This window comes from Python bivittatus, unplaced genomic scaffold, assembly GCF_059951505.1.
Source record: "Python bivittatus isolate LINGU-HERP-01145 unplaced genomic scaffold, Pbiv_v1 ctg000480_np1212, whole genome shotgun sequence".
Classification (NCBI taxonomy): Eukaryota; Metazoa; Chordata; class Lepidosauria; order Squamata; family Pythonidae; genus Python; species Python bivittatus.
Genome location: NW_028277075.1, coordinates 83,988,080 through 84,132,258, shown reverse-complemented (window position 1 = coordinate 84,132,258; position 144,179 = coordinate 83,988,080). Strand labels below are relative to the sequence as shown.

The following is a 144,179-nucleotide window of genomic DNA, read 5'->3' as shown; positions in this document are numbered from 1 at the left end:
GTCTTCCAGAAGATCTCCAAACTCAGAAGGTTATTTATTTATTTATTTATTTATTCATTCATTCATTCATTCATTCATTCATTCAAATTTATATGCTGCCCATGTCACTTTATAAGTGATGCTAGGTGGCTTACAAGTAAAAAATATTCCAACCTTAAAATTGGTAAGCTATGGAATGCCAATAGAAGATAGTAACTCATTCAAAGATCAAACAAAAATGGAAGGAGATGTACTGTACTGAAATTCTGTACAGTAGGTTCGTCAACATCCAAGATACCTTACAAAATATTCCATATTTACAAAAACCTTTAGTACTAGAAGTCAAAGTTAGATCACCACTCCGGTCACAACCAGCTTCAAAGGCTACAGGATTTGATGGAATATTTACAGAAATATGGCAAGCAACAGAAGAAGAATCAGTAAAAGTTCTAATCAAACTATGCCAGCAAATATGGAAATGATACAGGGGCTAACAGATTGGAAAAGATCAGTGTACATACTAATACATAAGGAAAGGATGTACATTAATTCCACATGCTAGCAAAATCATGGTTAGTATTATCTAACACAGATTAGAGACCTACATGGAAAGGGAGATCCCAGATATTCAAGCTGCTTTTTAAAAAGGCCGAGAAAAAAGAGACATTGCTGATGCACATTGAATAACTGAGAAAACCAGAGAATACCAAAAAGAAGTCCATTTGTGCTTCATTGATTATAGGAAGGCCTTTGATTATGTCGACCATTTCATGCTGTGGAAAATCCTTAGGAAAATGGGAGTCCCAGACCATTTCATTGTCCTCGTATGAAACCTATGCACTCACAGTTTGGATGGAATATGAATATGGCAAAACAGAGTGGCTCCAGGTTGGTAGTGGAGTGAGACAGAGTTGTATACCCTTTCCTTATCTATTCAATCTAAATGCTGGATTGAGGGAAACTGGATTAGACAATGACCATGGTTTTAAAATTGGAGGAAGAAATATCAAGAATCTGCATTATACTGATGACACTACAATGATAGCTGAAAATGCAAATGATCTGCAAGCTCTAGTGATGAAATTTAAGGACCACTGTGAAAAAATAGGATGATTAAACATAAAGAAGACCAAATTAATGACAACAGGTACAACAACTAACCTTAGAACTGACAATGAAGATATTGAATACTGGATACATTCTGCCTCTTACGACTGACCATCAACAGTAAAGGAACTACAGTCAAGAAATACACCACAGACTAGCACTTGGTAGAGTTGTAATGAATGCCTTAGAAAAGATCTTAAGATGCCATAAGATATCTATACTATTGTTAGGTATGTCAGAATGCTGCAAGCAGTGGTTTCCCTGTGACACTCTATGGAAGCAAAAGTTGGACTTTGAAGAAGCAGGATAGAAAATGTATTGACATTTTTGAACTTTGCTGTTAGAGAAGAGTCCTGAGAATATCATGGATAGCCAAGAAAACAAATGGATCATCACTGAACAAATAACCCAGAGTTCTCACTTGAGGCACAAATGACCAGGTTCAAATAATCATATTCTGGACACATTATATAAAGACATAAGTCTTTTAAGAAATCTATAATGCTTGAAAAGGTGGAAGGAAAGAGAAGAGGATGGCCAGTAATATGATGAAGGGACTGTATTACACCAGGGGTGGGTGCACTGTTGGAAGGCCTGAAGGGTCGGGTTTGGAACAGATCATCCTAGAGAAGGTCTATCTATGTAGTTGGTACGAGTCAATATTGACTTGATAGTACATAATCAAATCAAATCCTATCTTAATTATTTTTACATGGTCTTTGTCACATAAGTATATGCAGTGCACTTCTATGCATGTTTTACTATGTAAAACCTATAGACATTCTCATACCAACCTGTAGAAATTTTTACACCAGAGCAGGGCACCTGTCTGTTTCTGTGCTCTTTAGCAATCACCCCCCAAGCTGATGCTTTCCTAATGCATGGAGTTTCTACTCTCATACTCCCCAGCCTTACCATACCGATCAGGCAGAAGCAATGCATTTGGTGGTTATGAAAACAGAAATCACTAGACAACCCGTGACATCGTTTCAGAGATATTTCTTTCCTAAACAGAGAAACAGAATGACCAAGGACAAAAAAGCAGAGGGAGTGGGAGTGACTTGCGACTTGCTGCCAGCTTCCCCATTGATTCTGCTTGTGGGAAGCTGGCAGGGAGTGTCAGACATCTTCCTTCCTTCCTTCCTTCCTCCCTCCCTCCCTTCCTCCCTCTCTCCCTTCCTCCTCCTTCCTTCCTTCTTCCTTCCTTCCCTCCCTCCTTTCCTCCCCCTTCTACCTTCCTTCCTTCCTTTCCTCCCCCTCCTTCCTTCCTTCCTTCCTTCCTTCCTTCCTTCCTTCCTTCCTTCCTTCCTTCCTTCCTTCCTTCCTTCCTTCCTTCCTTTCCACATATAATATAGGCTTGTGACATTTGCCCTCCCCTCACGACCCTCAGGAGAGCTTCCTCCTCTTTGACTGACCTGTGGAACTGCCTGCCACTTTGCTGGGGGGAGGTGGAACAAAGGGAGCTGTGGACTGCGAGGAAAACTGCACCCCTGCTCCTCATTCTGGCGCATCCCCAAGGGTCCCCTCCTTCGAGGAAGAGTGCTCACCTGTTGACTGCCGTGCCCCCCAGCCAGCCCTACCTTGCCAGCAAGCATGCAAGTCACTCCCTCATCCTTCCCTCAATGCCCATAGCCGTTAAGAGATTTCAAATTTCGGCCTCATTTCCAAAGCAGCCAATTGCCGCACACCCATCAGGCCTTGCCACCAGCCAACTGAGCACAGGGGACAGAGGGAGGCAAGAAAGAGATTGGGGATACACTCATGGCAAGAGATCAGGGATACACCCATGACCTGGGCTGACAACGGCAGTGTAGCAGCACAGCGGTGCTGAAGCAGCCACAGATTTCCCAAAATTAAATCCCACAGGAGTCATGGGTCCTGGATTTTGGGCGCATTCTGTAAGTTAGCCCATTTGAGGTACCTTGGTTCAAAACATGTTGCCCTAAGATGCATCGTTTCGCCCAGTTGAAGGTTACAGATATGAGAGTTTTAGTAGTATATAGATAAGCCCTCTGTCTGGTATCTCTTACTAATGTTGCACTGAGCATTAATTGTATAACCTTAGTAATTATCTGGCAATCTATAGATAACTTTTTTGAAAATATATCTTTGTTTTCTATTTTTTTTTTAAAAAAAGGGAATTTGTGTTACTTTAAATATGTGAATAAACCTAACTATGGCCTGAATTTTTGTGGGTCAAAGCACACAGAAAAAAAAATAAGAAATCTTACAGCTATGTCTCTATGTTAATCTATGAGATGTCAAACAATATGCAGAACTGTTTCTTCACCTGGTTATTGACACATTTGCTCTCTCATATCCTTTTCTCTGGAAAAATAATATCTCGCACTTTATCACCAGATTAGGGCCAGCCCTTGCTCTCCCCTCTCCCTAGACAGCTCTCAGCTGCCACACCCTCAACTCCTCCAGCTGTTAGCTTTCACATCAAAGCCTCAGTGTTACCCATAGCAACCTAGTAGGCCTCAAGTCCTCCTTTTCTGTTTGGGCTTCAAGTGTAAAATTAGTTCACTGAATCACTTATAGCCATGCTCAAAGGTGAATCAATGAACTGTGTAACGCCAAACAAAACATCAATAATATTTGTAATGGCAGACACCTAAAGCTGGAAAGAAGTATTTTCTATCCTTTTTATCTAAAAAAGAAGAATTTCCGCAACAATTTTCACTACTGCCTATTTTATGGGGCAGCCCTCAAGGGTCTGAAGCAGAGACCCTTCTCTTCTGCTGGCAGATTCTTCCTCTTATTAAGACTTGAACATAAGGTTAAAAGGAATCATAGTGATGCTCTACTCAAAGCACAGGATCTGCAATGTAAGATATCCCTGGGGCAAATATGGGCCCCAAAGGGACCGTGCAGTGAAGTGAGAAAGGTGATTCAAAATGTACCTGGTTGCACTCAGAGCACTGTCAGTACATCCATAAATCAAAAGTGTGAGCCTAGGAAAAGATGCAAATTATTTACAAAGTTGCCAACAGGCGCTATATGAGCAGCTGTTCACACTCCTTCAGGCTGCTGCACAGTCCTAATATCCAACACATATTTTGATATCATATAAACAAGTGAATCATGGGAAATATTGTCAAATTCTTTGCTATACTCATAATATATTATGCTGATGTGTTCCCACTAACTACCACATTAATAACTATTAAGAAATCTTATGTGTTTATTTGTTTATTTATATTACAATATTTGTAACCTGTCACAATCCAAAAACTCTGGACAGCTTACAGCAAAGTATACATATTATTATTATTATTATTATTATTATTATTATTATTATTATTATTTATTGGATTTCTCCCCCGCCCATCTCCCTCACAATTAGGGGGCTCTGGGCGACTTACAGAAAACATTAAAACTATAAATATATCTAAAACACATAATACATCCAAAATTTAAAACAATACTAAAAAAAGGAAGATCCAAGAAGATGGAAAATCAGGCTGCGGAGAGCTGGCCACTATGGGGCTAGCCATCCCCCTGCTTGAAGTGTTCCCTCCCCGCCCCAGGCCAAGTGGCAGAACCAGGTCTTCAAGGCCCTTCAGAAGGCCAGGAGTGAGGGGGCCAATCACACCTCCGGGGGCAGAATGTTCCAAAGAGTGGGGGTAAATATGCATTTGTTTGGCTTGATTTAATTTTGACAAAGACATGTTTGTTCAGTATTATTGCTTGACAAGATTCAGGGCAGAGAAGAGGACCATAACTGATAAGGTCAATGGATAGGACCAAAGAAATGCCTAGAACATCCTTGCAGTCAAACCTGCCTCAATGGCACCTGACTTACTCACTGACAGATAACTCAATCATCTGCTCTAGTACTAACCTCAAGCTAGCTAATCTGCTTTTTTTTTTAAATCTACCTGTCTGCTTTTTTTTTTAATATGGGAACATCTGGCAGTCTCCTATCTCCTGGCACCTCACCCATTCTTCAACATTTCTTCAAGATTACAGACAATGGCTCTGACATAAATGTCCACAAATTCCTTCAGCACTCTGGGATGTAATTAATTTGATACTGGAGACTTGAAATCTATTAAAGTTGGTGTTCTCTAGTGATCTCCTTATTTACATTGGACTGCATACAAAACTCAGCCTCCATTTATTTCATGGTTGGAAAAACAAACATAGAGCACAACACAACTCCATCCTTTTGCTCACCTTCATAAAATAGATTATGTATTTAACTTTTAACATCAGTTTTATATTAATGCAACATAACCAAAATAGCTCAGTTTCTTGAACACAGCTTGTGTAACAGAATGGAAAAATCAGATGCCATAATTTTAGTAATCAACCAACACAGAAATAAATAAACCAAGAAACCTGACCATAACAGTAACTGAATAAACTGTGCATGTTTTCAATGTGATACCATTGGAAGAAAAACTTAGGAAACTTGCAGTGACTCCCATCTTTAAAGCATTAATTGTTCTAAATATGACTGACACTTCTTTAGTGCTAATTCAGAAAAAAATAATAAATGAGAAAGGTACAGAGTAAGTGGAAACAATTTTCTATTTTCAGCTGCATGTTATTAAAACTCTGTGTGTGTGTGTGTGTGTGTGTGTGTGTGTGTTTCATCAAGTCTTGGAATCAGTGTTCAGAGTTCTGGATTATGTTTCCCCCATGCTTCTAACATAAGTTTCTCTTTTCTATAAAGTATGGTTCTGTAGCACGGATGCCATCTTACCAAAAAGATCTGGGGAAGGCTGCCCTAACAATATAATGTAAAAGAGGACCTGGAAAGTATTTTAAAAAGTAAATAAATAAAAATTCAGCAAGGAAGAAACTGATCTTTCCTATCCCATTCTTCTATCTTATTCTGGAAAGAGATAGGACAATGTGAAAGAATTTCTGCATATTTTATTCCCTCATCACACACTAAAGATGGGAACAAGAAACAAAAGGAGAATCTCTTTCCTCCTTCTGCCCCAACTATGGCTTATCAAGTTTGCAGAAGACCAAGCTCTTCAACAGATTAAGACATTTAGGATTTCTGTTCCACAAGTCAATCAGTATCTTGGCTTAGAACGAGGGAAAGAAGCCACAGAGTTAACCCTTTGATCAAGATGATTTGTCATAGATCATTTGATGAGATGATTAGCTGCCCAGTCAACCTATAGAATGGGAGGGGAACAGACTGACCAGTGTGCCTATCCCAAAAGTAATGATTTGCTCATGCAACAATCTCCAGGAATGGCAGATTCAGTTCTAAGGAACATTTGGATAGTGAGTTCTCAATAAGGACCCTTTCCTGAGAGATCCCAATTCTTCATCACTTGTACTACTGATCGTTGTTTGCCCCTCCTTCAGAAGCCTAATCCTCACTCCTGCCCATGAGAGGGCTGTAGTGGCAGCTACTCCTCCTCGTCTTTGCCTGCTTGTAGAGAGCAGGAACTGCAAAGAGGAGTAGCCTCTGGAAGTTCCCTGCTTGTGCCTGTCCTAGTGATAGGCATCAGCAAGGACTCGATGGTGATGATCCTTGATATTGGCCTTAGACTAAGCTTTAAGCAGTTGCAAGACTACAGAAGAGACTAGATAGTAAGGAGTGCAGTAATTCACAGAGTGCAGCATTCGCCTTTCCCTATTTAGCTTGAAATACAGACTTTCATCTTTCTAACAGACTCCAAGACAGTGCAGACTGTTCTAAAAGAAGAGATGAGTCTGCCTGCAGGCTGTATTCTCAGGCAACAAGTAACACTGTGAACAGTACAGAGTAAACATCCTTGCACTGTAATTTTCATAATTTACCTCCAAAATAACCAATCCATTGTCAGGACTATTTATATATAACATAGTGGTGAGCATTGAAAAAGCCTTTGCCTGGGGAAAGGACATACAGCAAAAGGCATCACTTTTCAGCCAAACATCTTCATTACTCCGTTATTAGATTAACTGAAGTGTTCCATTTATACCAACTCAACACTGCAGAGACTTGTACAGGGCACTGGGTAATTTAATTTGAAGAATAATTCTGATCAGCCTTTTGAAGGATATGGGAAATCACCACTTCAGCTCTTATCTTGTGTTTGTTTCTATAAGATGTAATAGAAAGTGGGTGCCCAATTATTTATGCCACTACTCTTTGCATAGTTAACTTTAAAAGGAAGTATTTCAACATTAACTTCACAGTAAGATCTCTAAATTCCAAATGTGTGTTAAATCATGCACCTTGCCAGAGATAAATGTACTGTATGATCTTAATCCCTTCACAAAACTATAGAAAACACTGCACATACGTATACTGTACATTTTTTATCATATGTCATAATATCCCAAGTGTACCTCAACATTCTTTCTCATTTTTTTTAATAAACATATCACAACATCATTTTTAACTGAACTGGGTTGACTGACTGGATCTCTAAACAGGAGCATGCTTTTTGAAAAGGAATAATATCCAGGTCATTTTGTTGCAAATTCCAGCTGCAGCTTACAGTTGAGCCAAGGCCACAAACATTCAACTGGACTCAGCAGTGCTATTTTAGGTATGTCTTTATAAAAGCTTTGAGAGAAGTAAGAGATGAACTTGCCTGCCACCCAAAATCCTTCATCCATCAAGAAAGCACATGGATTCCTTCTTAGTTCTGCTCTGGATGTTGTTTAGAGACTAATTATAAATGAATTCCCACATGATATGGGCATAGTGCCTTATTTGCCTAACTAGAGTCTAAAGTGGCCTCACTGGGAATCTACCTTCAACTGATATTCCATCAGGCTACGGTAGAAAATGTGGAAAGCAATGTTTTGCTTTCACAGCACACACATACACGCATACAGCCATCGCTTGGCAGCAGCCATTCCATTGGCCCATGGCAGACTGAGACTATCAATTCAGTTTACAGACCCATCAACAATTTTGGCTTTTCTTGTCCTTGAATTCATTTCTGCTGGCCATTACAATAATTTTGCAATTAAGATCTATTGCCTAGTTCCCCCCCCCTTCTTCTTCCCCATCATTTTTCTTTTTATATCTTTATACAGAGTCACCCATTGGGGGAGATGGGCGGCATACAAGTCTGCAAATAAATAAATAAATAAATAAATAAATGGGCGGCATACAAGTCTGCAAATAAATAAATAAATAAATAAATGGGCGGCATACAAGCCTATAAATAAATAAATAAATAAATAAATAAATAAATAAATATCTAGATAATAAGCCTGAAATGCAGGGATTGCCTGGTTATGGATATTTGTAAGCCACTCTTATTGCCAAAAGAGTAGACTAAAATCTTTATTCAGTTTATGATAACAAATGATCACATTCCAATTTTGCTCAATGCGCAAGTTGTAGAACTGGCACTTGATCTCAAGAACTTTTCAGAATGCTCACTGGAGTTCTGGAAATCTATTTTTTCCCATATGAGAAAGACTCATTTCTGCAACAAATTATATAATGAAAAAGGAATGACTTTGAGAATATACTTTTTATAGCTAAATAAATAGGGAATTATTTTCATTACTTTGCAAAGTAGTTTGTGTTGCCCAGATCAATTCAGATCCCTTACTAACAAGGTGCAAGGTTTTTTTGCAAATAGAGATAAACTCTGCTACATATGAGCCCAGATCCAAACTGGAGAAGTGTAGCTCCGATTTGTGAATAAGTTACAAATCTACTGCTAACTCTTGAAATAATCAAAATAAGCAGTGGAAGCATCTTAAATGTTTTTGCTTTTAGCTTAATATATGCACATTATAAGGCTTTCTTGTAGTGTTTCTTGCATCATAGATTAGCTGGATTCACACATTACAGTAAGACATAATTTAGCTTATTTTATTTTGTCATAGCACATTATGTGAACTCATCCACTATAGATTGTAAAGCATGGTTTATGGCTGAGTGAGTTGTGCAATCACAGCCTGCTGTGCTTTTTCCAATTAACTATGGTCATGCAAACCATGTCTTATCACAGTGTGTGAAGCCTATAATTAAGAAGTGAGGATGAAACGGATAATGGAAAATCAAGACCAGAAGATAGAAACTAAGTGTTAAAAGGTAGCAAGTAGAGAAACAAGCCTTGGCAATTCCCACTTAGAAATCTTCTGTACTCTTTTCCACATTTGTTAATGATAATTAATATATTTGCCCAGCTTTGGTATTCAGCGGGATTAAATAATAAAGAAACCTATTCATAGTCAGTCCTATATCACAAATTAAAAGGGGGGATTAATCTCTGTGCATGATTAGAAAACAAAAACCATTGCCCTAAACAGAAATTGCCACTAAATGATTGTATTCTAAGTAATTACTATGTTTAAAGTTCCTGGTTTTCTATCATCATCAAAATCTATTCATACTTATTTTAATAAATAGCTCTGCTACATTTTACAATGCTCTTTCCAACACAAAACATAATCAGGAAAAATTAGGAAAAAAGGAGGGACCATAAACAAAGGATCAGAAGACAACCATCACTGGTTGACCATTAACAGATTATATCTGTATATATAAACACAATATTATGTTCTGGTTTTAAATCCTCTGTCAACTGACATATGGAATACAAAGAAGACAAGTATTTTCAAAACCAAAAAGTATGCCGTACCCATCTTGCATGGCAAACCAAGAAACTAAATTCCCACACTGTACTTCAACAGTGTATCCTTGACAGAAAGTTCAAGTATACTTTAAGGAGGAGCATCTGCCTTCAAAAACAAATGTGTTTGTTCTTTAATTTTATCCCATAAAATTAAAGTGAGAATCTTCATTGTTCTTTTCATTTTGTTTTCTGAAATGAAAGAGATGAAAGAGAGAGACTACATGGATTTGGAGGAAATCCATTTCAACATACTTGCACTTCAGCTAGAAGCCTCAAACAGCTGGTTCCAAAAGACTTTTTATAAAAGGAAATTGCTACTCTGAGCAAAGTCGAGGAGAATCTTCCTGGGCAATCAAAGATTGTATCAGTGGGATTTGGTGTTGGCTTTCCACATGCAATGCCAAAAGTGAAGCCTGAGTAAAAGCAGCCTGCGCTCAAATGATGGAAGAAAGAAAAACAATCAGGTTTGACTGCGAAACTAGAAAAGCAATATAAAGGAAAATTAAATATTTATTTAAAATAGGGAGATGCCAAAGAAATAGTATCAGAGAAGACCTGGCTTTAAAGAATGGTGAAAAGAATTTTAAAAAGTGTTATTACCATTGATGGGAACCTGAATCACAGTATTACTATTAGAGACATTATGATGTATCCAGTTGCTAAGGATTAAAAAGTCAAACACAAATGTGTTGCTAAAATGTTTGAGATACCAAGAAGCCATGATAGACGTTCAGTCAGTTTCTCTTCCCTGAGGAAAAAAGGTAATACTCAGTTGAGGAGACGCTTAACGAAAATCCTGAACATATTTTCAAGTAGGACTAGTAATGGGAACAGGAGTCAAGGTAAGCCATTTAGTGCTGGTTCAAAACATTTTACCATCCCTAATCAGCAATTAGGCAAAGATCCTATTTAGTGGATGTATTCCCCACACACAAAAAAATCACATTAAAAAGCTGTTTAAGATCTAATATATCTGTTTTATATATATATACGTTTTGCTGTTCTTTAGGAACTAAGGCCCCATAATTAAAATTCTAAAGTTAGGATGATGCTATACTTACATTACTGAATTAATAAAACATTTCTGCAAGCAACAATTCTCAAGAAGGAAATGATTATTTTCCTCAAATAATTACTGACAGAGTAAATGAAGAACCTAATTCTACAGTAGAAGGTTTGATTGTAATGCTTACTAAACAATAAAAAAGAACCTGAAACAAAATCTGGAATAGTACTATTCAGATTCCAACCCCACTCCTCCAATAATCAGCCAAACTTCTGTGTCCTTTGAACTTGCTCAGTTGTTCCTGCATTATGTGGAAAAGGAAAAAAATGAGTGGCTGTTTTAATGAGTTGAGTCATGTATCAACAGCAAAGTGTTTGCTCTATGGACTATGCAATAAAGAATGGTGGATGCCATTTACTTGTGTTAGTTTCAACTTATTTCATGGCAAACTGGATTCTTTGGGAAAAAGTGTAGAGGTACCAAAACTTTTGGCCATGTCTGTATTACATGACAGTAATGACAGCAACTATGCATTCTGCACAGATGAAGTTTTTGGGTGGTCTTCAAGGACAGCTTGTCAGCCCTTCAAGGTAGACCAGATTAGGAAACCAAAGTCCTGAATGCTAATGCTACTTTTATTATAAGGATATAATAACAGAACCTTGCAAGTTTGAATGCGCTTCCCCACTCCCTCCCTCCCTCCCTCCCTCCCTCCATCTTCATGAGAACTAGGGAGAGTCTTGTCTGAAACGCTTACTCAGATTACAGTTCTGCCCCAGACTCAGATATCTTTTATCTGACCATTGTCTTAGTACAGGTATTCCTCACTTAACAACCACAATTAGGACCAGAATTTATTTTATTTATTTATTAAACTTATCCCTGCCCATCTCCCCCGAATTTAGGTCACTAACCAATGCGGTCATTAAGCGAATCACGTAATCTGATTTTACCATTTTTTTGGAGTGGTCATTAAGTGAATCATGTGGTCTTTAAGTGAATTATGTGATTGTTAAGTTAATCATGCCGTTCCCCATTGATTTTGCTTAGCGGAAGCCAGCTGGGAAGGTCACAAATGGTGATTGTGTGACCCTGGGACACTGCAACCATCGTAAGCGCAAGCTAGTTGCCAAGCACCTGGATTGCAATCACATGACCATGGGGGCACTGCAATGGTGGTAACTTTGGGCACCAGTTATAAGTCACTTTTTTAGTGCTGTTGTAATTTCAAATGGTTGCTAAACAAATGGTCATTAAGCAAAGACTACCTGTAGCAGCTCTTCCTCCTGTTCTTCAAGGTTATTCCTTCTTCCCATTACACAGCCCCATGTACATCATACAGAAAATGACCAAGAGTAAGTGACCATCTTCACCCTCTATTTTAAGTACAGCCACAATCAGTGCACCAGCCAAAGCTAGGCACAAACTCTCCTGGCCACAGCTTCCACCTATATTTCCAGCAGGAACCACGTGTCCAGGAGGACCCCAAACTGCAACCTGCTCTCTGCTGTTGTTGTTGTTCAGTCGTTAAGTCGTGTCTGACTCTTCATGACCCCATGAACCATATCACGCCAGGCTCTCTGCAGGGAAGCATAAACTGATCAAGTATCAAAGATGGTATAGTCCCAGAATCAGAAAGCTTCTGAATGAAGAGCCACTTCATCTTGCTTGAGTTGTGTCTGAGCTGGTTGCTCCCTATCCAGACTCGGACAACCTCCAGACACTGGATTTCTACTACGCTTCCCATTCAGCCCAGGGCACAGTTACACAATTGACTTTTATCTGCATCCCAAAAACCTCATCCCAAACCAGCAGATGATAGATGATATGCTGGATGGGGAAGAGGACTGAACCCTGGCCAGCACCTGAAGGCCTGCCTTTTCTCTTCCTGTGAAAACTGACTGGACTGTTCCAGGAAGGAGCAGAACCACCATAAAACAATTCCGCCAACTCCTCTCCCTCATGGGCTGACCAGAAGGATACTATGATCAACAACAGCAAAAGCTGTTGAGAGGTCCCGCTTCCTCTATCCAAGTTCCACCATAAATCATCTATGACCAATGTGGTTTCAGTCCACTACCCAGGCCTGAATCCTGATGTCAAGGATCCAAGTATTCTGCTTCTTCCAGGACTCTCTATACGTGTTACTCCACAACTTTCTCCACAACCTTTCCACTAAGGGAAGATTGAATATGGGCAACAGTTGTCTAATAATAATATGAGATCCAGGGTTGGCCTCTTTCAAGGCTGCTGGCATTTCCCCTCCCACCAAGAGGGCTTGACTATTGTCAGGATTCATTTCCTGACCCTCCACCTGCTTTCACTCACCAGCAGAGGCCGAAGTCAAATCCACAAGTGGCAGAGCTACAATCACAGAGCCTTGCCCATTTTCTCAAGTTCAGAACTACCCAGATGACTTCAGAAGAGACTCTCTGTCATCTTGTCGGATTCTGTCCACCAAACTTCCAACTCAATCCAGTACAAGATATTTCATTTGCAAAATAATCAGCCTGTAAGGGAATGTAAAGATAATCCTGATGAAGGAATGTATGAGCTGTTAAGGGAGGAAAAATGACCATCAGTGCTGAGAAAGTGCAATGGATGAAAAAGAAACTCAGAATAACCTCAACTTGATTCTGTTTGGTGTAAGATGGGGCAGAGAGAAGTTCTGCTTTCAAGAATCTGTTAATGTACCCTGCAACAATAAAGTAGCGTTCCTGGAATCCTTCCAGGTGTCTATTTCTTTACCTGGCCTACCTTGAAAGGCTGACACATCCATACAGTCACAGCTTGCACTAAACAGATCTTCCAGGCACATGCACACACAAAAACTTATTCCTGTGAATTTACAAAACAGCATGTAATGAAACAGTTGATGAATTTCAGACTTTGATATAGCAGATCTCTAGCAGTTCCACTTTTATACTCCTCACTCTTTCAGCTATGATTAAGAGTATATTTGCCCATATTTATTAATAAGTTTAAGCTATGAACCTCTCCAATTTGCTATGGATGATGGGTGGGCAGGCAGCCAAATGCACTGGGCTCATAGGGTTTTGTGGTCCCTTCTTTTGGCATCTGCCAGGCTCTCTATCTCACCTGCCTTTATTTCCAAGATTATTTAATTTTCTAAAAATAGGTAGCTGGTATGCTGTAAGTCAAATCACAACTTCCAGGAATGTCTTTATTTCTAAGAATATCTCCAGGTTCCTATTTAAGCTGCAGAGACATTCTTAGGAAATAATAACAATAGGTAACTGCAGCTGAGTGTTTTGTTTGGAAAGGTGCCTACTTCACTTGCCTCAGGGAAAAAAATAGGCAAAGGTAAGTTATAATGAGTAGGGAGCCATCCCATCACTTTGCTTCAAGTAAATGGATGTTTTCTGACTGACCACATCCACCTTGGCAGCCATTTTGCAACCCTGCAACACCCCCGCCCCCACCCCCGGCCATATTGCGAATGCATCATTTGAGCTGAATATAACTAATTTATGGAAAGAACATATACAGTCTATTAAAATGTCGTTAGAGCTCCTTTCAGCACTTCTTTCCACTTAATGATTGAAATAATCAGCACTGGTTTATTACTCACAGACTAAGTAGAAGTTTGTAATAAAGGCTGCAATATGAATTCCATTTCAGGAGTGGCCAGCTGGGAGAGGCTGAGGCTGGCTGGTGAAAACAAACACCAAAAGCAAATCTTTGATGCCTTGATTAAAGTCAGCACTTCTCTGAATGGAGCCAAGGTGGTTACCCATTGCCCACCCCATCTCCCCAAATCCACCCTTCTACCCATATGGCTTTGAAAGCAGGGGGAAGGAAGAAAAGGAACATAAAGATATCCCTATTTTTGCTAAGGCTTCAACTCTGTGCCAACAGCAGGAAGAAAATGTTAACCTTATGTTAACCATTTTGTTCCAATTTGGATGACCTGGCTGATGGTGGCATGTTAGCTAGCCTTGGATTTGTTTGGCGTTAAAAACCAAACCCCTCTCACCCCAGTGCTGAGTTTAGCTGTTAGCATAACACAGTCTATGTGCTGACCTTGTTAAGCCTATTGTACAAGAACAACCAAAGAGTGGGAATAAGTGGGTATATTTGAATGATCCCGCTATCGTTCAGATGTAATTTAGCCACTAACGTATCTAGCGACTCCTCCTCTGCAAATGGTGCAGTTGCAAATTACCAGTCCCTGATTTATTTTCTAGAGCTGTATCATGTGAACCTGGCAGAATGATCCTATGTCTCCAATAAAAAAGAATTAATCATCAGCCTTACAAGAAACCACAGGCTGATATGTAGTTGCAGCTTAATCATCCGGCTAACTGCAAAAGTTCTGAAGTGACCATATATACATTACCTGAGAATGATTTATTTTTCTGGGGCTCCTAGAACTGTATGGTAACCTACCTATTTCCAGCAGAAAACTAAAGTAAAGTGTATAAGCTGTAAGAAGGGCTTAAAACGCTTAAAAATCTGAAACCCAGGAAACTATGTTCCTAAAAAGCTGAGCCCTATTCATTTGCCCAGTATCCCTAGATCATCTCCTAAACCAACACAGTCCCTCTCCAGCCACTGAAACGTTGCCACCCTGCTCAGCTCAGACTGGCTCTGGGTTTCAAAACCTTAGAGAAGCAGGAGTCTCCCTCAGCCCCAAACTGCATACTGTGTATTCAGACCTGTTATGCAGAAAGCATATGCCCACTCCAATGGGTGGCTAGGGGCCCCTTCCCTTAATGCATAACCAGTTCTCAGTCTGCGACAAACACAAAACTGCCCTTCCTGATTTACAATCAGATGCTCTTACTTTACTTCATCACACATGCACCTACATACATATGTACAGACACAAACACACATACTTGGGATAAGGGAGCTATTACTACACATATGCACAAAGCACTTTGTCCTCCAAGAAGTTCGTAGGTATATTACTCATTGCCTGATACATGGTGATGAGCTCAGAGAAGCATGATCTTAATCATGAATTTTAGCTCCTACTTGGAAATGTGGAAATGTCTTCATTACTACCACACAGTGTGGAATTGGGCACTATTCCTGAGATGTATAGGTAAGTAGGTAGGTATGTGTGCATGTATATATGTCTGTGAGTGTGTGTTTGTGTATGTGCATCCTAAGCTGTCTCCATCAGCTTTCCAAATCAACCATTAGTTCCAAACATATTTCTCCAAATGTTGTCTTCAGAGTGATGGGTTAGCTACCACTGGGTTCATCCACGTGAAAAAGGTAATCCACTTTCCTCCCATCTTTCAGGATGTGTATAAAAAGTATATAAAAAGACAAAGCACTGCCCAAAGCCTATCTTTACTGTGCTTCAGCTACAAAGATGGTAAAGTCCATGTGCCCAAAGAAAGCAACCCAGGTTACTTCTAGAGCAGCAGTTGGTGGGTTTGTAGTCTGTCTTTTTCTTCCTACTAAGTGTTACCTACCAGTAGCAAAACCAATCCCAACCACTATCCTGAACATGTGTTGGAGTAGGGTTTGCAGTTCCCCAACATCTCTTTGCATATGGTTAGTTTCAATACTATGAGGATCAATACTATTAGCATCATTGCTAGCGATTCTTGTACCTCTCCATTAAATGTAAATGGAAACCACCTGTTTCCCCTTCCCCTCCTCTCTTTCCCACAGCGTGTCTCCCTCAGAAACACTTTCTTCAAGCTACTGCCCCTTTCTTTAGGACGAGAAACACAAAATTCTGCCCGCCCACCCCCCGAGGCCAGGTCAACAACCGTTCATCTGTTGATTCAGTAGAGTTGGAGCCCTTCGACCAAAATCCCTCTTATGCTCTGGACAGTCAGCTGCAACATTTCCAGAGAGGGTTTTTTATTGTTGCTTTCGCACAGCACAGGGCCTAGATTTCTTTCTGCCCTGCTCCAGGCACACTTGGTGCTTTGCTGAAGGAGCTGCTCTGAACCTCTCTGGAAGCCATTTGCAGCAAGCCTCACATTTCACACAATGCTGGAGACTGCAGCCCTTTAATCCTGAGCCAGGGACTGCAAAGTATGGTTTTTAAAAGCAATAGCCATACAAATATTGACATGTTGTTAGTCCTAAGGATAGAACTTTTAACAAACCAATACCGTGATTGCAGTCCCCAGAAGAAGAAGGGAAATGCCATAAGGAAAGTCAGCATATGTGGATGATAGAAGAGAAAGACTGGCACATCAATCTTGTAGAGCATTATTTTGTATAACTGTAATGATATCCTGGAAGACCTGCATACCATGAAATTTCTATTTCCAAGTCTAAACTACAAAAAAAGAGAATAGGCTGCATCACAAACAGCCATAGAGAGAGAGATCCTAACAGCCAGATGGGGGAGGACAGTTCCATAGCAGACCTGCTGGCCCATTTAGAGCCCAGCTGATGCATCCTCCATATGCCCTAGAGATCTTCTGTCATGCATGGAAGCTTTTCTGCCATAACAACAGGAAAAACACTATTTCATGCTGTTACACCTTAGACAGGCCTTAGTCTGCCTCAGCAGAAGGCTGCTGGTGAGACGGAGATGGAGACTAAGTTGTGACCATATGACCTCAAGAAACAGTTAAGAGAACATTTTGTGCCACATCAAGCAGAATGTGTAGATCAGCCCCCAGACTGATCTTTGCATATTCTCTCTCTCTTAGCCAGTACATCCAGAGATATGTTGCAAGGAAATAGAAACAATGAGAAAATGTTTGAATGTCTTACCTTTCTTTGGGTAGGACATGCAAATCATACATACAGTATATGCTGCAACAACAATAGAGGACATGCCAGTTTATTCTTCTGATATCTCCACTTGCTTGCACCATGCAAGTATGACTGTCTTTCTGGCAAACCTGGGAGATATTTGTCTTCTATCTGTCTGGGATGCTTTAATTTCTGAGGCTGAGCAGGGCACTGGCTTTAATAGCCCCTTCCAACCTTGATTCTCTGAGCCAACTTGTACCCCTGAATTCTTGAGCCATATAGAAAACCAGCCTTTGCAAAGCGTAGGAATTGTTAGAGTGATCTGTTTGAAAGAAGTGAGGTGCTATGTCTCTACACTCCGAACTGAGGGGTCAAAACAGGCTGCTTGGCTTTTGCCAATCATTTCTTGGCCAAAGGGCTTTGGGAGTTTTCAGCTGAGAATGACATCATCCCAGCGTAGTGAAAGCTGATAGCAAAGAGCAAGCTGCCAGGGTGCTGACAGTCATCATGGGTGGAGTGCAGTCATTACTGGCCCTAGATACAAAGACATCTCAGGCTTCACACTGCTACTGTTTGGTGAAGTGAACCAACTGGTGTTGCTAAAAATCTCTAGATGGACACCCATCAGGGATGTTTAGTACGACTCCCAAGCTACAGCCCTTCTTTTTAATCTTAATCCAAGCTGGGGTGTTTTTGTTGTTAAATCTATTTGTCTTCCTGATGCACATTTTTGGTACATGATTTCATATCTAGCACTAGAGAAATGTAAAAATTAAAATGAATCACCTGTGGCTTAGATGATCACAGATTAATGATACCATGCCCTGGAGAATCCTAGCAGAGTATTATGGATACTCACATACTAAAACAGCCTTCCCAACCCCAGGTCCTCCAGGTCATAACCTTCTACAATCACTTCCCTTAGCTGAGATAACAGAATTATGGGGGATAACAGAATTACGGGAAAGAATCAGATTTGGGGATGGCACTTGTATAACTTTGTCAAACAGCAAATATCTGAATATAACTTCTGCAATCTACTTATCTCAGTATAAATCAGGGGTGCGCATTTGAAGCTTGAGCGGCATTCCAGGGGCCATACTCCAAAAACAAGACAGGTCCAAGACAAAATTAATTTAATGAATAAGAACAAATATATGCTAGGTTAATGAAAGATGGGGAGGGAGGGAGGGAGGGAGGGAGGGAGGGAGGAAGGAAGGAAGGAAGGAAGGAAGGAAGGAAGGAAGGAAGGAAGGAAGGAAGGAAGGAAGGAAGGAAGGAAGGAAGGAAGGAAGGAAGGAAGGAAGGAAGATGGATGTTGATTGTGAGGGGGATGAGGGATGCTCTAAAGGATTTCCTTTACAATTACAATTTAAGCAACTGAAAGCTTAGACATAACCTTTTCTTTTCTCTGCCTGCTATATGGGGAATTGATTCATGCTAGCAGAAGTATTAAAGTAGGTTTGAAAATCCCAATATCTTTGGTAGTAATAAAGTCGCAGTGTCCTTTCACAAATTGCTGTTTTAAGAGAGCTGTTCTATGTGGCATTTCCTCAAAGCACAATAACTTCTGGATAAGCCACCTTGATGAAGTACTACCTTCAGCCCTATCCACTGAAATCCCACAGAGGCACTTTCATTTAGACTGCTTTGTATTACTGTTTTGATTCTAAGTCACTTGTTTTTCTCACCTTTCCCCTGCAATATAGCTTCTTACTTCTTATTACATTTTTATTAGTCTCAAGAAGCTCAAGGTGGCTTATGTAATTCTTCTCCCAACCATATTTTATCCTCCCAAGAACCCTGAGAGGTAAATTGGGCTGAGAAACAGTGATTGGCCAAACCAGCCAGTGAGATTCATAGCAGAGGGCAGGCTTTCCAAAAGGAGTCTCCCCAGCTATGATCTAACACTTAAGGCACTGGGCTAGAAACCAGGAGACTGTAAGTTCTAGTCTTGCCTTAGCCATGAAAGCTGACTGGGTGACTTTGAGCCAGTCACTCCCTCTCTCAGCCCAGCCCACCTCACAGGGTTGTTGTGGGGAAAGTAGGAGGAGGAAAGAGTATTAGGGCATGTTCGCCGCCTTGAGTTATTTATAAAAACAATAAAGGTGGGATAAAAAAAATCTAAAAAAAAAATCCACATTTTTCTGAGCAGATTCAACCTGGAAGTCACGTCAATTTCTAAGTGCCATGTACTTTTGCAGAATTGGCAGAGCTAAATCTGAGCCGGCCTCATCTATTTCCAACAACACAGCTTAATCACAGAACTTAAAAAGCATGTCCAGAGGAAGAGGCTTCTCAGCAGGTACAAAGTGCATTCGCCTCACCAACAAGGACTCCGTATGAACCCAACACAACGAAAGAGATTTCAGAACAACATTTGATAGAATTTATACAGGCTAAATTAAATTGCTCCAAAAGGCATACAAAATGTTGTAGAGCTGGAAATTTTTGTTCACTTCTTTATAGAGTTCAAAGAACGTGCCTGAGCTACCCATTTTACTATAGTACATTAACACATGGGTTCTGATTAAAATTCACCCTTGGGTCTTTCACCACCTCACTAGATTGTTACCTCACACAGATATACCGTGGGATGGAAGGAGAGACAACATCATATATACAGCATTTGAACTCCTTGGAAAAAGAGTGGGATATAAATGTAATAAATAATATATATGATTTCAAAAAGTATACACATTATTGTACTAAACTTATGGCTAATATTTTAATCAGCTACAGTGATAAAGATCAGAATGAATCTGAAGTTGTCTGCAATTGCACTGCAAATGAATCATAAATTAGCCAACCACATTTTAAGCCCAGAGCATTGTGCCAATCCAGAAAATTGGGTTAATTGAGTAAATTATAGTTTAATTAATAATAGGGTAGAAATGTGTTGTACAACCACAGCCATGATGTACTTCAACCCTCTAGAGAAAAGGAAAGCAAAGCACCCTCTACAACACCATCTTTAAATCCAGACCACTGGAACCCATTATATTGCTCTGGGCAATCTTAAGGGGAAGAGCATTATAAATAACACCAAAAACCATCTGTATAATAGTATAGATCTGGGTGCAGAGTGGTTGAATCCCAAACTTGTATGTGATAGTTTTCTGGTTGTGATAAACCACAATGTGTAGCTGCCATAGCATACATAGCTGCAGGGCTATACAGTACATGCACCTTGGTTTCAAGCCTCTGATGTTCCCTTAAGACTAAATTCAGGGCATTTGCCCATGGTACCATTTGCACTGCCTCATTCCTTCAAGATGTCCAACCATCTTCACCACTGGGATCCTGGAATGCAGAGAACAGACAAGGAATATTACATGCCCATTATTACACTCCCTCCAGCTGACCAATAGGAGAGTACAAAATAAAGCATTCCATCCATGCCTCACTCTAAGCTACTCTCAATTCTGGAACAGCAAAAATTCTTTTGAACACATACTCCAGTCCATACATAAATGCACACACCAACATTAATGGCTAATTTTCTCTCCCTATTCATGTTTTCAGAACATGTAATGTAAAAGGATAGCAGGTGGGCCAGGCACTATGGGTGTATACTATGATTAATGATTTAGTATATTGTGTAATCCCAACCAATTAATAGATTATGGTTACATATACCAAATCTTAATGCAATATGCAAACCCTGCGATAATCTAAGGCAGGGGTAGGCCACATTTAAAGAGTTGGGGCTGCAGCTCTGCCTCCTGAACCTCTAGAGCAGGCCTGCACAACATACAGCCCACAAGTGTTTTCTAAAGATGGAAAGATCCACCACCCCATCCTGAAAGACATGCCACGAAACACCTCCAACACCTCCAGGCCTCACCAACATTGCCAGCTCCATCACTGCCAGTGCTCCACTAGCCACCAAACAGCTGACTGGCATGTCATTGGCCCACAATTATTTTTAATTTATCAAATTCTGGAAAAAAATAGAAACAGGAAAATTTGTACTGCTGAAAATTGGTCAAGGTTCTGGAGGGGTACAAAGGGGGAGCTATAGATTGTACGTCACCTATAAGTCACAAGATGCCCAACCTGTGGTCTTTGGCACCTTCACATAAAGTCTTTCCACTGATTCTTAACCAGTTTCAGACATCCATCCTTATACAACATACACATCTTGCATGACAAAGTCATTTAATTTTTTGCCTCTGAATCAGCACAAAGAAACATGGAAAAACACTTGATTTTCAAGGAGCATAGCTACTGAGCATTCCAGCAGAGACATGTTCAGAACAGCAGATCTTGTATTCCTCCTTTTTTCTTACAGCATCTGTGCATGCAGCCTGTGCAATACACACTGCCTTCTCCCTGCCCTAACAAACATGAGAGACAAATGGGAGGAACCTATCTTTACCCTATATCAGCAGAGTATGTTGGAAAAGGAAAGAAATTCTACAACTCTATGATACTTGAGGGAAGAGAAGATTCAGATCTTGCTGGGCAGTGACCCCAAAGTGTCTCCTCTGCTGGTCATATGTTGGCGTTTCCCATTAGAAATTGCCAAGTTGAGCTACCTGCTGTTTTGGCTCTGGCAGCTTCCCCCCTCCCTCCCCCTTCGCTATTTCTACTGTTTTAAAGTTTGCAAAGGCTGATGTGAGGAATGGAAAAAAGGAAGGGGGAGGAAAGAAACTTCCGTAGAATCTCCAGCCCACATCTCCACCCAGCTACCATTAACTTCATAAGGAAGTGCATTATGTATTTAGAATTATGTATGCATTTATTTATTTATTAAATGTATATCTTGTTTTTCATTCAGGAGCTCAAGACACTGTACAAAGCACTCCCTCCTCCCTTTTTTTGCCTCAATGACCCTATGAAGTAGATTGAACTAAGAAAGAATGACGGGGCCAGAGACACTCCAGTGATCTTCCACAGCTGCTCTCAGTCTAAAGCCTTCACCACTACTGTACACCACAGTGGCTGTTTCTCTAAATCATAAATTGGTAGATTTCAGACTTCCTGGCAAGGAATTTTCAAGGCTGTAATCCCAACACATAGAGTGCCAGAGAGCACCATTTATTAGCATCCCATATTCAAGATGGGTTTTAATATTAAACTGCTCCCACTCTCACATCTTGCCTCTGCCTACTGAATAGAACAATAATAGAAATCAGGAGTAAACTGCCCAGAGGGGACTGACTTAAACGTTGCTACTGCAGCCTTATTTGGTAAGAAAGTTCAGCTCTATTCTTCTTGTGTTTCACATCATGCCTACTTCTGCTTGCACAGAATGGGGCAAGCAGCCTAAAACTGAACACTTTTACATGGAAACAAACCCAGGCATCTCAGACTGGAAACTACCGGCATTAAAAGTGCCCTTCAGCTAGATCTATAAATGTAGAATTTACCATGACTGCTAATTTGTATGATCTTATGATGACATATTAATATTTGAACAAGCTTTTAGACAGGTCAGAAAGAAGGAGGGCATTATGCAAGGGAATATTTTATGATTGGTTTGCCTTTAATGAGAACAGTAGCAAAGAAGTGGGACAGGCAGAAAAAAGCAGATACTGTTACACTGGAACAATACACACACACACACATAGTACTGTGCAAAGGTTTTAGGCACATGTGAAAAAATGCTGTAAAGTAAGGATGCTTTCAAAAATATATGTTGTAATTGTTTATGTTTATCAATTTACAAAATGCAAAGTGAGCAAACAGAAGAAAAACCTAAATCAAATCAATATTTGGTGTAACTACCCTTTGGCTTCAAAACAGCATCAATTCATACACTTGCACAAAGTCAGGGATCTTGTAGGATTAGAGTCAGGTGTATGATTAACCAATTATACCAAGCAGATACTAATGATCATCAATTTCATATGTAGGTTGAAATACTGTCATTAACTGAAATGGAAACAGCTGTGTAGGAGGCTTAAAACTGGGTGAGGAACAGCCAAACTCTGCTACTAAGGTGAGGTTGTGGAAGACAGTTTCATGTCACAGGCCATACACCATGGCAAGACTGAGCACAGCAACAAGACACAAAGTAGTTCTACTGCATCAGCAAGGTCCCTCCCAGGCAAAAATGTCAAAGCAGGCTGGGGTTTCAAGATGTGCTCCTTCAAGCTCTTTTGGAGAAGCACAAAGAAATGGGCAATGTTGAGGACTGTAGACACAGTGGTCAACCAAGGAAACTTAATGCAGCAAATAAAAGACACATCATGCTTACTTCCCTTTGACATTGGAAGATGTCCAGCAGTGTCATCAGCACAGAACTGGCAGAAACCAGTGGGGCCCTGGTACACCCATCTCCTGTCCAGTGAAGTCTGGCCAGAAGTGATCTTCATGGAAGAATTGCGGCCAAAAAGCCATATCTCCGACGTGGAAACAAGGCTAAGCAACTTGCATGAAAACATAAGAACTGGGGTGCAGAAAAATGGCAGCAAGTTCTCTGGACTGATGAGTCAAAATCTGAAATATTTGGCTGTAGCAGGAGGCAGTTTGTTTGCCAAAGGGTTGGAGAACGGTACAATAATGAGTGTCTGCAGGCAACAGTGAAGCATGGTGGAGGTTCCTTGCAAGTTTGGGGCTGCATTTCTGCAAATGGAGTTGGAGATTTGGTCAGGATCAATGGTGTCCTCAATGCTGAGAAATATAGGCAGATACTTATCCCTCATGCCATACCATCAGGGAGGCATGTGATTGGCCCCAAATTTATTCTGCAGCAGGACAATGGCCCCAAATATACAGCCAATGTCATTAAGAACTATCTTCAGCGTAAAGAAGAACAAGGAGTCCTGGAAGTGATGGTTTGGCCCCCACAGAGCCCTGATCTCAACATCATCAAGTTTGTCTGGAATTACATGAAGAGACAGAAGGATCTGAGGCAGCCTACATCCACAGGAGATCTGTGGTTAGTTCTCCAAGATGTTTGGAACAACGTACCTGCCAAGTTCCTTCAAAAACTGTGTGCAAGTGTACCTAGAAGAATTGATGCTGTTTTGAAGGCAAAGGGTCACACCAAATATTGATTTGATTTGGATTTCTCTTCTGTTTGCTCACTTTGCATTTTGTAAACTGATAAACATAAACAATTACAATATATATTTTTGAAAGCATTCTTACTTTACAGCATTTTTTCACATCTGCCTAAAACTTTTGCACAGTACTGTATATATATATATTTGCCTGTTAAGCCCTGTTGTAACCCCAGATGAAAAATTAAAACACAAATGCAAGCAGACTGTAGTGATCTCTAAGGAGAAACATCAACTAAATAACACATTAACGTTCACAAAAAACAGAATAAAGTTATTTACTCCAGGCACACTCACAACTCTTACTCTTGGAAAACAGTAAGCAATTATTGGAAGCCAAAAACTTAGCATCACTGTGAAGGATCAGCAACTATGTGTTTTCAGTGATGACAATTTTCAAAATCAGAACAAACAAAGAAAAACTCCCCAAGATGATATTCAATCCCCATGAGATGCAGGGAATTTGATTGGCCTGTCTTTAAGGAAGAGGTTTAGCCATCTCATTGGAGATCCTCATCAAATGAGTATATGTCAGCCCTTTGGGTTAGACCAGATTAGGAAACAGACTCCACAGAAAGACTAAAACTACATTTTATTGAGATAGGCTATAATAACAGAATTTTGCAAGCCTGATTGTGCCTTACCTCCCCTCCCTCTTATATCCTAGTGAATCAAGGAGGAGCCTGACTGAGTCTCTTCAGAATACTATCTTATTTCTGAGGTCTTAAGGAATGTTTTAGCCCAATTATTGCCTATTATTGCCCTCAAGGTCATCTCCCTGATGGCCTTTGTCAAAAACCCTAGGATAAGAAATACATACAATCCATCATAACATAAGATCTATAGATTGGGGAACCTTCCTCTAGGCTGCTTTGACAAGTTCACAAGACATTTTACTGAGAAAGTCACTCTGATTTGCTTGTAACTGGACATCACATTGACAGAACCAGAAGAGATAACTGGGATACTGTCTTCTGGTGCTTCTTGGGATACTTCCAATCTTTTGGACTCTGAGGTTGCAGATGGTCTGCTTGACAGCTTGAGTCCTGTCACCTGAGAGCTGGACACCTGCCTCTCCTGATACTTTTGGGTACCAAGCTGAGAGTAAAGGAGTGAGTCTGGGAGATGATAAAGGTCTCTTTGAAAAAAGGAGTGGTGCCTGACTCCTTGAAGGAGGTGCCGATATTGAAGACGTAATCTCTTAACCCTATAGTATTAGGATAGAGACTTCTGCCTAATCTGCAATTTTCCCTTTTAGGGAAGATTTTAGAGAATGCAGCGCAGCTTCCATTGCAAAGGATCCTGGATGAAGCTCATTGAATCTCTTTCAGACAAGTGTCGACTGGAAATGGCACTGATTGCTCTTGTGGATGATCTCTATTGGACTTTGGAAGATGCAAGTGTACCTCTCCATTTTTGTGGATCTTTCAGCTGCTTTTGATATCAATCATGGTATCCTCTGGAACTGCTTATGAAAGAAGTTGGGAGTTAGGGGCATTATTTCACAATTGTTCCATTCTTTTCTGAATGGGCAGTGCCGATCCATATTCATGAAGGGTGAGCAGTCAAATCTATAGTCCCTTTTATATGAAGAGCCTCTTGGCTTATCTGCTCCCCCATGCAATTTAACATTGATATGAAGCTACTGAGGAAAATCATTAATTTGGGGTGAGGTTTCATCAATTTTCTGATGATGTCCAATTATACATTTTCATCCAGGAGATTCTGTGGAGATGTTTACCCAATATCTGGAGGCTGTAAGGGCCTGGATGAGACAAAACAAATTAAGGCTGCACCCTAGCAAGATGGAGTAATTGTTTTCCTGCAATCATGTGGTGGCTCTCCTGCCACCTCTGGAGGGGGTCACATTTTTCCTGAAACAACAGGTCCACAACTTAGGGATACTCCCAGATTTACAGAATCAACAAGTGGAAACTGTGGCCAGGGGTGGCTTTTGCCCTGCTTCAGCTGGTGCACCAGTTGTAGCTTGCTGTAGCTTGTTTTAGAGTGGATAAATAAAATGTTTTTAAAAAGTGAAAGAGCATTTGAAACATCCATTAGGTTATCCATTTTCTTTTGAAAGCCAAGTTTTGGACGGCAAGCCTTTTTCCTGCAAAGCATTATTAAAATTGATTTCTAAAAATTAAAATAAATGAAACTCACTTGGAACTGAAATAAAACCCAAAGGCATAAAGTCATGTGATGAAACTCATCCTCTTAAAGTTACTAGATTAAAACTTTTACAGCCATGGGGTTGTAACAACATGATCTTGACAGAGACATGCAAACTCCACTCCCAAGATGACAAGGGATAAAACATTTTTTAAGTTCAGAACATCCAGATAACATTTGGAAGCGACTCAGTCAGATACCTCCCTAATTCACTGAACTGTAAGGAGGAGGAAGTGCAATACAATCAGACTTGCAGGATTCTGTTATTATAGAAAATCTCAATAAAAATAGTTCTAGCCTTCCTGTGGAGTTGATTGCTTGGTCTGGTATGCACACATATACACATATGCCTGGTTCACACATCACACCACAATCACAAATATTGCTTTTCATATAGTGTGATGTGCAAGCCCAGCATTGTGCTTTTTAACTCACTATTAGGGCTTCATGATATATGTGAACCAGGCCACTATAATTTCTTCAACAAAACAGGATAAGAGCAAACCTATGCCTCTGTATAATATATGAATCCAAGACACACTGGCCAGGCTTGTTTGTAATTTATTGCAACATAGGCCCTTTCCTATTTCCTTCTAACTATGGTACAAATGCCCCCTGACAAAATCTTCACTCTGCCACATCCTCATCTCAGTTTCAGCCCATGCATGAGATAGCTGTACTAGAGTGAAAGTGGTGTTTTCCCCTTAAGCCAAGAGTGATCCGTGGCAGTTTCAGGGTGTTTCAAATCAAGGTGTGTCAGATTTGTCACTCATGCTGAGTAGCTGTTTTGCACACCTATGCAGGTGATCAGTTTTAAAAGTACACTCTCTTGAGAGCAAAATGAAGAGACTGTAAGTGTCTAGGTGTCTTTCAAAACCTGAGGTAATTGATCCCCTTATGTTTTGTACATTCATGGGATTTGTGCATGGTTGTGTAACTCAGCTTTTTTCATGAAATATCCCTTTCATTTCTCTTCCTTATCCCACCTAGCCTTCACTTGTCAAAAGCAAGGGTCCCTGCATCAATGGTATCAGAGTTCAGATGTCAAACCCCACCTGTTCTTGCTGCACTTCTGTCATTGGCAGGTAATCTCCCACTCTCTGATGGCATTCAGAAAGGGGAAGGGCAGAAATGCCAGAAGGTTTAACCAATCACTTTGCTTAACACACTTTGCATACATGAAATCAGGATGCCCCCATTTGGCAGCAAGCCATTAAAAATGCAAGACAGGGATAGGCAATGGGAACAGGAAAATTTATCTCAGGATAGTTTTCTGCTGACTCAAGGACAGGTGAGTAGCACTTTAATTGAGCAGTAGGCAAAGCCCCACTGCTTTGTTACAGTATATGTAAATTTTCATGGCTTCAGGTAAATTCATCAAATGATGATGAAATTTACTAAATAATTTAGCTGAGCCTGTCCCCATTATACATGAAATCACAATACACTGAGCTCACCTCCTTCCCTAGGTCAGCATTTTTCCCCCTTCCAAAACACATAGAAACTTAGTGAACACCAATGTTCTACCACCATCAAACTTTGATCAGGATTGTACCAACAAAGTAGTTTTAATAGATCAAATATTGAAGGATCTGTTTCCTGCAGTATTTCTTCCCCTTTCTTCTTTCTCAATAAGCACTCATATGATATTAAACTTGTTCTACCCTCTGCAATGCAAGAATCAGACCCTACAGATGTCATTTCACTTCTGAGACATAATTAGCCCTGAACTTTGCACTTTGGACCAAGGCAGAAATAAAAGGTCACCTTACCTAAGACACACATACACACCTACCCACACGCACCCCGCAATCTGACATGACAGACTGCAGCCTTGTAATCCAAGACCCCATGTATCTGTCTTATTTCACCATAAATTTCTACTTAGTGAGATTAGGACAGCTCTGCCATGAACAGGCCTGTTTGCTATGCTAGAAACGCTCTGGAAGGGTTCAAATTGAAGCCAGGCTACATTTTAGATTGCAAAGGGCATGGATGATGATGATGATGATGATGATGATGATGATGATGATGATGATGATATAGGGAACACAACCCTAGCACAGTTTAATCACTGGGTATAATTAAGCCAGCCTTAATTCAATTATAAAAACTACAAAACAAATAAGATAATTTTTAGGTCTCATCATGTAATGTTTCCTCCTATCCTGGTCAAGGAACGTTATCTAAGTATAGCTAGCTGGGAAGCTGACCACAGGTACAGCTCTGCAGCAATTATTTCTCTTTTTCCATTATAAGACTGCTGTACGCAGTTATATTTTTAGAACATCTATTCCCGTTGAATGACGTCCAGATATTTTAGGATTTGAATTTTTGCCTCATATAGAAAGGAAGAGGGAGCAGAGTTTTGAAAATTAGATTCACTCACTTCTTCCAAATTGGCTGTGTGACTCATCCTGTTGAAATGCCAAAAGGATCCACTACCAGTGACTGCTCAAAATTTGGTGTCCACATTGTAGCACTGTCAAAATGTCTCACTGATTACTTTTCTGAAACCCTGAATCAGTTTAGCACTTGGCTATTGTCCCAATCAAGTGTCAAAAAATCAATCTGCATTCAGTTCAGAACATAACACAACTGATCAATTATAGACTTCACAAAAAGATTTTCCAGAAGGTATCATGTACACAGTTGGCATCTACATTGGCTCTGCATGCTGAAATCTGGTGACTTGCTTTGAAGGCAAAGGGGTTTAGAATTCAGTATTAGAACACACATTTAGCAGATAGAAAGGCTGGTCCTTTAGCATTCTCCCTTGAAATAAGGAAACATATTAAACATATTAACTGTAAAAACACTGCCACAAAAGTTTAGGAACTATTAGGCATTACATGTTCCCAGAGACCCCTATAACTATATAGCTATGTGCCCCCCCTGTTAAAAATGGCATGTAACGATATAGTTCCTTTCCACTGTAGGATAGCACTAACAAGGTACAAGCAGTATGGGCCTGATCTCTGGGTTTGCAACAGAGGGTTATCATATTCATGGCAACAAACATGCATGTGTATAATTTAAACAACTATTGATTTCTCCCACCCATGCATGAATAATGCATGCTGACAAAATCATTCCACTTAAATCATTTTCCTTCTTTTGGTAAATGGAGGACAATTTTTTAACCAGCATATGGAAGGGCAAAAATCATTTGGTGCTACATATGAAGAGCAAATAAGATAATGCAGCTGGTGACCCAGAAAACTATACTGCAGTTCCTAGGTCGGTCTGCTACATGTCTGTGTCAAGAGAGCTAAAGGTTGTGTACTCAAGATATGCACGGCTCACTCATCCTTTCTCCTAACTGGTATTGTTTTGTGTACCAGCAGCACAGTACACAGAACTGGGTCTATTAATACAAAGCATGCTAGAAGCTTTTCATTTCCTTCCCAACTTTCTTATTTCCCTCTCCCCCTCGAGAGTAGGGATAGTAGAAATCCTTGGCGGCATGATTAGGATCACTTTCCCTCATTTTCATTCGTCCTTTTTAACATATTATCTCAGGGGATATCTGGATAGCCAGTTTGGTCCAGTTGAGAGGCAGGAGAAAGTATACTAGGCTAAATTTGCTCTCTCTTCACAGCCAGTCTCTACACTGCCTCAGAAAAGAAGCCAGCAGGTGGTATTGCCGTAGCCATTTATCGAAGCAAGTTAAGGTGCACTGACTGATGGATTTTGCTGCCAGTAGGAAGAGTACCCACCAATTGTTCCCCCCATCACAGGCTGAGTCTGGGGGAGGAGGCAAGTTTTGACAGATGGCTAGAATGTCAGGTTTAGCCATCTGTCAGAAGCTTTACAGTTCACTTTAGAGAGATCCTTGAGATGGACTCAAAGACACAAAAAACAAAGACAGAGAGAAGCCCTACCCTACTGCTTTGTCTAGCAAACTTGGTGCAGCTATTGTTCATGCAGCAAGATAAGACTAGTACTTTTTCTAGTGGCATATAAGGGTCCTGGTCTGTCACTAACTCTGCTAACATCTTCAGCACGAACAATGAATGGCCATCCCAGAATCTGCACACGTTAGATGGGTAATCATGTCTTGTAAACAGTGATTGCAAACAATAAGCATGGTTTTGGGTCACACGCTTAGTATGATCAACCCATACATTCCTACTCCAATGTATAGGATGTTGGGACTCAGCCAAGGGCTCCACAGTAATTTTGTTTTTTGTGCCTTCGAGTCAGTGTTGACTGCCTGATTGCAGCCCTCATAATAAGGTATTAGGCCTTCCTTTTCAGATTCATGAGTAACATGTCATCAGTAAAAAGTACTTTTTGGCTACTCATTTAAATGTGACTATAATCCTGAAGTCTATTAAACTGGATGGGAATCTTCATGTGCGGCAGAATGCAGTCTAAACTCTCTCCTTTTTGTTATGCACACAACATGGAGTAACAGAATAATTTAAGGCACGTTCTATGCAATTAACACCCTTTGTCCTTTGGGCACTATGATGTCTAGGGTTTTTCCTTTCCCTGGCTTAGTACAATCACCCATCAAACTGCGACATTGTAGACAACAGCATAATATACAAGTAAAAGTTGACTTCGAGGAAAGAAAAGAACGTGGACTGATGACCAGAACCTAAACTAAATCATGATTCATGGGGAATTTTGAAGCCTTAATCAGCCCTTAACCCATCAAGGTAGAATACAAAATTTCAACCTAATAGAAAAAGTATGAAAAATTACACAAGGGTTTTTTTTGGGGGGGGTCTTTTGTTTTGTTTTCCAGTGAACAGAATTTTAACAGCACATGCAGTTGCTGGGCCTGGGGAATCAAAAAGCTAGTCAGCAATTGTGCTTGCATGACATCCCCAGTTTGTTGCTGCCTCAGGGTAAATACTTACACCAGTGAACCAGTGAGAGATAATGTGAGATGCCCCAGTCAAATGGGTAGCAGCCAACCTGGATGAACTCACAGTTGCCCCCGAGTCACTTCCAATTGTTTTCAGTAAAAAAAAAAAAGACTTTTTTGGGAAAATCCATAGTTTGGTGCCTCATGGGCAGAATTGGAAGAGGAGGTCCTATCTGTTTCCGTCTTGCTTCTACCAGAGGCTGAAAAGTACAGTGACAAAAGATATGGAACCCACATTTTGAGGACTAACTCTAGGACTTCATATCTATGTCTCTTCCTTTTTTACCAATACAATTAGGAATGAGATGGGAGATCAGCTTAAACCAAAACAACACTGGGTTCTTGAGGCTAAATGAATCCTCCCATAATCCCAGGGTTGATTAGGTTATGGCATTTGCAGAACATGCTAATTTCACCCATGGCTCTGTTAAATGTGTCATAACAACTTTAAAGAACTGATTATGATTTTGTCCTATTACCAAATCACATCCCAGAGCCACTTCAGAAATAACTAATTTCTTTCACCTCTAGCCAGCAACTAAAAGCAAACATAGATGCTAATCATGCAATTTGCCATTGTGTAATTAGCCTTTTAAAAGTAAATTGCAGGAGCAGGTGCCTGAATTCAGATTAGGAACATCTAATATTTTCCCCACTCTGCAGTAGTCACAATCCAAACTGGAGAATAAGGCTTTCAAGCTGCCTTGGAAAAAATTACAGGAGTGCTTCTGAATTTCAGTGGGAGCTTTTTTCCTAGTGCAAATTCAAAGTGCCATGTCTTTGCTCTGAATTAAATCACAATGGGTGGGAAAGAGTTAACACCTTGCAATTCCTATTCCAAGTTTCAAATCAGTTTGGAGCTACCAGGCTTGCAATTCACTGACACTGATCATGAAATTGCTAATGCTAAAAATCAGGATTTTTAACTCACTCTGTCCTAATTTTTCTAGAGATCCCCATTGAAAAATAATCCACCCTCAAACTGGCCCTGCAGCAGATCTTCTGGATATAGCTATCACTTTGTCCCTACCACTGTTTCACTTCTAGTTTAGCAATTAACAACCATAGGTCTGGGTTTTGAAGCCACGTGTTCCCTTCCCACCTGCCAATTTTCAGAACTGTAAATGAACTTGTGGTCCTATAAATATGAATAAACACACAATTCAAATTAACTTTTCCTTTCTATTTTTAGGTTATTGAGTTGAGGGCACACTGCCCAGGTTATGTGTGTGCAAAAGCAACCCACAAGTCTAATGAGATCAAGGATAGCATTTCACTACCCAGAGGCTATTCCCTCAATCATCTTGTAAATGGGCCATAAGAATCTCTACAGCCTAACAACATTTTTGTTTTGAGTATCTGTACTTATTGCTCTGGATGATTGTTGACTTAAGAAGCTTGTCTACTGTATTTCACATTTGCTTCTTAAGATTTAAAAAATAAAACTTGTAGCAGTTTATTTTTGAGTTTGGTGCATTCAAACCAGAAGCCAGTTTTCTTCCCAATATAGTTAAAAGCTCACTTTTGGGAATGAACATGGATTTATTTATTAGATCACTTAATCAGTTTTAAAGGCTGCCCATTCATCAACAATATTGGACAGATTACATAGGTAGTGAGTGTCCTATAGGCAGATATAAAATATATTGTGTGAATTTCCAGCCCCAGAATAACAGAAATGGTGACTGCTTCCATCCTCTGTTTCCCAGCAATCACATTATTTGCTATGACTTTGCTCAGTCCAGCATCATTCAGTGCACCATAGCAGAGCCATGCAGAATTGTCCTAAATCTAACAAAAATATATGGATAGCCCTCTTGCTGCCTCCTATTGTACAAGCAAGCAATGAAGTCCACTAATATTTTATTAACATGCTTGACAAATAGCAAGATGATGTAGAAAATAGTCTTGAGTGTCTAGTATTTGGCTGAAAGATGATTCAGGCGTTGCCAGGAGATGAAAACTCATGAGCCTAACACTGCATATTTCCTGAATGCAGCTAGAAGCCAAGTAGTGAATATAACATTTTCTACAAATTCAGAGCTACAAATATTCCCAGCCACTCCTGCTCCAGTAAGTCCGAACTATCCAGTCAAACCAGGTTAAAAAAAAAAAATCCACGTTCCCAAAATAGTGTGGAAAAAAATAGATGAGCTGGAAAAAGGCTTCAGGCTGCTGTATATGATCTGCTATAAAAGGAATATCCATATTCCACTTTCCAGAAAAAAGTGGCAGGCTAAATAACTTGTCCTGCAGAGTGGTAGTGTACAAGATATACTTTTCAAAATTATTATCCCAATTTTTGACTCAGCTGTCTGTTAGAATATTTTTTATGGATGTTCTTTGACCACACAAACTGCTGGACCAATTAGCAGAAAAGTCCAATTGTAAATTTGAGCCATTGAAAAGAGGTATCTCTTTTGCAAGGCAAATCATACTTGGAGATTCAGAAACATGGAAATACTTGCTTACCATTTCCACGGCACAGTCACTCAGATTTGTTTATTTGTACTTCAAAAGGCTTCATATTACAATCCAAAAGCCTAGTATTACAATCCATATGCATACCCATATGGAGATGGTGCACATTAAGCTGATTAAAATTTATACAAACTGAAATCAAATATATTAAAAGCAAAAACAAATACAATATTCCAAGTCTCCCTGATAGGGCACCATAGTCTTTTTTACATTAATTTCCACTAACATCAATTGCTGGGGACAGAAAATACATAGTCCTTGCAACAGTTACATTAAGAGATTTAAGCCATGGCAACTGGGAAATCTAAGAACAGTAGGCTTCCAGTTGGAAAAGACCATGTTGGGGAAGGCTATTTTGTATTAACTGAAAGAAGCTGAAAGAAACTGGACCTTCCCCCACTCCCCCTTTGCATCAAATCGTGGAACAAACATACCCTGGTAACTTTCTTTCCTGCCAGAACTCCATGAAGTTGCCTTGTTTTGTTCCCAACATGTACATGAGACAGCTTTAACAAGCAGTTTTCACCATAAGCTGGCAGTAAACTGCAGCATTTTCAAGGTGTGTGAAGGTATGTAAGGTGTGTTGCACTTTGCCAACAGTTCTGTCAAATGAACTGTATGGAATGGAACTGGCACTCAACTGGACATTTCAGGCACGCCACCTTCTCCAAATCTCAGGCACTCTCCTGCACTGCCAAACCATGCAGAATTCTGAAAACAAACTAATCCCATGCTCTCCAGGAGAAAGTGGATCGAGCTGCCTTTCAAAACTCACTACTGCAACAACCCCACTGAAAAACTGTTTAGCAGGTTTGCAAAGTGTGGGCATCCACAAGGGAGCAAGAGGGACAAATGATCATATATGGGTGAAGACGTCATCTTGCAAATGCCACGACTTTCATACTGGCATCAGATGGTGGGATGCAAGAACACAATGAAGGCACTTGTGTGATAATGCTATTGCATGCCCTGTCATCATTTTGGTGTCACTGTGCAGTGTGTTGTGGACACTACTTCTGTAGAAGTGCGTTATTCAGAAAAAGCACTAATCCTGTGCTCTAAGGATCTTTTAAAACTCACCTTCACATGCCTGCTGAACACAGAGGCAGCTCCATATCTGTGTCTGCTCTTTCAATAAGGAGTTTAACCATCTCTCAGAACTTTAAGAATTAATCTATATGCTTTGTACATTCATGGAGCTACAGTATATGATGCTTGCAGCATCAACTGCCTTGATGATCCCATTCAGTTCTCTTCACAATTCGCCTTCTTCACTTAAATTTGTAGATCTCAGCTAGTTTTCACATGTTAGCATGAAGGATGCTTGGCATCAAAGAAGTCAGACTTCATACATCAATCCCCCACCCCCAGATCTGCACCATTGTGACTGGCAGATGATTTCTGCCAACTGGTGGCATTAACAAAAGGGGAATGCAGCAAAGTCAGAGGGTTTAACCAATCACTTTACTTAGTATGCCATGCAGACACAACATCAGAACACAGTATGGGCAGCAAGACAAAGCCAGCAATAGTTTCAGGAAAGGGATCAACAGTGGCACAGCAAAATTTTATAGTGTTATTTTTTCTAGAGAAGGATGAGTAGATAGCACTTTCTTCCAGATAGACAGCTCATAGCCTTCTCAGTCAAAGACATGCTGCAGCTATTCCATCTTCCCCTCCTGAATTGAGCTTCTCTGAGGAAGGCAACAGATGGGGAAAGGGGAGAGAAAACATGGTTACAAATGATAGATGACATCACCTGAAACTGTCCCGCAAATAAGGCAGGATAACTGCACCATAAAACTATAGCTGGAAGCATCCATTGGCCAAAGAACCAAACATTGGAATCATGTGGGAGTAACAATGGAGGCAACATTGCTAAATCTTAGCTTGGGCTCAACAAAGCAATGTTTTCTCACAACATCCCTGAACTGTGTGGAAAGAGAAGAGATCCTTACTGTATGCTAAATATTTAATCTATTGTTGAGAAGACAAGGAAAACCAGATATGAATAATCAGTAAGAGCACTCTGCATCACTAGCCAGAGAATAGCTCTCTCTGTTTGAAGAATAGGTACAGATTTAATTTGGTCACTAATTTGTGTTATTTGACTAGTATGCTGTCTTCCTCACAAAGAAAATGCCTAGATCAAGTTACCTACATTTCTAAATGAAAAATGGCTTCATCTGTTCTAGAAATCCCAAGGTCAAAGTGATTGCAAAAGTGATGTAATTGTAGTGATTCCAGTGTGAAACACTTTCCCATGAGTAAATCAATCTCTGATTCTTAAGCAAAGGTAGAAGTTTGTTTTGTTTTTAAATTCCTCTAGACTGTGAGTCAGAGACTTCTTTTAAAAGCTGATTTTACTATTCTGTTGCTGCTGTTACAATACATTTTAAGTTATTGGGATTTTAATGGGTTTTTCTTTTAGGGGAATGCTTATGATAGCTAGCAGCTTTGGGAACTCCTTGCTAGCCCCTAAAGAAATATAATCAATTAATTAATCAGTCAGTCCCTAGACAGCCTCAAGAAAATGAAAAAGTCATCAACATACTACTAGCAAAGGAACAGCAACATTCCCCACAACACGTGATTATGAATGGCTTATGTGGTATGACACCTGAGATCTTAGCACACTTTTAGATGAAATCTATCATTAATATCATAAACAATATCTTCTGAGATAATACTTAAGATATAATTTTTATCTCATTCTTCAGAATAATGAGGAAGCACAGGGCTTGACTATGAGAACAATTGCTATTTGTTCTTATCTCTCTGGCCCGTGAAATTTAACATCATTGCCAAGAATGCTACAGAGGAAGCGGGAACCTTGGAGTTTCAGCTTAAATCACAACACTTGATGGTAATTCTAACAGTACAGTAGTCCTCACTTAATGACTACAATTGGGACCAGCAACTCTGTCGCTAAGTGACATGATCATTAAGCAGTCACATGACCACACTGCACTTATGACATCAGTTCTGCTGCAGTCATTAAGCAAATCACCCATGGTCATTAAGTGAGACATCATGTGACCATGACTTGCAATTTTACTATCGGCTTCTCCATTGATTTTGCTTGTTGGAAACCAGCTGTGAAGCTTGCAGATGGTGATCCCATGACTGTGACCCTGCAATAGTTGTAAATGCATGCTGGTTGCAAAGTGCCTGAATCACAATCATGTCACCATGGGGACACTGCGATGGTAGTAAGTTTGAGGAGCAGCTGTAAAGTTACTTTTTCAGTACCATTGTAACATCAAACAGTTGCTAAACAGGGCAGTCCTTAACCAAGGACTACCTGTACACATAATACAACCATCCTCACCAAAATAGTCTTGTTGCTATACAACAGGAAGAGAATCTGTGGCACTGCTCTGGACTCCTTTTTTTGCAGCCCTTTGAGATTGCATTACTAAAATTCAGCAGCAAGTTCCAATGTCAATGCAACTGACAGAAAGTGATCAGTCAAACAGTGTCTGGTCCTGGCCATCAAAGTGCAAAATTGTTAGGCTTGGCATGCTTATTCAAACTGAATTTATCCAGATGTTCAGATGGACTCTATTAGTATCACTGCCTGCTCCTCTTCTGGGGTCGAAGCAAGTGTTTTAAATTGTCATGAAGGCAATGGGAAATAGTTCCAAACAGACAGCTGCTTCATTATATATTTCTTTGAATGGGAAGCAATAAGTATAAATCAGATATAAATTAGATATGGCACAGTTCCTTCCATTTTTTTCCAATTATTGAACCAAACTGCAAGACACATTTTTAAGCAACAAGCAATTTAGTGAAGATTTAAACACTGCATGATACTTAAGTTCCATAAAGTTTTGCATGGGGGTTGAGGGCTTCTGCCAACTTTTTACCTGTTGGAACATTTACTGTTAAGACTCTGTAATCTTAAACCAATGAAGTTGGGACACATTCCTCTTACTAATATACCATACCAGAAAAAAAAAAGGTTATTTTCCACTGGGTCTCTCTACACTGCTCCAGTCTACTTGTATGTTTCTGCTGCATTAGCAGCCCATAAATAAGTTCAAGTCAGCTCCCAGCTTCTTACCAAGCAACTAGTTAAGTGGATATTTGTGGTCCTTGAATACCATGATTACACCTGGGATCGGAAGTATGATGTTCACCAAAAAGACAAAGTAATTTTTAACAGGTATGCACTGACAATAATGCCCCTAGTTGGCAATGGGGTACCCTGCAGCTCCATAAAATAAAATAAAATTCCAGTTACTGAGCCCTCATATTACAATCCTGAAATCTCACAAGTCTGTGAGATTGTGGAATGGTGCCTGTGATGAAAAATGTTGCCAACTCCTAAGTTACAGTACATTAACAATGAATCCTTCCTGCAGCTAAAGGGAAATGTGTTAAGCAACACAGAACATTATTGCAAAATTGTTCCCAAACATGGTGAATCCATAATCTTTAACCTTTGAAAACTTCTTCAATATTCAAAATATATATCATTGCTTTTGCATGACCCTATAAGTCTTCCTTACTGCCATATGAAAATCAAAGTGACTGCTTCTTTTTTGAGACAAGAAGGATTTATATGAATCTCTTGGCATCAAGATTCAAAGAACCTGTATCTTTTAGAGTTAAGAAATTCAGGATTTATGCTGACAATTCATTACTTCAAATAAATTTACATTTAGCAAATAGCAAATGGTTCTGGTTCTTTCAGAAGTATTCCCAAAATCTTGATAATCTGAAGCCAAGGAATGGATGAATATAAGGGATGGTTTCATGCAGCCTTGCTTGATTTCATCCTTTTTGTCCTTTAGGAACATAATTTGTTTTGCCCAGAGAAGAAATATCCAAATTCTCCACAACATTCAAGTCTGGTCTCAATGAAATAGCCAATGCAAAATCAGTTTTCCAACTATACTTCCTTTGGGATATTTCCTTGACAAGTGTATGATCTGCCAATTTTACTAAGGGCTGAACTGGCATCTCTGGGGACTATGTTGCCATACCTTTTCATCCAGTAACAGGATTTGTTTGCAGCTAATGAAATAGGCTTTTACACTGACAACACCCTTTTCTGGATGACATCTGGTCAAGCAGCAACAACCTTCCCCCCGACCCCCCCAAAAAGTTAATGTCTACTGAGTTGAGAGAGAATTTCCTCCTTTTCTTTAACACATTGGTACAGAAGTTGATAATCCCCAAAGACTTCAGTATTTCTACTTCCTCTCGTCCCATTTCTTAGTTGCCCGAGCCACGGTGGTTTATCATGTCCAATTAGCCATCTGCCACGCTGATATCATCATACAAAAGATATGCTCAGCCTTCCACCATAACCCATCAGCAGGCCCTTTGTTCAAGCTGACAAATCGGAATCAGACCCCATTGTTCTCATCTGAAGCTGTTGTCCGCATGTAGGCTGCTAGTTCTGATTAAAACAGCAGGAGTGCCACAGGGCCCTCCAGGACTCAGGGTCTGTGCCAGGAACACAACACAATATCACAAAACTTCTACTTAGCTGTATGTAGTTGATTAACAGACCATATTAGGTTCAATTCTCTTCAGAGTGTGCCCATTGCAAGACATGCAAAGATCTTTGGTGTTACTATTTGATTAGCAACTAATGTAACATATCTGGAATGTATAAGGAGTAGCATCACACCAAGACTGATCTGAACATATTGTTTCCAAAAAACCCCTTCCTAGAAAGACAGACAGAACAGGGTACTTCTACCAGACTACTACTCATAATGCCACAAGTCCATTCTGTAGTACAGGTAGTCCTCGGGTTACAACGGCAATTGGGACCAGAATTTCCATTGCTAAGTGATGTGGTTGTAAAGCACCACATCACTTGACTGCATCACTTAGCAACAGCAGTCCCGGAAGTCCTCATAACCCCAGGATCGTGCAGGTTGTTAAGCAGGAAGAGTCAGGAGTCCCAGGCAAGTAGGCAGGTGGGTATGGGAGAACTGTGGGAGGCAGGGGGGGTGGGGTGCCACAGTGTCAGCTCTCCCAGGTAAACCAAACAGGAAACACAACCAGATGAGCTACTTCTACTTTATTGTTAGGCTATATTAACAGAACCTTCCAAGTCTGAAAGTACAAATCTCCCACCATCCCTATTTACTGCCTGGTTAGTTAGGGCAGGTCCTTTCTAAGTTTCTAAGTTTCTTTCTCTATCTGTTACTCAGTTGTGGGCTCCTCCACCTTTTATCTGATCGTTCTCCAGGCAGCATCCCTTCCCCCTGTGTTCCAAGGTCATTTTCACATTCCATTACACATGGCAGGCACTAAAGAGCATGAGCAGGTGTATGGGTGCCTGCAGGGAGTGCTGTGGGCAGGCACTACAGAGTGCAGGTAGGCAAAAAAGCAGCAGGAGCAGGAGTGACTTCCTGCCAGCTTCCCCATTGATTTTGCTTGTGGAAAGCCAGCAGGGAATGTTGGATATCACAATCATATGACCACAGGGACACTGTGACGGTGAGAACTCCAAGGACCAGTCATAAGTCCTCCTTGTTCAGCATTGTTGTAACTTTGAACATTTGCTGAATGAGTGGTCGTAACTCAAGGACTACCTGTATATCAGATATACTGGCATGGCCTGTGCTACACAGAAAATACTACATATAAACCATCTGGAAAGAGGTACCTGCCCTCAGGAACAAGGTTCCCCCGAGATCCAAATGGCCACCACCGTACTATTGTTCAGAAGAGCCGTGAAAACCTGGCTCTTCACTCAGGCCTTTAGTGAGGGAGAGCAAGACCCCTCACTTCATTGTGCTTACCATCTTTTATCTTTATTTTTTATTGATTTGATTGTTATTTATTTGATTGTGGTGAGCTGCCCAGAGTTGTTGAAAGTTGGGTGGCATACAAGTTTAATAAATCATCATCATCTATGCAATCTGAACTACAGCTATCTATGATTATTGATTCCACATCTCACTCTACCACAAATGGTGGATGGCATGATTGAAGACATAACCTTTGGCCGAAACAAAGGCATGCTACTAGGAGTCACAGATCACTGCTTGAGAAATGTTTGATAGCCCTCCTATCATAGCAACCCAACAGAATAAAAGTTGCCACTTGAGAAAGACCACAGACAACTGTCAGTCAAATAATTTACCTATTCTGTGGAAAGAGAATAGGCAATTTCCACTTATCAAATCTACTCACTAACAGCACTTAGATAACTTTAGCTGGGTTTGATGTGATCACAAAGGCACATTGTGATTTTATTTTTTCAATCATTGGAAGCAAACAATGGAAACACAGGGTAAAACAAAACTTAAAGAAATTTTTAATATATGAAGTCATTGGGTGAGAACATCTGTTAGCACAGAGTCAGGTATCATCAGTACACAAACAATACTCAGTTGTGTATCTCAAGGGGGCTTAAGAAGCAAAGGAAGGAGAAGGAGGAGGAAGGATGGAGGTAGAAGCATCTTGGATGGTGGAAGATACTAATATGCACTACAATTTCTTCCTGGCTCTTTCAATAAAGAGAACTATCACATCACTTTGTATCTATACCCCCATGATCTTAAAGAGCTACAGATTATTGTTTTCCACACACTAATTCCTTTTGCTCATATAAGCAGAGAAGTGTTGCTGGAAAACATAATATTGGCCATCTCTGTTAGGTAATTTCTGATGCCTCCAATTTGGAAAGGTCGCCCCTTGTTCTGAAACGTTAAAGTCCAATCTAATACACTAGCTGACTCTATTTCAGAAGCCTATAAGCTCCTGAGTGGCATAGATTTTCATTAACACTGGTGAAACTCCCACCCTAAACCAAGAATTGCCAGCCCTTTATTCATCTTGAACTGCTAGACAAAGTTAAATGTGGGAATATCCTGCTGATCTTCATATTACAGGAATAATCATTGCCTCCCACTGAGAAGCAAAGCTTGCTTCTCCCTACTCAGGACATATGACACCCCCTCCCCAAAAAAACAATTTCTATTATGGAAATGACCATGATCCTCCAACCTACCAATTGCTACTATTAAAATGAAGACGATTCCTTTTCATTATCCTCAGTGAAGCATAATGTGATCTTGGTGTAAAAAAGCTCCGTGTACCTAATTACAGTAGTTTCGTTCCACTAACAAAATAAAAGCCAAAGATCATACCTATCATAAAGGATGCTAAGAGAGAATATGAGGCTGATTTTCATGTTTCACCATAGAGGCGGTTTCTTATCTGTAAATTTTAGAACCAGAAATGGAAGAAACAAGCATTGCAGGGGGAACGTGTTGTCCCCCCTGAGCCAAAGTTAGACCCAAGCTAACTCAACTGAATCTCCAGAGCTCACTGAAAGGGCAATGAATACAACCTCCTTCTTACCTGGAGATAAACACTTATCTATCCATTGACAAAACTGTGGACAGGTCTTAGTCTGAATTAAGATTTTGTCAGCAGTAAGAGTCTTTTCTGAAAAATTACCAGAAAACTATCCCTGATTCCTGAGTAGAAAATGTGGCCCTCCATATGTTGTTAGACAACAATACCAATCCGTCACGATAAAACCTGCTAGTTAGAGCTAGATATAGTCTTGCCACACAGATGAATCCTAAATGTCTCCAGTTTGAACTTGAGTACTTTCAAGATAAGCCATTATGTCTCTCAATAAGCTTACCTATGTTTAACCTGTTCAACCACTAACCAAGTCACAACTCCTTATTAGAGGTTCTATCAACATTCAGTTGCAGGAACTATGGATGGTTGCCATTTTAAGCAATCCAGTCCCCACCTACTTCCTCCTGGAGGTATCTAATATCCTATGAGCTCTTGTGTCAAGAGAGGATGGGATTTATAAGCCGCCTAGAGTCACTTATATAGTGGGATGGGTGGTGTATACATTTGATAAATAAATAAATAAATAAATAAATAAATAAATAAATAAGGCTTCATTGTATCACTAGCTTCTTTCTCATTGGCTGGCTGTCAGACCAAAGGGGGTTTGGTTGAGTGTTGTAGCTCATTAGTGCTAAGGTGGCATAGACATTGCTGCCAGGACTCTGTCAGTGAATTCTGCAGTAGACAGTCTTGCTTTTCCAGCCACTCTCTGTTTCCTTCTCCTTTTCCTGGAGGGCTAATTAGATGGGGCTTTAGAAGTGCTCCGCTTTCGAATAGGTTATAGTTGAGGTTCCCAGACTTTCTCAGTTCACGGCACTCTTAGAATCTAGTAATTTTTTAACAGCACCCCTAAACTAGTATCACTGTGTTTCCCTTGAAAATTTAAAATTCCTGCAGTTCCCCCAAGAGTGCACTGCAGTGCCTCAGGGATGTTAGATTATGGTACTCATGCATGGCTGGTGGGATGACCCTCCCCAAAAACCTCAATGATTAAAACTAACCTGTTTCTATTACAATACAGACTGGGCTATCGTGTTTGCACAAAACATTTATTCTGCTATTAATTAAGTTAATACAGACCTAATTGCCTTCAGAGGCTTGGCTGGTTACTGGCAAGATACAAAGATAGATTCTTTGGAAGTAAGAAACAATGAAACTTCTGCCTGAAAAGATTAGGCATCTTTCTCAGTAACTATGTTCACACAACATGGGTGATAAAATTGGTTGTTTCTCCATGATAAAGAGTTATCCCTTTCTGCCAGCAGCACATTATCATCATCTTAATTAACAGGACAACAGCCATTTTAAAATCCTCCAGCCACTGCAAAAGAGGCTGGCCGGTCAAGGTGTATGTATGTGTGTCATTTAACGATATAGTACCCACACTTTTCTTTCCACCCTCCCCTCCACCCACAGATGAAGAAAAGATCACAGAATTCCTGGAGAAGTTCCATTTCTCTGTTTCATTTATTCAAGAGGGAATTAAAGCTTTCTTAACCATTTGAATTGTATTTGAACAATATGACTGGCTGAAATAGTTAGCTTAGCCCCATTTAGCCCTGGAGTTGTTTGGAGTTAAAACTAATCCCCTCTACCCTGTAGAGGATTGGGTTAGGGTGTTCATATAACACACAAGCTTTCCTTGACCCAGTTAAACATATGAGAACAAGGCTGGTGTCTGTGTTCTTTTGGTGTTTTGAAGACATGTCTTCTTTTGTCTGTTTTTAAAGTATTTGACTTGATTGTCAATTAATTGTGTTGACTGATTGCTCATTTCAGTTTTTTAATGCTTTTGGCTTTGCTGTGTTTTGTGAATTATTGTAAAAGTCAGTGATGTAGTAGCTAGATTGTTGGATTAGGATTGAAGAGTCCCAGGTTCAAGCCCCCACTCTACCACAGAACATTGGGTCGGTCACTCTCTTTCCATCCAGCCTACCTCACAGGATTGTTGTTGTGAGAATAAAATGAGGGGAGCTCTCTGTATAAGCTGTCTTCAGTTCATGGAGGAAAGGCAGGATCTACATCTAATAAATAAGGTAAATAAATAATAGATAGTTGTTTTTTTAATTCTGTGAAGGAAAAGGAGCAGGTTACTTATTTAAAGGGAAAAGTAGGGTATAAATGGCATAATAAAGGACTTTGACATATAAGGGGCTACTAAAGTAGAGTTCTTTCTTCATTGCACCTTCATGTGCTCTTCCTGTTCTGTGCTCAGGCCTGTTTTGCAATATTCTAATTCTGCTCTCAAAATCCATTTCATAAAGTCCTGGATCCTATGCAATTTAGTCCAGGACTGGTATTCTAGGTATAGAAATTATTAAATGCAGGACCTCCCTCCAAAGAATATAGGAGAGCAAATGCCTCTTACTTGATCTTCAGACAAGCTGATGCTTCAAATAATAAATTACAGGGAAATTAGGGTTAATAAAGCCTAACCCTTATAAATACTTACAGTTACAATACAAGGATATGTCACGGTGTGTTACTAAAATGGCAGGTTTTTTCATCTATACTAAAGCTTACTTGCAAGGCCAAACAGCTGAAGCAACAAACTACTTCATGTTGGCTCCTAATGTCCCAAACACATCTGTCCCAAAGAGAATGTCTCCAGTGAAGGCTTCTCCTTGAAAGAATTGCAATTATTTATTTTACTTCTTGTTAAGCCACTATGATACTCAGAGCCTTTCCTCTGCATAGGACTGAAACACCAATGATAGATATGCACTTTGGATCAATTTAACTAATTCTAACATATTATACTGGAAATGTAAAAGCTGAGAAATCAAGGCTGCATGAATCTCTCAAAACAGACTCCCCAAGGATCTAAAATTACACTTTATAAGTTAACATAAAAAAAAAATGACTGGACAGTAATCACATTTGTTTTTAGGTGAACTTTCTGTACATATGCAATGAAATCAAGTTTAGTTCTGGAGTGGAGTCTCATTAGTTTTGGGGCCACCAAGTACCAGACTCAAAGCTCAAGTTGTGCCCATTCTCACATTCCCCATTGCCCTCCTCATGAACCCCAATGAAAAGGATTCATTGCCCATCCCCTTCTGTAATAGCCATCACAAGAATGGAAGAGAAGGAAACGTGGTCCTGGAATGGGAGATGGGAGGAGAAGGGGGCTGGATTCTGAGCTAGGAAGGGCAAGATCCTAGACTGGGGATAGGAGTGTAAAAAACTGGATGTTGAGCTAGTGGCCCTAATTAGATATGAGAAGAGTGGCAGGAAAGCAGATGGACAGCAAGATATTGGAGAAGCATGTGATGGGTGGGCACAGGCAAAGGAGAGTGGTGGACCAAAGGAAGAAGAAAGAAAAGTTAGAGAACACCAGGGACAGGAGTGGGAAGTGAAGAACTGGGAGAATATAGGACAAAGAAGCAGATTCTAGATGGACACAGAAGGAGAAGGAAATAAGTTTGGGGATATGGATGAGGGAAAGCTATTCAGTGGCTGCTCCTGCCTACTTAAAAACAAGAAAGCTATGCTATACATTTTAGCTTTCTTAGATTCCTGGGCAAACAGTTATTCAGAGTTGAATAACCAGACATATCTAAGACTTAAATAACCAGACATATCTAAGAAATGTCAGATGTATAACCCAATCACGCTTTTTCTTTCCTAATAATAAGTCCCTCTTGTTCCATATTTAAGATGATGCCAGTATGCAGAGACCCTCGATGAAATGTAATAGAGATTCCATATTTTTACCATTTCAACAGCTGTCTGCTTCTTCCAGTCAAAATTTGAGAAAGGTGATACATAATCAAAATAACTACATGTAGGACTGCAAAATAGCCTCAGAAAGAATTTGCCTGTGCTGGATTTGCAGCAAAGGCAAAGATAAAACTGAATTTAGAAGCTAAAAAGAGCTTGTATGACTTGCATTTGCAGAGGGAAAACACACAGGAGAAGAAGCCAATAGGCAATCCGCTGATTGCCTATCTGTGCAGAGAATTCCTCCACAGAATTAGGAATCATGTTTTTTCCAGGCTCCCCAATCATATACAGAGTGCACTGTTTGCTTTTGTACACATGTCTCACAAGTAACCAGGGAACACATGTGTGCTGGAGAAGAATCTTCCATTGAGATCCTTTCACAATTATTGTGACAATTATTTTACTTGAAGAATGCATGCTAACAGAGCTTCACAGGTAGAGGGGGAAGAACATTTGATGTATGGCCCTCTGTACTCACCCTCCATGACTGCTTTCTAACATGCTAACAGACAAGGAAGCATAGCCATGTCTGCATGGCCTTTAATTCAGCAGAGATTTGGCCAGGCTGTACTAAGTTCTATGCCCAACTGACAGCAAACAAACCATCTGAAACTTTCAACTCTATTCATCAATGTACTCCATGCATCTGCGTCTGCTTTGCAATGCAGGCAGAGAAGATTGCAACAATGTTAAAGTTGACAGAGGGATTCATAGCCAAAATATTACTGTCTCTTCTGGATCTCAGACTCATTGATTAATGCATATCATGAAAGCTGACCTGATCAATTACGAAGTCTGAAAGCATAAAAATCAAGACATTTTGAAATGCAGAGTCCACCACCAGAGACAAACAGATTGAATCAACATCTATGACTTATTAAGAGCTTCAGAGTTCTTCAGCCTCAAGGAATCCTTCTCAACAGACATAATTTCAAGAAGCTCTATTGATCAAATCGCTCACCCACTGCCAATCATTCTTTTCCAACTTATTTAGTAATAGAACTGCCAGTCACTTGTCCATATATGAATAATATCAGAAAAACAATAACCCTGACACATCAATGAATGGTAACAAGAAATGAAAGAAAGAAGGGGAAAACAGCCCACAAAGAGAATAATTTATGGCTTTATAAAAAAGAGAATGTTTCCCATTTTGTCATTCAAAATAATGCCTGGGCATATAACTTCCTACAGCCAACACCCAACTTCAGCTACATAACAATAATCTGAGAAATAAAAGACATCTTACACTGTACTGATGGAATAATTCCTTTTTCTTGGCATTTGTGCGCTTGTATTGTGTTGTTCTGGCATTTCTCTGTTATAAATATTGAACTTAGACTAAATATTCTTCTGTTTTAAAGAAAATCTAGTTAAGAAATTGCTGAAATACCCAGTACCAATTTTCCTACAAATCTCTTATTGCAGTGAAAACAATATTGATATTAAGTATTAAAGACCCTCTCTCTTTTGAAGATATATGTAACTTTTTTTGTTACATTCAACAAAATCATTTAGATTTTACCTCGCATGTACAGTAGGAATCTATGTATAGCCCTATTTATCAAAGTAGCCCAAAGAACATCCAAAACATTTGAATAATCTTAGGCTCACACAAAGGTACTCTAAGAGCTCAAATGAATAAACTTGCATCTAAAATATTATTTTTAAAGAATTAACAACTGATTAAAAATGAAAGTGACATGCTCAGGTTTAATCAGTTATTTTTAAAATATCTACATGCAGACTTAAAAAGCCATAATGTGGCTGGTTCAAATCTGGTTAGTAACTCTGGTTTGTAAAGCATGACTTTTGGCTTCACAATCTATTAATCAGGCAATTTGATCAACAAATCATAGTTAAATCAAACCCTGACTCAGTGTAGCCAGATACAATAATGAAGTCAGCATAGAATCCAACCTGACAGAAATGAAGAAGACAAAGCAAAACTTATTGTGCAGATACACTGGCTGTGTGAAAGAGGTTCTTCACAATGTATGAGAGGGCATACAAAGGAAATCATTAGAGAAGCCACCTCTTTTTCCAGACTTGGACAGCTGCTTCATAAGCTGCTTCTGGCTGTCTCTGCATGTGTGTCCATCAGAGTCACCATGCTTCAGAAGCACACACACAGAGAGAAGACATCTCAAAGCAACTTAGAAGCAGTCATACAAGCCAGGAATAAAAAGTTTCTCCATTACAGACCTAAAGAGAGGTGCTTTGTACACACTCTGGTATCCTGAAAAGTACTTACTTCACAAGATTTCAGAGCCCCAGTAGATACGTAGAGAAGTCAGGTATAAGAGATAAGTTGTGATCTCTACATAAATGAATCATTACTAAGATTTTATTTAATTTGTTCATTCATTTAGTCATTCCATCAATCAACCTGTATGCCACCTTAATCATGAAGGCAGTTATGCATGCCAGTCATTCGGCACATGCGACATCTCTGCTCCTCAAGCTGCATTGGCTACCAGTATGCTTCTGGGTGCAATTCAAAATGCTGGTAATTACCTTTAAAGCCCTTCATGGCTTGGGGCCAGGTTACTTATGGGACCATCTCTCCCCAGTGGTGTCTATCCATCCTGTTAGATCTGGCAGGAGAGGCCTGTTCCAGGTCTCCCATCTGTGAGAGAGCACCATCTGTTGGGACCCAGGAAGAGAGCCTTTTCTGTGGTGGCGCCCATCCACCGGAACATCATCCCTCCAGAAATTGCTGGCCTTTCACAGGGCACTAAAAATCTGGCTTTGCCATTGAGCCTGGGGTCCTGATAGCATGAGTGAGCCTATGTCAAGGCTTGTTTAAATGATTTATAAGTCTTCTATGCTGCTATTTTTATGTTATTTTTGTTGTTTTTAACTCTGGTTATCTTTTACTGTTTTTATTCTGTTTTAATTGTGAGCCACCCAGAGTCATATAGATGGGATGGGGGGGGGCTATAATTTTTTTTTTTTTAATCTGTTCAGTTGTGTCCAATTCTTGGACACTGCCTGGACCATCCCTGAAGTTTTCTTGGCAAGGTTTTTCAGAAGTGGTTTGCCCTTGCCTCCTTCCTAGGATTGAGAGAGAGGGACTGGCCCAAGGTCACCCAGCTGGCTTTATGCCTAAGGAAGGACTAGCATTCACAGTCTCCCATTTTCTAGCCTGATGCCTTAATTACTACACCAAACTGTCTCTCCCTATAAACTTATGAAATAAATAAATAAATAAATTCTAAGCGACTCCTACTCTACCATATTGTACTGTACTGTAAATATTACTACTATGGTATTCATGGCCTAATAACATGATCATTCAGTGCTAATTTATCATCTAGTACTGTTAGGTCTTTCTTAACTATCTAGGCATTTGACAGCATATTAGTCTCAAGGTAATAGCAGCCTGCCTGTATGGTATATTTGTTTTTGTTCTACAGCTGCTGCCAAGGCATTTGGGTGTTTGTGTTACCAATGTCATCTGCTCTTCCACCAATGTTCTTCTGCCTTAAATATGCTTATGCTTCCCTTTGGCTATACCTAGCTGAGCCCATGACATGGTGTGGCATAGCATTTTAAGGGAAGGGAGTTTATAGAGCACATCTGCTTTGCATCCAGAAAATCTCTGATACCTCTTTTTAAGAGAAGCGTCAAATAGCAGATGATGGGAAAAGCTTCTGCCTGACACCTTGTAGAACTAATTCAGTGACAGAAAACATGTTCTGCATGCAAAGAGTCCCAGCATCATTAGCTGGTATCACTCATTAAAAGGTTCAAGGAGCAGGAAATGGGACTCCATAGTTCTGTCAGAGTCAGAAATTAACATAGGCAGAATAACATATCAGCAAGTTGTCATGTATATTTCAGTTTTTATCACCTGAGGAGTTGACAAACCATAAAACAGCCATAGCTGCTCCTTCAGTTTGGTTCTCAGATACTGTTAGTGCTTCCTTGAAGAATGATGACCTCTCTTAAAGATGGGATCACATGAACCATAAATATTCACTAGTGAATATACCAGTTATAATACTGGCAAAAGATACTAGAAAAGCCAGTAACACATCAACTCCATATACTAAATGATAATTATAATTGGATCTACTTCAGTCCAATTTCAGTCCTACTCATGAGAGGAAAACTATCTTGGCCACTGTAGTGGAGGACCTCTACTGGATATAAAGAGGCACAATACAACTCTTTCAGAAATCTTTATTGCAGGACATATTACATACTGAAAGCAAGTTTGGTATAGTGGTTAAGGCACCAGGTAGAAACTGGGAGACCATGAGCTCTAGTCCTGCCCTTTTTAGGCCCAAAGCCAGCTGGGTGACTTTGGGCCATCACTCTCTCTCTCAGTCCTTGGAAGGAAGCAATGGCAAGCCACTTCTGAAAAACCTTGCCAGGAAAACTCCAGGGACTAATCCAGCAGGCACCAGGAGTACACACTGACCCAAATACACACATACACACACAAAACCCATATTACAGTACCATATTAATAGAGTAGGACCAAGGTAAGATAAACAAATCTTCTGCAAGTAGTCAGAAGGAGTTTGGTAGCACCTTTTGCCAAGTAACAACTTTTATTAAAAGGCATACACTTTTAGATACATGGAGTATCTAGATCTAGCCACTCTAGTTACTCTATCCCTACAGAGTGCAGTCCCTGCACTCTAGCCATTCTTTGCATCTGATTTTTCAGATTTTTTGTCATATAGCACTCCTCCTACAACTTCTGCAAGTTGGACAATCAAAATTATGCTTCTCTTCATGCCGAAAGCTACGGCCACCTCCTTTTTCCCTTGCCCCAAAAACTTACCTTGCAGCAAGAGAATGCTCCAGGAAATGTATGAACGTATTTATTTATTTATTTATTTATAAATCTAATTTCTACGCCAGCCAACTCATAGCAACTCTGGGTAATGTACAAGATAAAAGCAAGATAATACAAACAAAAGAAGATAACGCAGAGAATAACATACCTAGCACGTTTATAAAATTTTCACAGCAGCCCAAACTTCCTAACCTAATGGCTGGGGGCGGGGGGGAGGCAAAAAAAGATACTGCCTAGGCCCCATTAGATGATACTTTTTAAAGATGGAATCTAGAACATGTTTTCTGTGTCAGATCTTGCCGGATGTTGTGGTAGGCACTCCGAGAGTGCTTCTTATTTTGTATGAACTGAGACTGAGGCTACAAATCCTAGACTCCCTAGCATGAAAAAGTATTTTGCTGGGCCTTTGGATACTTGCCATCCTCAGCCTTTCTTCTCTGAGGTGAATTTCCGGGCCTTGGAGCTGAGACAAGGAGAAGCAGAAGCGATGGTTCTAACTTCACGGACATGCTTGGCAAGTGTTCACTTGGAATATTTACAATGGTTTGAGCCCATTCAGGAAAGGAAAATCCACAGCATCTTTAGAGCAACTTACCCTTCCAGCACTCCGACCACTGTCAGGTAAATTAGGTTTCTCCAAGTGTGAGAAGGCTGACTTCACACATGACACTGAACTAGAAATTTAAAACCGCTGTTTATTAAACAAAAAGGTGGCCTAGTTTGCATGGAATAGGGCATAATGGGTATATTCACATAGCAAGCTAATCCAAATAAGAAACCATATTATGGCTTAATGTAATGTGTGAACTCAGCCTGTGACTAAAAAAGTTCTAAGAAGGCCTCAGAATCAAAGCTCGATATTATAGACTGAAGGCCCCCAGTTCTTTCTATTAATGTGTTCTTATTTATTTATTTATTTATTTATTTATTTAAATAACATTTCTATTGGTAGCAGTGAACCTTGCTGTTAGTTATTATTCTTTCTTTTAACTAGGGCTTGTAGTTGCTTGTAAAGTTTTCTGGACTACAGTAATTTCTTTGACCAAGCTACTGACTGCTCTGTGCTCTTCTACCTCATCCCCTTTCCTAGATCCTATCAGTACTGACAATAACAATTCTAAATATGTTGAACACCTATATATACAACTAAGAAAAAGTTGTACAAACTGAAAGAGAAACTTCTCTAGGCAAATGACTTTTCCAGTAATAGTTAATGTGACTTTGTCAATTTCAAGCCCAAGGCCAGAATCAAGCCTCACTGACTCACTGACAATCTCTCTCTCACTGACCACTGTTCCTGTTAATTTAAAACCCTACCTTACCTGATCACTACAAATGAATGGTATTTGGGGGGTTTATAAATTAATAGTAAATTCCTGTATGGAACACAATCACTATTTCTACACAGCATGCCCAAAAGTTTCTTTGAATGAATCTGAACGCCAAAACCATACATATACACACATACCAAATCCACAGGACTCCTAATCTGAATTATAAACAAGATTATTTTGGCACAGAATTTGTAGTTGGGCCCAAAATGTCTGATCAGATTATTACTTCAAAAAAGAATTCAGAAATTCCCTTTCAATGTAAACAGTCAGTGAAAGAATTAAAGATACTGAATTTGGTAAGATTTGTAAAAAATTCTTAAAAGGTATCTTTTAAACCATACATAGCCCAAGGGCACTTGTACTCCAGAAAGCCATGAGAAATCTACAATTAGTTTGCTAGTCACCCTGTTAAGGTTTCAATAAGTAAATATCATTCAACTCCAAGCAGCTCATGAGATACAAACACAGTCATGTCTTATTATACTTATCCTCTGAGATCAAAGCATATTCACATAAGTGGGGTGTAACCTTCTGTGGATGGCAGTGGGGGGTGGGGAGGGGGGAAGCCTATCATTGGACCAACAAGAATAAACTTCTTGAAAATTTGTGGGGATAATGTGAAGGTCTGATGTGGCTGGAGGAACCTTGGATGGGACAGATGATCAGGGCTGAATTTAAGAAGAAAAGAAAAGCAGCTGGAAAAGCAAAGCAGCCTGTCACTGTAGGAGCAAAAAACAACAGCCGTGTAGGAAGGTCAAGCCTCCATCTAAAGAAACTAATGAATACCTTGCAGTCCTTAATGACAACTGCCTGGAATACTTCCCTACTTTTGGGAAAATTCTGTCAGTGGGTCAGGGGGACACTGAAGGAAGAACAACATTTCTTGTACATTTGTTAGGACTAAGGACATCATTTGAAAACAAGCTCCCTCTTGCATATACAGGCATAGTTCACAAGCCCTCTCCTCCTGTGCACTTTCAGAGAAATGAAGCTACTTGCACTCACACTTCTACTGCGGGTGTCAGAACTAAGGAGCAAACACCAATTCCCCTGCTATGTCCTTTATGATGACCTTCTCAAAGACCTGACGGTGAAGTTCATAACAAGAAAAGCCTTCTCTTTCAAGCAAACATTCATAAATTGTTAAAGCCCCACTGAGTTCTACCAGAGCTCTGGTGGGCTAACCAAGTGCCTAAGTCATACCTGAAAACATGGAGGCTATTTAAAAACATCATCAGTATCATCATCATACACAGAACAGTCAGATATGCTGAAAAAGAGGATGCAACAGTGCATTTACAATTATGTCAACTACTGAGGTCTGAGAGCATAGAGTAAATGCCCTCTCTATTTCACACTAGTAAATCGTGGTTGTTGAAGATATTCTTCCCCGCCCACAATTCTTATTCCTTTTACAAACCCGGTAAGGTAACATGTCATATTGTAGCAGCAGCTTAAAGATGGCTAATATCTAAGCCTCTGGCTCCATCACCAGACCTGATCTATACATCAGCTTAGAAGATGTGATCAGAAAGCCAGGGCACTGCCTTCTCCAGAAACGCAAAAGACAACACAGCATCCTTGCATCCCTCACTTGGGGCTTTTACGCCCAAAAGTCTGGAGGCTGAATAGGCTGCACTGATGTTTCAAACTGTAGCAGGGAATCCTGGAGAGAGTAAGCAACCCAGCCTTCTCTTGGTTGTGCAAAAGTGATCGAAGATCGCTCGCTCCGAGTGAAAAGCAGAATCCTCTTTAAATTAATTAATTAATTGATAACAGTACTAGTGCTCCAATAGCCACGAAACCCAGGAACACACACACCCACACACCCCTAAACGGAACCCAACACGAAATAAGAAATTGAAGCGAGCACAGCATCCGTCCGCTTCGTCTTGCCTTCTGCAACTGATTGACAGCCAACAGTTTGTCCCCCCCCCCCCCCGCGCAGAGCCCCCATCCTCCGTCGTAGAAACACACCGAAGCCTAGCACACAAAAAGCACCGTTTGTCAGGGAGACGTTTTGCGTAGTACCAGAGTAGGGGGAGAAAATACGAAGTTGCGGTTTTTTTGTTTTTTGCTCGTAACGACAAGGAAAACAATACAGGGCGGGAGATGAGACAGAGGATCGGAGGGAGGCGGGAGTCAAGAAGAAGGATCCCCAGTTAGGAACCCCTCAGCCTCCCCCATAACAAAGGGAACCGAACCTCACGCGCGCCGCCACGCACACCATCCCCAGAGAAGACTACACCTCACCAAACCTCGCCTCCAGGTCTCGCTTGGGCGCTGGCAGCCTCGTCTGTCACCCCTCCCCGGCCCCTGCCTGGCCGCGCCGTCCCTCCGCTTTACCTGTTCGGAAAAAGGCGTCCACCTCGGAATCGGGGACTGCTCCTTCCTCCGCTGCCCCTTCGGCGGGGTTCATGGCTGGGCTTGGGGAGAAAGGGGCTCGCGAGCAGGAACAGCAGCAGGAGCGATCCCGGCGGCTGGGTAATATCCAGTGAGTGGAGGAAGAGAGGAGAGGGGCGAGAGAGGAGATACACCCGCGCGCGCGCGCGCGCCACAAGGAGGGAGGGGAGAGGGATGGAGGCGTCTTCAGCGGCCAGCTTCGGCACTTCCCATCCTTGCCACAGTGTCTGCTGGGAGCCGCCGCCGCTGCCAACCCAGTGGGGTGGCAGGGGTCCTCTCCTCCTCTTTCTCAAAGGCGTGCGCACACACGCACACACATACACACCCACCGCAACCCTATCTCCCCCAGCGGTAGCAGCAGCGGCAGCCGCCGCCGCCGCCTGCGCCGCTCCGGCTCTGCCCACCCCCCTTCCCTCCTCTCTATTGTTCAGACCTGCTTTCTGGACGTCCTCGCCCACCCCTCTCCCCAGTTTTTTCCGGCGATCCCCCTTGCTCTCCTCCGCTGCCCCTGCGGGACTCTTTCGCTCAGCCGCGCCGCTCCCCGCCCGCCAGAAAGACGAAGCACGCCAGCCGAACCCACCCGAGGTGGGAGAGAGAGAGGTGACAGCTCAGTGTTGGCGGAGCCCCGTCGCCGCCGCCGGCTTATTGCTGAAGGGTGTCCCCAGTGCTCAGCCCATTCCCGCCTCCTTTGAATTCTCATTGTTGCAAACAGCTTTGGCAGGACTTCCTGAGAGGAGCAGGAAAAGAAGGGCGGAGTGGGGCGCCGCGTTCGCTGAGAAAGGGAAGCCGAGCTTTCGGGGCTTCCTCTTTCAGACCTTCGGAGTGTTGTGGCCACCTTCCTCACGCCCGGCTTCTCCCCGCAGCCCACCTTTGCCTCCCGCCCAGCTGCCCTTAGATGAGTCGCCTCCATTTACAGAAACAGCAATTAACGCCGTTTCTTTCTCGGGCGGAAGAGTTAAAAAGGGGTGGGGGGAGGCGAGGAAACGTTCAGGTGCTTAAGGACATTCACTGGGGACATAGCTAGGCAGAGGGCGGGGCAGGCTCCTGTTGAATTACAGAGAGAGGAGGGGGCGTTTCTTGCAGACTTCGCTTGGGTAATTGTGGCAGACTGTAGTATCAGGAGGCTTCTAAACAGTAATTAGGGGCCTTGACAGTTTCCAGAATAGGACTGGAAGTTCCGTTTTTGAAGGTGTCCAAAAATGTTTGTCCAAAAAGAAAATAGATAAAGGGGGGGGGGAACACCCAGTTTTTCAACAAGTGGTTTTGTTTTTCTCCTTCACGGAAAGGATTTTCCGTGAAGTATTTCCATCAGTGTGCATTTCAACTGAGAATCCATAAAAAAGATGCCTATAAAATCACCACTTTCTTATTTACCTATTATATTTATATGCCTTCCAATTATTTCCCTTTTTTTCTTTAAATGTTTACAAGGGCTTGTCATATTCAGGTTTCAGAATGGTGTACAGTTATAGCAATGGACAGAGGGAGATATAATGGGAGAAGGGGATTGGAAGTTTTTAACAACATTTCAAAGCCCATTGGAAGCCAGGTTTTCAGATTGCTAGAGACTTTGGGCTCAGGCTGATGATTTTATTTTAAATCATTATTTATTAAATTTACATATAATCAGAAAAAGAAGCAAGGAAAACTATGGAACATATAGAAAAAGCACTGCAAAATTGGCAAGAAAAATTGAAATGGGATTGTTATTCATCTGCATATTAAAATACCTTATCTCAGTTTGAAAGTTGAAATCAGTGTTAAAACAAATACAAGAATTGGATTATTGTACAGTAATTGACAGCTTTAACCAGTATGTTTCAATAAATCAATCATCAACTGAGAAATAAAGAAGAAAGGGTTGAATATGGGATAGAGGGGATTTTTTTATGATATAATCTTAAAGAGGGAGGAGGGATAATAAATTGGTTTGTAACTGCTATAAAGAAGACCGGAAGTCGTTTCTTTAATTATCTTTTTCTTTTTCTTTATTCTTTATTTGTACTGTTCTCACACTTTTCTTTTATCTTTTTTTTCCCTTAACTTTCCTTTATATATGTTCTTATGTTTATCTTTTATTCATGTAAAATGTTATAATCTTACGTTAGAACTCCAAACTATAGATGTGGTATGAACCGTTTGGTAAAATTATAATCCAAAAATTATTTCCACTTGAGTTAAATTCTATAACAGATTTGTTTTTTAAAGATAAAGTGAGATGGGCAGCATATACACATTTGAAAAATAAATAAATTAAATAAATAAATAAGTTTTGATATTGACACATATTCTCATAACTTCATTTATCATTCTTCTACCTAAGGTATTATTTGTACTTTCCAATAAGAAGCATAGAGTATTCCAGCAACTGTTATCACATAGAAAGCCAGTTCAGTTTAAAGGAATATAAGGTTTAATAATATTTAGTAAAAACATGATGGGCTGAAAAAAAATCTACCTTTAAAATTGTTTCATTCTATTATAAACCATTTTCCAGAATTGTATGTTTTTAAATGCCAAGTCCGTCTATACTGAAGCTATCTTACTCCACAATTTAATCATAGATGAAAAAATAGACCTGACCTATATTATTGAAAGTTGGGTGAATGAGGAAAGGGAGTGCCCTTTACTGAGATATGCCTGCCTAGGTTTGGAGTATTGCATCAGTCTTGACTCTCAGGTATGGCCTTGGGAGACAGGAGGAAGAGCCACAGACTAGACAACTGTCAGATAAGCGGCAGCTGAGTCCACAGAAGGAATGGGGGCATGGCAAACCTCTCAAACTTAAAGATTGATGTCAGCCTTGCTGACATCTTATATCAATTTGAAATTTGATATAAGGTAGTCCAGACAAGAAGCACACCCAGAAGTACTAGCTCTAACTTTATTGTAAGGTTATGTTAACAGAATCTTGCAAGTCTGAAAGTACATCTCCCCCACATACCATCACAGTGGCCCTTTAAATGCTCTTTTGGCCCATCACTCCGCAGAAGGGAACAAGTTGCCTTAAATTGGGCCACCAGATGGCAATCCATAGTTGCAATAAGAATGGAAAAATACTTTGTTTTCCCCCTCTCATCACATGATGTAACCCTTAATAAAGGGATTAATATATCCAGTATTTTAGTACTGTAGGTGATTTCAATCTGCAGTCCTGGGGATGGGATCAGGATTGGCTTGGGATTTCATGGTGGCCATGACAATCATGGGGTAATCCCAGCATCACAGATCTGGCACACAAGAAAGGCTTGTTATTTATACCTAAGAATATCTGAGACATAAATTGGGGGAGGGGAATATAATATCTAGTCCCTTGTCATAGACCAATCACTTTCTGGTAACTAAGGGGCTGATCAGCATCACAGCTCACTGCAGGGAGGTTGGATGCATTTGAACAGCCGAGCCCAGATGTCTGATGAGCCCAACTGCAAACCCCCCAGCACCTTGAGTGGCAATTCTGCTGAAAGCTTGATGGACCTCTCAGATAAGGAAGCAACAAGAGCTCCTGACAGTCAGCCTCTTTTTTTGGGACAGTCCCAGGTTTAGTGAGGAGGTCTGGGAGATGAAGGCTCCAAAGAGAGGCTGGGAACAAAACTGGCAGAAAATGAGCAAATCTGACTGGACACAAGTATATGCCTACATCTGGGCCTACATTGTGGTAGTGAGGGCAATGAAGTCGACCTACCCCTCCACGTTTATGGTGTCCATGGAGTGCCATCCAGTGACCCTTTCTAAATTGACCTGGACCCTTTTAGGGAAAGGGAAAGATGGATTGGAAGCTATTAGAGGATGCTGTGACAGGTTAGTGGAACACTTTGCAGATAAAATCACTTGCATTCACTGGGTTAGAAGCCAGCTGGATGCAGTTGGAAGAGGTGGCCAGGACACAAGCTTGTGATATCACCTGGGTAGAGTTTGAACCTATTATTCATGAGAAAGGGGACAGAGTCCTTGCTGAGCTGTGGACTAGGTTCCTATTTGGCTTGTATTAACTGCCAGAGAGGGGACAGGGAATTCAGGCTGTGGTGATGCCCAATTGGAGGAGGGGGAGATGCCAGAAATCCTTAAGACTGCTCTGGTAGACACCCCTCTTGAAGGGGCCAACCCTGTATCTTGCCATACTAGGCAACTATAACCAAGTCTCCAACCTCCTTTTTTGGAGAAGGTTGTGGAAAAGGCGATAAGGCGGCAGCTCTGGAAGAAACAAATTGGTTGGACATTTTTCAGTCAGAGTTCAGGCCCAGGCATAGGACAGAAACTGTACTAGTCCTTATGGTAGGACTCAGATTGCACATCCTATTGGTCCTGCTCAGTCTCTTGTCAGCTTTAAATACCATCAACCTTGGTATTCTTCTGCATTAGCTGCATGACTTAGGGGTTGGAGGCACCCTGGTGGTTCTGCTCATTCCTGAGCAGGTGGTTCCACTCAATATGGGGAATGAGAGGTCAAGCTCTCAGGCATTCTGATATGAGGTGGCTCAGGACTTGGCCCTCTCCCCCTTGTTATTTAATATGTGCATAATCTCTGGGAGAGGTTATGGTTTGGGGTATGCTATCATCACTATGCAGATGATGCCAGTTACACAGCAGTATCCTAGACTGAATAGGAGATATGGTAGAATCTTGACCTGGCCTGGAGGCTATAAGGGGCTGGATGGGAAAGAACAGGTTGAGACTTAACCCAAATAAGATGGAGTGCCTGTTTATCCAGATCCAAATAATTCTAGAATCATTTCAACATTAGCTGTTGATGAGGTTGTGCTCTCCCAGAAGGAACTGGTCTGTATCTGGCAGTTCTCTGGACTCACAGTTCCTTCTGGAAAAGCAGGTAGGGGCTGCAGCCAGGAAAACCTTTGCCCAGCTTTGGCTGGTGCACTTATTATGGACATTCCTGGAACAGGAAGCACTGTCAGCAATCACACCCTTGTCACCTCCTGAATGGACTACTGTAATGCACTCTATTTGGGACTGACCCTGAAAACAACTCAGAAACTTCAGCTGGTATAGAATGCAGCCTCCTGTGTACTAACAGGAACATCTCACTATGGTCACTAGAGAGGAGTGCCTTTGAAGAAAATATGCAGCAAACTTTGGGAAAACGAACTTAGCCTGGGAAAACAAGAAGGCATGAGAAAAAAACTCAAGACTGCTCTACCTTGGTTCTCTTAGGTAAGCAAGGGAGGGAAGGAGAAATGTTGTCAAGCTTTGAGGTTCTGTTACTATAGCCTATATCAATACAGTAGAGCTCTTGTGGTGTCTGTTTCCTGACCTGGTTTACCCCAAAAGACTGGCAGTCAGTATTTTGGACACTATATTTGTTCCATGTAATTTCTGAATGCTATTCAAGGTGCTATTAATATTATATAAAATCTTACCATGGCTTTGGCCCTAGATATCTAAGGGGCCATTTACTTTACCCTAAAGCATTGCAATGAGTGAGAGCCAGTTTGGTGTAGTGCATAAGGCATTAAGTTAGAAACCAGGAGATGGTGAGTTCTAGTCCTGCCTTAGGCGTAAAGCCAGCTGGGTGGCCTTGGACCAGTCACTCTCTCAGCCCCAGGAAGCAGGCAACAGCAAACAACTTCCGGAAAACCTTGCCAAGGAAACTGGAGGGACTAGTCCAGGCAGTGGCCAGGAGTCGAAAACAAACAAACAAACAAAACTGAGCTGAAGGCCCACACACACAAAGCATAGCAATGCAGAAACCATGCTAAGACTTCCTGTCCCCCACAAAGAACAGCAGAAGAGGACTTGGAAACAAGACTTGTCTGCCAGAGCTCCCTTTCTGTGGAATTGGCTCTCCCAGAAATATGATCAGCACCCTCATTGTTAATATTGAGAAAAGGTGTGTTGTTTGAGGGACTGAGATGAGGGAGATGGATATACCTCTGGGTGCTATTGATGAAGTTGTCATTGTTACTATGATTTTTATTTTTCTGTGCATTGCATAGTTTCTTATTGTGTACTGCTTCTGTAAGCTGATTAGATTCATTGTTTGATTGAAGTTGCATAAAATCATTTATTTATTTATTTTTATTGCTTTTATTGCATATAAAACTAGAAAGAAAAATAAACAATACACAAAAGTATAAGAAATAAAAACATACATGACATATATTGACAGATACATATACATACGCAAAATATAGGCATTGCAATGAATGGTAACCATGTGCCATTATAATCATCCATAGCTAATATATGCTGATAAATGATTCATTCATAAATTGCTAAGGGCATCAATTCTGCCGACCCAATGGGCCATACGCTCATCTTTCCAATGCTGAAGACTAAGCCTTTTAACTATAAGTATGCCATTTTCTTTGCTCAGATGTCAACTTCCATGTGATAGGAATAATATTGAAAATATTGAATCTTGTCTCAGAGTTGAGTTAATACTTGTGATAAATTCCTCCCCAAACTGAATAAATATAGGACACTGTACAGCGGCATCTTTAGGATTTTGCTTTCGTTGAAAGCAGCATTGCAACATAAGCCCTGCCCCTTTGGGACATGCAAGCAGCATTGTAACAAATATTAAAAAGGGGAGGGGCTTACATCACACCATTGCAACACTGCTTTCATCAGTCTGAAATCCCATCCCATCCCGTTCCCCCCTGCAGACAACACTGATCCTGAACTAACAGATGTTTGAATGAAGCATTAATCTCATTACATCTCTAAGAACATGACAATTTACTCAAGCTTTTTCTATATACATGCAATGGGGTACAGTAAGTCCAAAATATTATTTTTTGTTGAATAAGACTTAATCTAAGATCTGTTGATGTTTTAGGTACTGATGTCAACAGTGCTTCCTACTGTCTAGGCAAAATAGAATCTGTAAGTAAATGAGTAAAGTACAATAGGATCAGCGTCATAACTACACATTAAGAGGCAGAAAATAAATCCACAGAAACAGCACTGAACCAATAAAAGGCTTGAATGTATAAAAATAACCCAATATCTAAAAACCAAGGTCTTTTCTTGGAAACGGTTTCTCCAGAGTGAATTGCCCCTACTTTTTTTTTTTTTTTAAGACAGTTTTTATAGAACCCTGGTACATTTCTGATAAGAAAGGCACTCAGAAAAACACTTTTAGCAGAAGATTAAAAACACTCATGTTTCTACTTTTTTTTTTAGGTTCCATTCTGTGTTGGGTGTGACTGTGCATCCTCTGTTTACACATATTCACAATGCACATATATAAACATGCACAGGTGGAAATGGAACTGACATGATCTGTTTTCAGACATGTGATAGACTTTGGACTGTGCTTCAACAAATGGGGAACAACTGCTTCTGAAGAGGGTAATAATTACTTCAAACAATAACTGAAGTCCAATACAGGTAGTCCTCGACTTACAACCACAATTGGGACCAGAACTTCTGTTGCTAAGCAATGTGGTCATTTTGAGTCACGCACAATTTTACAACCTTTTTTGCTGTGGTCGTTAAGCAAATTACTGTGGTCGTTAAGCAAATCACATGGTCATTAAGTGAATCCAGCTTCCCCCATTGACTTTGCTTGTTGGAAGCCCCCTGGGAAGGTCATAAGTGCCGATCACATGACCCTGGGAAGCCGCAACTGTCATAAATACATGCCAGTTGCCAAGTGCCTGAATTTTGATCACATGACCACAGGAATGCTACAATGGTCATGAGTGCGGGGACCAGTCGTAAGTCATTTTTTCAGCACCGTTGTAACTTCGAACAGTCGTTAAACGAACGATTGTAAGTCAAGGACTACCTGTATTATTAATTTTATGTCTAAGACACCCCCCCACAGGCAGTGGCATAGACATTATAACAGATTTTTTTTAACATAGTGCTAAGAAAGACAGTGTTTGGTGCATAAACAGAAGCTACAGAAATGGATGATAATGACTGCTGATAAATGTGAAAAGCAGGAGTAATTTTGGTCTGCTTCATTCATCACACTAACCTATGATTTGTTGAATTAACCACACTTGCTTGAATAAACTGCAATTGGCTAAATTCGCACAAACAATAAGCCACAGCCAACCAAGCCACATTATTTCTTACTGCAAATCCAACCTGCAAAAGGCACAAACTCTCATACTATTTAGACATATCTGAAAAGTATGTTACATAAAAATAATCTATGGAAGCCAAATGCAAGCTATGGGGATATGGTGTCACAAAAGTATGATATAAAAATAGTTTCAGGCCATGTTCACATGACACAATAAATTGGGAAGGGGGAGGGGAGAAATCAAATGCCATTGGAATTCCAAGAAGGGAATGTATATAGTGAACCAACTGCCAGGCCAGGCTGGGTTAAACTAGCCCTTCACAGAGCCAGCGATACATAGATTCAAAATAGTTCTTCACCAGTCAACAGTGTCATGGGAACTATTGACCCTGGATTTAACCATAGGATCTTCTAACACTCTGAATTGAGAGACCAAAGGTGTTTCATCCATCTGTCAGCAACTCTTTTTTCTCTTTAAATGTGAAGTACAACACAGCCCTGTTACTAACCCTACTCCCAGAGACTAAACAGAAGTTCTAGAAAGACCCCACAAAAAGAGGGTCTCTCTAGGCCAGTGGTTCCCAATCTTTTCTATGCCCCACACCCCTAGGAAACGTTCGATTAATGTTCACACCCCCTACAAAAGTAGTATCACATTGGAAGATGGAGAAGTCTAATATCTAATGCGGGTGAACAAATTGAACTTCAAAAAATAAGCTTTTAACTCAGTGCATAAAATTGTTGCACCCCCTGAAATTTCATCTCACACCCCCTGGGGGTGTGGGCACCCCAGGTTGGGAACCCCTGCTCTAGGCACTCCCTTTCTGTAGCTATTTTGTTATTCTCCCCCCTCACTGTCACATAGAGGTGGAAAAAAAAAACAGAAATGGGTGAAAGAGAGGTAAGATACCACCACCCCAAATCTGTTTGCAATGGAACTGACCCTAATCACAGCACCTTGAATTTTTTTTTCTTAATGTTTTCACTCCAGTTTTTTTTTTTTTTTTTGGAGGGGGGGAATGCATGATGTGAATCTCTTAACTAAGAGAGGGGATGACTGGGTCATTCATTTCAGCCATAAAGATAGTTAAATGGTTGTATTTGACCTAGGATCCTTAGGAACAGCTTCCCAAAATCTAACTTGTTTGCTTGACTACCACAACAATCAATCTCAAAGCTGGCAACTTGGATATAAGACATGGTTAGCATAAACCAATAGAATTAAAGGCAAGGCATTCACAGATTCTGCTGCACTATATATGGAATCAGATTTTGTATTCAATGGGGCAGAAGGTAAATCTCTCTCTTTCTCTCTCTCTCTCTCTGAGTGTATAATTGGATATCTTTATGCCAATTGTCTCTGATCTGGTGCCTTCCAGATGTGACTGCCCTCAGTTCCCCTAATCCCTCATCCAGCATATGGAGCAAATAGTTCAAGAAATCAAATGGGGGCACTGGTTATACACTGGAACAGAACAGAGAAAGTAAGACTAGATCTGGGAGACTGTGTAAAGCCCAAGTCAGTCTTAGAACTGAGTAAAACAAACATGCTTGTTTAGCTTACCTTTCAAAGAAAAACCACAGGTACCCATCCTCAATGGCAGATACAAAGTTCAACACTAATAATAAAATGGATTCAGTGAAGAAATAGATTTTCTTCTGTCAAGTGAAAGGGCATTTCAGGGATATTCTGTGTTTCTTGGTATAATTAAATCTAACTGACAATGCTGCAGAACAGAAGTAGATACTGATATGTAGACCAGGTAGAATTCCAGGTAGAATTCCAGGTAGAATTTGGTATTCTGACTAGCTGAGCCCTTTTGGAGGTGAGAACATTCCAGGACATTCCATCCACTTTCTCCATTTTCAAGTATCCTTGGAAGTTAACCATCCAGACTGTAGATTAGCAATCAAGATGGTATTTTAACATATCAGTGGTTCTCTTAGACTATCTTCACCTCTCTTCAGTTCAGTCAATGGAGAATTACAAAACAACAAGACTCTCACCATTATGCAGTCCTCCAGGGTAGTATATTTGTTCCTAGCAGCTTATCAAGAGTCTTCTCTTCTCTTTTCTTCTTTTTCCCTCTTGGACAAAATGGATTCTTGCACCAAGATGTCAAAGTACTGTCATCAGATAAATTTTGGCAAAAATTAAATGCAAGGAAAAGGGAAGTTCATGCCTCTAAACCCAGGGCTTCTTTAGTTTTGGCTTAACATACTGGATGAATCTAATCACTGGATTTGTTCACAAAACTATGGTTAAAATAAAATATTGCAGATCGTTTGATCTAAACCATACCCATTTAGAAATGTTCAATGCAGAATTCAGTATGATTGACTTCATAATGGTTGCAACCAAAGCCTTTGAGCATTAAAATATCCAAGAAAAAGACTGTTTCTGAATTCTTTTCAGGTTTATGTTTTCACACTATGCCTCTCACCATGCTCCTATAGAGAAGGAACACATTATTATTATTATTATTATTATTATTATTATTATTATTATTAATGTACTGAAACAGTATCCCACACTTACATTATTTCTCTAAAGATGCCTTCAAGATGTGTTAGACTACAGCTCATTTAATTTCTAGTGTCAAACTACAACTTCCATAATTCATAAATGGCATGATAATTGGCTTTCCCAGCTTAATGACTGAGAACATAGCCCAACAGATTTAGCAGGTGGAAGGCTAGGGGGAAATGTAGCCAATTCAGAGCAAGGGTAACGTTTCCTCTATTAAATTGCCCTCACACAGAATGAATAGAGGAGGAAATTAATGCAAAATTTTAGAACAATATTAACATGCTGTCTTACAAATTATAGGATTGGGGGAATTCCATCCATTCTGAATAAAATTGCAGAATTGGCTGAACTAATTAAAATATGTGGAATTTATTCAAAAATGAGTATATCAGTTGTGCTGTGAATCTTGATCCTTCTACTAAGTTCTCATTATTCCTTTTTTTTTTTAACTGAATACTGAAATGTTCATGGAAAAAGATGGCAAGATAATTTTTTTTGTTGAATCAAATCTAAATAAGCTTGACAGGTCTTTAACTAACATCAGCAACTCAAGATCCTGTGCAAAATATAAAGCATGGTTTGCATGGTTTATTGAGTATAGCATACTTAGCTGGTTTCACACAACATGCTAAAACATAAACTAGAGGTCAATCAGACAGCACCAAAAAAGTACCCGGAACAATTTCACCACATATATACTATAATCAGATACAAGTTTGGGTTCACATATTGTGCTAAGTTATTACTTGCTTTAACTGTGATTCCTTGAATAAGCCACAATTGCTGGGTTTCTGAAATTATAATTAATGCTACCAATAATCTGCAGATGCTTTTGGACAGTAATGCAGACAATATCTTGAGAATGTGGACAGTTGCATCAGCTACTACTGCTGATCAAGTTAATGACATTTTGAACAGTCTAAGAATGCTTAAATCATGGTTAAAATCCTTTTCCTTTTTAGTACAGGCTTTGCAACTGAGCAATGTAATCTTAGGGTCCTCAGAAATTGCTTTCTTCATGTATTGTTTAATAAAGGGAGACATGGAGTGGTCAACCACAGGCCATTGCAGTTAGACACTCCATCAACATAAATGTGTCAGCAGCATCATTGGGGGAGGTCAAAACAGGCAAGAGGGCTGATGCAGCATCATGATTCAAGCCTCACCCCTTTTGTAGACCTCATATACATGTACAAAGGGGAGCACTTTGATCACCATGCCATGACCACTGCCTCATTACTTCTGACCTTCCCAGTGGACACTGCTGGTGACAGTGCATGTCCATTTGGAAAAAGATGTTTCATCCACATTAATACATAAATAGAAAATGGCTTCATTCCACATTTATATATGCATAGTGAGTTGGAAGGTAGTCATCCCTCTAAAAACACAAGTACAGGTCAGACATCTTTTCAAGTTTATATTGATTACTAGACAATCCTGTAACCTGTTGGATCATCCTTTGAGAGAAAGATAGTACATGGCTGGTGTGGGTCTTCCGGGCTGTGTGGCCGTGTTCTGGAAGTTTTGTTTCCTAATGTTTTGCTAGCATCTGTGACCGGCATCTTCAGAGGGCAGGAGCACAGACAGGAGCAGTTCTCTCTGTGCCCAGGATGATGTGACCCTTTTATGGGTATTTATAGAGATCTGAGGGGGGGGGGCTTGGGGGTGTGTGGTGGGGGGGTTAGGGTGTGTGTGTGGGGTGTGAGGTTTGGGTTAACGAGTGGCTGCTTGTTTTGGTGTCAGAATATGTGTGTAATTCTTCCTGGGGATTAGGCAGGGTTTTTTCTTCTATTTCTTCTATTGAGTTCTATTGAGTACTGCTCCTGTCTGTGCTCCTGCTCTCTGAAGATGCCTGTCACAGATGCTGGCGAAATGTTAGGAAACAAAACTTCCAGAACACGGCCACACAGCCCGGAAGACCCGCACCAGCCATCGTATTCCGGCCGTGAAAGCCTTCAACAATACAAAGATAGTACAGTCTGATGTAACCAAAATGAACATTAAATTTTAGGCTAACCGTATTTTTTTTTTTATCCCAATGCTGGATGGTCCCGTGATCATCTAAAGAAGAGTATATATCATAAATAGAAAAATAATTATAGTGGCAAATGAACTTTAATAATAAGTCAACCTTTACTACCTAAACAGATAAACAGAATGACCACGGGATGGCAAAAAAGCAGTGGGAGCGGGAGTGACTTCCAACTTCCTGCTGGCTTCCCCATTGACTTTGCTTCTGGGAAGCTAGCAGAGAGCATCGGAAATCATGTTCATGTGACCATGGGGACACTGCAACGGCCACAACTTTGCAAATAAAACTGGTCTGAACATTGTGGAAATTTCAATTCCACAGGGGTAATGGGTCCCGGATTTTTTACACATTCTTTAAGTCAGTGGACTTTAAGTACCTGGATTCAAAAATTGTTGTGGTATAATACTCTGTTTGGGCTAACTTGAGGGTACAAATAGACAAACAGATAAACACCATGAGAGTTTTAGTAGTATATAGATAACAACTGGTTGTTCTTGCTTAGAAATGAGCAATTAATTAGCAAAAGTCATTTTATAGCAACCATTTATTTTTATATCACTCTTAGTGGTAAATATTTGAAGTTATTCTGCCAAGCTGCATAGCCATCATTTTCATAAAATACTCAATGTGTGAATAAAAGAATAACAACTTCGTGCTCTGACAATTTCAACCATTCTTGAACATTTTATTATTTAATTTGAGGTCCCAGTCAAACTGCTGAAATGCAACAGTTAAAATGTTTCCTGATGCCAGTTTTTAACATGGAGTATGTATAAGAAGTACCACAAATAATGAAATGCTTAAAAACAATAGTCTTGCACAACTGTAACATTATAGTATTCGAATCCTCTGTTTACTCTGAGAGTAATACAGTTTTTATTGTACAGTTTCAGTGCCCAAAATTGTAATCAAACATAAAACCTTTTCATATCAGACTTCAATCCTGTGGAATTACCAATGTCTTTCTACATAAACTTTTGTGAAGGCTTCAGTGAAAGAGGCATATCATCATTAAGAATGCTATAAAGGCTCAGTTTTGTAGATTATATAGTTACTGAACAGACCTCATTTGGAAAGCAATTTATATCTCTATATAAAACCCAGAAGGACTGGATGTCTTTGAAAAGTATTTGGCAATCTGAAACTATGTAAAACTGACATAGTAAACATGATTGGATATTAACAAGGATTACAGCAGTTCTTCCATAAACACAACCAAGATGACACAATGAACAATTGCTAGCCAGTTGGTAATCTCCTTTCCTTTTGGTCTGGTATCCCCATAACTTTTGTTGTGACTTCTCAGCTGGCATTTCCTGGGAAGGTTTTTTGCAAATGGCATCAAATTGGTGGTGGCCCAATCAGGGTCTGAGCCACCACACCCTCCAAAGTTATACAAGTCCGTATATGACCACAAGGTAAGAAAAATGATAGTAGAGTAGCTATTAGGCTGGAATCACATGACATAGTATTTCCCAACTACTGCTGTTTCACTATGACTAAATCAGGGTGACTGAGTTCACACATTGAGGTCACACACTAAGCTAAGCCAGAATGAACTTTGAATATCAGTTTGGTGTGGTTAAAGGCACCAGGCTAGAAACCAGGAGACCATGAGTTCTAATTCTGTCTTAGGCACAAAGCCAGCTGGGTGACTTGGGGCCTCTCTCTCTCTCTCTCTCTCTCAGCCCTAGGAAAAAGGCAAGGGCAAACCACTTTTAAAAATCTTGCCAAGAAAACTGCTGGTACTAGTCCATGTAGTCACCACCAGTCAAGACTGACTTGAAAAAACAAAGCATTTTGTATCTCAGCAAGTTATGTGAACACAGGCATTGTAGCTTGTAATAACGGATTATGGGTTCAGCTTTGTGTGAATTTTGGTAAATTCAGTAAATGGTAGCTAAGAGATTGGTGATTGGTTGATAATTATACTTAACAGCCTTAGTAACTATGTCTTCAGGTCTGAATGACACAATAAAACAAATCACAGCATGCAAAACAAAAAAGAAACAAAACCCCTGGTTTAGCACAAGCTGTGAACTCAATCATTGGCCCTCTTTAACCATGGTTTATATCTTATTGAATAAACCATAGTTAAACAAATGCATGGCTTAAAATGATGTGTGAACCAGATTGATGGCTTGCTTAGAAACATGACCTATTCAACATGGTAGAATTTACAAACAAATGTATAAGCATAAGATTGTGCTCTAGGGCATAATTCTGAACACATTTATACTTGTTGGTAACTCACATAGTAAAATTTAACTTGTGGCAATAAAAGGTCATGGAAATGAAAGATAGGCCTGGATGTTTTTTAGAGGTTTGCCAACTGGACTCTGAGGGAGGAACTGAATAAAGCCCAGATAGATTGATGACAAAGATGTAGACTGAAGTTTGGGGATCAAGGGGAAAAAAACATTCTGGGTGATGAGAAGTTAGTTTAAAATTCCAGCATCAGGCAGAGACCCTTCGCATAAAAATAAAATTTTAAAAAATCCAAATAATTTTATTAAGTATTATAGATGAAAAGAATAAAAGCCAATACAGGCTACAAAAAATACAAATAGAAAAATACAAAAGAAAAGAAAAGAAAAAAGAAAGAAGTAACTTCCCCCTTCATCCCAGTAAGTAAAGACAATCTTAATAGCTTATCACTATGTCTAAATATGACATAATCTCTCTTCACCCCTTATCTCATCTACTGAATTAAAAAAGCAAAATCCAAATGCTTTGTCAGTCATTCTTTATCAGCAAAAGTCCGGTAAGCGACCAGATGTAACTATTTTTCTCCTTTAGCCCTGGTCAAGTAAGCCAACCTTGTATTCCTTCCCTGAGTTTTTAAAAATATCTTTTAACCCCTACAAAAAGAATCCCAGAGCTAGTTTTCTGGCCATCTATGTTTCAAGCCAAAAATCTTTCAGAACTTTAGCAGATTTCTTTTGTATATCCAATAAGTAAAGTTTGTCCTTTTGTTTGTCACTTCTTATAAAGTCCTGCAGAACCTTAACAGAGCTCTTTTGTATATCCAGTGGAAAAAAAATTATCCAAGTCAATACCTGGTTCAATATTTGTACAGGTAGTCCTCGCTTAACAACCGTTCGTTTATGATGGTTCAAAGTTATGACAGCCTCAGAAAGGAAGCTTTATGGTCACTTCCAGCCATCATAAAACATTGTGCCACACACTCCCACAGTCACATGGCCACATTTCAAGTGCTTGGCAACCAGTTTGCATTTACAACTGGTTGCCAATTAACTGTGAAAAATCTAAAATTTCGGTCTTTGCTAAAGGAGCCACCCCACAACCCTGGAGAGTAGAAGGGCACAAATTAGAGCAGGTTACTGCATTTAAATACCTTGGGGCAGTTTTCCACTCTAAAGGCACTTGGAACATGCACTAGAATCACACAGTGCAGCTAGCTCTTACAAGTGCTATTAAGCGCTTCTTTTATACAAGCAGAGGACAATTAATCCCTGCAGCATTAAAACCTTTTGAGACCAAACCACTGGCCCAAATCCTTTATAGGATGCAAGTAGGAATCTATGCCAAGAAGGATGCATTCAAAAGTGCAAACAAATTTTTTGAGGTCTGTCCTCACTGCATCCAATGGAACAGCAGATGCCCATTTAAGGCTAGAGTCAGGAACGCCTGCAATCCAGGTAAGGTCCTGGAGGAGGAGGATAAACTACTGGCTGAAAATCCAATTCTTCCCAGTCAGACTGACCCCTTTAGTTTTAATAGACAATTTTCCTTCTCCCTGGAAACAGGTCATAGAGTGGAAGTTGGCATTATAGGGGCTTTTTGTGCCATTCCTAATTTCTTTAGGATATGACCAAGCCAAACTACTGCTCACACAAAGAATAAGGGATATGGAGTTTCAGACTGAACTTAAAAGGTTCCCCCAACATAGCAGAAATTGGATAAATAAGGGCACTTGGGAACCAGCAAGATATCTACACAATCCAACTTTCCTCAAGCTGAGGTAACATCTTACCATCTGCACTGCTGCAAGGCAGATATTCCAAAATCCCATTAACCACGTGTACCTGCGCATGTGGCGAAGAGGAGATTGAAACCATTTCACATGTATTACTACATTGTAAACTCTACAGGGATATCATATCTGCTTATCCTCTGCCCCTAATAAGTGATTTTCCTGGAAGGCCAAACAATTTCTGTGTGAACTATCTTCTAGAAGATTTGAAACCATTTATCACCGTGCAGTAGCCAAATTCTGTGTTGCCGCAATGAAAATAAGGCATAACTGGGTACAGAAATAATTACTTCTGTTTTATTTATCACTTTAGATTTAACACATACTAGCTATCTTGTTTTTATATGATATACATCGTCATAGATTCCAATATTTTAGATTTACACTTGCATAGGTAATTAATGCATCGTTATAGTAGTGTATGTCATATTTTTATGTGTTATTTTATCTTTGTTGTGCTTGTATTTTATCTCATCTGTTTGATTTTACTATGGTAGTGTTGATGTTGTTGTGGTATTTATGCTCGTCATTGACCAAATAAACAGTATTTCATTTCATTTCATTTTACCAATAGGATAGATTTCTTCAGGGAATCCCTTGGCCAGTGAAAATCCAAGTGCATATTCCTAGCACATCTTCCAAATTCGCCCACCGGCTCAGCTCTCTTCAGCTTGTTTCAGTAACTTCACTTTTGTCATACAATGAAGAGAAGTTTGCTGAGCAAAGAACCAGTATTTCCTCATGAGATCCTCAGCAGCAGCCCAACAGAAATTTCACCAACTATACAGCCTTAACAGTTTCAGACTTTCATTCTGTCATGCACGTAAGAGCCACAAATAAACCCAGCAAAACTAAGGTCAGTTTTGTTTGGTGTCTCTTCTATTGATTTCTTTGATTTATCTCTATCTTTGATAAGCACTCAAAGTGGATGGCACAGCGGTGGGCACAGCTAGGATTCCAGAGCCACATACAACCTCCACACCTCTCATTGTGGTTCCTAGGCTATCTTCTGACTGCATGGTTAATGTTGATTCTCCATAATTTTGAGGCAGGAAACCTAGAAATCTAAAATAGCCTTCATACAGCATAACAAAACAAAGATTAACCCTAACAGACACAAATCAGAATTAACCCCCATACGTGCGCATGCACACACACACACAACTACCTTAGAAGATGCAGGCGTTGCTAACATGATGTACTTTTAACCAGGTATGATCTTTGCTCTGCTCACTGAAGACCTCACTCCAAACCATTACAGCGGCCTTTAGCCACAGAAAGATTGCCTCCTGTAGCGTATCAAAATGATGACTGAGTTGCAGTGTTTGCTCTTTGCCTTCCCTGGAATCAAGGTTTCTTGATTCTTACCATGCTGATTTTTTACTGAATAATAAGAAGGACCAGGTACAGTGCAGGCACAATTTCAGCTGTGCAAACATTCCCTTTACTTCCATGATGATACTGCACTTAGAGTAAGACTGCAGCGTAGGGGCAGAAATCTAAAGTCAGTTTAACTATGACTGTCAATATGTTGCACTATTTGTGCTGATTCATATTCACTGGGAAAATAGCCTTCGATACAAATACCTGTATCAAGGTATGTAATGTAAGCATATTGTCAGTATTTTATATACGGCTCTCTGCTTACTAAACCTTGTAATACTCAATATAAGATGGCTTTCCCACTAAAAGTAAGGGTAGTTCAAAAGCAGGTACAAAAGTAGATAATTCATACCCATCAACAACATTCCATTCATATGAATTCAAGATGGCTGCCTGTGTGCCAAGTGAGTGCTCCACCTATAATGCTGAGCCCCTCTGACAACAAACTTTCTCCTCTTTCTTTGAAGTAATTTGGTCTGATTTTGTAGACAAAATTGATTTATCTGAGCAATAACTTCTGTGTCTGCTTTCAGTGACAAGAATTTGCCTATCAAATTCTTGCCAGGAGTGAGATCTTACCTCTTACAACTGGGTGAGGCCCTGTTAGCACTGGGATGATCACAGCAATTATGGGGGAGGGGGGAATTCTCATGGTGGTTGGAGGCCGACAGTTTCTCAAGCAAATCAATTAAATGTGGAAAAAATAAAAAGGAGTACAATTTAAAGGAAATTAGAATCTCACAGCACAAAGAAACAGCGAGTGACATTTTAAAAGCCATAGCAATTAGTGGATTGAATTGGATTGACTGGAGGAAGACAAGGAGGAAGAGGAGCTGACAGGCTTATTGGAAGAAGAAAAGGTCTATCCCTGCACTCCAGCTGAAGAGGAAGCTGCAGTCACCAAGGGTCAAGTCAACAATATTGGAAACTATTGCTGTGGATAGGCTAGTGAGAAAGAAGAGATGGCCCAGGACAAAAAAGCACTGCAGCACTTGTGATATGAAGCTCACCCTAATGAAGAAATGTCATAATCAATCAGAAAAAAAATGGATAATCACACATCTATGTCTATATTTTTCTCCTGGAATTCTCAAATATATGAGAACTACAGATCATTCACTTTGTTTTATTCCTTGCATTACTGTATTTAGTGATATTTACTGGAAATCCTATCTTCATTACTGGTGAGAAAATTTAAGATGCCTGGTCTGACCTTTGCAGTGGATGAGGACACAAGCCAGGTTAAGAAGACTGCTCTCCAGATGGAAGACAGAGTGGGAGGAGGAACAGCCCGAATGGCAATACTGTGGTTCTCCTACTCATAACCTGGGACTCTGTTGACAGCAGATCCTGGGACATGGGGAGACTGGTTGATTAGTTAGTTGACTGAGGTACTGTAGGACGGTGGAGTTGTAAGGAGATATTAGCTGGTACGTGAGGCAGCTTTGCAAGGAGGAATAGTGAGTAGTGATTAGTGAAAAGATTGGAGACTGATTAGGGGAGTGCCTATGGTTGGAGTGGTAGGATTGTGGACTAGTTAGCCATGTGGAGAGTTTCAACTTGTGGCCTTGTAGGGGTTGAACTGGTGGTAAGAAGTCGAATACGACATGGTAGAAGATATAATCAGGTGAACTGTTACAGGGTAAGGCAGATCAATAATTTGGTGCTGGTCTCCTCTTCTAGCCCAAATGCCTCAATCCTGAGCCCAAGAAACCAGATCACTGATGACCTTGCCTTGATCTCCTGATGATAAACACCAGGTCCATTTGTGATAATATGTTCATCCTTGATCTAATAGCAGATGAACAAGTGGACCTGGCATGTATCCCCAATGGAGGGGATGTTCTCTCTTCAAACAGCCTTGGAATTCTCCAAGGCTCAGGAGTTTGGACTCTATGGCAATTATGGGCTTGTCCCAGATAATATCTGGTCATACACACAGGTAGACATATGCTTAATGTCCATCAACTAGCTTCAACTGGTCTAGAATACAACAGTGTGGTCAGTCATGAGCATGCCCACATGATACTTTTGTTTCACAAGCTGCCCTGGTTCCCCGTATGCTTCAGGGTATGATTCAAGGGGCTGGTTATCACCTATAAATCCCTACAGGGCATAGGGCCAGGCTATTTGAGGGACTGCTTATCTCCCATGGTTTCTACCTGGCTGGTAAGAGGCGATAGAGTTGGTATGCGCTGGGCTTCTTCAGTTTAGCAGTGCCATCTATCAGGATTCAGGAAGTTTATCTTCTGTCACAGTGCCTGCCCTCTGGAATGAGATGCCTCTTGAGATCCGTGTGTCTCCCACCCTGATGGCATTCTGGAAGGCCTTGAAGACCTGGCTCTTCTCCCAGGCCTTGAGGTAGGGTGGATGGAGCCCCTCACTGGATATGTTTTTGTATATGTTTTATAATGAGTAGCTGAATTCCCTCTTGTTTATTCACTTTGTACTGTGTTTTTATTTTTTGCTATACTGTAAGCTGCCCAGAGTCGGTTTGGAGTCAGGTAGCAACAAACAAACAAAACATTTATGGCAAAGAGAAGAATTTGGACGTAAGTCCTAATTTAGTTAAGGAGGCTTGTTAATCATGACTAAAAAAAAGCCCCATTGACTTCAGCAGATTTAATCCAAGTTAAAAAGTGCAAACTAAATTTAAGTCCCATTCCATTATTATTTTCAATTCAAAATAAATGTATAGAGTCTATAATCCAACATATACACTTATGTGGAAACAGCCTATTGAATTAATGAGACTAACTTGTGAATTAATTTGCATGGGAATGTACTCTATGTCATGGAGCTGAACTTTTGCTGAATTATTATTTGTTAGCCTATATATGGCAGCGGTTCAGAAAGAGTCTTTAACTACTAAATTAAACAGTGAATGCTAAATGCATTCAGTTGAAGGTGCTTGTAAGACATTAATTTCACACTTGACTGGACATAAATACAAACCTGGTTTTCAATTCACTCTTACAATATATATGCCTACACACACACACACATACACACAAATATATGTGTGCACACACACACACACATTCTCTCTTATATACTTTCCTTGTAAAACAGAGGAAAAATACACTATACTACAAACTGCATCAAATTAACCAATTATATAGTTAATGGGTTTGAAACAATAAAAATAAACTGCAAGAAAAATGAAGTACCTTTAAAATCTTAGAGACAAATTGCCTAAAATGTTGACTTTTTGTATAGACTTTCTAACTAGAACAGATTTCTCCAACCTCATGGCCTCCAGACAGTTTGGGGCTATATTCCCAGAACTCCAGTAATCAGGCCTTGGGGACTTAAAGACCCAAACATTTGGAGGATCACAAATTGGTAATGCTGAATAAAGTTACAGATTGCATCGTTTCAGAAACACAGCATGTTTTTGGACCTGATAAAGTACCAAAGATACATTACTAATGTTCTCCCACTGTTACTTTCCAAAAATGCTGTTCAAATATTCCAGAGTTGCAGTGTTTAAGGTGGGCAGCCGAAGAAATTCTTTAAATAATTTTTTTTCAAGAACTGAAGTGAAATAGGAAAGCTTTATTTTGCAAATGGTTTGCATCTCCAGTAAGAACCTTCTAGTGTTACTGGGAAACCTGAAAGGTACAACTGTTGGTGGGGGGGGAACATACCTTCAGTGAAACCCGAACAACCAGCATGATGTTTGTGTTGCCAAGGCAACTGGGGCCAATATTCCATGTTTTGCTGCACCATGCTACACTATGGTAGCTTCTTTCCAATGCAAAAGAACAGAAAATATCTCCCTAGTTTCCTTAGCAACAAAAATATTCCTTAATAGCAATATGGGTTCACTTGTCCTCAGTGACATTGGCACATAACCCCATCTGATTGGTTAAGTAGCATTCCAATATCACTGTGTTCTATAGAATGAGAGGCACAGATGGGAGGCGTCCAGGGCCATCCAGATGTTGGTACTTCATTATCAGACATTTTGCCTGAGTGTTGGAATCCAGCAACCCCTGCCTGATGCGATTCTTGATTAGTTGAGATCATTTGGGGAGAAAGTCTCCCTCCTCAGTACTGACCCAGCAGCATCCGGGAAAACAAATTCTTCTAGGTTAGGTTGTTTCAACCTGTAATTTCATGATTCCTAATTCTCTGAAATGTTTTGGAGGAAAAGAAATCTCCTCCTACCTCACCATCAATAGCACGGATGCAGCAGCAGTACGGAAAAGCAACAGTTGTAAAAACAAATAGTTTGAAAGATTTGAAGAACATTTTGTATCCAGGAAGGCATATTTTCACATAAAATAGTTGAAAAAGAAATTCAACACAATCTCTGTACAATAAAAGTACAATGCAGCTTACAAGAGAAAGTTATGAGCAAAAAGACAAGGGCATGCAGAAGGTCATTCAATTTCCCACATATTTGGATAAAGATGAATGCCTGATTGTGGCCATTTTTTACATCATAAACCATGATTTATCAAACACGACAGCTGCCTTAACTTAAGAAAAAGGACTCAGTGTGACTTAACACGATGTCCTGATTCACATAACCTACTAAGACATGTTTCTTTGCCTAGTTAGCTGTAGTTTAGCAGATAGTATGAATGCTGTTTAATCATGATATACTGAATAAAGAAATATTAGTTAGGTGCATGCATAATAAACCATCTGCTTACAAATCTCTTTAATTTACACATTAGCTACTTCATGCCTTAATGTGATATGTGAACCTAACCAGAGTCTTTCAGATCTTATTATATAGTCTTAAGCTGGGTTGCAACTGGAAGCCTCAATATGTCATTCCCTGGCAGTCAAACTGCTACAAGGTGAATGTTCTTCATGTAATGTTAAGTCAGGAAATTTTAATCATAGTTTATTGAACAACATATATCACAGAGAGCCATGATTTGTTCAATAAATCAGAACTGGCTGGGTTCACACATTTCCCTAAGCCAGAACCAAGCAAACTGTATTTTGGCTTCACAGCCTATAAAACTAGCCTAGTGTTAATGTTAACTTAATATTAGCATTAATGTTAGTTCATGCTTAACATTGAGCCACGATGGCTGGATTCACAGACTGCACCCAGCCAAAAGCAAACCAAGCAAAATGTGACTCAGAATAATATGTGAACCCACCTTATAGGATTCTTTTAAATTTATGTCTCTATGGTCTTCTCAGTTTCTTCCTCTTCACAAAGTTTTAGTTCCTAGCCCAGCGTTTTCTCAGACAGACTTTTTTCCCCCTATAGTCTCCGTTACCCAAAATAACTGGCTGTGGGTCCTTAGGCCTGCCCTAAGACAGGGGTCTCAGACTCACAACTCATAGGCCTCATGCAGCCCTTCGAGTCATTTCTTTGGCTGCAACAATGCTTAATTAGTCAGCAAAGACATGAAAACCAATAAAGAAACAGAAAGAAGTATAGTTGTACAATTGTATGAGCAGAGGTGTTCTAGCAAATTTGAGTGAGTCATGAATTTTTTTAGGTGGCCCCAAAGGTCTCCAATTTATGCTTAATCCTCTTGTGCTACCTGGCCTCCAATAGCTGGTGTGCATTCAGTTGTGTGACCCCAGCTTCTTATTCATCACCTTTCCCCCCAAGAAAGCTGGAAGGCTTTCTGGGGCGGGGGGAATCCTGAATACTAAGGCAGTCAGGCACCACCAGGACCTTCTTCCCTGGGCTACCTTTGCTCATCCTAGTTAGGAGAAGTCACCAGAACAGAGGAGCAGGTGCGGACTGCCTATTGAGGACAAGCCTGGTCGGAGAAGGTCTGGCCAGCAGGCAGAGGAGGGAGCAAGAGGGAAGCTGGTCGTTTCTCTCATTTCATTTAGCTCCACTTGTTTGTGGGAGCTGTGGCTGCCACCCGCAACCTTGCTGCTGGAAAAGGAAGGGAGCTTCCTCGGCTTCTCTGCTCTTGCACACATTTCAGTTGGGCTTTGGGGAACCAATCGATCACGTGAAAGAGTCACCCCTTCCTCAAAAAAGGTAAAAAGGAAACCAACAGAGGAGGAAACTCATGGTGGCATCATGCAAGGGGTGAGCAGTGGGCCCTAACACTGATAATCACAGGTTACAACTATTCCCCACTTTAGGTTACAGAAAGTAAATAAGATGCGTGCATATATAGATAGAGGCCAATTAATTAGGTGCCATCAAGTCAGGCCCAACTCCTGGTGACTAGACAGACAAGCACCCTCCATCTCAGCCCGCCTCTGCTGACAATCTTCAGCTTTCCAGGGACATTCCTATAATCTCTTTTATTGTTTATCCAGTTTATCTATATTTTTCTCTTCTACTTCTGCCAAAATGGCTAAGCATAGTTGTTTTTGCTAGTTCATCATCTGTTTGCACCACATGCTCAAAGTGCATCAATTTCATTGCCTCAAGGGAGCAGTTAGTCTTTATTTCTTCCAGGGATGATTGATTGGGGTTTTCTTTGCAGTCCATAGTACTCTTAGTAACCATCTTCACATCCACAATTTGAAGGCACCTGTCTTTTTTTCTCCTCCTCTTTCTCAGTGATCCGTTTTCATAGCTGTTCATTACCAGTGGGGAAGTGAGCATGAAACTGAGCAAACTCAGGGAGGAAGTGAAGGACGGGAAGGCCTGGCGCGATATGGTTCATGGGGTCACGAAGAGTCGGACACAACTTAACGACTGAACAACCACCACCAGTGGGGAAGACATTGTTTTAATTCAGTTTGTACAGCACTTCAAAACAGAATAGGTATTTCAGAGCGTGCACGGGTGTGCTCACAGAATCTGTTGGAAGCTCCTTAATCCAAGCATGTCTTTTCCCAGGATTACCCTGGAGCTGCCAAACACAGTGGCACAATCACAGGAAAAGACACTGCTGCTTTAAGGGGTTGCTGATGGTAAGGAGTTGCCAAAAGAGTGCTAAATGAGCATTCCTGGGCACTCCATTTGAATCTGAAATGCTGCACAACCTTATTAACTATTTTGTTCTTCATTGTCATAGAAACATCTTTATCCTTCCTGATTTTGTCTGCTTCTCACTGCCTTCCTCCCTAACATAAATCTGTTTATTTCTCCAACATATAGCCCTTGTTTATCTATTCCTGAGCCCAAGAAAACAAAACTATCTACCACCTTTGTTTCTTTGTTGTCATCTGTGAATTCACCAGGCCTGCTAGATCCCTTTGTCTTCTTCCTATTTAACATTAAGCCAGATTTTTCCCTTTCTATTTTTACTCTCCTTAACAAGCTTTTCTAAGCCTTCTTTACTTTCAGCTAAGAAAAGGGTGTCATCTGCATATCTCAAATTGTTAGTGTTTTAGCTTCCAATTTTGATTCCAGCTGTCATCTCTTCTAGTCCTTGCATTCCTGTATAATATATTCACTGTATAAGTTGAGCAAACATGGGGACAATATGCCTCCTTGTCTCACACTCTTCCCTGCTCTGTTCTGTTTCTCCAGGCCCACTTCTTACAGTAGCCTCTTGTTCCCTGTAAATGTTTCTCAAAAGAGTAACCAAGTATTCTGGCATGCCCATTTGACCTAATAGTTGCTATCTTTTGGCATGTTCTACACAAAGGTAGCCTATAAAGCAAAGGTAATCCTCCTTAGAGTCTCTTGCTCTGTCCGTTATCTTATTCAGATTTATATCCTACCTTTATTTTGTATAACTCAAGGCAGCACACATCTTGCTCCTACCACCTATTTTCCCCACAACAGCTCTGTGAGGTGTTATCTGATTTAATGCCCCTCTGCCTTTTCTGAAATGGCCAATTTGGCCTTTTTGTCTGCATGTATGACTATTCTTTGTAAATGTTGTACAAAACTTTGCTTGCATGTGGAATTAGTGTAACTCTTTGGTAATTTTCACTCTTCTTCATAATGCACAACGCTTAGTAGCAGTACTTCCTTTCTAGATGTTGCGTTTATCATCTCTTGCCATTTGCTATAGAATTCCTCAACGTCATCCACCATTGTGCCTATAGTATGGGCATAGACTTGTAAAACATCCACTGGATAAAGCTTTGCACCTATCAGAAATGTTTGAGAAGAAGTGCCCAAATTTCTTCAGGCTTCTGTGGGAAAGAAAGGACACTTTAAAAGTCTTCTTAACTTTAAGGATTGAATTTCTTAATTTAACCTCTGTTTTTTTTCCCAGGCTCATGGAAAAGTCTGAAAAACAGTGGGCCTCCCTTAATGAATAGTACACAGGTCCTGCACTCACCCCAGGTCTGAATCACTTCTTCTGAATAATTGTAAAGAGATACACAGCCCTGGTGGAAATCCACACAATCTAACAGATATGATCCTGTTATCTATTAGGTTATAGCCAAGCACATAACAATGTTCCATTATCATTCCATGTCTTTGCATAGTCTCATACCTTAACTGGTGTATCACAATCACTTGACATTCTAGTCCACCTAAGTTCACTTATTCCTAAAACAACTAAAGCATGTTCTAGTTCCACTTCAATAATTCCAGGTTTTCCTTCTTTTATATGTTTCCCATTCCATATTCCAATAATATGTATCTTTTTAAAATTAGGAACTCCTTTTTCAGTTCGGACACCATCGGTGACCAGACTTCCTTGCAAATTTGGCCTGGAGGTATATATTACCTCTACATACTTGTGAAATTTTTGACATTTTTCCTCAGTAGCCAGAAGAGAGCCTTCCAAATGAAGTGTCTCATCATCCAGAACCCAAACATGTTTGGGCTATATCTATAAACTTCTTGACAACTCTACAGAAATATTTCACCATTGCCTTCTTCTAGGTTTTATTTTGGAGTTCCTTCTCCTAAGTGGCTGACTTCACCCATCCATGAGTTCAACCCCACTGTGGACTGTTCTTAGCTCCCCTCTCCCCCCACCATTAGCAAGGATGGTCCTACCAGAAGCTCACGCTCCCACTGGCATTATTCTCAGGGTTACTGGAGCTGTTGAATTCTCCTACTACATCAAGGCAATAATCCCCTGGGATGGATTACATAGATAAATAGATACATGGGTAAGTATATCGTGTATTCCCATAATACTCAGGAATATGCAAAGAACAACATTTCAGTTTCAAAACAGAGGGGTGACAATGCTCAATACATTCTTTCCTCTGTGAAATTCTAAACCTCTTAAAGATTGTCATACAATTATTAGTCCAAGGCTGGAAAATGATTTCTAGCACAAGAATAGCCAAATCAGTTTTTCTACTAATGCCTTAACACAGAGCAGATTATACTTCTGAAGCACTGATATATAAATCCATGTAAGTAAGGAAGCAAAGAGACCTCTTCAACATTATCTGAAACAGCTGTCAAGACTACACACTCTTCCTGATTTAACCCCGAGGAATCCCTAAGATTAAACTATTAAGTAGGATAGCAACTCTTATTGTTCCAGCTGTAACTACTGAACCTGCCATTGACCTTTTCTCTCAGATCTGGTCATAGTCTCTTTTGCTAACTTTTTATTCTCAGATTACTGCAGTGCACTTTACTTAAAGATGGAGCTACAGCAAGTTAACAGACCATGCTTTTCCCTGTGACAATATCCTCATGTGCTGGTGATAAAAGCAGGATCGCTTGAAGTCCTATCTGAACTGCATTTGTTAACCATTAAAGGAACTGCATATGTGTTCTTCAGCTGATGAGAATAAACATGAGGACAAATTATAATTTAATTGTCCACTATGTTAATCTAATGGGAATTTATTCATAGGATTAAATTATGAACTCCTGTTAAAAAATTGCAACATAAATATTTGCCAAACAGTGCAGAATGCCAAGTTCATTTTGACACACAGATATGAGCTACTTTAAAACTCCCTGTAGTACTAGAGGTTTAACTTTTTTTTCTTTTTTACAAAATAATAAATCATGGGAGCCCCTGAGGAGGCCTGGGGGAAGAAACGATATAAGCATTATGACATCATCACATATGTTACACAATTTATGAACTTGTGTTAGAGGTCATGACCTGCAATGACATCACAACACCCTGTCCTCATTTTGAGGATATTGTGGCTTGTCATGAACACCTCTGTTTGGAATGAAAAAATGATGTCCAGTGATATAGTACAAGGCATTTGAAGGAAGTGCTTCACAAACAAAGCACCTCTCTTCAAATCATTAAACTGGCCACATCTTTTGCAAAGTGCCAGTAACTGCTTCATAATCTGTTCCTGGCTGTTTCCATATATGTCAGTAGAAGATCATTTAGGCATCTGTATGTTCACAATTCCAAAGATTTAAAATTATGAATGTGAATGTGCCATATGATAAATATATAAATCTGATTAATTCAACACAAATATTATTTTGTGCCTATTAGACACATCTCTTGAAATAGATCTTCCTGTTGCAAGATACATGCATTTCAGGAAGAAAGTGATGGTTTTAACTAAGAGATCTGGGGCTAAAATACAGCATTGGTTCAGATGACATGGTCCCTGCTATAGTGGAAAGCTCACTCGGTTTGGTAGATGTATATTTTTGTTCTCATTATATACCAATATTCTGGAAATTAACAGGAGAACAATAGAAGTGAATAATATGTATTTCTAGGATTTAAAAAAATTATACCACAAGATTGGAAAGTATCAGTTCTTCATCAGTTATACAAAGCTTTGAAGAACTTATTTTCTGTAAACATTTTGCAGCTAGAAGTACCAATAGGAGGACCATTTAGAAATTTGAGCTGCTTATACTACTTTTAATTTCCCATTTCCCATCTATTTCTCCTCTTATGTGATTAAAATGTTATTTAATTATGTATTATTATTATTATTATATATATATTATGAAAGCAAGGCTTGATTAATATATGTGTCAGCATGTATGTGTGTAAATGTTGTAAGGAGAATTATTTTCTCTTTTGCTGTTCTATTTTTACATACAAATAAAGTTTAAAAATGTTTATCAGTTACATTAATTGAATATGAACAAAACACTGAAAAAATTGAGTTGCAAAGGAAAATATATCTTTAACAGTAATGTGCTCAGATCACTGAATTTAACATTGCAACATTTGTTTCTTAAACATCTAAGTCAAAACTGTTGTAGATAATTATCTACCCACTAAAAATAATAAGGCATTTTAAATCATTATATGTATGTATGTATTTATGTATGTGTGTGTGTGTGTGTGTGTGTGTGTGTGTATATATATATATATATACATACATACATACATACATACATACATACATACATACATACATACTGCAAATAATTGAGGGGGAGATTTATTTATGCTGAATTCTTATAAATAGGTGGAAGTAAATCTCATTGAGCTCAGTGAACTTACCTCTGAGTAAATATGCAAAAGATTATATGTTGGGATTTAAAGGATTATCTGGTCACCTCATTTTCATAGTAGTTTATTGCCCAGTGGTCTTAATGGAGTAGCTTAAGAATAGACTAAATGATTTCCACACTGAGTATTTCAGCTTCAGTCCCTGGCATCTCCATTTGTAAGGATCAAGTAGCAGATGAGGAGAAATAATTCTGTTTCAGATTCTGGAAAATCATTACCAGTCAGAACTGATGCAGCTTAGACTAATGTAAGAACATAAGAAGAGTTCTGAGTCATAAGGGCAAAGGATTATTTTGCCCAGATCTGTGGTCACATAGTGGCCAAGTTTATGCATCAAAAGGCTCACAGACATGGACATTGTTGGTCTCCAGCAACTGATTTTTAAAGCATTGGATTCTGGAGTTAATCTAGTGTCATCAAAATTAATAGCAGTGATCTCCCTATCCATAAACTTGTCTAATGCCATTTGAAATGTCCTAAATAGTGGGGTTTTATCATATCTAGTAATAAATTCCATCATGTAGAAATTCTTTTAATTATTTCTTGACTTCTCTATATCGATGACTTTAGGTCTAATATTTTGAAAAATGACCCCAAAAAAGTTATTTTTATTTCATCCATGAAAGGGATAGCTATTGTTCTCTCTAAAAATTGGCTAAATCAGAGGTGGAGAACATGTGACTATTCAACATCCCACACACAAGTCCTAGCAGTCCTATCTAATAATGAGGGATACTGAGATGCTACCATTAAGCAGCATTTTGAGGAGCAGAGGTTCCTCATACCTGGGCTTGCTAGATTAATAGGCAGGTGCTTATATTTCTAAGTAAGAGGAATTTAAAGTCTATACTAGAGACTCATTTTGGATTTTAAATTCCTAAGCTTCATAATTTTTCTGAACATTTTAAAATTTCATCCTTTAGAATAAATTATTTAACCACTGGGAAGGCTAGACACTTCATTAACTGTATGAAGTATTAGCATTCCAAATGAGGTCTTGGTCAATGAGTTGATAAGTGGGGTGACCAGATGGAGAAGATGAAATGGCTCATATATCTTGAACAGTCAGGCAAAAGAGAGTACTAACAGCTACAGTTTATCTCATACTTCACATGCCAATTTTTCTCTCTTCTATTTAACTATTAAAGCTGCAGGTAGTACCTGATAACTTATGTCAACCAAGTACCCTTCAGATATGTTAGACACCAGACTGGAGAGAGCTGTTTTATATATAAAGGAACCCCATCAATGGAATGGATAGGTCAAACAGAAGAATAACATTATTTTAAGGGCATGGCTATCTACAGGAATTTGGTATGTGGGGATACTTCCTACCATCCTCAAATGTTTGAAATAAAGATTGAGTTCACTTACCCATATTTTCTTCAGATGCTTGCCATTAGAGGAAGATTCTTTGAACCATATCCACTTTGCGATCGATTCCACAAAAACCAACAACCCCGAACATCCTTATAAAATTATTTAAAAGGAGATGAGGAGCGGGGGAGAATCTTTCCTGCAGCCAATCCAGTAGCGTTGCCAAGCTTGTTCAGGGCTCACAGCATGTTCAGCTTTGTGTTGAATAATATACTAATAGTTAGCATAAATCATTAGAGCAACTTTACTACATAAAAGACCGAAGCATTTAATCTGAATTGTTCTTTTATATATTCCCCGCTTTGCAACGTTGCCATGCAACTGATGGGTAGCTAAGCAGCTATAAGTAAGCGATGGTGCTATTGCTCCCTCTAGTGTAAATATACATTGCTGATTGGATTGATAAAGTCAGAGCCACCAATTCTTCATCCCAGCAAATAAGAGGAAAGAGTAGGACTTTCCCCCAATGACAAGGAGATAATTACTTATCACTTAAACCTTGATGCAGTGATATAGAATCTGGTTTGTGGTAAATGCCGCAAAAGAACAACAGAATGCACAGGTATCTTCCGGTCTCCTGCGTGGACTGGTGACCTGGAAGGGTTTGGGAGGCTGGATACTAGGAGCCAATCAGAACAAGTGGTGGGACTTTGGGGAAGGGTTCCCATTGTCAGGCTTTCCCAGATAAGATAGACTGCAATTAAACAGGCACGTAAGAATCCGGGAACTTCTGATGAGGTAGTTTTATTACAGGAAAGCTAAGAAGCCATTATGAAAGAATTCCAATGATTGCTGTGTATTAAATGCAGACTCTATAATCATCAGCATTTGAATTTCTTGTACCTCTTTTTCCCTACCCATTCTATACAAAATGCTACAAGCGATTCTGTTTTGGGTGAGAGATACAGTTTCTGTCTGTTCCTTATTTAGGTAATAGCTTTGTTTATTATTATGTTGTTTGCTTTTGACTGCGTAAGACAAAACTTTCTTGACCTCTGGTTCAATCTATTTGTTTAAATATAAGGCCTCCAGAAAGCATGATTTTTTCCCCATATTTATTCCATTTGTTTCACTGTATGTTGATATGGGTTGATCTGGGCATCTAATGGCCACACTTATCAAAGCTGGGAATAACTTTGATACAAATGCATTATTGACTTTTGACATTCAACATTTTGCATTCCTGATATCAGTAATCAGAAACAATTACTTAATATATAGTAATAATGAGTCATAACTGCAGTAAAGTATTGAGCCAAGTCCATTTTATGGTTAGGTAGGGTTTGCGACAGCCCTATCCCACAGAGGGTATAAGGAACTGAGTTAAGTCCTAGCCCAACTTCTAGCCTCATCAAGATGGTGGAAGAGCTCATGTTACTAGTGCACACCACAGTGGCCCCAGCATGTTGGCTGGAAAAATAACAGTGATCACCAGTAGTTTACTGGCAGAAGAATGCATGTACTTCCAGAATTCCCATTCATCATGGCCATTGCTGAGAATTCTGGAAGTTGAATTCTACATATCTGGAGGGCATTTGGATTGGGGGAGGCTGTCCTGAGTTCATGCCAAACCTTCTATAAGCTATAATCAATAAAATATGTAGCCTTACCATTCCAATTTTAGTTGGAGTGGAATTGTTCTCTTCTCTCTGTGAGCATGCTGTCCTTCTGGCTTTGTTGCTGCAACTACTATAATTTGGGGAATTGATGTGGCTGCCTTTTTCATTATGAGCTGGAAGCCTCTGCTACTTTTAAACTTTATAAAGAAACATTAGGCAAGGATAGGTGGGATCATTCCAATGGATCTTGTATAAATTAGCATGGATCTGATGACAGGAAATAGGGATGGCTCTTGAGTTGTTTATGGCAGCACTGGAGAATAGCAAACAATTTAGTTCTTCCCAGCATCAGGTAAATTGCATCTTAAGAGACGGCCACACAGATCTATCAAACTTCATTTGTCACTCTTTTGTTGTAGTTTTTAAACCGGGACATACTTAACTTTTTGCCTTAGATGTCTTTTCAATGATCTTTTCTTTTGCTATATAGTTGAGTAAGAAGGTACATGGACTTTCCCACCTTTTTCTAGGCAGAAGTAGTGGGTGGCATTTTAATCATGCAATCTGCTAAATAGCTCATTACTTGTCTGTGTGCATACTTAACAAGTGGTCTTGTGGACCATCTGCTTCTCCAACTATTCTGTAATGCTTTTCCCTCAGTGCTCCTGAGAGACATATTTAAGCTTCTCTTACCAGCTGGCATTCAAGAAGCCAAGTCTTGGTGCACTTCCTATAGAGAAATATCTTCTAGAGTTAGTATAGCACAGTGACTAAGAGTTGGGGACTATCCAACATCCTATCCTAATTGACATTTTTTCTGACTTTGCTGTATGTTGTTTATAGATTTACATTTAATTTCTACATGATATATTTATATTGCAATGGGAGCTGAGTTAGTGTTGGTGTGCTTTTAGATTATGCAAGTGAGGCCATACATGATGCTAGCCGTGGGTTGTTGAATAAGCCATAATAGCAGGCTTTATAGAACATGCCAAGGCAAAATCAAGCAAACCATATACTGCATGACCTACTTCACACATTGTTCTAAGTCAAGACCAGGCAACCTGTGCCCTATGAGCTACAGGCAGCTCCCAGTACCCTAAATTTGCACCATCTCATCAAAAGTCAGAAGCAAAATGACCAATGCATTTTTAAAAAAATTTTAAATCAAGAGTGGGAAGGGAAGTAGGAATCATTTGGAATCACTAAAACTAACTCAGTAGGAATCTAGGACCTTCAAAGAACTGTTGCAGGTTTGCCTCAGATGTAGAGAGCTGATATGACTGGGTATACATAGTTCAAAAAATTTTGTGGCCTCAGGAAAAAAAAAGTATGGTTTTGTGATATTGTGGGATATCTTTGAGATACAGATATTAGTCCATCCCCATCTTTTAAGATGAATCCCCTACATGAAAATGCCCCAAGTTTCTTCACTCTGCTCTATGGAGATTGGCAATCTTCATATTTTGCAGGGTCTTCCTTTATATTGCTTGGAAATAAGAACCAAATAAGCATTGTTCTCCTTAGGCAAAATAGCTTTAGAACAGGGAGACATCTTGTACAGAGAGTCCTTGCTTAGCAACTGCCTCGTTTAACGTTTAGCACAGTTATGACGGTAATGAAAAAGCGACTTTGCAACCAATCCTCGCATTTACAACCTTTGCAGGTCTGTAAAACAAAGGAAAGCTGAAGTAAGATCATAAGCACAGTCACAGTTTCACTTAGCAACTGCTTTGCTTAATGACCAAGTTGCAGGTCCAAATTGTGGTCACTAAATGAGGACTACCTTGTATCTGTTAGATGTTTCTGACAACTCCTTTGCCATGTTAACTAAGGCCAATGGTTGTTGCAGTGAAAAACATTTGCAGGACACTAGACTATTTCCTCTGCTTTCCTGGTGAACTTGAGGTATGCTCTTCAAAGTGAGCCAGGAAAAACCTTTGTTAACAAGTTTACTGAACTGACTATTACCGGAGTTAGCCATTATGATTAGTACCTACTGGGATACAGAGTACAAAAGGGGTATGTATGGAGAAGCAGTTTATGTTTGCTGGAACATTAATCCAAAAATACAACCAGGCCATCATGGAATTAGGAAATAAGAATTTATTATATTCTTTTGAGGATTTTCAGCGAACTTTATTGAACGAGGATTTGAACCCAGAGTCTCCCCAGTTCTTAGCAGCTCTCTCTAACTCCTATAGTACCATAGCTCTTTTTATTACATTCACATTTTGCACGTTTAGGTGTGCACCTAAAAATGAAGTACAAAAATATTTGCATATTTAAATAATTTTAACCTAGACTTAATTATCTTTAAATGGTGTTTTGTATCACTATATTTTAAAGTAAATGAAATAAACCACATTTGTTCTCTTTCTGAAAGCATCACGATTTTTAAAAAATCATGGGGTTTTGCTTTTCAGCATATTTTTCTTGTAGGGGGCTCCATACATCATTTGCATGCCTTCATCATACTGGAAACTCAGTATGCCTTCTCCCCCAGCTCACTTACAGACCCGTGCTATTGGAAAATCCAATTCTTTCAACAGATTTGGGTTGCAATCTCCTTTTGTACTGAAGCCTGTTCTTTAATATAGAAGCGCTTGACTCATGTTCCACCCACCTTTCCCATTCTATTCTGTGCTACACACAGAGGCATCTGGCCCATTGTGCTGAATTCTACAAATATGCATCAGTTTTAAATAGCTGAATATAAATGGTGCACCCTGAGCTTTTTGATAAAGCCAAAAGATGTACAAGGTCAGGATCTTTCTCTGTTTTTTCTGAATTGAATGCCATCCTGAGTTTGACTATCAAAACACCAGGAATACCTATTCAGAACACATTATTGTTGGAATTTTGGCAGCTTCCTTATCACTGTACAACAAACTCTTTTGAGAGTAATGGCAAATTTGAATTTAGGGTTCTCTTCCCCATCCCAGGCCCTATGAACAAATAGGTTGTAAAGATTAAGTCCCCCAAACAACAGAACTACCTCTTGAATCTAATTAAAGTTATTTGTTACAAGCATCTTTTAAAATTCAATAAACACTGTAAAAGTCCGTTTTGAACAGAAAATGAAATTATCTTGGCCTGGGTATAATTAGGATAAGAAGGATTAATAAGTACGTACAATTATACATTTGCTTTCCCACCCAGGTTTTGCATTCTTGGTGAAGAAAGAAAAAGAAGTCACTAGGGTGGAGAAAATGCAATAAACAAAAGAGATAAGTACATCTTGGTGCAGTTAAACATAAGAGATATATAGCTTGGTGAACATAAATTACTACTAGCTTGGCAGGAAGCTGTGGCAGTACTTTTGTTGTTAATCAGATGTTCCTAGAAGCAGGTCTTTAAATTTATTCTTAGCTTAGAAGAAACAAAAGAAAATGCAAATTACATTCATTTTTTGTGGGGTTTACATGCATCTAAGATTAAGACTGCCAGGTTACTGAGTAAATTCAGGAAGCTTAAGGATACAGATCATGATGAAATTCTCCTCTTTTTTATATAGTACTTTTATTAAGGATTACAATTACAACAATAAAATACATAACAAAAAAGAATAAACTAAAAAAGAATAAAAAGTAAAAATAAAAGGTGCAGAAAGAAAGAAGAAAGAAAAAATAGAAAAAATAGAAAGAGAAATAGAAAACAAAGAGAAAATAAGAATATAATAAAGAAAAAGTAAATAAATATATAAAGGAGTGACTTCCCCCTTTATCACAACAAGTATAAACCATTTTAGTAGCTTATCACCTTCTCTTAAAATACAACAAACAATCTCTTCCTCCGATGTCCTGTCTTATCTATAAACAAATCCTTAAAGCCTTGTCATTTCAGTCCTTGATTAACTAAAGTCCATTAAGGGTTACCAGAGATAACCACATATCTAATTTAACCTTGATCAAATAAACCAACTTTATATTCCTTCCTTTTACTTCTAACAATCTTGATCTTTAGTCCCTTTAAATAATCTCCTTGAACTTTTTTTTTTTTCTTTGTCCCTTCTCGCAAAATTCTTCAATTCTTCAAAAGCCTCTTTTGTAAAACCAATATAGGGAAATTATCCAGGTCACTCTCTTGGTTTGTCATTTGTATATCCCTTTTAATTATTAAGACATCAGCCAGTTTCTTTTGTATGTCCTGTGTAACAACTTTTTCCGCATCTTTCTTGTAGCCTGTCATTTTTAAAACCACTTTCAAATCAGATTAAATCTTGTCAGATAGAACTTGTTTCTCTTCCATAACATCATTTAAATATAGTCTATCTACAGAGGCAGACATGATTAAAATTAACTTCTGAATCCATTGTTCAAAAATATCCTTCAATATATCCAATGTTAAAATATTTTGCTTCATTCTTTATTTGTAAGTCAAGTTTGAGTGTTCTTCTCCTTTAATTATAATCTTTAGTTCCCTCTAGTTTCCCCTTGCATCCAATTCTTAAAATCTTATCTTACTATGCTTTTTTTAAAAAAAATCAAAACAAAAGCATTTTCCCATGGGAAGAATTCTGTATAATTAATTCCAAAATCTTATTTCAAATTTATCTGGACCCTTAGTATGTGGTTATCTCTGGTAACCCTTAATGGACTTTAGTTAATCAAGGACTGAAATCACAAGGCTTTAAGGATCCAGATAAGACTCTTATTTCAAATTTATCTGGACCCCTAAGTCTGTAACTTTCTATAATCAAGGACTGAAATGACAAGGCTTTAAGGATCCAGATAAGACTCTTGTTTCAAATTTATCTGGACCCCTAAGTCTGTAACTTTCTATAATCAAAGTTTTAATCACCCTTTTGCTGTTTATTTCCCCCCCCCAAATTTTTTTTTTAAAGTTCTTAAACTCGTAGTGAAGACTTCTTTTGCTAAGGATTGAAGGAAACTCACCCACAGCTATAAAACTTGTTGATCCAAATGTTCCTAATAGCTTCTGGGGAAGAAACGGTGGACTGAAGATAGCTCTGCAAAAAACAGAGCTGATGACTGCGGTGAAATGAAGAGCCAATGAATAGACGAGCTCTTTGATCATTCCTCTCCAGACATGGAGAGGACTTAAGATCACCCACAAGTGCTCCAGACAGTTGTGCCTCAGGAGGAGACCTCAAGACAGCAGTCTCCAGCAGGTTTAGAGTTCTGGGAGATGAGGGAATAGCCATCTTGCTCAAACTGCAGTCAGTGCCTTTGAAAGGACACTAGGTTTGTATACTTGCCTTTCTAATCATTTTCAGAAATAGCTTTTTAACTGCAGATCATGATGGAATTATCCAAGTGAAGGTTCCCAAGGTATATTCTGCTAAGCAGACACATGATGGGAAAAAGTGAAATAAAAATCCATTTTAACAAATAAAAATAAAAGGTAGATTATTACATATTTTTACATATTGCAGAGCTTTCAAACATATTTGTATTTACAAATTATATATATATATTTAAAAAACCAACCACAATTATCCAATCATATTTTATTGAAAAAACATTATGCATGTAGTGCTGAGTCCATTTAATATATGCAAATTATGTTATATTGTGATCACTGATTAGTTTTTTACAATGCACTGATCCATGGTTTAATTGTGGTATACTGAACAAACCACATGTAACTGGGTTCACATACTAAACCATAATGTTGTTTGTTTGGCTTTGACTCAGCATGTTGTATGAACCTATTCATTATGATTTATAAAGCGTGGGTGATGGTAAAAATTGATGAACAGGCAATTATGGTTTATCCAATAAACTATAGCTTAATATAATATATAACCAGGTCAAAGAGTTATATTCTGACATATATGTATGCTTCACTCTCAGGTAAATAATGTAACTATATACAAGCTCTCTATGTATATATTTTCAAGCTCTCTTTGTATTTTTAAAATATGACAATAAGAAGGACCAGTTTCTTTTGACAAGTGTTAGAGGCTTAACTTTCAAGAGTATCTGAATTCCATCTGCTTCTGTAGATGTTAAACAACAATCCTGACCATCTCTTCAAGAGTCATTTTTAGAGAAGGAGACAGAGCTTTGAGAACCCAGGTGTATGAAGAGAAGTAATGTGGAATTATCTTCACCAGCATGAGAGATGGGATCTGACTAGGGCTACAAGATCTAAGCTACTAAAACCCAGATGGCCACAAAATCCAGACAACCAACAATCTACTGGTTGTCTGGATTTTTCCAGCCCAGATCTGGTAATTCTATTCTGACCTCCAACCATGAGGATGAGTTTCCACTGACCCTCATACATATGCCTATGTGTGAGTGGTTCAATGTCAAAAAGCTGTTTCTTTGCAGGGAATGTCTCTTTAGAACTAAAAGATCACTTTTTTCCCAGATAGGCTCAGATTATTCTACAACTGAAGCTGGATGTGGCTCCAAATATAGGAACATAAAAGCTTTTATTTGCCACCAAGTAATGCTGGCTATGGTGGCTTTGTTCTCTCATAACACTAAGGAAGAAATGTAGTGCTGGAACAAAGTCTAGTATCAGTTTGACTGTTCTGTGCTTCCACTCTGGTTGCTCAGCTTTTGATTTCTTGGGCCTGAATCCTTGCATCTCTTGAATATACTTCTTCACCCAAAATCTGGCACTAATGACTTAATCACTGTTTTCTTTTGATTGCTCACTTCTGATTATCTCTGATATTACCTTTGTTCTTCCAACTTTAAGACAGACTCACCAGAGCTAGGCACAAAGAGACTATTGAAATTCTTCACCAAATTTATGGACAGAATAATTAGCTGAACAATGTCTTTCCATTTCTCCAAGGGAAGGGAAAACTCTCCAAGAATTTCTCAGGAGCAAGATTACCCCTAAGCAGTGACAGTAATGCTATGGGTGAAAAAATCTCATGAGACAAGTTTTTTGTGACACTTGCATGAATCCAAGCTTAAGACCGCCGAGCTTAAGTTCAGGAAGTTTAAGGGTAGAGCTTATGGTGTCTTCCCTGAGGTTTAATTAAAACATGGGATGCTAGAAAGGTGGCTGAGAGATGATTGTTCAATGAAATTTTGAAAGTGGATTCTCTTTCATCCAATTGAATGAGTACTGAAAAAATGCCAAATTTCTAAAACAGCTAATGAAGATTTCCTGTCATCTCTGTGAAATGAGTATCTCTTCACACTGGCAGTCTCAGAGAGCCAAAAACTGAGAGCAGCAAAAGGGGTCCCATTACAAACAACTTTGCTTACATCCTTTTTATACTCCTTTTTATAAACTCAATCTCAGTTTATAAAGAATAAGACTGATACTTTTCACTGATACAGTATGTAAAATCAGTGTGATTTTACTACACCTGTGCATGTATTTGTTTAATCTGTACACCATCTATTAGGAAAAAACTCTCAAGGTGGCTTTCAGTAACATCTTGCGTGAACGATACAGAAAACAAATAGATCAACAAAACCTAAACTGGAATTGGTGGAAATGGCCATTATCAATAAAACGGAAGAGCAACAACAGCAATAGATGAAACTGAAAAGGAGTAGGAAGTCATCAGCCAAAAGTCCTCTGCAAAAATATTTTAGTCAAATGTTTTAAGTCACAGAAGGACATTCTGCACAATGATGCTTTTCATGTTTTTCCTTTTTTCTATATCCAGAAGATTCTCTTAGTCTGTGCTGAGGTTTTGCAGATTTAGTCCCAGGAAACACATAAAGGTTCTGAATGTCCTTTTGTAGCCTTGATTTGGACAGAATCTAAGACTAACAAGCCTGCTGTACCTATATATTGAATGGCAAGCTTATTTTAGTTGTTTTATTCACAATTGAATTTATATCTTACCTTTTTTTCTCTCCTAATTTTATCCTCACAACCCCGTGAAATATGTTGGGCTAAGCAAGACTGATTAATCCAAAATAATCTGGTAAAATTAATGCTCTGGCGGGGATCTAAACATAAATTTCCCTTATCCAAGTCCAATACCTACCCTATACTGGTCCCAGCAAACTGATATACGATGCAGTAGTTGTATTCTCCTTACAGACCATCATAAATCTAGGATAGGTATTATGGTGCCTGTGGGACCAATATCTCCCACACACCTCCTTTAATGGGAGCTGGGAGTTATATAAGTTCTTGTAAATAAATATATAAATAGGAAGCTGGCATGCCGCATAGCATGGATCATCCTGTAGTACAGGTAGTCCCCAGGTTAAGAATGCATCCTTAACCCATCGAGTTCATTACACAATACTACTTATACAATAATACTGTTCCAGCTTTCATATAAATTTGACTTAAGGACAAACCTTGGGAACAGAGCTCATTCTTAAACTAGGGACTTCCCATATCATTTTTACCTGCAGGAATGCTTTAGGGTTGCCGAAAGGTCCTCCGGCATGACTGAAACTGAGAGTATCTGGTGGAGGAGAGGGCGTACTTTGGTAATTCTGGTAAGTGGATATTTTCTGACTGGTCATTTTGTGAATAGGAAAGTCTTTCATGCAGCCATTTTGTGAGAGCACTCACAATATACTCTCCAAATGTGCTCAAGATCACCCTTAAAAAAACTTTACCCCAATGTCAATGGGAGACATTTTTACCCAAGATAAAACAAACATGCTGTAGAAGCAGAATATTAAATTCAGCAGGTATGGAGACCATATCAAATGCTTTGTCTTGATTAACTACAGGAATGATTTCCACTAGCTAATAGGCATATGAATAAAACCAGGGTTTTTTGGGTGGGGGTCCTTTTGCTGTATTTATCCATGGTATATGTGTGGAAGGTTGTCAAGGATGATGGCTTAGACATGGCATAAGCATGAGGACGGGCCCAGAAATGCAAAGGAGCTGGCAAACCAAAGCCACCTGATGATCCTGGAGAGAGAGAGGAGACAGATAACAGAAACCTGGCTGCTGCCTTTCCTTTGGTGCGAAGGGAGGCAGCGTATGGGCACAAGAAGCGCCACTGTTGATGATACATGGTGTTCAGATCTGTAATTAGGGCAGTTAGAGTCCCATTAGTAGAGAAGAACGTAGAAGTGCTGGGATAGCCAGAGTAAGGTCATCCCATAGTACTATCAGATGTTACATTCCAGCTGTAAAGGTCACAATATAGCTTACATTGCTCTCTTTATTATTCCTGTTACATTTTTGGGGTATATAACCCATTACCTCACTTAGTTAGGATCTCTGGCATAGTTGGTAAGATTGGAAGGTCAACATATGTTTCCAACGTTTCTGGCTTTGACAAATTTCTTCTGATCCTTTTGTATTAGGAATGTACATCCAAATGTGGTCTTTAAGTTGCTATTCATGTCTCTTACCTATCTTTTAAATAACTATTCATCATTTAATTCAGGATTTGGCTCTTTGGGGGGGCCATATCAAACTTGATTTAATTTGAATATGATTAATATAAATTAGAATGGTTCTGTTTATTTGCCATTCTTTTGATAACATTCTTCTTTCACATTGAAAGATGATAATTTGGTGCCAAGTTTTGGAAAGCCTTTAGATATGCATGCAATCCTGAAACCACAGGCTGTGCATCCAACTTAAATGTTCTTAAAGTTGTTTGTGAATTGCCAGATCTGGCAGGGAAAGACACACAAGCTTGTATTTCCCAAAATATATTGGTAAAGAATAACTCTTCCTATATCACTGCCTCAAACCAATCCTCATTTCTGTGCTGATTTCTTAACTAGTAAGGCAGTTGGTCCTGTATGATTACAAAAAACAAACACAGCAACATTACCAGAAAAACCGCCCAGAGCCACTGGGAGTCGGGAGGCATATAACTTTAATAAATTGTTGTTACAGGTAGTCCTCACTTAATGACCATTTGTTTAATGAAAGTTCAGTTACAATGGCCTTGGGAAAAGTGCTTTATGACCTGTACTCACACTTACAACTGTCACAAACTGTCGCACCCCCCCCCAACAGTCATGTAATCATGATTTGCAACCTTTTTTACAATGGTCATTAAGCAAATCACCACAGTCATTAAGCAAATCACATGGTTGTTAAGCAAATTTGGGCAAAAAACATCCATTGGGGAAGCTGGATTTGCTTAACCACGTGTTTTACTTAACTACTGTATGATTCACTTAATGGCCATTGTGAAAGTGGTTGTAAAATCGGGTCCAGTCATGCAGTGACTCACTTAACAACCACCCCAATTAACAACCAATTTTCCAGTCCTTATTGTGGTCATTAAGTGAGGGCTACCTGTATTATTTAATCAAGCATGAGTGAAAGAAAAGGAACTGCACTAGACAAAGATAATTTCCCCACTAGTGATTTGAAGCATCATTTAAAGATATCCAACCATCATTGTGACAAAATAACAGTAAAGACAATAGGCTTTATATCACTTCAACAGTGAAAATAGTATAAATCACTAGGATGACCAAAGACTTTAGATAGGTATAATACATTTTTTCAAGTCTAGCACCACAAATGCCTGAGCCATAAATACGTAACTGTATTTTACAATAGGAAAGTAGTACCAGGAGCTGCAAAATCCAATCTTTTCATAAGTTTACCTTTCCTATAATTAAAAGAAATTTCAGCAGAGTAGTATTTGTGAGACATAGCATGATTTGCTAAAATATAACTGGCTAGTTTGTAGCTCAAACTAGGCAACTTGGTTTCTTCTGTAAAGCATAATGCACAGTTAGTGTATTGTGTGAACATAGTCGTGGAATGCTGTATTTTTTATTAAGAATTAAGTGGGAAAGTCTTGAGGAGGTACCTTGCAAAATAAAATATCTGGTTTGTGAACTACCAGTAAAAATATTCAGACAATAAACACGAATTGAACTCATGCATTTGGTCATAGAACCCTTCCACATTATGCTGAAAGAAGGCCAGGAAGCCTTGCTAATCCGAGGAATGCAACATGAATGCTCTGCACCTGGACTTGTAATTGTTCAAGCAGGGATTTAGCCCTGTAGCTTCATCACTGGGGCTTTGATGATTTTGCAGAGAGACTCTTACTGGATCATAGCCTCCTGAAAACAGCTTGCAAAAAAGCTCCATCCCATTCTTTTAGTCCCAGCAAATGCTCCTGCCTGCTGTTTGTTATCAGTTCAGGCCATAGTTATCTACCACTGTCTCTAACCCCAACCCTTTGCATACAATTTTGTGTTACTCTTATTGAGGTACTTTCCATCTGTCTTCCCAGCTGGGCAACCTATTGCCTTTTTTTTCCCCCCAATCTCCTCTCCAGCTGCTGCAAATAATTCTCTTTCTCTCTTCCCACCCCTCTTCTAGCCCTTTGATCTTTTCCTTTCGCTTTCCTCATAAGCCACCTGACCCTTTTGCACTTTGTCACACACTCATTTCCTTTTCTCTTGATGTTGAATTCAGCTTTTCCTTCCTTTGTTCTCTAGCTCCCAGGTCCTTTTCCTTCACATCAAGATATACAGCGTTTCTCTGGCCACCTAAGAAAAATCTAGGAGTTAGAAAATGTCATTTGTAATCTAACACAGGCAGGTATTGTATCATTTTGCTCCAGAGCTTACTGACACAGCCATATTTTTGGCTCCAGGAGAAAATAATTTCAAGCCCTCAACAGAGAAAAAATACTCTTGAGACTCTCCCCAATGCAGCCATTTCAGATTAGTCCCTTTAAAAACATTTTGAAATAATAATAGATAGCAATGTGTACCTATATGTGCCATTGCATGCAAATTAATTTTATTTTACGTGTGGCTCCATTGCTCAATCTGTTTACCTGAAAAGATAGGTGAGATAGCACAATCATCCATGTAGCCATGCAGGGCTGCAAATGTTAGGACTATGTGCTTCAAAATAATTCAGAAGTGCTTCAGGCTTCATGCAAACACAACCCCTGTGTACGATTCATTAAAAAGGCCCGGCTTCTTTTAGGCTTCAGTGTGAGCCTGAAAAAACAGTTTAAGAGCTGCATTAATTGCACAGAACCAATGTAAAACAGCGGCATCTTTTTCAGGCTCATGTAGAAGTCTGAAAAAAGAGAGGTTGTTTTAATGAATAGCAGGAAAGGACGGTCCCTGCTCACAACCTGAAGCACTTCTTCTTAAGCATTTTTGAAGGGTTTATAACTCACTCAGGTAAAGATGGATTCAGCTGACCTATTACATTCTGTGATAGGATTTTGCATGGAAGAGAGTATAATGACCGTACCTAAAGGATGTATCTGTGTGCTTGAAACAGTTTGACTAATCATTTTCTCTTTTCCTGCAACCTTTCTCTAGTAGAAACAAAAATTAAAAGCAGTACATTCTTTTTAGAACTTTTCAATTTCACCATAGCAGGGCTTGTAGTACAAGACAGGAGGAAAATATTAGCTTGCTATGCCGCAAATGTGACACTTGCAAGTCCTATTGCATATTGCTGAGGACTGCAATCCCCATAAGTATTAGTATTGTCAGGGCAGGATTTTAGGAGAGAAATCTAGGGTTCCGTTCAGCCAAATGCACGCTAGAAATCTCCTCCTGCTAGATGACCAGCTTTACTATATTTTGAATAAGCAAAGTAAGGCATACTGAGGCAAAAGTAGCTTGCTTCTCCGTGGCTTAATATGTTGTATATTAACTTGATTGGTTGATATGTCAGGATTTCAGGTTTATTGCAGGGGTGAGAAACATTTTAGTAACTAAGACCCACAATTAACAATTTTGGGAGGGTGGGGGCTTGCAAGGAGGAAGTGGCCAATTTCATTAGGGAGTCTGGGTAGGGAAGCCTACAGTATGAGAGATCTGCAATTTAAAGGCAGAGACATCCATTTGTAAGAGGCAGGGAATTAAGCTGAAAATTGAACCAAAACTAAAATGGGAGGGGGGGGATGAATAGATAGGGAAATGGGGGGAAATAGAATTCTTCCCTGGCTTGGATTAAGGTTTTAGTGAAGAAGAATGAGGATTGTTGTTAGGCTTCTCTCTACTGGCTAGAGAAGGAACGGCAAGATTAGACTTCCAAGGACACACGATGTTTAGAATGTAATAGGTCAGCTGAATCCATCTTTACCTGAGTGAGTTATAAACCCTTCAAAAATGCTTAAGAAGAAGTGCTTACAATAAATTTATTGTAAAAAAGCTAATGAAAACATTAAGAAAGAATTCTGATGACTGTTGTGTATCAAATGCAAGCCCTATTTATAGTGAAATCAAGGTTCAATTTCCTGTAATTTTTTGCCCATGCATGTGTTGTTACAGTCTTGGGGGTCACCCTCTTTTTGATGAGATTTCTGTCTCTCTTTTCTTTTGGTAACAGACTAATTTGGTATTAGACTGTTTGTGACCTTGTGAGAATTGGTTTTCACAGTTATAAAAAAGTTATAATTCTTCAGTATTTTGCTTGGCTTTTTCCAATTATCTGCTTGTAGGAATGCCATTTGAAGTTTCAGTACATAAAGCTCAACTTCAAGGTTACATTCATGACAAGTTTGTGTGTGTGTGTGTGTGTGTGTGTACTAAGAAGTTTGCCAAGTCCTGTTGTAGCTTGTGCAAAATGGTTGTGACAATATGGGTAAGAAGAATCACTAGTTTTACCCAGTCATTTAATAACCCTAGCATTATAATGAGTGTAATTCCAAGTACTTGTGGCAAGTACCAACTTTAGACTCACTGCACTCTGATGCCCTCCAGATGTGCTTCACTTCAGCTCCTGTAATCCCTAGTCAAGTTTACTAGAGATTATGGAAGGCAAAATCTAGTATCTGACAGGCTCCCAGGTCAAGAAAGCTGACTGGTCTTCTTTTCAAACATGACTGCTTAAAGTCAATTTATTAGCACTTCCTTTTGATTTGATCCCAAATAAAGTGGATAGGGAGTACCCGTATCTATTATTTTGTTATGTCTTTTAAAAAAGGAAAGCACCTCAGAATCAAAACATAGAGAATCTGGAAGCAAAAGCCTTCACAAATGACTTTGTCTATTAGGAACTAGAATAACCCTGGGCCGAGAAAATAATTGGTGGCCATAAGTGATACTCAGTTATTTTGCATTTATTTTCTTCCGTGATAAATACTTCTGCCCTATTATTTCCAAGTGTGTAGCCATAAAACATAGCATATTAGTACTGTGCAGTGCATGTTATCTTCTAGTTAGTAGGACACAGGCAACACCATAGTGGCTTGTTAGGTAGCCTGTAGATTGGGGATCTTAGCTTGATTAGAATAGGGCAAACATGCTTGGGGTACAACAGGCCTTTGGCTGCACATGTTGGCCAAATGGGACTAAATTGGCCAGCACTGTGTCTGTACCATTACCAGGGAATACTGCATGTAGCACAATGTTATGTGAAAGCCTTAACTGACCAAGTCATGATGAATGGCAAAGTATCCTTTGTATCAATATCAGTATCCTTCTTTTGCCCTTCTGGTCTCCCTCTCTGTGCTTTGCATAATACTGCTTACCCTGAAAATTATTATTATGGTTGGTCACACAGTCAGCCAGATGTTTAGACTGGATTTGGCATTTTTACCCACCTATCAAGTCCTTCCCAAGGACCTGGGATAGACAGATGTTGATGGTGTTAAAGGTATCATTATTATACTCCTCCTCCTCCTCCTCCTCTCATTTATATGCTACCTGACTCCCAGCGACTCTGATTATAGTTGCTTTCAAGCCTGTTCTATGCCACCATTTTCCAAATATTCAGTAACTACTTTCTCTTCCTTCCAGCCCCCCTCCCCCACACACAAGTACATTTTTCTTGGCATAAAAACTAGTGTTAGGACAAACTACATATTGAATTTCCACCTATTTGTTTGTTGTAAAATGCTGGGGGGAGGGCAGGGGAAATGTCAGCTCTTAAGATGCCATTTAAATTTGTTCCCCAACAGCTTTTTCTAAATACAGTGGTACCTCGGGATACAAACGCCTCTACTAACGAACTTTTTGGGTTACGACCAGCTCCGGCCGCAAAAATTTACCTCGATTTGCGAACTCCACCTTGGGGTACAGTCATTTTTCCGCCCTGGCACGTGGTCCGCGGCCATTTTTCCTGCCCCTGACACGTGGTCCGCGGCCGTTTTCCCGCCGCGCTGCGCGGCGCCTGGCCATTCTCCCGCCGCACAGTGCCTGGCTGTTCTCCCGCCGCGCTGTGCCCAGCCTTTTTCCCACCGCGCTGTGCGGTGCCCGGCCGTTCTCCCCCCCCGACGCGTGGTCCGCGGATGCCAGAACGGATTAACGGTAATTACATTGAACCTTATGGGAAAATTTGCTTCGGGGTGCAACCAAATTCGGAGGGTGGAACGGATTAACCAGATTTATATTGAACCCTATGGGGAAATTTGCGTCAGGTTACGACCAACTCGGGATACGCCCAGAGTCACAGAACGCATTAAGTTCGTATCCTGAGGTACCACTATATATATCTTGACCTTATGCTCTCTGCTCTTAAATTTTACACTGTCAGAGATTAAACCAAATAGATCTAGAGAATGAAGTTCAAAAATTATTTCACATGAAAGAATATTTAGTAGTGGAGTGTTAAGGGCACAATAGTTAAGAAGCTTTTGCAGATTTCTTTGCAGTAATCCTCAAAATGGATTCTACCAAACCTGTTTTTCTTTATGTCAGTTTATCGTATAGCTCCCCTGTGAATACTGAGACAACATTCAGATCTCATTCCCATAATGGATGAAAAATGTTATTTCACCTGTTCAAGCACAGTGGGTGATTTCAGCATGCTTTGCCAAACTGTTTCTCTTCAAGTTACAGTGCATTTAACTTTGCAGTATTAGCCTAAGTGTTGTGATGTGTTTCATATTCATTCTTTGCCCTTTAAAAGGATCTCTGCTCATTTGAAAGTTGTTTGCTTTAAATGTTTAGCACTACATCTTAGCCTGGAAAAATATAAACCTCCTCTCATATAGAACTATGAAGCAAACTATCTATGCCAGCATACTGTGAATAGATAATTACATTTATTCTTCTTGTAATCTGTTTTTCCCACCTTCCTTTCCAAAAGAGCGCAATGTGTTCTCCCAACAGCTAAGACTTTGAGCTGATCCATAAACAAAATAGGGGACCCTAAATGAGCCTGTTAAATACACACGCATGTACATAGACTAATAGGACAATAACAAAACAATCTTTGTTTCCAAACTACTGAAACTAAATGTAGGATACTAATCACTTCTACCCAGTATTAAAATATAATTCGTACTACCACCTGGGCTGTGTTCTGTTTCCAGCAATATGGATCAGTAGACCTTCTTGTGTTGTCGAAGTTATTTAAGGCATCTAGAGCCTGTCTTTTAATTTAGAGAAGCTTGTACAATACTTTACTGATAAATTTTGCCACAGGCTGCCTTTATTTTCCAGATTGGTATGGCTGGCTTTTGTGACTTGAACATAATTGGAAGGGTATTTGAAACTTATTTTCTAGTGTGTATACATACATTTATTAGGCCTCTGCAGTTTGTCACAGGTTTAACAAATATAATACTGCACTACGGATTTCTTTTGGAACTAGTGACGGACTTCTTTAATTGCCTAAAGTATTAGGCTGCAGTTCACTCCAGCATATTCCCTTGTAGTTCAGGGTGCAGAAAACGCAGCCTGCCAGCATTCTCTCTCTGGGCTCTCAGTGGGTGGAACTAAAAATTGACCCACTTCTTTCATATGCGGGATGCTGTTGTAGAGTTTAAGGAGCAAAAAAAGGGGCTCGAGTTTTGCAGACATTCAAGGCATCATTTCCCCCTTTCATCCCAGAACCCTGTAATCCTGTCAATACTTGAGGTTCTGACCCCAGCCAAACCCTATTGCAACCCTTCAGCCAATGGACATTGCACACACCTGCTGTAGAAACTAGGCATAGAAACTAGGCATTCTAGGATAATTTTCAGCCAGGTATGCAAATGTTCGCCAATCATTCTAACCCTCCCCCCCCCCCCCCAAGTACTATGGAAAACTCTGAATGTAAGAATGTGCTGGCTTGTAACATTTCATTAGGGCTGTGAGCTTGACCAACAAAATCCATCAGCCAAACCCTCCTTCCTCCTTCAAAAGGCAGCCTTGACCACAATTCTCTCCTTGGCCCACTTTTGCATGCTCTTCTGGGGGAGCTCTTGGACTGCCACAGCAGCCTCAGGACTGCTATGGCCTGTGCTAATGCTGCCATCTCCTCCTGTCAAAGTGACCTTGTTTCCCCCTTTGCATCAGGATTCTTCCTCCTTGCTAGATCCCTGCCTTTCCCCTGAGCTGATCTCTCAGTCAGGACCCCAAAATGCCAAATGGTCATTAGATGACACTCAGAATGCATCCAACTGATTTCCTTAGCAGGGCTAAATGCAAGGTGGGGGGGGGGTCCCCTGGTCACAACACAAAGCCTTGGGCACGCAGATCTCTTTGCCACATTAAAAGCCCTGGAATGTCCAGAAAAGACCTGTCTTCCACCCAGGCCTCCAGGCTGCCCTGCCCTCCCAGGCTTCTAGAGTCCTGGTCTCCCTCCCCGCTGAGAATTCCACAACCTCTTCAAGGTCTTTCTCCTTACTGGCTGCAAGAGCAGCTGTCAGAATCAGTGCCTTTGTGAGGTAGAGTCTCAGTTGCTAGGATACCTAGAGCTGCAGTTAAACAAACGCCCCAGTCCTGACTTAATGCAAGGGCCCATCGTGAGTGGGAGCTGCGTGAAGATCCCGATTGATCCTGGTGCGACTGTCCCAAAACAGCAGCTGGGCGCGCTTCACAAAGAGGCTGAGACGTCTCAGCCTCTGGTAATTGAGGAAAAGAAAGGAACCGGCTATCCGGACCAAATTCTTAACCTGCTTTGCTTCTCCCTGACAGCAAACGAGCCTGTTGGATGCAAAGCCTATGGCAGGGATCGAGGATGGATTTGTCACTGGGGGAAACTATGCTGAGGTGGCGGAACAGCTCAATGTGTGGATAGGTCTAAGGAAGACAGATTGATGAGAATGGGATAGAGCAGCCACCAAAATATATGTGTGCAAAGGGGCAAGTGTAAATGGGCCGTGCTAAGTAGGTGCTGGAAAAAAAATGTTTTTGCAAAAATCACTTCAGCCATATTGCATCAGTCTTCTTCATTTTCTTGAGTTCCATCTTACTTTTAGGTATCTTTAGGATGGTTGCAGGGTTGGGTGATTGCTGATGCTGTCATCCAAATCCATCATTCCATTCAGTGGGTTCCAGTTTTCTCAATCACAAACCAAACCATAGCATATGTCTGGAAGTAGGTGAGGTTTCCTATAGAAAGGAAGTAGCAACTGGCTTTTGCATTGTACATATAAGCAGAACATGTCCTTTTTTTCCTCTTAAACCCAACTGTTAGTATCTTTCCTTATAGCAAGTATTGGGATAATTCACTACCCGACATTTCAGCATCTGGAGAGTCCAAGAGCCATTCAAGAAGCTTTTACGTCTTCTGGATTAGAAGTACATTTGCTTGAGGAGAAAGTATTTCTTCAACAGGAAAGTAGCTAGCCAACTGTATACCTCTTCTTTTTAGTAAACCTGAAAGCATCTTCTCTTACATTCATACAACCATTTCTGTATACCTGCCTGTGATCCACATTCCTCTCCATAAAGCTGTCCCACCCAGGCAGCTGCAGCAAATCTCAAAAATTCTTCCTCCTGTTTATTCTAGAATCTTCTGCTGTCATCTTGCTGCCAATTCCACCCACCAAATTAACAAATGCCTCACATTTTTCTTTTTGACAACTGCAAGAACTTTATATACTGATTAATCTAAAATACCTTGAGAGAGACTGAAGTGTGACAAAAGGAGATATTTCAGACAGAACATTTGAAAGGTTAGGCAAAGTTTCAAATTTAAGTGAGTAACTATGAGAGCAAACATTTATCTGAAATTAAAACCAAGCAGAAAAATGAACTGATAAGAATTATCACATAAATGTATGAGAATGTTTCCCTTTGTTTTAATTTGGTTTATTTTCAATAATTAGTTAGATGCCAGCAACTTGGGTGCAACTTCTGGTGACTGCATGGATAAATGCTTGCCATCTCATCCTGTTTTCAGTAAATAAGTTGTAGCTCTTCCAAGGACAGTCCTGTAAGTTCTCTCACCCTGTCCATCCACCTTAGTCATTTTTTTCTCCTATCAATGTTGCCAAGTCTAATAACATCTCTACCTGCTTACTTCACAAGTCCAAAATATGCAAATTTCTGCTTGCTGTTCATCAAATCCTTAAGGGAACAACTGCCTACAATATGTGTACAGGTAGTCCTCACTTAACAATCATTTAGCGACCATTCAAAGTTGAGATGGTGCTAAAAAAGTGACTTACGATCAGTGCCCAAAATTACGACCATCACAGCACCCCCACAGTCACATGATTGTGAGCCAGGTGCTTGGCAACCAGCTCACACTTATGACAGTTGCAGCATCCCAGGGTCACGTGATCACTATTTGTGACTTTCCCAGCCAGCTTCTGGCAAGCAAAATCAATGGGGAACCATGTGATTCACTTAATGACCGTGTGATTCAATTAACAACCATGGTGATTCACTTAATGATCACCACAAAAAAGGTCATAAAATCAGGTCTGGTCACGTAATGATTTGCTTAACAACTGCATCACTTAGCAACCTAAATTCCGGTCCCAGTTGTGGTCATTAAGCGAGGACTACCCATATGTGGTTCACTAGTTTGTGATTCAGTATGCTGTGAGAAGACAGGCAATGAGACTTTCTACATAAGTTTACTATCATTATGTTAACTGTTTTTTATTTTATTGATTAATTCACAAAATAAAAAAGACTAACACCATAATGTTAGTATTACTATTACTCAGTAAGCCTCACTGGCTGTGTTCTCCTTCACTTGTAATATTTGTTCAAGAGGGAGATTCAGCAAGTGTAGTGTTACATGAATTAAGGGTAGAAAAGATCTATCCTTCTTTATACCTAGCTGTAGTAGTTCATGTTTTGCCAACCTGACTTTTTCAGAGTTACAGTTCTACTTGTGTGTAATATTTAGTTTGACCCAGAATTGCTTCTGATGAATTAATCCAAGACAAAGAGTATAATCTATAGCATTAAAAATCAAGAAATGAGGGGTCCCTGGAAAGCATATCTGGGTTCTTCAATCACTCTGTATTATAGCAATATTCCATGAAATAATATAATTGTGATGGAAATTATCTCTGCTGCTCCTAAATCTCCACAGGATCACTGAAGATATAAGCAGAGCCTATGCAGTTCATACACACATGGTCTCTGAAGTCTCTCTCACAATCTGGATTCTGCCCTTTGTAGGTTTCTTAATAGCTGAGCTTTCTTATTCTATATAAACAAAGTTTCAAAATTGCTGTTTTTCTTAACAGGCACAGTAATTATGCCGCAGACAGACAAGCAAGTATGTATTCCTCCAGAGCTTCCAGATTTGCTGAAGCAGTTTACAAAAGCTGCTATTCGAACTCAGCCTCCAGACCTGATTCAATGGTCTTCTGAGTAAGTTGAATATTTTTGCTAAATACATTTGCTTAACTCCAGTATCATACTTACTTAAAAGCTACTCAAGCATAGGTTGTAATATCTTGCATGTCTTTTTTATTTGTCCTGCCTTTTCAGATTAGAAATTATTCTCATTCTCTCTCTCTCTCTCTCTCTCTCACATACACATACACACATGTCACATAATGTAGCATTTACAGGAGAAAGACCAGTAGGAGAAATTCTCTAGTCCATATTACAAAGAACTCTGGCTGGGATGAAAACATTAAACATTAGAAACCATCCTATGCAGTAAGTATAAAATCCAGATAATTTATGTTATTTAAAACACCTTGAATATAGAGTCACACAGAGTTTTCATTTACATGCAATGCACACACACACCAACATTGGGGACAGAGAAAGTAATCACAACCCTTCTAACTATCACATCAAAAAAAAAAAAATTACTATCAAGTATACTGCAACACTGACAACCAACCAATAAAATAATGACTAAACAAAATAGTTGCGTGAAATAAATTGTTAGTTTGTTCACATTCCAGCTGAGCGAACTGCCTGTAACTACAGTACATTGTCCATCCTGTTTACATAGCCATTTAAGGATGAACAAGGCTTGCCATTGTAATTCTGCATTCTTTCATACTTGTCCAGCCTTCTTAACAGCCATACTCACATATTCCACTACATTTCACTGAAAGTACAAAAGAGGGAGTGGAGTTGCTGACCAGTCTTTCTCACCATCCCCATCCATGCAAACAAAGTGCATGGAGCTCTTATGTGCATACAGCTATATGAATGTAAACTTTCCTCTGGGATTGGGACTCTTGTATGAGCATTGTCCTTCATTGCGTGTAATGAACCTATGAACATAGGTTTCTATGCTTGTTGAACCCCATTCTCACTTTCTGATGAATATAAGGCGCTCAACCTAGGCCTTGTGAGTATGATCCATACTAACCACCACTGCATTAAGTGAACAGGGTTTGAAGAATTGAATATGGTTAAAACTGATTATAATATAGTAATAATACACATACATTCTCAGATTTGAGCTAATAAGAGCTCTAGGAACATAGCTGGAAGTTGTCTGTGATTCTGAAGAACAGAAAGCAACTTAGATTAGGATAATGATCAACAAGTCTTCCTGAATTCTGCTAATATACTTTCCATTAGTTTTTACTGACATTTGGATATACACAGATATATACATACCTTTCACTTTATTTCCTTTTGGGATAGGCAATATGCAGAAAAAGAGTAACAAGTAGTAATCAAAAGAAATTAAAGGCGGGAGACAAGACAAAAGAAATCAAATCCAGTTTACAACAACACTTAAGTAAGGGACCTAGAAAGCCTGCCTTTTCCAGAGCAGCCTCTGCCTTGTGGAACACCCTTCCCCCAGGATCCAGCAAGCCCCCACCCTTTTAGCCTTCCAGAAGACCATAAAGAGTTGGCTCTTCCCCCAACCATTGGGATAGGGTGAGGTTGGAGACTCGGATGGTTTTGTTGGATACATCAGAGAAGGACAGTTGAGGTGCCAGGTTTTCATTTTATTGTTTGTTTTATTATTGTTGTGAGCTGTCCGGAGTTGTATTTCATAAGACGGTCAGCCATGTAAGTCTTTTAAATCAGTAAAATAAATCAACACCATTCACTATACTTGTCAGGCTTTCAAAACTTGGAGTTGGCTATAAATCACAGATTATCAAAATTAGCTCTTAAGGGTGCCACAAAATTTACTTAGTTCTGCAAAACAAGGTTGGCTTGGATAAGAAGGGCAGTTGCCCAATTTGTGCTTCCCTCTATCATTATTAGGCCCATCAAAAATATTATATGAGCACCATCAGCAGTGAAATCCTCTTGTCTTAGAGAGATATCCTGTTTGGTTGAGTAAAGAAGAAAGTACATTTGCTTGGACTCCCATATTTTTCTGGAGGGGTAGTTAGTATATGGTATTGGACAGTAGCAATAGCTCCAGCAGATATATCAGCCTGGACCTCATGTCAGAGATCCTCTGCTGGGCTAGCTGGTTCACAGTTGGGCTAGCTGATCCATCTGTATAACTACCCAGTTCTGCTACTGGAACAAGGCATTGGCTCCTTGACTGATAGCAGAATCTCCAGAGGTTTATTTGCCATCATACTAATCCTGATGCCCCTTCTCCATAACAGTGGTAGTAAAGAAAGGCCAATGAAGCTATGAGGTTTCCAGAACTGGACTTAGCTGTAAATCACAGTTTCCTGATTTTATATAGCTTAACTAACTGCCAAGCCCAAAATTGGCAGAGCTCTCACACTGGAAATGATGTCGATAGATAAAAATCTTTAATGCAAACTTGAATGAAGCCATAAGAAAGCTGAGTGTCCTTCAACTGAGTGTGTAATCCTCTCTTATATCTCCATCAGTTTAAGCCCACTTATTTTATTTTCCACCTCTCCCAGATTTCAACCATGGTTTTCAACTTAACTCCCACAATATCTCTGCATGCTTTTTTACCTTTGCAAACCATCCTTGCTTCCATTATATCTATGCAGTAATTTGTATGTTGCTTTTTCTTTCTTCAAACTTCTCATCTCTCTCTTTTTCAGGATCTCATCAACTCTAGCCAACCATGACTGGCTTGGTCTTCCTCTTGACCCACTGTCTTCCTTCATATATTTGCATTTTGTTCCTCAGTTATTCTCTCTATATGGCCAAACTGCCTTAACTTACTTCTTTGGTACTGGTTGTTCCCTTTCGTATTCAATCCACATTCATTCAACACCTATTCATTCTTGATCCTATATCTTCCTGCTTTACCACGCACACTTCTTACATACCTAATTCCCACTGCAGTGAACATACTTTTTTATTTCCATTTAACCCAACATATCCAACTCTCATTTCCACAGAATAAAATGGATAGAAGCATACTCTTATATACATTTCTTTCAACAAATGCTCATTTCTTGCAACAGACCACATACAGTAATATCTAGTAATTTTCTATATGGAATCTTAAAATTCTCACATTTTCCCATCTAGGATACACAAATTCATCTGTTTGCCCTAGTTTTTCACCATTTATGTACAACTTGTAATCATGCTCCATTTTCCTTGTCAACAATTATCTTGATATTTGATGTATTAATTTTCAGATATATACTCCTCATTGCATCATACAATCTAACATTTGCTATAAGTCATTAGCCACATACACAATTCAGACATTCACATCCCCAAAGAACACACCTATAATATCATCACAAATATTCCTTAAATTTTTATTCATAAACAAACTAAAGAGTTGTTTTAATGCAGAACCATTTGCTAACCATCTATTTATTGTCAGGCATGCTTTACTTCCATTTATACTGCTCTTAACTCATTCAGCAACCAACTTTCAACTCCATATTGGTGCATACTCAGTATCACAATTCATACAGAATAGTGTGAGCATGCTTGGGATAAAACTGGGCTTTGGTTGTGCTTGTGGTACACAAGCCAAAATATGCCAAAACTGATTAATATGTTGTCTGTACTATTAGCAGGGAATGCTGTGTGTTGCATGAGTACGACTAAGGCTGTTAACCTACTTATTCCTTCCTTATTGTTACATTTTTAAAAGTGTGCTGAAATACGGGAAAGCGGGAAACAGCTCTTAGCTTTCTCTATGGATTTTAAAAATAAGCTGAGTTGCTTTACTTTTCTCAAAAAGCAAACAAAAAAGAAATAATAGCACAAATTATTTGGAACTTACAAAAGTCAGTTATGAATATATTTACTTGAATATTACTTATTTTCTTGTCAGTTCATTTCAGCTGAATACAGTGCTGGGGATGAGGGCTTTGTAAGCCAACAAAAACTCTGATACAACCCATTTGTATTCCAGATTTTTTTTCTTCCTAAAATTCTTTCACTGTATTGAAAATCTCATGGGCAGCCTGAGTGCTCTTGAAAATGTTCTCACAAGATTGTGGTAGAGAAGCACCTGTGTGGTACAAGGGATTGCTGCTGGAAGAAATATCTCCTCCTCCCCCTGCCTTCGCTCAATAAGCACAGATAAGCCTCTAGTTTTAAAATATTGCCATTTGCATTTTCGGAAGAAGTGCCTATCCACATTTTCAGAGATATTTGTTTATGTCCCTCCCTGATTCCTCCATCATGTAAAAAGCATCTTTGAAGAGTCAACTCTGATTGGAAAAGATAAAGCAAGGTGAGAGTCATGCTCCTGCCTCCCACTGCTGCAGCTCCAGTCTAAATCTCTCACAACCCCACATGATGTTACTTTGGAAGAAAATAAGAACCCAGGAAATTTTACAGTCCACACCAGACATTTTGGGTTTTTTTTCACTTTCAGTGACCTTTATTTTGTAATGTTTTATCTCCAGTAATTTTAATCTTTTTATACATGATTCAATTTTCTTGAAGTACTATACTTGATCTCTTCTATATTATTGTGTGTACTTATAATGTACAAATTTTCCTTCATGTTTTTTATCATGTTACTAACCATAGCAACATCAAGTGCTTTCAGATCATGTTCTTTTGCTAAAATATATACTGTTTATTTTCAAAATCTGTAAGTCACCAATCAAACTTTGCTGATATTTTTTTATTATAGCTCACATTGTGCTTCAGTTCATTGTTTGTAAGTCTGAAAATAAACAGCACCCAAATTAAAAAACAAAAAAAATAACCCTGATGCAAAAGATTTGAAATAAAGACAATAGTTTTAATAAACCAACTGAAATGCAAACAAGTGCAAGCTTTTGAATGTCTAAGCAACCAGTCAGCCAATGTCCCGATCATGCTTATGTTAAGAGCTGCTGATAAAGGGAAAACACCTGTTTTGTCTTTGTGCCTAGTTATTTTAATGCCATGGCCCGTGGAGAAGCTCCTCCTGTAAGAGAACGATCAGATAGAGTGCCTTTATCAAACTACGCAGAGCTTACTCCAGAGCTCTTGAAGGTCTTACACCAGAGAGTAAGAAACATCTATTTTCCATTTTGGGGCAAGAACGTAAGAGGTTTGAGTGTACATGCATTCAATTGTTTTGTTTCCTTTTTTTAATGATTTTGACACACCTGCTTTTGGACTAACTTTAGGTGCATTGCCTTTTTTGGGTCCAGGATATACAAGAAGTTCTAAAAGCACTGCTAAAGGGTGAAATAATATTTCATATTTTTAAATATTATTTAAAGGATTCCCATAGTTCTTCAACATTTGTTTAATATCATCTTGTGCAGTTTTTTGTATATAGGAAAGCAATTCTTTTTGTAGGTTCTAATTTTGAAAAAGGAAATACATATAAGTACTCACCAAGTTTATATACAACTCCATAGGGGTTATCAGCTCATACCATGAAAGCTTGATCATTACTATCTGAAAGGAGTGTGGGAAGGCAGCATTCTGAAGTTCTGGGCATCACATAGGTAGATCCAAAAGACCAGCTCCCTAGTTATCTATACACATTAACAGTTTGGCATTAATTTGAATCAGTTATCAGAAAAGCTGCAAACATACAGTATATATGATAAAGAAAAGAGAGACCCTGCTAGATGAGACAATGGATCTGGAAATGTCGAGCTTAAAACATATAACTAAAGTAACATTTGTAACTCTTATTTTTACATGTAATCATAACCAATGCTTGCAGCAATTGTTGTATAAGAAGTTAGAAGTACAATAAAACCTAATGAACACCCATGTAGTGAATTTGAGATGGAACAGACAAAATTTTCATCTGGACATCTCCTCTGAAATAATGGATATTGCATCCAAAGTAGTCCAGATGAGGCCATTTTACCTTAATTTTATGATATCTGCAGCTATTTAAATCATTTATATCAATTTAATGATTGCATAATGATATCATCACAAAAATGGTGTAACCTGATGCAAATCACATACTTTGGATGTAATGGACATTCGGGAATACCAAACAATTCTCCATCCAATTAATCTATTAAACTGAAGTTTTACTGGACTTCACCTTTACTCACCCATCCTGACTGCCTGATATAGTTCTTTTTGTAGACATTTCTGGAGCAAGGAACTTGTTCCCTTTACACACATTTTGGGACAGAAAAGAGAAATAATGACTGAAGCATTTTGTGTATATCTATGACCTCCTGGTTTCTAAATCCTATGCTAGTGGTTAATCTGATTAATTTCTTCTCAGAGGATGTAAGTAGCTTTCAGAATTGGAAGTTCATTCAAAATCCAAATGTTCACTCATATAGGTGTACGGTAGTGCATATAGATCATTACTGCATGTGGAAACACATATGATTTATCCCCAGTTCCTGATCCAACCTGGAACTTTTTAAAATTCTGAGAGGTTTGCAAGGCTGGGAGACAAATTTATGAGTTTATTTGCTGTGATATTTAACTGAAGACTGTTATACTTATTGAGGACTACCACTTTTGCTTGATATTTTACAATAAATATACACCCAAAATTAAAACCAGAGTTGTTAATAATATTACACATAAAATAAAAAGTAAAACCCTGTTTTAAAAAGCAAGATTTTAGAGCCTTTTAATGTGAAAGAGATATGCCCCCTAAAGAACTGGGATTTTCCAAGTTGTCATGAAATGAGCTCAGAGCCACTGTAGGAAAATCCTCCCCAAGATGATTTCTGTGAGGAAGGGAGGATCCTACTGAAACAGATGTTCTCCCAAGTCTTTTGAACCTGAAACTTATAAGCTTCAAAGGTAATAAACATTACTTATTTTGCTATCCCCCCACCCCCCAAATCTGCTATAATACCTTTAGCATTGATATAATGTGGTCTCTGTTCTTCCAAAGACCAACTTGAGAGCAGGTTTGGTACCAGTTCAAATTTTTACCAGGCCCAGGCCCATATAAAGACCATTACAGTAATTAAGGTGCAGGTTAGCAACATATGGACCATCATTTTAAAGTCATTTTCTTCTAGGAAGGGATGTGGTTGTTACATCCACCATAGCTGATAAAAAGCCTCTGGCTGTTGTTTCTATTTGGGAAACTAAACAGAGATACAGATCCAAAACTGCTTCCATATTCCATACATGCTCCTTATGAGAGAATGTGGCCTCATTCAGAATAGGGAAATCTGCAACGTATCTCCTTGCGGCATCTTATATCAAAGATATTTTTCTTTTTTGTACACTTAAATCCATGCCCCAGCAAAAGGGAGGGTCCAAATCTCAAATACTGAAAGAACTTTTGAGATAATAGTTCAATAGATTAGATTTTGCTTGGATGAAAAATACTAATCTCTCTGCTTATTTTCAATTCAATTCAGAACCATATTCTGAATGGGTTCTGTGTGGGTGTCAGCCATGCTAAGCCTAGAACAAACAAGCTACATTATGACTTAGCACATTATGTGAAGACAGTCCTTGTTTTGCTCATTATGATATTTTTGTCCCATTCTTTGCTTCAAAACAGTAGTAACACAATTCCAAAAGTGATCAATAGTTACACAAGCATCCCAGTTTCCTTAATTATATCTCAGTTCTGCTATCCTTAAGATGCATTTCTTAAAACCTTAAGAAATGCTTGCAACCTATAAATCCTCATTAATTTCTTCACTTATAATGGATATTATTTCTTTTCAGGTGGGTGGGAGGCTAATCATCCATGTTGATGAACTAGCCCAGATGTGGAAGGTGCTCAATCTCCCTACAGATTTATTTGACAGTATCATGAACGTTGGACGTTTTACTGAAGAAATTGAATGGCTCAAGTTTTTAGCTCTGGCCTGTAGCTCTCTTGGAGTTGTAAGTTTATTTTTCTAGTTGTTTCCTTTTCTTTTAATTTCTAGCATGTTTGCAGTATTTAAATTCTCTGTAGGTAATTTGTCTGCTCTTTATAATGTAAGGAATCGTACATCATGAAGGCTTCTAAACACTCTTCCCTGAAACTGATTGACTACTCTGCTAACCTTTTTGTTTGGTTGAATGGTGGTCAGAGAGGCATCTGTCAGCTGCTCAGATTTCATCCTAAATTTATCATATTTGGCTGGCAAGTTCCATTTTGCATGGATCATAAGCTGCCTAGATTAAAGATAAAAACTGTTGACTTCTGCAACTTAAGCCATAAAATTCAATATGTTCAAGAAAATAGCAGATCATTATTTTAGCACTTTCCATACTTGAAGGCATATTCCACAAAAAACATCATTTTATACGTACACACAGAGAGAAATATAAATAGTGGGAAATTAAAAAGATGTTTTGACTAGTGTAATAGTTAATGGATTGTTCCTAAAGTAAACTTTAGAAAAACTTCTTCACTGCTTTTCCCCTAGTGCTAGCACCATAAATCTGATATAAGCCCATATGAATTGAGCACAACTTTTGTCTACCACCTAGGATTATGGCTACTATGGAATACCTGCTTTCGTATATGTATATGTATACGTATATGTATATGTAAAGTTCAATTTCAGATCTGCTTTGAAAAGCTAGCAGGATAGTGAATAACAACACATATTCACTGTTTCATATGGCATTACCCGATAAGTCAATTCACCAATATTAGTTAGCATTTTATATTTACTCGATAGTCAGGACACTATAGAAGGAAAGCCATGTTAGTCTATAGCAGCCAAAAATCAGGAGGAGCCTGGTAGCACCTTTTTTGAGTAACAAATCTTATTAAAAGATATTCACTTTAGTGAGCTACAGCTCACTGCATCAGATGCATGAAGTGGCTAAACAGATGTAGGATTTAAATTAAGATGCGGGGAGAGGAGGGAGTGGAAGGCAGGTTGCTCATGCAGATGTATGTGACATGTGAGACAGATTACAAGTATCTCCCCCTCCCCACCTTATCCTGATTTAAATTCTACATGGTTTTGTCACTCCATGCATCTGATGAAGTAAGCTTTAGTCAAGAAAGATTATGCCTTTTAATAAGCTTTGTTAGTTGGAAAAGGTGCTTCAAAACTCCTTCCAATCAAGAGTCAGGAAGGGAGAATAATCTGGTCTGAAAAAAATAAAACACTCAGAAATCAGGTCTCATTTGGTGGCTAGTCATGTTGCCCAGAGCTCCTGCTAAGATCATCAGCTTTAACCTGGAATTTGGTGAAGTTTCAAAAAGTCACAAAAACTGCATTAAATTCTGCAACTGAATTTAAGAGCTGATGCTTTCCTCACTCCTTCAGTGTGTTATACAGTACATACCCTCTTCTAGAACTTTATTCTTAGATGTCATAAAGATGTTTTGTGGATGATCAGATATAAAGTGAGATACTAGTTGTTGTCAGTCGCTGTACTGTGTGCATACAGTGGTGCTTAAAAGTTTGTGAACCTTTTTGAATTTACAATATTTCTGCATAAATATGACCTAAAACATGATCTATTTTCCACACACATCCTAAAACTAGATAGAGAATCCAATTAAACAAATGAGTAAAAAACATTATACCTGTTCATTTATTTATTGAAGAAAATGATCCAAAGCTACATATTTGTGTGTGGCAAAAAGTCTGAAGCTTTGCTTTCAGTAACTGGTGTACCCCCGCTTGGGCAACAACAACTGCAACTAAATGTTTCTGATAACTGTTGATCAGTCCTGCACACTGATGTGGAGAAATTTTAGCCCATTCCACCTTACAGAACAGCTTCAACTCAGGGATGTTGGTGGGCTTCCTTGCATGAACTGCCTGCTTCAGGTCCTTCTACAACATTTCTATGGGACTAAGGTCAGGACTTTGACCTGACCATTCCAAAACATTAACTTTCTTCTGCTTTAACCATTCTTTGGTCATACAACTTGTGTGTTTTGGGTCATTGTCTTGCTGCATGATTCAACTTCTCTTGAACTTCAGTTCACAGACAGATACCCTGACATTTTCCTGTAGAATTTGCTGATACAATTCAGAATTCATAGTTTCATCAACGATGGCAAGCTGTCATGGTCCAGAAGCAGCAAGGCAGGCCCAAACCATGTTACTGCCACTACCATGATTCACAGATAGGATAAGGTTCTTATGCTGGAATGCAGTGTGCCTTTCACCAAACATAACACTTTTCATTCAAGCTGAAAAGTTCTATTTTGGTCTTATTCGTTCACAGAACATTCTTCCAATAGACTTCTGACTTATCCACATGGTCTTTTGCAGACTATAGATGGGCAGCCATATTCTTTTTGGAAAGTAGCGCCTTTCTCCTTGCAATCCTGCCATGCACACTATTGGTGCTCAGTGTTCTCCTGATGATGGTCTCATGAACACTGACATTCTCCAATGCAAGAGAGGCCTTTAGTTTCTTAAATATTACCCTGGGGTTGAAACCTCCCAGAGTATTACATATCTTGCTCTTGCTGCGATCTTGGTTGGTCAACCACTCCCGGGGAGGATAACAAGTGTTGAATTGCTTCATTTGTACACAATTCTGTCTGACAGTGGACTGATGGAATCCAAACTCTTTGAAAATAGTTTTGTAGCCTTTTCCAGCCTGGTGAGCATCAACAACTTTTTTCAGAAATCCTCAGAAATCTTTATTTGAGCCATGACGCACTTCCACATACCTGTGTTGTAAAGATCAGACTTTGATAGTGAATACCCAGAATTCTGTTCTTTAAATAAGGCAGGACCTCCCACACTCACACCTGATTGCCATCCCATTGATTGAAACACTTGACTCTAATATCCCCTTCAAATGAACGGATAATCCTAGAGGTTCACATACTTTTGCCACACACAAATATGTAGCTTTGGATCATTTTCCTCAATAAATCAATGAACAAGTATAATGTTTTTCTCATTTATTTGGGTTCTCCTTATTCAATTTTAGGACTTGTGTGGAAAACAGATCACATTTTAGGTCATATTCATGCAGAAATATTGAAAATTCAAAAGGGTTCACAAACTTTTAAGCACCCTGTATATCTAGACCATTGGAAACCTAAGTGTCAAGCTGTCAAACTCCATGCAGTTAGGCAAGACCAAGAAAGCAAGAACTATACAGATTTCAGTAAGGTATCTGTAATGTTCATCTGTCATAAATTTACAAAATCTTGGAAACTTCCCAATCTTATTTATAGTGAATTAATTAAGACGGAGTCCCTCTGAACACTTTGAGATACTTTTCCCCAAATTACTCCCCATCTGGCCTGATTATAAGATAAGCTGCTAATGGACTCAGTATTTCTTATATCTTCTCTTCCTTTCTCAGACTCCTCACAAGTGCAAAACAGAATTGCTAAGACCTCACTTAAATCCAGTAATGTTTGCTTATATTCACTTTCCCTAGATTATAGCTGCCTCCCATTCCTCTGTGGGTTTTTTTTAACCTACTTTTTGTTTGCTGTAGGCAGTGGTAACCTAATTTGGGCCAGGAAAAAGGAGGGTACAAGAGGTACAGCAATCAACCTTGCTCAGACCATCTCTAAAGACATTGTCTCTAAATAGGATCTGACAAAATTTCCTGTACTAAAATTACCAGTGTTTGGAGTTGTAAATTAGGGTTGGTATTTGGCTTACTGAATAAATTTTAGATCTGTAGATATGTTTAACCATCAAGAAACATCAGATAAGTAAAGAAAGTTAACTTGGGTCACCTGAAACTGAATTTCCTAATACACATAGAAATGTTATGTGGCTGACAGTCATTCATCTGCTATAGTTTAATATGTAACAGCAAGACAGCCGTTTCATCCAACATAATCTTCAGCTGCTCATAGTTGTAAGGATCAAAAAACATGATAGAGGATTCAGGAAATCCAACAGTAAGAGCCTCTGCAGAAGATGGGTTTGACGGATAAAAGCACATCTAATCCTGTAAGAGGTTTTTTTTTTGGCACAATACATTGAAATGTATACACATATGTATAGATATATATGTATACAATATATGTATATACTGTCACCCACTTTTTCTTTTTGCTGCCATGCAGACTGTTTATAATTTTTGTTGTTATGTTGACATCTTGTGTTTGAGAATTTCTGTTGCTGCAGATTTTTTCCTCAGCTGAAGTCACAATCTTATATTTGTAACATTATGGTTAGCTGCTATGGAGATGCTTGTGGTTTCTCAGAAGATTTTGACTTCAGGTGAGCAAAAACAAGAGGAACTGGAGCTGAAATATCTTGATTTTGCTTCATGCAAACACGTTTCTCATTGTAATTAGAACATATGGCAGAATTTGCTCTATATGCTTTTCATATTGTTCACAGAATTTTGTATACATTCCCTCTCCTATTCTGTCCCTAAACATCTCCAAATATCAAAATGAACAGAAATAATGTATGTTGAATACAAGATTTTTCTAAAAATAGATACTATGTGTAAAGTCTGAAATAATACATAATTTTATTATTGACTACAATCTAACAGTTAAAAAAATCATTGAAAATCATTTTCACAGTAACATTGTGGTCACTGTTGTATGTGTATGTGTGTAAAGTTCAACTGTGTGTGTGTGTAAAAAAATCTCTTCTCACTTTTACTGTGTGTAAAGTCTGAAATAATACATAATTTTATTATTGACTACAATCTAACAGTTAAAAAATCATTTGAAAATCATTTTCACAATAACTCTGCATTGTGGTCACTGTTGTGTGTGTATGTGTGTAAAGTTCAACTGTGTGTGTGTGTGTAAAAAAATCTCTTCTCACCTTTATGGGTGGTATGTTTACACAACACTGTTCTTTATGCTCACAATAATCCTGTGTGCTAGATAATCACTACAGAATCCCTAACTCTTTTCGCTAGTATGTTTGAATCCTGTGGTGGCTGCCTTGGGGGGTGCGGGGGGAGGCGTGCAGGCAGGCGGTGGCCACACCCACCATTTCACTGTGGTGGGTGTGGCCAAACAGAAAACAAACAAATGAAAAGCACCAAGGAAGTATCTAATGCCCAAGATCTTTGTATCATAGACTCCATTCTGGCCCTTCCTATCCTATCACAGAACTTTTAATTCCCAGGTTTAAAAAAATTGAGTCACATATGTGACAACTACTTGCTCAGTTACTAATACTAAATGTCATATCCTTTCTCTTTTTGAAAACAGACTATTGCAAAAACTCTGAAGATAATATGTGAAGTTTTATCTAATGAGAATGACACTGGTCCAGCTCGTATTCCTTTCAGTACTTTCCAGTTTCTCTACACTTACATTGCTGAAGTGGATGGAGAAATCTCTGCTTCTCATGTCAGCCGAATGCTGAATTATATTGAACAGGAGATGTAAGTAACTCTGATATATAAAGTAAATGTCAAGAGATGTGGCTATTTTAAGCAATAGCAGCCAACTGATGTAAGCGTGCAGTAGATGGAATAAGTTGCAGGGAAGTATATATAGCTGAGTTAGATGACAAATTCATTTACAGGATTGTACATATAAACTTCACATATCTAGCTGACTAATATTAAGCAGATTCACTAATTTTACACAGCTGGATAAATCTGAGTCTGATTTACCATCCGTCTAAAAACTCAGTACTATTTCTTAAAAATTGTGTGCTGAGGTTGGGGTTTTTGCAGGGTGGGGGTGTTCCTTTGAGTCAGTGTTGACTCCTGGTGAATGTCTGGCCTAGTCCCTGCAGTTTTCTCAGCAACGTTTTCAGAAGTGGTTTGCCATTGCCTCCTTCCTAAGGGCTGAGAGAGAGTGACTGGCCCATGGTCACCCAGCTGGCTTCGTGCCTAAAGCAGGACTAGAACTCATGGTCTCCCATGTTTCTAGCCCAGTGTTTCTCAACCTTGGCAGCTTTAAGATGCGTGGACTTCAACTCCCAGAATTCTGGGAATTGAAGTCCATGCATCTTAAAGTTGCCAAGGTTGAGAAACACTGTTCTAGCCTGTTGCCTTAACCACTACACCAAACTGGCTCTCTGCTGAGGTTTAGGAACTTAAAGTAACTGTCCATGTTGAGTGTGGGTTATTATTAAGTATGTGATATCCTATTCCATTTGCTTAAATAGGAAATAATTATATAGACTGCTATTTCTAACTGACGCGCACATACATCTTTTGAATGTTATTCCAATAACTTGGGGAACTCTGTGCTCCTCTTTTACCCCTCATTTAATGCATTTGTATTCAGTGGTTGTATTTAGCTTTGCTTGTCACCTAGTTGAACAACCAGTGCCAGTCCGATTAACTTCGCCTCTGACTTTTAAATTTGCTCCAGAGGGTTGGAGGACTTCCCCAAAATGGGCTAGGGCACGGAAGGAGAGGGAAAATAAAAGGGGCACAGAGGAAAAGTCCCATTCTGCAAGCAAGCATTAGAAAGAGCAGTCATTTGCACTGCGAGCAAGAATTCTATAATTACACTTTCTAAAACTATTTTTAAATTGAAACTTTTTTATCTGGCTCTGTATAGGACAATGACGTATCAAAACAGGCCTCGGTTTAGAAGATGACAGAGAGATATCTGCTACTGCTTGCCTATAGCCAGAGTCAAACATTCTTAGATGGCCTATGCTTAACATGGTTATAAAATCAGTGTTCTGACACTAACCGTGCTAGTTCCTACGAAAATAGACAAAATCCATAGCACGGAAAATATGGGCAGGCTTTCAGGATCTCTTAATCAGGAAGAGAGTTACAAGAGAGAGAGGAATAGAAAGGAGATGCTTCCATCTCAATATCATGAAGTTTATATGGTTATAATTATAACATTTATTCAGAATCATTTTATATTGCACTTTTAACTGATGTTAGCTTCTCTGTAAACCACCCAAAGTCATTTTTTAACGAGATGGGCGATGACAAATTTGATATATAAATAAAATAGGGGAAGAGAAGTACTAGCGGTTGCCCAGGACTGATCACTGCTAAAGTTGCCTTCATTATAGTTCCTGATTTTTTTAAAAAATATCTGGTATCAAAACAGTACAGAAAGAACAAGGATGTTGCTACAACTTTATATCTGAAACATTTAGAGTGTTTGTTTTATAAGCAAGAGCACCACTAAGCCATTTTTTCCCCATGTTTTCTATACAGCATCGGGCCAGACGGCTTGATCAAGGTGAATGATTTTACCCAGAATCCTCGGGTCAGGCTGGAGTAGATTGTCAGTACATCATACACTGTCAATGTTAGATGGAGGAAGAAACAGAGAATAGAATGAGTTAAACAAATAGGCCAACCTCTCAGTCACTTTTTCCCTTTGTGTCTGTTAATAAACAGTTTGGCAAAGCAACCACTAAGAAAGATGAAAACATAGATTGAGAAGGTGCCAGTAAAGTACAGTATAGTCTATTGTTAATTTTCTAGTGTTTTGATATACACACGTCCACCCAAATAAATATCACAGACTACCAAATAGTACAAACCTATTATATTGAATATATTTGAGGTCCATCCTTCTCCCCGCTTTTTGCATTTCAAATTATCTGGCATTGCCATGTAAACATGTTGGGAATCTCAGAAGCCTTTCTCTACAGAGGAATATTAGGATTGCTCCCAAGGTATCTACAATTATAGAAAGAAAAGAGTAAAATTGGGATCAGGCTGTGAGCTTGTTTTTTAATACTTGTAAGTGACTGCTCTATTATCATTTATCCAAGTATAGTGCTTTGAAACGTCTTCATATCTAAAACATCCTTTATGGGTCTTATCAGCATTTTGAGGTGATTATTTTATAGCGACAATTGTATTGATCTTCTCTAACCATCTGTTTTAATATTCTGTGGAACAACAGCATATAAATAGTGCTGCAGTTCTTTTCTACAGCAAATTCTTTTAGCAGATAAAACAATTTCTGATTATTTTATACTAAAAGAGACTAGAGAAGCTAGAGAAGAAAAAGTAATCCTTTTCTTCGTAATGCTCTGGCTTGATTCACACATTGCACTAAACTACAACAAAATTTGCCTGGGTTTGACATACTGTATTATGTATACCTACCTATTGAGTTTGTAACTATGTCCATAGCTGAACATATTGTATGAACCCAGCCACTTGTGACTGAACAAACTGCAGTTGAACCAACTATCGTTTAAGCCAACGAAGTCCTTGTTGAACATTCCATTCCTACAGCTCTTTTTTCCTGGGAGAGAGAAAGAGAAGATTTGAATATCTACAGTATATCTTTTTACAAATTGGTTATGTAAGGGGCAATTCTGATGAATAATCAGCTGAAAATGAAAAGATTGAACAATTTCCCCTAAGTCTTAGGAAAGCAGAATTATAGATCTATTGGGTTTTACTTTTTGTCTTCAGTAAGAGACTTGTGGTGTCAAAATAGATACAGTAATTGTGTTTTAAGCATAAATTAATCTTTTTTGTACAATCTTGGGGGTTCTCAGCAAGTTTTGCTAGAAATTACAATCTTTGGGATTTGGTACAGAAGAATGTGCCCCCTCTTTATGAAAGGGAATATGGTTCCATGGATTATGGTGTTATATAAGATATCCCACCTTTGTGGTGAGGAGGTGAGTTTTAGATCTTACTCTCTGAGGAACGATATCTGAGTCTTGCTTACAAACAATGGCAATGAAATTTGATATGGCTTCATATCTGGCCATATTAGGTGTGCCACCATCATCATGCTATTTTAAACAAGTGTTTTCCCTCACAGTAAAGTGACAATGACAACGTTGCTACAGCTGAGCATGGTGCCATCTTAGATCTTAACCTGCAAGCGCTGGATTCACAGATCATACTAAAGACTGTGTTCTCATGACACACTGAACCACAAATTAATCAATCACCTTTCAGTCTAGCATGTTGGGTAAATGCAGCTCTTGTGATCAGCTTACGTGTCTATATGTTGTGCATACTCAGAACATTACATTAATTGAATAAACCATGGTTCAGTTCACCTGCAATTGAATCCAATATATACATTAATCAGTTTAGGCTTAGCATGAAAGTATAAACCCAGCCATATTGTCCAACAAACCAAGTTTAAGCAACAACGAAAAATGGCTGGGTGCCATGTGGGTCTCCCTCTAACTTCTTGCTGCTCGAGAACATCATTAAAAGCTAGGCACTTGTATGATTTTTGAGAAGTTGCCAGATGCAGCCACACATCTGCTGCCTCTACTTTAGAAGAAAGACTAGAGGAAAACTGGGTGTTGGGGTGCTTCTGAAGATGCTACTAGTATAGCAAAATGTTTCTGGACTTAAATAACTTGTGTATGGTTTCTGGGGTTGATTGATTTAACTAATCCTACAGATATGCCTGTCACAGGCCCAGGCAACTGTTTCACAGACATGAAAGGTCTGAGGTCCCTGAACTGATTTCTAAAAAGGGAGTCAAATAGATACTTTGCGTCAGAGGAAATCTACCCTTGAGGAGCCATAAAGATGTGCAAAGCTCTCGGTAGCATCAGTTAATGAACAACAGGGACTTATCCTGCTTATATTTTGGTGCCTGCACAATTGGCTAATTATGTTTAAGAACTCCATTCCTTTGAGGGGTTAGAGCAGTGTTTCTCAACCTTGTCCACTTGAAGATGTGTGGATTTCAACTCCCAGAATTCCCCATGCTGGCTGGGGAATTCTGGGAGTTGAAATCCACACATCTTCAAGTGGACAAGGCTGAGAAACACTGGGTTAGAGATTCCAGCGCTTGCTAGGCTTGTTCCTAGCAAAGCTTAGCTGCAAACCTGTTCTGCTGATTGCCTAGAAACACAACATAAAGGCAGAGACAAACTGAGACACTGCTGTAATAACGTCCAACTGTTCTTTCACCTTTTAGTCTCAGCATTTCAGACTATACCAGGGACATCTGTTCCCCATCTTTACTCCCAGAATGCTCCTCTATTTCACTGAGCACAAAAATTTGGAGGGAACAGTGTTATGTTCTCTCTCAAGACTATTTCTTCAATAATGCTAACATCTTTCAGCACTCTCCAATGATTATTGAGAGGATATAAAACCTGTTCTCCTTAATGCCATCTTGGATAAAAATTACTGGATAATGCTGTAAGATGCAGTGAAGGATTAATGAATAAATGGCTTAATGGTGTTAGACAAAGTCTGTCGCCTAAGTCAGGCTTAACTCCTAATGACTTTGTCGACACATCCATGTAGTTTTCTTGGCAGCAGTTCAGATGGGATACACCACTGCATTCTTCCAGAATGTTTTTTTCAACTTTCCAGCCTACAGCCTCATTACTTGGTGGTTGCCCATCCACATGCTAACCAGATCCAACTCTCCTTAGCTTTTCAAGATCTGCTGTTACTGCCACCTACCTGCACTCTGTTTATTTAATCCTCTGACCATGGTTCATTTCAGAACCTAAGCAATGGTAGACATGGTTTGTATTTAGATGGGGAATTCCAGTCCTGTTGGAAAGTTGAAAAAATATCCCCAAAGATGGCAAACTAATTTCCTAATGTTGTCAAGGGAACTACAGGGATATAGTCACTAGGCATCAAGCTTGATTTGAGGGCACATTTATATTTGAACAACTCAGTTTTGTTCCAAACTTTCCCCAAGATGCTCAGGTTGGTGTCCCAAAGAAATATTAAGAAAAAAATTCTCTGATAATTTAGATTAAAAAAAAAACGAAGCCAACACTCTTATTGTGTATTTCATATTAGCAGAACAACTCTATTTTACATACTGGGAAGAATCATCGCTTTCTGCAGTAATCTAATTAGGGGCAGCGCTCTGACTTTGAAACGTATGAACCCGGCTTTGGGTAACAAACTAATTTACCTTCTGGCAAACTATAAGAACGCCCTAACACCTTACAGGGAAACAGCGCGTGCGTGTGCTGTATATCCCTCGACAGAATTCATTCCCAGTTTCGTACCTCCACAGCTGTCCTTTCAACCAGTCAGTGCATTACGGCGTGAGCTTCTGTAGTTTTTGGCTGGACACATACGCGTCAGCTCCGGCTCTACATAGCAGCATTCCTTTAACAGCAAGATCCAATCCACATCCAGCAGAACGAACAGTCCACCACCTCCAAAACTGCAATCGGAATTGCGCTAAGTAAATCGACTAAGCTGCGCCAAGTTTGCACACCGCTGCTTCTATTGGCCCAACGTCACCACGGTTCTCACCAATAAGCGGCACGTGTAATCTCGTTCCCCGCCCACTCGTTCCATTCCCGCTCTGACGGCCGCCGCCTCGTAATGACGATGGGAAATGGGCAGGGCCTAAATTAGGTCCTTCCCCCTAAAGAGCCGTTGGGGCTGCCAATCGTGGTTAGGGACGCGGCGTGTCTTCGCGAGCTCCCTTCCTTGTTTTCTAGCCCGGTCGAGGATGGCGAGGCAGGGCTGCTTGCGGCACCACAAGGTAAAGCTTCTTACCAGAGGAGCGCCAGAAATTGCGGGGAAGAATAAACCCGTTTTGAGGGTAAAAACTGCTGTTACACAGCCCCTGTTGTTTTCATTGCAATTAACTGTGTATCTCCACGAGTGGAAGGAAGCTTTTTGCAAGGCACGTTTTGCTTTGTTTTTTCCTTTTGGTTGCAGCAGAGCAAAAGGGTGGCGGGGTTTTTGAAAAAGAAAGGTAATCACCGCAACGCCTAACTCTCTGAATCGGGTGTGCTGGGCGTTTTCGATGTGGGACTTGGAGCAGAAGTAGAACAAACGAGTGCAAGCCCTTCAGTGACACAAAACTGTAATGGTTTACGGTGAGATGCAGATCTGGATTCCTTCCAGCAGGCAGTGTCTCTTTTCAGGAGGAGGAAGACTGGATTCAACACATTTTTTAAAATAATAATACTGAAATAAGGATAATTCACTAAAGTGGGTATAAGGAGTGAGAGATTGTTTAATGAACTGAAGGAGACAATAGATCTGACTCTACCTGTTTTAACATCAGCGAAATTCGGTTGCTGAAGTGACAACAATTTGCAGGAACTAGGAGTGACGTTTTGGACAGGATTCTGAGATTTCACCAGTTTGGAGAAAATTTCCGGACTCAAAATTCTTTAAGCATGTGCCTCTTGCATGAGGATCTGTTTGGTTGGATCTCAGGATTCTAGTAGGAAAGAAAATACAATCTACAACTGTGATGATCTCTGGGTGACCCAGTAACCGTAGTGTTTCTGCAAAAAAGAAAAGGGGGGAGGAAGAGAAAGCCCATTCAGACACACTTCTAGAATTGGTACTAATTGTAATAATGGTAGTACAAAACTCTCAAGTACCCAGTGAGTTATATCCTGCATTTTCAACAGGAGTTCAAGGCACCTGTACAGGTGACACCTTTCATCTGATCCCCACAACAGCCTTGTGAGATCAGTTGAGCTCAGACAGACAGACAGACGGACTGGCCTCAAGTCTATACTGTGTTTGCCTGGCTGAGGGTGGACTCTTGACACTTTAACCATTACGTTTAGCAAATTGGAGTGGAGGGTAAGGGAGGCAGGATGACAACATGACAGTATTGTGACTGCCCTTTTTGTACATGATTTGACCTAGCTGTGTGAAAGGGCAATGTTTGTGGTGTGACATTGCCAAGCTACTTTTGTCATCTTGACAAAAGCAGCCAGTTCCTGCAGGTGCCCATCACTTCATTAAGATAGACTTTGCTTCAGTCTTCTCTAAAACTAGTGCAGGTATATATCATATTTATTAATGTATTCATATAGGGCCAGCTATATGGGTTCAGTATAGCAACCTGAAGTATATTTCACCCAGGATACTTAAGTCTGTCAATACTAAAGATAGAGACAAACAGTTTTTAAAACAGTTGTATGGCCTTTACATGCCATTATTCTCCTTCCCACTTGTTGAAACACTGAACAACACTGATTATGCCACTTGTGGTTTCAACTCCCTAAAAATAAGTATTGTTTATCTACACTCAGATCATGAGTTGCCAGTATAAAGAATACAGTATGATCCTTTCCAGTTCTTCCTCACTCCCAACCTCTGCACCTGCTGGATAATTGCAGGGTGACATTCTGGTTCTAGTACCATCTGTGTATTAAGCTTACCATGCCCTTTCGGGGCAATTTCATATTTATCTATGTAATAAGGATATCACTATGTAGGCGCAACCACAAGTTCTGAGATACTGCAGGCTGTACCACTTACGTTAGTTGTATGATCAGAAATTTCAGGGTGGTTTTCTGAGGCTAAACATGTGAAGGCCTGGAGAGTTTCAGGAAAGGCTTACCGCATTCCTTTTTTTTTTTTTTTTTTTGGTAAAACCTCAGATTTCCCTCCCCCCCCCAGGCCTTTACATATCTCTTTGAAGCATAGAGTATTTAATGGAATTTGGTTGCAAACTCATATGTATTATCTGTTATACAACCAATTACCATTCATACTGTTTGTTAAAATATGTTAATTCAAAATGGGAAACTTGTTTTAAATTGATCCCCTCTGGAGAAGTGAATGAAGATATTCAGAGATGTTAAATTGTTACAGATTGTTGTATCTGGAAGTTATTTTGCGTTGCTGTCATATCTTTCACTCTAGTCTTGTGCATTTTTAATTATTTACTGTACTTGCATGGAACTTTTCCTTCATAAAATATTTATTTTAAAACAAATATGCCATTGTAAACAAATATACCATTGTTTACAAACCAGATAGTATGGTTTTGTTGGGAAATTTTATATGAAAATGAGTCATTTCTTATACAATCTGCAGGCATTGACTTCAGGAAGGTTGACAGGATCAACTAAACTGACAAACAGGAAAAAAGAGTAAGACTATCTTCATTAATACATATTGATATCACTGCCATGTAAAGCAGCTAATTATTAGTATTGGCCTAGGTCAGAGATGAAGCTATACTGTTTCACCTGATCATTGGCTGTGTTAGATTAAAATTCTGGGATGAAGTCCAACAATATTTCCAGGGCTGTTGTTTCCCCAGCCTTGCTGTTGATATTGTTCCTGTTACCTAGCAAAATCCAATTTTTGCAGATAACATAAAAACATAAAGGCATTTAAGATGTTTAAGATTTGTCAACAAACAAAATGTGTTTCACCCCATCACTTCTTTGTTGCTCTTCCAAGTGATATAAGTGATGAAGAACTGTAGCAGCCTTCTTCAACTTGAGTCTCTCTAGCTATGCTGAGATTTAAAATTCCAGAGTTCCCAATCAGCACTGGCAAAGATGCAGAGATGCATCATAATATATGGTGAGAGCAGGGCACCAAGCTAGAGCAGGCAGATCTGCTGTAAAGAGTCTCCTATGTCCACAGAATCTGTACTTTTCAAGATTCTGAACTACCCAGAAAATCTCAATAGGTACAGAATACTATCTGCTATAAATAGTCTTTCTGTTGATTATCTCCTTGCATTTATGTGTTATACAATGCAGAATGCTTGAAAAGATATTACAGTACTTTCAAACTATTGTTCTAATATAATTGTTTACAGAGTTTCTTCTGCAATTGAATTTTAGTATTTCTGATTTCCTAATAATAAATGTTGACATTATGAATTGTTCTTTAATTATACATTGAACAGTTCATCAGGATATTATTTCTGTATTCCAGGATTGCTCCGAGAAAAGTGGCATGTACAGAATCTGATGCTGGCTACTCCCTGTATTCTACAGATTCTGAGGATCAGGTAAAAAGAGGATGTGATGCAAAAATGTAGCCTGAGAGTTTTGTTTGCAACCTTTTCATCTGTGTTATATTTTCACAAATATATATAGTAATTAAAAGTGTTTAATTAAAAGCAATGTTTATGTTCATTCAGTGCAGATTAGAGTCTTACATGGAAAGGGGAATGCCAGATGTTCAAGCTGGTTTTAGAAAAAGCCAATGAGATATTGCTGATCTACACTAGATAATTGAGATAACCAAAGAATACCAAAAAGAAGTCAACATGTGCTTCATTGACTATAGTAAGGCCTTTGATTATGTCAACCATGTGAAGCTGTGGAATGTCCTTAAGAAAACAGGAATACCAGAACTTCTCATTTCCTCATGTGAAGCCTATACACAGGATACGGAGCCATAGTCTAGAGGGAACCGGGTAAAACAGGTCATCAAAGGAGTGAGATAAGGCCGCATACTCTTTTTTTGTTTCTGCAACCTATATATTCTGTGGAAGGTGAAAGTTAGAAGTAGGATGGAAAGAGTATTAATGTGCTTGAACTTTGGTGTTGGAAAAGACTTCTGAGAATATCATGGATAGCTAAGAATTATCTGTATAAGATATCCATGCATGTGTTAAAAGGAATTTTGAAATTTTTGTTTAGTACGTGGTGATACATTTATCTGTCCCTTTTCTAGATTGTAATAATCCTAAATATTTGGTTTCAACCAGACAAATGGATTCTCTCCCTAAATACAAGAATCATACAAACAGGACTTTCAGTATTCCTGAGATTAATATTCTTTGTCCTGCTCATTTTTTCCTATTACTTTGCCTTACTGAATCCTATAAACAGATCTGAAGTTTTATAAAGGTCAGAACTTGCAACTCAAATAATTTTAGGGAGGAAATGTTTTTATTGCTAGAATATTCACTAGTTTAGAGCATAAAGATAGATTAATGAGCTCGCTTCCTATGCTAGAAGCTGCTCTTTGTAAACTTCTTAATATCTTTTCTGAGGTTACAAATATTCATCAAGGCCTTGATCGCTGTGCATCTTTGCTAAGGGACATTCTGCAGAATGAGTCCCAAGGTAAAAATCCTTTTGATTACTTGAATATAACATTCATATCCTTGATAGCTTACCTTGTGGCTTAAATGGTGTTGTTTCAAATGATGCTAGGAATCAAGGGGATCTCTCAAAAAGCAGCAAAAGCACCTACTTTCAGAACAACTTCCAGACCTTTGCTAAATAAAATGAGTGGTGCTAAAAAAGGGGGTGCAAAGAAAAAAACTCTTTCAGCAAATGTGCAAAAAGAGACAGGTATGCACTTTTTCTTCAAGTTTAATTTTTTTTACCATACGTTTATCTAATTCATTCAGCATTCTGCTTCAACTACATAATACTTTTTAAAAAGTTATAAGATGCAATTGTTGCCTCCGAAACCTGAAAGTCTGGTTTTGTCTACAGTTAATGTTATAGCACAGTAAATATTTGATAGATTTTCCTCACTGTTTATTTCAGGAATGTGTATTTTCAGTCATCAGCTGTGAATATGTTTTGTATTTATCAGTGGGGTTAAGTCAGAGTCTTGAGCTAAATGTAGATCACTGTATAATGGTTATCATTCTTGGTTTATGTCTTATCAAAAAATAACAATGGTTTCTGCTTAAGAATATAGCTAATTGTTTACATTATGTGAGTATAAATATGTTACTTTCAAGCTTTTTCACCATGGCTACAAATCCATGATAATATTTCTAAGAAACCTGCACCAGCAGGATTCTCAAACCCAAACAATTAGTTCTGCATCTGGATAATATTACAGATATTAAAGAGCTAAACATTTTCCATTCTGTTTTTGTAGCATCTGTGTTAAATAGAAAGGTAGTTTCAGGTAACGAAACTGCTGCTGAAAAAGATGTAACTCCTGAACACACCAAACAGGCCTCCGCTGTTAAACCAGTTCATGGACCTTGCACTCAGCATTCTCCTATAATGCACCAGAAATTATGTGAGCAAGCGCATTCCCAAATGTTGCTGTTAAATATCCAGCCTCCACTCAAATCCAGTGATACTCCTGATGTACCACGTTCCATCATTCCTGAAGAGGGTGAGTGGGGAAGCAGTTTGGCCATCATTATGCATTATGTTCATCTGTTCAAATTAACCGTAGTGTTATTAACTGTTTTGCACTTTGTCCTCCCTCTTAGCATATCAACCTGCTACAGCATTCAACGGTCATTTACCTACCTCTACACCAGCACTGTCCCCACAGCAGGCAGCTAATCCTTCTGTTGTTCACCCTGTAAGTACCTTCCTTATGGTGGAAGTAAACTGTCAAATTTAGATTTCCCTGTTTTATCCTATATGTATTGCTAAGAGCAAAATTTTTAAATAGAGCTGTTCTAGAGGGATCTGCACTAGTCATGACTGAACTTCTGATTGCATTTGGGATTAGTAAAGAAAGAAGGCACCTTGAACTTCAGTTCCTTTGGGGCATTCAGCAACAAGTTGAGCACTGTATCTTCAAAACCTCCTTAATTCCAATGAGAGGTAGCAGGGATATATTTTATTTTAAATTCAATAGGCTGTGGTTTTAAGCAGAAATCCAGCTGTTTCCTGTACCCAAGTTGTTTTCAGGTCCCTTGTCTTTATTCATTTGTTCCTGAATGGTCTGTTTTTTCCCCCAGTTTGTCTAAATTCTGCAGATTCTCAAGGATTTGTGAATAGAATTTGCTGGTTATCTCTTCTCCTAAATCTTCTCTTGCCTCTTTGGGCAAGAAGAATAACAACAGATCAGTTCTGATTACTAAAATTGCAGGGGAATGGGGGAGAGGAAGCAAACTGCTTTAAAAATCCAAACACCTGCATATTCCTATCTTCTCTACTCCATGTCATTCCCGTCTATTTTTCCCCTGGAGACAAAAATCAAGTCATTGTTATTTTCTTTGCTATAACACAGGAACTACACTAGACAAGAGTAAAAGATAATGTTGTGCTGTAGTAGAAAAGCCAGCATTTTTCAAAGTTTTGTTTAACCCACAATACTGCACAAAACTGAAAGTTCCATATATGCCATTTCTATTGTTGAATAATACCAAGTTTAATTAGTTAATAAAGAAGACTGTCTCCTAGCATACATTATTCTCTGAGTGTTGGACAGTCATCACATTGTTTAATACCAACTGTTTGCTCATGCAATAAGTGCTTAAGATGTGGAAAACCTTACGCTATTCCCTTTTTTAAAATTGTAATTAACTTACAATAGTGTAAGTTACATAAGATTTCAGCATGGAAGAACATTGTTTGTGTATGCTTGTCACAGGGTCTTCCCATGGACACCTGCAGCCAGTGCGCCTCGCGAATGGGACCGGCCCTTGTACCTGGAGGCTCCAGGGCTTCCGCTTCAATGGCTCAGACTCAACCCTCGGCTTTGTGCTCTGCTCTGCCCCACATAGCTCCCTCTGCTCCAAGCAACCTCCCATCCTCAGCCATCCTCAGTCCAGCTGCTGGCAGAGAAGCCATGTCAGAAGGCACCCACGAAGAACAGTTTAATGAGGCAGAGTTGATCAGATGCATTCAGGCACAGCTGGCTCTGTTGCAGGCATGGGAAAGGGAGCGTGAGCAGAAGGAGGCTATCAGAAATTGCCCAGACTTTGACCCAGTGCAGCCTAAGCCACCCAATTCCAAAGAACCAGAGATGGCTGAAGAATACAATGAGGGCACTCAAAATGAAGAGGACAGCTTAGATGGTATTGATATGGCACCAGTGAGAGATACAAGCTGTCAAACTAGTTTCAGTACAGGGATGTTAAAGCCTAAAAGAAACAGCCTGCAGAAAAAAGTCCAGACAGTGAAAACTGTGAAGCGTCTTTTGGCAGAGCTCAAGGCCTTGCTAACCGACCATGGTAATATGGCTGTTCTTGTTATGTTTTGCTGGAATACTGGGAGGGAGCACTTTGTGACTTGTGAATGTGTCCAGTCTCCATGTGGCCTACAAGTGTCACTCGCTGGCTTGGTTAGAGATTGCTTTAAGATGGTCATATTGTGCATAGTTTGGTGTAGTGGTGAAGGTGCTGGCCCAGAAACCAGGAGACTGTGAGTTCTAGGCCTCCCTTAGGCATGAAAGCTGACTGGGTGATTTTGGGCCAGTCCCTCTTTCTCAGACCAACCTATCTCACAGGGTGGTTGTTGTGGGGAAAATAGGAGGTAGGAGTATTAGGTATGTTTACCACCTGTATAAAGGTGGGATAAAAATAAGATGATGATGATGGTGATGGAGCAACTGTCACCCACCACTAAAAAGTGCTGAGGTTAATGTGAGTAAAAGACACTGCCAAACATGAGAACCTTAAAACAAACTCTGATCAAACAGCAGAATCTTTTGATAAATTAGCACGCAGGATTAGACATATTCTCTGATTGTTTTTATCTTGCATCAGAGCAAAACAGAGCCAGTGTGATGTAGTGGTTAAGGTGTTGATCTAAAGTCAGGGACATTCAGGTTAAAGTCCATCCTCAAAATGGAAGCACTTTGGGTGCCTTTGGGTCAGTCATGGCCTCTCAGCCCATACCTTACAGGGTTGTTGGTATGGGAAAAAATTGGAGGAAGGTGTGCTATTTTCTGCCTTGACCTTCTGAAGGAAAGATGGAATACATCTCTTACAATTAATTCTCAACAAACAGTAAACCATAGTGATTCTACATATCTGCTCTTTCTATAGTTAACAATATGCTATAGCATTCCAATTTGTTTTTGCTACATATTTCTGTTTTTCCTGAAAGTCCCAGATTATGGTTGCATCAAGAAACACAAATCTGTTAATGCAAAATAAGCTTCTGTTTAACTTTCCTAATTTGATTTTCTTACTTTGAGATTACTTATAATCTTGTCAAAATAGTTTTTGGTAATTGGTTGATTCAATAATCTTGTTTAAATCCATCTATCACAAATCATCTGCTAGTAAATATAATAATTACAACATCTTTTAAAACGATGAGGAATGGAAGTAAGCCATTAAAAACATTAACTTTGCTCCTGTCTTGCCCCGGTCTAGGCATACAAATGGATGTTAAAATCTAACATGAGGATTTTATATTGACAAAACAAAGATTATGTGGAATAGCACTTTGAATGCACCTTTATTTTCCCATTGGTTTTGCATGGTCTTGCAAAAATGAATCATCATAGAAGTAAATTCTGTTGAGATTTGGGTCTGTTTTTGAGTTATGTTTCCAATCTTACATTTTGGACAAGAAGCCACAGTTCTATGATGCTTTTACCATTCTGAAATGAAAGGTATAAGGCAGCAAGGGGGTGTTAAAGCTTCAAGTTAGAATTATCGGTGTCATAAATGAAACTTGTCATCTTTCTTGGTTCTCACCTTAAAAGTAACTTATTTAAAGAGTGGGCCCTGTTTTTCATATTTTATATCACAGCTTATGGAGAAACCTAACATAGATGCAAGTATCATGCCCTTGGAAACCTGCACAGTCCTTTGGTATTAGGATGATCAACTTGATTGTCCACAATAATAGATTCTGAAGAATGGGTATTTGGATAGCTGTGAGATATATTTTTTCCTTTCTTTCCTCTTTCTCGTAGAAGATTCAGAAACATTAGGGTTGCTAGATGAAGTAGATGACACCACATCACTCTTGCCTGCAGCTGTTGAAAATACAAATGTACAAGCTGAAATAGCACTTGCCCTTCAACCTCTCAGAAGTGAAAATGCCCAGTTGCGCAGGTCAGTAAACGAGTATGAGAAAAGCATTGTAACTTCAGGGGACAGTGGTGGTTCGCCAGATGGCGACTTCAAGCAGTTGTGAAACAATGAGGACGGTCTTAAGATTCTGAATACATAGCTACCTTGCTATTTTGCCTATATGTCAAGCCCTTTAAAAGTTTTTTAAATCAAATTTCTCACATGTATTATTCATTTTAATTACACATTTGGTATTATTTGTGTATAATAGCACTTTCACATGGGATCTTTGCAGCAGTTAGGAATCAACTCAAGATTAGCCTCATGATATTGAGGAGTCAGTTTGTACAATAAATAAAAGTATAGTGGATCTGGTCCTTTTTCCTGAAGCATTGCAGCTCTGCAGAGCTCCACTAGCAGAAACTTCCTTCACCTGCATTTCAGCTCCTTTCTGTGCCTATAGAGTTGTTTGCTATGGTTTGAGGTTTGCTGCTGTGAAAACAATTGTAGGTCAGTTTCATGCTGCTTTTTGAGGGACTGGGGGGTAAAAACAGTGATATGAAGGTCCCCTTAGTCTCTGGAAAGAGAAAGACATCTGTACTCCCAGAATTTCCTGTTCTGTCTCAGGATGAAACTGAAGCTAGGACACGTTGGGGCGATGGCAGCTGTACAAAAAAAGTGGGAGGGGGGACTTTGGTGTTTGATTGCATATATTACTTTGGTGGGGAGAAAAGGGGCAACATTGCATTCAGTGACTGTGATGGAGGACTTGGATGAGGAGGTTCAAGGTCATGGGGAGAAGCATCTCCTCAGCCCACAGCCTGAGCGCGTGAAAGCAAAGAGGATGAGTCTGGCACCACCCTAAGGAATTCATAGTGTTTAGTTGCAGACTTTGGGAGTTAGCGTCAGTCTAGCAAGACTGTTGTCAGGTTCAGCCCAAGAAACTTCACAAGACGGTTCTGGAATTGCTTAGTTACTTTATTAGCTTACACCTAGACAGAATCTCGCCAGGCTAACTCTAACTCCCAAAGTCTGCAACTAAACGCTACGAATTCCTTAGGGTGGTGCCAGTCTCATCCTCTTTGCTTTCACATGCTCAGGCTGTGGACTGAGGAGATGCTTCTCCCCATGACCTTGAACCTCCTCATCCAAGCCCTCCATCACAGTGACTGAGGTCTGTCCTCAGTTCAGAGTCATCGTTGTAGTCAACCACCCATAGTTGCTCCAGTTGCAACTTTCTGGACAAGTAACAAGAACAGGGAGACAGAGCTGTTCAGGCCTCAATTGGGTAGTCCAAAAGCTGCTCAGAAAGATGAAAGGCAGGCAAGGTGGGGGTGAATGCCAATCAAACTGCTTGCAAAGAGGTTATTTCTAGCAGAACTTTTGGGAATGTTGTGGAAGTGATTGAGTAGTTGCTATGATCACCGGTCATGCCAGATTCAGAAGGAGTTGCCATTAGGCTTGGGAGACACCAGTGTTACTGCTGTCTGAAGATGACAGCATAATGAGTATCAAGATTTGGGAGAATAATGTCATCTCTCCATCTGCAAATGGATAGCCTATTCTACTTTTTTCAAGAGACTTGAAATAAATCCCACATGGTAATGCAGTAGAGGCCCCTTTTTAAGTCTGGCTTGAAAAGTGCTGGTGAGGAGGAAGGGCATTGCAGTGGCTGGGCTCTAACCACTTTTTCAGTTATACACCTACACACATGCCTGATGGGGAGGTTTTTTAAAGCCACAAGGAGAATCCATCCAACAAGAACAGGGCTTGGTTTTCCTAAATCCAGAAGATTGGAAATGATTAGCCTCCAGACTCAACAAGTGGGCTATTTCCATTGGATCCAGCCCTTGAAGTGGGCTGAGGGAACTTTGCACAACCATGCTAGAAAGTGGGAGGCAGGATTTTAATATGAGCAGGCCAGTTATTCCAATGCAAGCTCTCTGTCAAAAGAAGATGATTACCAGAGAATGAAAGTTTATCTCAGGATGGGCAAACTTTACTCTTTTTTTTTTCTTCAGTCAAACTGAGGAAAAAGTGCTTGGGGGGGCTTTTTAATCTGCACTCAAGTAATTCAAATCTGTCACAGCGTTTCTAAAAAAATCCCTACTTCCCTTTAATTCACATGTAGACGACTGAGAATTTTAAATCAACAGCTCAAGGAGCAAAACAGAGCTGAAAAGGAATGTAGCCTGGATAGCAACTTGGAATGTAAGTAGCAAGGTATAAATATTTGAACATGTACTAAATTCACTTTCAATAGAATTTGAGAACTGGAAATATTTTGACATCTCTCTAAAAACTTTCTCTTTTCTGGAATATGGACTAATTCTCTGTGCTTATTTATTAGTTATATTTATATTAAGGCCATACATCATACATGGTTCCCCTCATCTCTCTTTCCTACTTTCATCCTCACAATATGCTTGTGGTCTACAGTAGCACCGATGGCATATTTTAATGCCAGTTGGCATTTTGATTCCACAAATATAATTATATTTTCTTTTTAAAGGTGATAGAGATATTTTATTAAGGGTTCAGCAAAGGCTAGATCTCCAGGCATTCTTCTGGGTGAATGAAGAGCTTCAAACTAGAAAGGGAATGGACTGAACCTCTGGCTCCACCTCTTTTTTCCTAATTTGCATGAATTCAGTCAGATCTCAAAGAGTTCTGTGCTTGCATTTGCCTAACTGAGTGCAGCTGGCCAAAGGTACTGGGACTGAGTTGTATTCTGGTTCTGGGTTGGGCAGAGAGAAATACTCAAGTTCAGGTAAATGCAAGTACTCTTCTTCAGAGTTTTGGATAAATGTATGATGATTGGAGAGAGTAGGAGGAGGTTGCAGGTATGACTTCGTTCTTTACCCAGTTTGAAATCATCTTTATGTTTGGATACAAACTAAGCAATAATATCTACTAATACATTTTGTAAATTAGCTGCCTACTGTGGTCCTTGAGTGTAGAAACCTTGCTAGTGTAATACAGAATATGAATATCTGCCAGATGCACTAAAATAATAAAAAGCACAGTTGATTGTCACTTGTCATACTGCCTCATTGAATGATGCCATTAGCAGATTGTGTCATTCCAGAGATTAGGGGTAAAATATTGGCTACATAGTATTTTATACTGTTTTTATACCTGTCTCTAAGAGAACTCAAGGTGATGTACCAAGAAATATAACAATAAAATACAACCATAAATCCTCAACCATAAAAGAGCATGCAATTCATCATTCATGAAACATATTGCTAAAAGTTGCCCCCCTTCTAGGCAATAAATACCCATTAAAATGTGATTTTCACTGCTTTCTGAAATGCCAGGAGTGTAAGGGTCAGGGGTATCACTGGGGCAATGTATTCCATGCAAACATAAGAGCCCTGCAGTAACACACCTTAGAGGTTAGAAGAAAGTGCTTTCTTTTTTCAGTTAAACAATTGAAATATTTGTCCATGGACTGTATTTCTTAAAGAACTGTATGTTTTCCTCCCATAGTTGTGTCCCTCCAGTCTTTGAATATGACATTGCAGAGTCAGTTGAATGAATCCATGAAAAGCATTGAGTTGTTGCAGGATAAAAATGAAGAATTCATTAAAATCCTAGAAAGCAAAAAAGAGGAAAATAAAAGGCTGACTAGACAAATCCACGAGAAGGAACAAGAGCTGCTTGAAAAGAAACAACAGTATGATATTGATTCAACTAAACTCAAAATTGGTGCGTAAATTGGCAAGCTTTGGGGATCCCAAACTTTGTGCATTTATTGTGAAAGTTAAATTTCATTGGTTATTAATATATTCTAGAAGCAGATGAAATGTTGGCCAATGTGAAGACTTTCCAGTACAAGTTAGAAGCTGTTGAGAAAGAAAAACAGATTTTGGGTATAACATTACGTCAGCAAGATGCAGAAGTGAATAGACTGCGTGAACTGACCCGGTACTGTTAATCTTTTTTTTGTTTCTGTTCCTGTTTCAAATCCACTTAGCAAAATTGTACACTGACCTAGACTTTTGGAACAATAAATTGAGAATTGCAGCTGTGATAAACATTGAAAACCTCAATAAATTTAGATTTGGGGGAGGAAAAGCCACAAACTGAAAAATATTTGATTTCTTTATTCCACATTCAAAACAGTTGTATGGTATCTCAGAATTATTGGAGGAGGATGGGGAATATTGTTACTTATTTTAGTGGTATATGAATTCTAGATATAATAGCCAGCCACAAGGTGGTGGTGGTGATTCATGCACAAAATTGAAACCTGTTTTATTAAGAAAGAGAGAGAATGTTTGTAATAGTAGTGTTTATTAATATTATTATATTGTGGATTTTAGTCCCTTTTTTATTTAAAATAGAGCTATATTACCTAATGCTGTCAAGTGGTGTTATCACACACCAAGGCGTACACAGTACACATTGTAGCCCCAGTTAGATGGAGAAACTTGTCTGGAAATGGTCTTGCATATGTACAGTTTTTTATTTTGACTCAAACATTGGGGGTATATTCATGAAGCCTGTTCTGAAGGTTAAAATATGGTCTGTTAGCAATTCAAGAGGAATAGTAGAGAGGCTGAAGGAAGCATGTGCATTAAACAGAAGATGGCTTTAATCATGTCTGCTTGTGAGCTACATACTGTAATCAAGTATGATTAAAGAACCAGACTCTGTTGTATTTTGCTTCTTTATAAAATAGAAACATTCCATGTCTTTATAGCTGTGGTTTATAAACTCATTTATGAACTTGTTTCTCGTTGTGGTCCATCTTAAATTTCAACCTTATTTGTTCTCTTGAAGATCAATATAGGTAACTCCATGAGGGTGGTGTGTTGCTTAAGATGTTGGACTAGGACCTATTATAGGAAAGGCAAAATAAAAAAATAACAAATAGATTAATACATTATTTATTGTCCTATGAGAAGACAGGGAATTGTGAGCCATATGAATCCTTTACCTGCTGGTTTTTGCCCCCAGAGTACCTGGTCAGCATTCAACAGGAAAACCACAAATTATTGGCTGCAAATACTCCCATGTGTTTTAGCTCCAAAAAGGTGCAAAATAGTTGTGTTAAAATTCTGTTTCTTGCACTGTAATACATTCTACTTAACCATGAAACAGCAAAACAGTGCTGGAGGACCACCACTACCTGGACATCCCCTGATACATTCTCTCCAGCCCTTAGAGGTAGGGAAAAAAAATAGAAAGAAAAGGGCAGTTCTGGCTGTAAAAAGGTTGTCTACTCCTCCTCTGTGGAATGTATTTAGAGTTAGATGCCCTGATGGTTTGAGTACCAGTTAGATTATACCCTGACTGGAGTACATATCTATTCAGAAATGAGTCCAATTAGTGGTCCTAAGATTATGCCCAAATCTTCAGATATGTACAAGCCTTTAGATATTTGTCTCGTTTTGACACAGTGTCTTGACATCTCTGCTTTACAGGGTTCTCCAAAGGAGTATGTCCAAGCTGCTGTCAGACCTCACAGGGGATATGGTGAAGCCCAGACAAGCCAGCAGTCTATCGAAAGCTCTCTTGGAAATTCATGAGAAGCAGTTGCAGCTTGATGCATACCCTCTAAGCGATTCCGTAATAAGCTATCTAAAAAAATTAGAAATGGACCCTGCTCCAACCAACACAGAGCCCCTCTTATCCAAGGGCGAGATGAAGGAGCCCAAGGAAGTACTGGATGTGAGGGCAGATGAGTGGCCTCCCCAAGAAAGTCAGGTGGTGGCAGAGGAAACAGTGGCTTCAAGAAATCTTGCTGTCTTCCAAAAGCTTGATGCAGAAGCAGCCAGCTGCTTAAGTACTTTGCGAGGCCATGAGCTGGATGAGACTACGTACATTCCACTGAGTAGCAGCTCACCCCAGAAGCCAGTCGCAGCAGCTGAAAGGGAGACAATCACACAACAGCACCAGATTCCCCCCAAACAGGAGCGTGACTCTAAGCAGCTAAGCAAGCTTGAGATGCTGAGCAACGCAAAGGCCTGTGATAAATTCTATGGTAGCTTTAGTCGAAAAAGGACTTTTGAAAATAAATCTGAAACTCTGGGGAGGATAGAAAAGCTGGAAAGTGAGAGGCTCCAAACGCAGCCAAAAGAAATAACTAATGGATCTGCTAAAGTGATTTTGAACAATCCAGACAGACTTCAGCCTGATAAACTCTGTTACGCTCCAGTTTCACTTCAGAAAGGAAATGGGCAGAAGAACCCTGGAATTTCTGCTTCTGACTCCAGTTTTTCAACTCTTGACTGGATGTCAGGAAAATCTGAATGGACTGTATCTTCCTTTTCAACGTTCACATCCAGAGATGAAGAAGACTTCAAAAACGGATTAGCAGCATTGGATGCCAATATAGCAAGACTGCAAAAGACGTTGCAGAATAGCTTGAAAACACAAGCAGACTTTGGGAATACTTCAGTAGTTCAGAATAAATAAGGAAAACTTGCTTTTTAAAAAAGCCTAGTGATTTGAAACATTTTTGTTTGTATAAGTGATTATCTTCTGAAACATGAACAGCGAACATTTTACTGATAAATTAACAGCATTTTCATTATTGAAAACCTATTGATAAAATAATCGAGTGAATTTCAAGCGGGTCTGCAAATTTTAATATTTAAAGAAATATGGTTGCTTTGAAAAGTATTAATAAATGAATATAATCTCTTTTTCTTTTGGCTTTCCTGAATGATTGATGCATAAAGTAAAGGCCAAACAAAAGTGTGAAGTATTTTTCTAGAATGTACGTATTGGAAAAACGTTGCCATCGATGTCATAATACAGAATTTTTAATCTTGCAACCTGTTGATCCGGCTAATAAGATTCCAGTCCATTACTTAAATGCAGTCTTGCCACTGCTTCTTGCTCCCTTGCGTGTTTATTTACTTGGAATCAGAGATGGAAGAGGCCAAAGATGTCATCTAGTCCACAAACACATGTGCATGTGTGCACACACTCAGTGCAGGCTTCACTACAGTAACTCTGATGTGATTATCTAGTACTTGTCTGAAGACTTCTAATAAAGGAGAACTTGCTGTGTCACGTAGCAGCCTGTTCCACTGGCTGACAGCTTGTATAGTGAGGAGGTTCCTCCTGATGTCTAGCCTGAACATCCTTCCTTGTAGTTTTAATTTGTTGATTTTGGTTCTGCTCTCTGGGGCAGTAGAGGAAAGTCCACTCCCCCTTACGTGTGACAATTCTTTAGATATTTGAAAATTGCAATCATATCTGCCCTTGGTCATTTTTTCTGTAGACTAAAAAAATTCCAAATCCTTTCTTCTTCCTATGGCTTGGTTTCCAGGCCCTTTACCATCTTGGTCACTCTCTCCTAAATTTCCTTCAGTTTGTCCCTGGCCTGTTGAACCCTGATGCTCAGGATTGGACATAGTACTTCTGGAGGCTTGAACCAAAGCAAAATATATTGAGACAATTATTTCCCACAATCAGGAACTCATCCTGATAATGCACCATGTGTCTTTTTAGCAACTGCATCAGACTGCTGGTTCAACAGTGGTCAACAAGGACCCCCAGATCTCCTTCACATATACTACCACCAAGTTAGGTCTCCTTCCTACATTTGTGCTTTACATTTTTCATATCCATTTTTCCTTTATATTTCTCCCACCCTATTCAGATCAGCCCACTGTTCAAGCCTGTTTAGGTCTTTTTAAACCTCTTAGCCACTCCTCCCAGTTCTGTGTCATTTGCAAACTTTAAAAGTGTCCCCTTAACTTTCCAAGTGATTGATAAAAATGTTGAATAGCTGAGTGCAGGATAACCCTGTGGCACTCCATTCAGCAATTCCCTTGCAGCTAGAATAGAGCCATTAATGAGTGCACTTAGCATGCAGTCGTTCAGCCAATAGTGAGTCCATCTACCAATAGTATCATCTAGGCCATATTTTACAATTTTATGAAAGAGAACATTACAAGGCACCCTGTCAAAGGCTTTGCTGAAGTCCAGAAAGTAGATGCCCACATCTACTGATCTACTAAGCTAGTAATTCTTTCAAAGGAGATAAGGAAGGTTAGTCTGGCACAATTTGCAACAAACGCATACTGGCTCCTGTTAATTGTAGCATCCTTATGCAAGCACTGACAAATGTGCTGCTTGCTATTCTGTCTGGAGGCCTTGCCCAGCATGGGCATCATACTGACAGGTTTGTAGTTTCCCAGGTACTACTCCTCCCAGCTAGAGTAACTGGTGGTGATTAAAACAGTTGTAGTTAGAGTTCCACTCATTCTTAATAGAGGAAGACTCTCCTTCAACTTGACAGCTTGGAAGTATAATTACTTCCAGCTTTACTCATGAATGCCTAAGTTGCATCTAAGCCCAGAAACACCAATCAAGTCCTACTCACACTGGAACTATAATTACAAAATCACCTTCAAAAATATTTTACCAGCATCAGTCATAATTCTATCATCTGCTTAGAAATAGCCACAATGGGCTCTTCCTCTGAAAAGTTAAATGTCAGACAATTCCACCTGGATATTTGGTGCTAAATGTAGAAATCCAGTACTTAGCACTCCTTCGCTAACTTCTGTTGCAGTCCACTGTCCATGGGGTTACTACCAATCTCATCAGACTGCTTTGTCTTCTCTAAAAACTACCCATTTGCTCAATGTCTCCCTCTCATACACACATCCATCAGATGCTTTACAGATTAAGTTGCTATAACAAAAAGATGGAAGATTTTTTCTTCTAGTTGGTTAGCAGATAGATTTGCAGGTTTTGAGCAGACTCCTGTACTTCAAATACATATAAATAAATGAATACTTTCCAGAGGGCAAGGAAGGGGAAATACTAGGGCAATATTTCAGCCCTATAAAGGAAATTGCACAACTGGTGGAATTCTTCTTTGGGACACTAGCAGAGGTATTTTCTAACAGTCTGGATTTGAAATTTCCATCCAGAAAAGCAGTGACAGAGGAGAGAAAACAAGACTGAAATGGAAAAGAGATTTGAAACAGCCCTCTTTCAAGGTTAAAAGTAGGAATTTATGAATCAAGTCATTTTAAGGAG

At 39.4% G+C, this 144,179-nt stretch overlaps 3 protein-coding genes and 1 long non-coding RNA gene across 14 annotated transcripts in view; 2 read left to right on the top strand and 2 right to left on the bottom strand.

Moving 5' to 3' along the window:
* KALRN (kalirin RhoGEF kinase) overlaps positions 1-54,908 on the bottom strand; it is a 543,871-nt gene extending 488,963 nt beyond the window's left edge. The window contains exon 1 of one of the 3 annotated variants that reach the window (XM_088146453.1): positions 54,475-54,908. In XM_088146453.1, the coding sequence (XP_088002579.1) occupies positions 54,475-54,547 (73 nt within the window). In that variant the 5' untranslated portion in view covers positions 54,548-54,908. The remainder of the gene's footprint in view (positions 1-54,474) is intronic. The other 2 variants (XM_088146450.1, XM_088146449.1) reach the window with 2 other exon arrangements.
* Positions 54,909-60,589: 5,681 nt separating this feature from the next.
* Positions 60,590-125,952, bottom strand: LOC112541318 (uncharacterized). Of its 7 annotated transcripts, XR_015797181.1 has the most exons (6): positions 125,755-125,952; positions 122,894-123,035; positions 122,320-122,458; positions 114,979-115,090; positions 112,367-112,509; positions 60,590-64,978 (listed from the first exon to the last, which is right to left on the bottom strand). It is a non-coding gene; the product is annotated as an uncharacterized LOC112541318 (long non-coding RNA). The 7 variants fall into 7 exon arrangements; XR_003085335.2 differs by lacking the exon at positions 114,979-115,090; XR_015797178.1 differs by lacking the exon at positions 114,979-115,090 and having other exon boundaries at positions 60,590-64,654.
* On the top strand, positions 106,941-122,054 carry LOC103059868 (ropporin-1). The gene is made up of 5 exons (XM_007419929.2): positions 106,941-107,059; positions 111,913-112,030; positions 114,653-114,814; positions 120,054-120,229; positions 121,988-122,054. Exons 1-5 carry the CDS (start codon positions 106,944-106,946, stop codon positions 122,052-122,054), a joined length of 639 nt encoding a protein of 212 aa, XP_007419991.1. The 5' UTR covers positions 106,941-106,943.
* A 157-nt stretch (positions 125,953-126,109) lies between the features above and the next one.
* Positions 126,110-141,812, top strand: CCDC14 (coiled-coil domain containing 14). Of its 3 annotated transcripts, none has more exons than XM_088146446.1 (13): positions 126,110-126,242; positions 128,552-128,607; positions 129,410-129,485; positions 130,479-130,551; positions 130,642-130,782; positions 131,327-131,572; positions 131,673-131,767; positions 132,788-133,370; positions 135,068-135,209; positions 137,299-137,378; positions 138,660-138,878; positions 138,968-139,097; positions 140,600-141,812. In XM_088146446.1, the coding sequence occupies exons 1-13, from the start codon at positions 126,210-126,212 to the stop codon at positions 141,591-141,593; spliced, it is 2,868 nt and encodes a 955-aa protein (XP_088002572.1). In that variant the 5' UTR covers positions 126,110-126,209; the 3' UTR covers positions 141,594-141,812. The 3 variants fall into 3 exon arrangements, with proteins under 3 accessions (XP_088002572.1, XP_007419992.2, XP_088002573.1); XM_007419930.3 differs by having other exon boundaries at positions 126,132-126,242; positions 138,965-139,097; XM_088146447.1 differs by lacking the exon at positions 128,552-128,607 and having other exon boundaries at positions 126,140-126,242; positions 129,410-130,551; positions 138,965-139,097.
* Positions 141,813-144,179: the final 2,367 nt, after the last annotated feature.

Excerpts from the sequence above, each read along its gene's own strand:
- LOC103059868 (XM_007419929.2), top strand. The coding sequence starts at position 106,944 with ATGCCGCAGACAGACAAGCAAGTATGTATTCCTCCAGAGCTTCCAGAT. Across the intron at positions 114,815-120,053 it reads CCTGTAGCTCTCTTGGAGTT|ACTATTGCAAAAACTCTGAA; the intron begins GTAAGTTTATTT and ends TTTTGAAAACAG. Across the intron at positions 120,230-121,987 it reads AATTATATTGAACAGGAGAT|CATCGGGCCAGACGGCTTGA; the intron begins GTAAGTAACTCT and ends TTTTCTATACAG.
- CCDC14 (XM_007419930.3), top strand. The coding sequence starts at position 126,210 with ATGGCGAGGCAGGGCTGCTTGCGGCACCACAAG. Across the intron at positions 130,552-130,641 it reads TCTGCAGAATGAGTCCCAAG|GAATCAAGGGGATCTCTCAA; the intron begins GTAAAAATCCTT and ends AAATGATGCTAG. Across the intron at positions 137,379-138,659 it reads CCTGGATAGCAACTTGGAAT|TTGTGTCCCTCCAGTCTTTG; the intron begins GTAAGTAGCAAG and ends TTCCTCCCATAG.